At 35.9% G+C, this 127,060-nt stretch overlaps 1 protein-coding gene across 2 annotated transcripts; it reads right to left on the bottom strand.

Moving 5' to 3' along the window:
- Positions 1 to 34,871: 34,871 nt before the first annotated feature.
- TINAG (tubulointerstitial nephritis antigen) lies at positions 34,872 to 118,825 on the bottom strand. Of its 2 annotated transcripts, none has more exons than XM_028510438.2 (11): positions 118,351 to 118,825; positions 111,227 to 111,290; positions 108,250 to 108,339; positions 103,071 to 103,185; positions 91,840 to 91,963; positions 83,619 to 83,769; positions 81,395 to 81,575; positions 79,650 to 79,695; positions 73,337 to 73,460; positions 41,346 to 41,391; positions 34,872 to 35,734 (listed from the first exon to the last, which is right to left on the bottom strand). In XM_028510438.2, the coding sequence occupies exons 1-11, from the start codon at positions 118,703 to 118,705 to the stop codon at positions 35,603 to 35,605; spliced, it is 1,428 nt and encodes a 475-aa protein (XP_028366239.1). In that variant the 5' UTR covers positions 118,706 to 118,825; the 3' UTR covers positions 34,872 to 35,602. The 2 variants fall into 2 exon arrangements, with proteins under 2 accessions (XP_028366239.1, XP_035880149.1); XM_036024256.1 differs by having other exon boundaries at positions 118,576 to 118,820.
- Between the last annotated feature and the right edge of the window lie 8,235 nt (positions 118,826 to 127,060).

The raw sequence follows: 127,060 nt of genomic DNA, 5'->3' as shown, positions 1-127,060 counted from the left end.
CCTACATTTTCTAACAGAAGGTGTGATTTCTAGTGCCTGTGAGATTTCAAAACTAATGTCCTGTGAGAGTTCTACTTCTACAAATATCTGGTCCCCTCATAAACTTTGCTGGATAATTATTTGTTATAAGAGTATCTCCAGATACCCTGGATGGACAGAAAGGCAAGCAACTGAATTAAGCCTGAAATATCACTGGAGGTAAAAATGACAAAGCTGAAACTGTCCTTCTTAGGGCACATCATGAGAAGGCATGGTTCTTTGGAAAAGATAATAATGCTGAGAAGAATAGAGGGCAATGGGAAAAGAGGATGACAAAGTATAAGGTGGACTGATTCCACAAAAGAACCATAGGTATAAATCTATAGGAACTGAGCAGGCCTGTTGAGGACAAGACACTGTGGACATCACTCATTCATAGGATTGCCATGAGTAGAAGCTGGCACAACAGCACTTAACACACATATACAGGAGTGCCTAGGTTTCCCCCACAAAAAGTCTTACAATAAATATGTATATAATTGCATCTATAGATTTAACATCTCTTATTTTGTTTAGCAGATTTTAAAGGAATTGAAAGATCACAAAGTTTTGCATGAAAAACATGCAAGTATTTTAACAATATTTGACAAGAATAATGGAAACTAGAGTTGGGGAAAAATAAAGAGCAATTAATTATTTTATCCACTCTACTCAACAATACCTTCAGCAGTTCTGCTATAATATGTACAGTAGGTACTTTTGTGTCATCATTGTTGATTGTGAAATTTTAATAAGGAATCCTAGTTGTAGCCCTGGCTGGTATGGCTCAGTGGATTGAGTGCTGGCCTGCAAATCAAAGGGTTGCTGGTTTGATTCCCTGTCTAGTGCACTTGTCTAGGTTGCAAGGCTGGTCCCCACTAAGGAGCACGCAAGAGGCAACCACACATTGATGCTTTTCTCCCTCTCTTCCTCCCTTCCCCTCTCTCTAAAAATAAATAAATAAAAATCTTTAAAAAAGGAAAAGAAATCCCAATTGTAGTACAAAAGTGAAGTTTGTCTGAACTGCTAGAATTATCCCAAGTCAAAATGTCTCTTAAGACCTAATTTACACACATGAAAAATGAAAATGAGAAAATATTATATTTGTAAAACAAATACAATTTAGAACATTTCCCATACCTGTTTTTTCATTTGACACTCAGCTCTGTGAATTTTCCAGAATGGTCACATTTTCTCTATCTTACAGAAAGATAAAAGGAGACCCAGCAACATTAAATAGTTTGCTTATCCAGGATCACATAACTAAGAAGAAGTAAAAAATATGGCAGAATTCAGTCATTTTAATATTAAATTTTTGATTCTGCAGTACATGTTTACCGTCTCTGCAGGTGATGTAAACATTTCTCATTTTCCTTTTCAAATAATATTATTCAATCTGAGCATATTTGCAGAGGGTTTATCATTTACACTTTAAACTCTGAATATTAAGTAAAGCATCAATAGAAGACCATAATGTAACTGGCACTTTTTCTGCAGGATCCATGACAGAGTTATAGCTGTGGCAAATATTTAAGCATCTTGATCACTGCTCTTATATTTAGAAAAAGTCTGATGTAAGATAATGCCTGCCACAGTGCTGGACTTCTGAATTTTAAGTCTATGTGTTATGAGGCAAATTTTGAGTTTGAGTTGTGAACAGTAGTTTATGTTCTTTCTAACTGCCATGACACTAAAGGAACAGATGTATAATTCTGCTGTGTTTGTAGAGACATCAACATACACCAAGAGCACAGGCAGTAAAAAAGAAGTAAACATTTCACTATGGACAAAGGGCTATGAAATGGAAATACCTATGCTATATCTAAATACATTGGGAAAATATTATTAATATATTCTACTTAATTTTTTATAGTTCAATATATTTTAATAGCAAACTTACAGGAACAGCACAGAAGTCAGAAATTAAACACATTCTTGCATGTAGGACAACTAGTTAGAAAAGCATGAATGGATGGAATCTACTGTATGGTAAAAATGCTACAAACACCACTTAGTTGCCATAAGTAAGAATTCTACTTGTTTAAAAAAAATTCAAATGCTGTCATTGTCCAGAACAATTTTACAGGTTTATATTGTCATAAAGTTGAACTGCTGAAACTTGTTCACTGAAACATCTTGACTTGCATTAATGCTTTATGTCCCCACATTTATATTTAAAAAATTCATACACAAATGAAAATGGAAAAATGGCCAATGCCTGGTTTTTGTCCCCTGTTTTTCACTTACAATCATATACTTAGCTCCCTTCTGACCCCATTGGGGGAGGGGGGCATATCTAACGTTTAGAACTACTAAAAGCAAGAAGAGAATTTTTTTTAAAGAACGTTTCTCATCATAGTGGATTCTTAAGCACATTCTCCACACATGCAGCATGCTAGCTGAATGTATTTTGGTATAATTGTTACACGTTTGCCATGGATGGAACACATGTTGGTGTCTTCAAAAAGGTCAACCAGATAGGCTTCGCTTGCCTCCTGTGAAGCACCAAGAGCTGCACTCTGGAAGCACAGATCTATTTTGAAGTCCTGAGCAATTTCTCGCACCAAACACTGGAAGGAAATTTTGCAAATTAGAAGTTCAGTGGACTCCTGATAATGTCTAATTTCATGAAGTGCCACAATACCAGGCCTGTAACAATGTGGTACCTTCAACATCCCAGTAGAGGGCACATTCTTGCCAGGGGCTTTGGTAGCCAGTTGCTTACTCAGTGCTTTACTGCTAGTCAATTTGCAGGCAGCTAACAGGAGCCATGTACAGAGCTCTTTTACTTGCTCCCCTTCTCATTCACCGGGAGCCCGGCAAGTTGGAGGAGGCATTGGCATTAGAAAGTGACAGCCTAATATATTCTGCTTTAAATTAATAACTTCTACAAAACGTCCTGAAGAGATTATGGCACAATCTTTTAAAAATAATTTAACCAAAGCTGGCTAGCTGAATTCAGTTATGTTGATAGCCAGTCCAGTGATTTTTTTTTTTTATATTCTTGGAAGCAATCAGGGAGAACCTATCTGGTTGTCGCTGAATTTGTGAGCATACTGTCTCACAAATTCACGAAATAACAGGGCAAACAAGAGAGTCTTTCTTTGCGAATCCAACCTATTCAGAACACATGAAACATTGGCCATTGTTGTACATTTCAAACTAGTAGTTTAAAAACTATAAAAATTAACTTAATAACTTGTTTTACCTACTTATTATTTCACTATTAAAAGAATAATAATCCATTCATTTATATATTATTTTTAGGACAATTATTCAGAAGGCACTAATAAAAGAATCAAAGATGTATAGGACATTTATCCTGGCCTCAAAAGATTCTACAAAAGAAAAAGAAATTTGTTAATATACATTGGTTACCATAACACAAGCTGAAACCTTTAGAGGCTATGTGTGACAGAGGGAGGGATAAGTAGGAAGGACTTGCTGTGGAAGTGACATTCTTACTGGGTCTTACAGAATAAGCAGGTTCACTATGAAAATTAGAAGGGAATTCAAGGAAAGGCATTAAAAAAATGGTCTAAAGAAGATGGGACAGCATAAGGCATTTTTGAAGAATAGCATAACATTATCAGAATCATTCTTCATGAAGTAATAAATATACTGCATTATATAATAACACTATGCAATAATTTATTAAATATATTATTTACCTTAAAAGATAATGATTTTTGGTAGGTTTTACTAGCTTAAACTGATATCTTGACCCAACATTTTTATGAGCAGAGCAATTACATCTGTACCTGAAAAATGTAATTTTAATTAAAATTTATACTGAAATATTATGTGGGTAACTATTGATGTTGTGTGCGTAAGCAATCAATGCATCAAATCACTGTCTTTCTACTAATTCTGCATTCCTAACAAAGTATTTTCAAATTTTGAAAGCTTCCAATTTTCTTATAAATGTGCTCTAATTAGAGTATTTCAAGGAAAGCAGCAATTATATCAAGGATAAATGAATATGAATCAAGATGCCCTCTATCTTCAATATCAACAAAACAAATATTTAGCTTAATTACAAAGGATCAAACTGTGCAACCATTTTTATGCTGAAATAAATACTCATATTATTCTTTGATGTTATAGAAAAAGAAAAAAACCATCAAGGACCATTTTTAGGCATACAAGTGAGCATAGGCTAGTTTAGGTCTAAAACCTTGTGTAATTCCTTTGGTACCTCCTGACCCTGAAGGGTGTGGTAGGAGCCAGCACTGAATCCCATCCAGGCCTTCCCTGGCTCTAGGCCCCTGCTTTACCTCAGGTTCATAAAGTTGGACTCCCCACCTCAAGCCTCAACATTCTCCATTCTACCCCCTCTCCCTTGCTCTATGAGAAGAGATGGAAATGAGGACTATCATATAGCCTTCACTCTCCTGAATTACTCAGTCTAAATAAAAATTCCTTAGACCTCAAGTTCAACTTCTTGTGCAATATATCCTTCAGACATTCTGATGAAGTCCATGAACTCCTTCCTAGCAAAATATTTTTATGTGCACAAAATATAGTTCAGAGTATTACAAGGAAGCCGGTTATACTGAAATTCTTTTATTAAACTAAAAATGTGGTATAACAATGTTTCCTTATTAACCTATTAAGTAGCAAAATTTAGTAAGATATCTTAATAACACCATATTTGCAAAGTAATGGTGAGTATAAATGATATTCTTATGATACTGCAATAACTTTAATATGCTATTAAAATATCCACATGTCTTCTGGTGATAAAATCACAGGTATTGCTCATTTGACTGTAGTTTGTTGCCTATATTCAAAATTAAGGAAACTGCTACATTGAGTCACATGTTACTGAAAGTTAAGATGTAGTTTTTTTTCTTCACCTAAGTTTCTGAATTCTCAATCCTCTCTATGCACCCTAGGTTAACCCCTGCTTCAAAGATGGAAGATTAGGAATTAATGTACTATGACAGCTGAGAAGCAGCAGCATATCTTATGAAGGACATGAGTTTTATAATTAGTGAGACCCAAATTTCAACCCACATTATGCCACTTTCCTGGTCCCAAACTCTGAACAAGAGTTTAAATTATTTAAATTTCCAGCCCTGTTTCTTGCACAGTGCAAGCAACAATAACTACCTTGCAGTGCTATCGAGTAAAGGCTTGTCACCTCGTCGTTGTCCCCTAACCCTTTTTGGTAAAGCCAACTCTGCACATAGACAAGGTGTCTACCAGGATTTCTCGAGTCTCATTACATAGGCTGATGTAGACCACAATACAACAAATTTTAGACCTGTCCCAGAGAAGTCAGAAAAACTTTACTTTCTCTTTTGTTCCTTAATATAGTACCTTATTCACATTTCTTCTTTGACACTTGCCATCTTTGACTTATGTATGTATTTAGAGGTCAATCTGCTATTTAAAATGTAAATAAAGCTGGTATATTTATCATCCCACATTCAATGTGTGAGCTAATATCCACATAAAAACTGTATTTTCCTAGGACATGTTCTCTCACAGTCAATTTCTGCCCAGTCTCTGTTTCTCTGTTTTTGGTGAACTTAGTCACATGTGCATCTCATCCTCTTTCCCATTTTTCAGTGCCAACTTTAATGGAGAATGGGTCACTTTGTCATGCATGATCCCCCTTGTTTGCCTGCTCATATATATATATATATATATATATATATATATGCACCCAGGACATTTTGTAGGCAGGCTTGACTGATGCTTTAGGGCAGTAGAGGACTCTATACCTGCATGCTACTTAGCTCCCCCTCCTCCTCTCCTCACAGCTATTTCCTCAGACCTCAGCACCCTTGGGCTCTGCTACTGAGCTCATTCCCTTTCTGTTGTTGGGCCAAGTAACTTAGCTCTTCACCACTTAATGTGTGCAGAGCTTACTCTGGTAGATCCAGAGACACTAATGTCTCCTCTAATAAAGGGACCATCTCTTCCTTTAGCAGCAAAGACTTGGTAGAGCCATTTCTGGTCTCCTTCTTCCACCAGTCTCCGAATACGAAAGACAGCAACAGCAGAATTTATTTTCTCTCTGGTGCAAATTTTCCCACTCATCTGGGAAGTCTGAAAGATGTAGAGTAAGTTGTAGTTTTAAATAACAGATTCCTCCATTGCAATATTGGGTATGCCCTCTGCTCTTCTCACTGCAGTCCCTAGCTCCTTGAGGAGAAAGTGAGGGGCTTTGCAATACACAAGTTCCTCACTGCACAGCAAGGTGCTTGTCCCACAGTATCTCTTAAGGCAGAAATGAATGAATGCTTGAATGGAGAGAGGATTTTGCAGCATTGAATGTTCTCTGCATGCACTTAAGTGTTTGATTAACGGTCTGTGGGAGCAATAGGTTGCTGTGTAAGTGGGGTACGAGTGATTCCAATGCCAGCAATATGGTTTGTGTGAGCTCAATGACATTACCTCTTAAATTAATATATTTAAAAGGTAAATATTTATACAGAGCTGTTAAGAGAAATAATGAAGATGTGAAATCATACTGAACCCTCATAATACAAAGGATCTAAACAGAGTCGCCCACTTTCTGATGTAACATAACAAAGTGATTAAGTAAATGGGATCTAGAATAAAGCAAAGCCAGGTGCCAGTCCTGGGATGTCTCATCCCACCCATGCCATGTTGAGAAATTCCTTATCCTCATTTCTCTTACCAGTAAAATAGTTATTAAAGAATTGTGAGAATTAAAAGAAAGATATTGTATGCAAAGCTCCTGGCTCACTTAACATAATGTTTGCCTCGTAATCAGGAAATATGAAAAGCTACTTACAATAATGTCTTATTCGTTATTATTAAAAAGAAGCAACAATAACTAAACCACTTGATGTTGAAGAATGTGCTGGGCACCAATCTAAGATTTTTTTCTTCAGGTTCAACTTGCAGAATTTGTTAATTCTTCTGGTAATCTCTGATGTCAAATGAAATTTTATAATTGCCCCCATTCCAATTATTTTTAGCTGTGTTCAAGAGGTACAAGCTAAGCCACATGAAATATCTATGGTTCAATGGGATTTTTTTTAAAAAAGCATTCTAGTATGTTATTAGCAAAAAAAAGTTGTCAGAACAGTCCTAATGTAACCCAATCCATGACACAACTTTACATATTTTATTCTAAATTGTGAGGGGGAGGTGGTTGTACATGCAATTCATGATAGCTTTTATTGCCTACCATCAAGAATATGTAGTATAGATGAGTTATTTCAATGGTTCATTTAACTACCTTAAAATTGTATCCAAAAAATGTGAACACTCTTAAGACTATTTTATTAAAAGCATTGAATTCAGTGAGTGGGTGGTGCTTTGACAATGTGCTGTCCAAAAACTATCGCTGGCTTTCAGTGTTGCTGTGTCAGTGTAAGTGGGAACAGCCACCTTTTCTATTTCAGTGTTTGTGTTTGCCAAAGCCATGGTGATGAGTATTTGTGGGGCTGATTGTGGTTTCTCTGGCCTGTGGATTGCCAGCTGCCTCCACTTTTTCCCTTTGTACTGAAGTCCTCATCAACAGCTGTGTGGACTTTTTGGCTCCACATGAACACTGAGTCCTTTGAGAAACAGAACTTAATCAAAGGGCAAACAGGATCCCACGCTGGGCTCTCTCCTCACATTTATGGGTAATCAATGTCCATTTAGTTGTGTTCTCAAATGCATGGTGTTTGCCGTATTACATAAAATAAAGAATATTTTGTATGTATGTTAATAGCATTTTAAAAATATATTTTATTGATTATGTTATTACAGTTGTCCTATTCCACCCCCTTTATTCCCCTCTACCCTGCATCCCCCCTCTCAACCACATCCCCCACCCCTTGGTTCATGTCCATGGGTTGTACATATAAGTTCTTTGGTTTCTCCATTTCCTATACTATTCTTAACCTTCTCCTGTCTATTTTATACCTACCAATTATACTTCTTATTCCTTGTACGTTTTCCCCTATTCTCCCCACTCCCCCTCCCAGCTGATAACCCTCCATGTGATCTCCATTTCTGTGATTCTGATCCTGTTCTAGTTGTTTGCTTAGTTTTTGTTTTGATTCAGTTGTTGATAGTTGTTTCTTGTCATTTCACTGTTCATATTTTTGATCATCTTCTTTTCTTAGATAAGTCCCTTTAACATTTCATATAATAAGGACTTGGTGATGATGAACTCCTTTAGCTTGATCTTATCTGGGAAGTACTTTATCTGCCCTTCCATTCTAAATGATAGCTTTGCTGGATAGAATAATCTTGGATATAGACCCTTGCCTTTCATGACTTTGAATACTTCTTTCCAGCTTCTTCTTGCCTGCAAGGTTTCTTTTGAGAAATCATCTGTTAATAACATTTATTGAGCTGTTTCTGGTGTCTAAAAGCTAGAAAGACCTTTTTTTTTTTTTAAGGAACTCTTGTGATTGGCTTATTGCGGGAGGTGATGAGCCAAAATGGCCTAATGCATGTGGTGTTTCTCTTTAGCCACCCAAGACATGTCTGCTCTTGGGGTCCTTCCTCCCTCATGGGGGTACCTACATGTCTCTGCCCCTGTAGGGCATTGTGCTGCACAGCCCCATGTCAAGCCCCCTCTCCTTTCCCCTGGGTACCACCCCTGACTAGAAATAACAAGAGAAGACATATCTAATTGCTAGTATTATACATATAATCCCTTCATGTCAGGAACATATAAAAAGCCTATGAGTCTTTTCTAGCCCAATAGATGTTCCCTCACTTAATTCAAGAGCAGAGAGATCCAGAACAGGACTTGAGGAAGAGACTACAGAGAATGTGGAAAGAAATTGGATCAACAACTGACAGTGAAAGAAATTGATTTTCTGTTGTAGCAGGTAGAGATGAGAAAAAAAAGAAGGTAAAAAGTAATGTGAGTTCACATATCCCTGCACATGCTCCTCTATTAAGTATTCATGTTTTCATATAAGCAAACAAGAGATGGTAAGTGGAAAATAGGTAAAGCTTGTATGACCACACATTAACATAGGTTATAATTATCAAAGTTATATATATATATATGTATACACCTCTCTCTCAGCTCCCTTTTCTTCACTTTTATTCCTTCCTTCCTCTCCTTTCTTTTTCCTGGTATTTTCCTTTTTTTCCCTATCTCCAATCATTTACTTCTTTCTTTTTTTTCTGTTTTTCATTAGAGTTGTTCATTTGTTATGAGACCTAAGAAATCTGAGTTTTAAATTTACTATCAAAAATGTTTTTCATTAAAAACTTTTAAATTTTTATTTATGTAGGAGAATTTTCTTTTGTCTTAAAATATTAGGAAATATAGAGCTATAAGCACTTTACATTTTTTGTCTCTATTCCCACTTTCCCTGATCCAGTCCATACTCCCAAGACTTACTCATAATGAAGTCTAACTAAAGTTATTTTAATTTGTTTTTAAATGTGACCAATTTTCATCCACATGGAAAGAGCCATCAGGAAAAAAATAGGTTTATTCTTCTTGGTGTGCAAGAATGCTTATTGTTGGGATCTACGTATGCTCTCAATTAATCTGGGGGGTCTCATTCTTTATAGATTAATTATATCTCTAAACAGAAGAATTTACCAGGAGCCAAGTATAATCCTGAATATTTTTTTTTATCTTTATGGAAGAAGAATAAGTCATCTAATGGAAGATTATTGATAGCAGTTTTTTTATTTTAACTTCAGACTTCAAAACTGAAATCAAATGGGATTATGTAAAGAACTTTTTGTTTTTGTTTTTCCTCATAGGCTAATCAATTTTGCCTCTAATCAATTTTGACATTGAAATGCATTGTAAAATAATTATTTTTAATATTTGACAGAGATCATGTTCTCTTGCCTTCATAAAAATTATTCACATTTCAAAAAACAATATAGAGTATTTTCTTGCACTTTGCTATTCATTATAACAACTCATTTTCTTGTTTGCTTGTTTTTCTTTGAGAAAAAGATTTGTTTTATGGAGGATGTATTGTTCAAATAAAATGATAATTTATGTTACTTTCTATTACCACCTACTTTTTAAAAAATGTATTGGAGTGATATTAGTTAATAAAATTAGATAGGTTTCAGGTGTACAGTGTTATAGCACATCATCTGTGTATTGTGTTGTGTGTTCACCATTCCCATTCAAGCCTCCTTTCATCACCATTTATTTTCCCTTTACCCTCTTCTACCTTCCTCCCATATCCCCTTTCCCTCTGGTAATCACCATACATTTTTTCTGAGTCTATGAGGTTTTTTGTTTGTTTGTTGGTTGGTTGGTTGGTTTTGCTTAATCCCTTCACCTTTTTCATTTGGGCCTCCACAACCTCTCCCCTCTGAGAGCTGTCAGTCTGTTCTTTGTATGTGAGTCTATTTCTACTTTGTCTATTTATATTGTTCATTAGATTTCACATATAAGGGAAATCATACAGTATCTATATTTCTCTGACCAGCCTATTTTACTTAGCATAACATTCTCTAGGTCTATTCATGGTGTCCTGAAAGGTAAGATTTCTTTCTTTTTTATAACAGAGTAGTATTCCATAGTGTAGATGTACTACAGCTTTTTTTACCCACTCATCTACTGATGGGCACTTGGGCTGCTTACAATCTTGGTGATTGTAAATAACACTGCAATGGACATAGGAGTTCATATATTCTTTTGAATTAATGTTTTGGGTTTCTTCAGATATATTCCCAAAAGTGAAATCTCTGAGTCATAACGCAGCTCCATTTTTCCTTTTTTGAGGTAACTCCACACTGCTTTCCACAGTGGCTACACCAGTCTGCATTCCCACCGACAGTGCAAAAGTGTTCCCCTCTCTCCACATCCATGCCAATACTTATTTGTTGATTTATTGATGACAGACATATACTTTGAAACCCACTTCTCATAAAAATGTTTCAATGTGATAGGGAAAAAATGGGTTATTTTCCTTATTTTATAGAAGAGCCCACTAAATTTAAGGGAGTTTTTGTGACTATACCAAGGATGTAACAGGGAATAGGATATAGAAATTCATATTTCCTGAATAAGTGTTTTATAAAATATCACTTCCTCTTGATTCTTAAAGGCAATATTAAACTTATAGCATTATAATTCTGTTTATTCTGCTCCCAGCATAGTTCTTCTTAATCTATACTTATAATAAACATCAAACAATATCATTTTATACCAGTCCAACAGAAAAAGGCAAAAGATGTATACATTATACATCTCCTTACTAAACAGAAGGTAAGTTCCTTGTATTAGAATACACTGGGAAACATGTGAATCACCTTGACATTCCCGTTGATGTTCAGCTTGTAAAACCAGTACAATGAATTGAAACATGCATTTTTTAGAGTACTGGAAAAAGTAAAACTAATTAAGTTATTGTATTACAATATAGTTAAAAATATGACAATCTTTCAGAAAGCTTTACTTCTTTGTATTTTTCAGGGTTCTTAGTTTCTGTCAACAGAACACACCTTAGCTCATTTAAACAGAAAGGAATTTATGGAGACCAATTGGAAGTTCAAAGAATCATTAGGCTTTGAATTCAATTGTCAGGAACAACCCTTACAACAGAACTAGCCTGAAAAGTTTGCTTCAGACACTAATGACACCTGAACAATTTTGCCTCTGCCACAGTTGAGTTTCTTAATTTGAGATCTATCATATATCCACTGCCAGCCCCAGAAACACCATGTTAAACTGGCTTGATTAGGAGTTTGTCACTACTGTTAACCTCAGAATCAAGAGCCTCTGATCTCCCTAAACCAACAAAGTATATTTTCCACATTGGGTCTGTTTCTTCATCTAGCTCAATTATAAATGAAAGTTCTGGAAGGTTTTATCTCACTGAAGAAACCTAGATCATCTATTTGACCCTAATTGAAAGGGAAGTTGAGCAATACAATTTTATGCATTCTGTTTTAGGAAGGCAACATTCAATAAAAATGTTAAAATGTGGAAGAAATGTTCAAAAGATTTTGGACATCTCTGAATGACACAGGGTCATTTACAACTTTGCAAAAATAATGCTCTTACTTGTAGGTATATATAGAACAAGAAGAAAAAAGTACCTACTGTCCACTGTCATTTTTTTCATGCAGATTACCATTGCTCATTGGTTTTCAGGTATTTTTCCTTGGGTAGAAGTTCTGAAGCAAGCTTCATGTTAAAATTGTAGAGTTAAAGGTGTTCATTTATTTTAGTGTGGTTGCTTGGAAAAGTAATCAAAATAGACTTCTGAAATTATGTTCCTAAAGACGAAATAAAAGAGTGTCCCAGAGTTTTTAATAAAAGCCAAAGGAATACATCTCCACCAAGCAAGCATTGCAGAAGGTGCTAAAGCAACTGCTTTAAGAAGAAGAAATGAAGAGGAACATAGGTACAAAGGGAAAAATGGCAATGAACAGATACCTACCAATAATAGCCTTTAATGTAAATGGATTAAATGCTCCAATCAAAAGACATAAGGTAGCTGACTGAATAAGAAACATGACCCACATATATGCTGCCTACAAGAGACCTATCTCAGAACAAAAGATTTACACAAACTGAAAGTGAAGGGATGGAAAAATATTTCATACAAATGGACATTTTAAAAAAAGCTGGGGTAGCAATACTTCTATCAGACAAAATAAACTTCAAAATAAAAGCCATAACAAGAGACAAAGAAGGTCAATATATACTACTGATCCAACAGTAGGACATGAGCCTAGTAAACATATATAGACCCAGTAGAGGAGCACCTTAATATGTAAAAAAAATCTTGGAGGACTTTAAGAAGAAGATTGACAATACAGTCATTGTAGGGGATTTTACCACCACACTGTCAGTAATCAATAGATCTTCCAGCCAAAAAATCAACAAGTATATAGCACCATTAAATAATACTCCACATCAAATGGACTTAACTGATATTTTCAGAACATTTCACCCCAAAGAAACAAAATTTACATTCTTCTCAAATGCACATTGATCATTTTCAAAGATAGACCATAAGGTAGGACACAAAACAAGCCATAAAAATTTTTTTAAATTTGAAATTATATCAAGCATCTTCTCAGATCATAATGGCTTACAAATAGAAACCAACCTCAAGGGAAAAACTCAAAAATATTAAAATACTTGGAGACTAAATAATATATTATTAAGTAATGAGGAGGGTTAACAATGAGATCAATGAAGAAATCAAAAAGTATCTGGAAACAAATGAAAATGAACACACAACAACCCCAAACCAATGGGACACAGTGAAAGCAGTTCTGAGGGAAGTCCATACAATATAGGACTACCTAAAATAGAGAAAAATCTCAAACAACCTAACCTTACATCTAAAAGAACTAGAGGAACAACAACAAACAAAGTCCAGAGTGGGCAGAAGGAAAGAAATAATCAAGATGAGAGCAGAATTAAATGACATAGAAACAAACAAACAAAAAAAAATTCAAAGGATCAATGAATCCAGGAACTAGTTCTTTGGAAATATAAACAAGTTAACAAATCTTTAACCAGACTCAAAAAGAAAAGGGAAAGGGTCCAGAAATAAAGTTAGAAATGAAAGAGAAGTAACAACTGGTACCACAGAAATACAAAGGATTGTAAGAGATTACTATAAAAAGAAGATAAAAATATGTACAGTAAAATGACAGCAAACTCACAATTATTAACAACCACAACTAAAACAAAAACAAACTAAGCAAATGACTAGAACAGGAACAGAACCACAGAAATGGAGATCACATGGAGGGTTATCTACAGGGGAGTGGGAGGAGGAGAGAGTAGGGAAAGGTACAGAGAATAAGTAGCATAGATGGTAGGTAGAAAATAGACAGTGGGAGGGTAAGAATAGTGTGGGAAAAGTAGAAGCTGAAGAACTTATATGTATGACACATGAACATGAAATAAAGTGGGGGAATGTGGGTGGGCGAGGGTGTGCAGGGTGGAGGGGAGTGAAGGGGGAAAATTGGACAACTGTAATAGCATAATCAGTAAAATATATTTTTTAAAAAGAAATTACTATAAACAACTATATGCCAAGAGATTGGACAACCCTGAGTGAAATGGAAAAATTTCTGAAAACATACAATCTTTCAAAACTGAATTAAGAAGAAGCAGAAAACCTGAATAGACCAATAACAACTAGTGAAATTGAAGCAGTAATCAAAAAATTCCTGGCACACAAAAGCTCTGGACCAAATGTCTTCAGAGGCGAATTTTACCAAACATTCAAAGAACTAACTCCTACCCTTCTCAAACTATTCCAAAAATTCAAGAAGAGGGAAGACTCTCAAACTCCTTTTACAAGGTCATAATTATCCTAATCCCAAAACCAGGTAAAGACAAAACAAAGAAAGAAAACCAGGCCAATATCTCTGATAAATATAGATGCTGAAATCCTCAACAAATTCTAGCAAACCAGATCTAGAAATACATTGAAAAAGATCATATAACATGATCAAGTGGGATTTATTCCAGGGATGCAAGGATGGTACAATATTCACAAATCAATCAATGTAATACAGCATATAAATAAAATGATACAAAAATCACATGATCATATTAATAGATGCAGAAAAAGTATTTGATAAAATTCAGGGCTCATTTATGATAAAAATACTCAGCAAAACTGTAATAGAGGGAGCACACCTCAACATTGTAAAGACCGTATATGAAAAACCTACTGCCAACATCATACTCAATGAGCAAAACTAAAAGTGTTTCCTTTAAGATGAGGGACAAGACCAGGATGTTGAGTTATACCATTCTTATTCAACATAGTACTGGAAGTCCTAGCCACAGAGATTGAAGAAGAAGAAGAAATAAAAAAACATCCAAATTGGAAAGGAGGAAGTAAAACTGTCATTATTCACAGATGACATGATAGTATATGTAGAAAAACCTATGGGCTCCACCAAAAACCTACTCAACCTAATAAGTGAATTTGGCAAAGTAGCAGAATATAAAGTCAATATTCAGAAATCAATGGCATTTTTGTGCATCAACAATGATCTATCAGAAAGAGAAATTAAGAATACAATATCATTTATTGCAACAAAAAAAAGTACCTAGGAATAAGTTTAACCAAGGAAGTAAAAACCTTGTACTTGGAAAACTATAGTATAGTACTTGTAGAACACTGAAGAAAGAAACTGAGGCAGGTACAAGTAAGTGGAAACACATAGTGTGCTAATGGATAGGAAGAATTAACATCATTTTAAATTAATATTAAATATTAAATTTAAAATAGTTGACAGATGAAGGAGGGAACACTATTATCCACATATTGTCAACCATAGGGTCACTCCTGCAAAATCTTGTTTTGCTGGTAGGTCTGCCATGTCTGGCCATTTTCTGGTTTGCACATTTTCTACACTTATAGTGTGGTTTGAATCCGTTATTAGATGAATAATCTTGAACAAATCATTTAAACTGTGTATATTTTATTTTCCACACTGGTAAAAGGTAAGCCCAATAAAAATGATTCTTGCTTCCCAACAATGTTAATACGATGGAGTTAATAGCATCTGTACATGTTCTGTGTTTGTTCCAAGAAATCTATGAGAAATATTAAACTGTGGTCATCTTTGCACGAGAGAGCAAGTTTTATGCTTCTGTATTTCTATCTACCCTATATCCTTTCCCCCTTTATTAGGTAACCCTCTCATTCTTTTGGGGAATATCCTCCTCCCTTATCCTCCTCCCTTCACCTATATGATTCTGGAAGAGCTGCCAAAACACAGAATCTCATTCCCTGGGCCAGGGATATGAACATATATTTCACATCAAGCTCATCATATTTTTCTACTTCTCTGCCTCTAGAGATAGATATAGGCTCAACAGCAGTGAAGACATTAGACAGCGAGAGGATGGTGTGGACATAATTTAGGCTCTAGATCCAGTTGACCCTATACCTATCTTTATGTCTAATTTCCCAGTTATGTTGATCAATAAATGTCTGATCCAGCTTATTCTAGTTTGAGATGGTTTTCCATTTTCCAAAAAGAAAAAAAAAATTGTATCAGTTGAGTTTCCAAAAATAAGGAAACTTTAATCATGTCATTTAGATATCTAAGCTTTATTTAAGAAAGGTCCCTGAAAAAAATATTGTACTGTGGCTATGTTTGATTCACTAGGAAGAAAATATTCAGGCATCTTTATATATAACAGTATTTAGTGTCAAATCTTTTCAAAAAGGTTGACTTTTGTGTGAATGGAAGATGTTAGATAGTAGAAAGGATTGGTGCATTGGTAATTGGCTTCTTAATATATGGATTCACATAATTGTTTTCAATTACCATTAAAGATGGTATTTAATTTCAGCACAGCTTTTACTCTGCTCATCATTCTAGTTGGGTTTTGAAATAGTTTATCAACAGAATTTAAATTATATACTATAGGGGCAACATAATACTGTACTTACTTACAAACATATTTTCAATGGTCTAGCTTGAGAAAAACCTACAATGAGGGGACAGTTTGTCATTTTTTACACATTTGCACTGTTTTACTAATTCTTGAGTGACTCCAATCACAGAAATCTATTCATAGGTTTAAATTTACTTCCAAAAATAGAAGTAGAAGGACAAAAGAGAAGAATGTAGGAAAGGTACACAAGAAGGATTTTGATGATCCTGTTAGGTAATTAACACAGTAATGCTTTTTTTCACGAGCTGTCTTTTGCCCCATTGAGCCAAAATCAAAGTCCTGTCATCTTTTTATTTCTCTCTTTTCTAAGGATTTTTTATACTTACCTAAAAAGTCCTTCATTTTTCATTAATACTTTAAGTACAAAGCTAGTTCTGGTGATGATACAATTTTTCCAAGTCTAAAAATTGGGTTACATACAGAGCATTACAAAGTCAAAAGGCAGAACTCATGCTGTTGTGCTATTTTACTTAGTGTTTGCATGAATAAAGGAGCATGGAGTTTCAGAAGTTAGTTTATTATTTTCTTTTTTAAGTCAAATTTTATAGTTGATTTAGCATTCATTAGACCAAAAATAACAGAAGTGGTCAGTTTTGATTACTCCTATCATTAGAGTTTCTGTGCTTACCCAGTTTCAAAAGGGTGCATAGAGTTTCATTCAACAGAGTCTGTTTGTATACATAGCCAAGGAAAAAGCCATGTAAATTTGAGTAAAAGTTTTCTGTATATTTGCATATGTGGCTCTATCAAACTTCCTGGTGTGATTAAAACCAATTTGTATTGGTTCCTTGTTTTCTTGATATTTTGATTAATCTGAATTATCTCATTCTATAGACATTACTGGTACTAAACTCGGCCAAACACTGAAATGCTCACCAAAACTTTCAAGCAGTTCATTTATATCATCTGTGTTTTAAAATGTTGGCCATCCATTAGCAAGCATACATTAAATATTTGTTTGGAAGGATACAAACATTTCCTCTCAAAAAATTTTTAATCAACTATGAAGATAATATATCCAAAACACATGCACAAACATTCTGTGTGTGTATGTATATATACATATATACATATATATCTCTTTTTCTCTCATACAAAGACACACATGTATAAATACATATGGTAATTTTTTAGTATTTTACCATAATCTTTTATACCTATTTTAATTGCCCATCTAATATTATGGGTTAAATAATTTAATATTAGTCAATCTGGGTAAACACATTCATTTCCATTTCAAAAATAGTTAACTGGAGATTTATCTTTTCCCTGATTGCTTTCTGGGAGGTAGCTATTTCCTAGGTTACATTTAGCCTTAATTGGAGCATTGTGTGGTTGGGGAGAGCGGAGAAGTGCATTTGGACTTCATCAGCTGCACCGGTTCACATTGTTGTATGCTGACATGATGCTCATCCTCCTGTCTGGCCTTGGGCAAGATCATCCCTCTGCCCAGTGAGATGTCCATCTCAATGTCGATCTCCAGTTCTTTCCCATTTTATATAATTCATTCACACTTAGAAGACATTTTTGCTATTTTGCTGCCCCTATTACTGTAGGACTGTGGAAAACTTAGGGTCATAGCAAATTAACACGTGAACCCTTGGTTTCATCTCATTACCTGTTTGTCCTTCCACATTTCAGTGAATGGCCCCACAGTCAACCCAGTTGGTCAAAGTAAAGACCTAAAAGTCTTCCCTAATTACAGAGCTAAGTCCTCTTTTTTCCTACTTCTCCTTATCTCCCAGTCCTCAGTTACCACCCTAGTTTGAGCCTCCATTACCTCTCAGCTGAACTACTGCAATAGCTTGCTTAATGGCTCTCTTTCCTAAACTTTAGTTCTCTCCAAACCATTTTCCCCATAGCGTGTAAGGGATAATAGTTGCTCAATGGTTTTCCATTGCATCAAGAATAAAATCCAAGTGTCTTACTGTGGCCTCCACATGAATCTATCCTCTGCTGCTTCCCCCAAAATACCCTAGTCCATCACCAAATCCCATTCCACCACATCCCGCCATGCTCTGGACAGTTTATTCTTTCAGCTACTTTATCAAGAATATTCAGTCTCCCCTTTGCATATGATACTTTCTTTTCCTGAAACTGCCTTATGTCTTTTATTCATTTGGCTGATTTCTTAATAGCTTTAATGTAACTTTCCCCCAAAAATCCTATTTATGCCCACACTATCTGAGTGGATCTCCCTTCCTCCAATTCCATTACTTTTTAAAATTCTAGACTGTTTTCTTTATAGTCCTAAATTGTTGAATATATTTGTCTTCTCACGAGGATGACAATAGAAACTATGTCCATTTTTTTTCTTTATATGACTAAAAGTGTTCTAAATAGTCCACAGTACACTAGGTACTCAAGAGTATCTCTTGAATAAAATACCAAATAACCAATGCTGAAAAGTACACCGAGCAAGTTAATGTTCTCCTTCAAAGCAGTATTTCAAGTACAAATTCATAATATCCTGGAGCTTCACTCTGAAAATTTTGAGCTCTAACTTTTTTTACTTACCCAAAACTCTGAAGTCATTCTAGACTCCTCACTCTCCCTCACTCATGACCATTAGCCCTAAATCAAATCCTAATTATCTTGTAAAATAAACATTTTACAAACTTGAACATTTCTCTACTTCTCTAGTCCAGACCACTGCCATCTATCTCCTCAAGCTTCACAATAGACTGCTGACAAGTATTCTTATCTCTAGTCTCACCCTTCTCAAATTTACTCTCCAAGTGGCAGATGGAGTGGCCTTTCTGATCCTTTAATAGATCCCATTGCTTTGGCAAACAGTTTGCAGTCCTTTATACTCTGTTGCCTCTATTTCTAGCACCACCCCTCTTCTGTTACTCTCTCTCACCCACAAAAGGACATCTACTCAATCCCTTTAGGATAAGGTCTCCCTTCAGGCCTGCCACCTAGGCCTTATTTTCTCTGGCCTACTCCTACTTTTCCTTCACATGTCAATCTAAATAAACATTTCTCCTGAAAAGCCTTCACCAACACTCTGAATTATATCAATTCCTCCTGCTACAACTTCTAGTCATGTGGAATTTCCCATCAATATATTCTTCAAAATTGATTGTAATTATTTGTTTGTCTATGTATCATCCAGACTAAAAAGTAGATAAAAGTGGAGCCAGAATCTGACCTTTTGCCCCAAATATCTTCAGTAACTAGCAGAGTCTGACACAGAGCAAGTATGCCAAATAAATTTCTATTTAAATAACTTTCAAACTGAGATATGAGGCTCCCACCTCCAGTTTCAAAAAGACTGCATGTGCACCTGTGTATACATGTGTGCACAAGTATGTGTATGTGTTCTCACCATACTAGCCTTCAGATTTTTACAACCATTGCAGCAACTGAGTGCTGAGGTCCTGATCTCCACTGCAACAAGCTCTGAGAATCCTGAAAGGTAGAGATTTCCATTTCCACCTTCTAAAATGAGATATTAAGTAATTACTTTCATATTTCATCTGCCAATTGGGAATCCTCTTTTTTCTCCCTCTGCCCCTTACAATTCTTGGGAAAGAAATGGAAAACCCAAGAACTGATTTTATTTAGAGAACTTTATGCACACTGTATCCATAGAGGCTTAGATTTTCCAAAGAAGTCATGATATGAACTAGAATGTGTCACTCCCTCCTTAAGTGTACTTGCAGAATTCCAGCCAGGCATCCTGAACATTGGTTCAGAAAATAGGGATGCTGATCTGACACAGAACTGCTCTGAGAGCAAGCTGCTTATTCTGAGCCACTTGTAGACCTGGGTTATCAAGAGAGAGAACTGCTAAGGCTTGTTTCAAGGTCTGTGTTCTGTTCCTTGTGCCTTCACTACACCTGGCACAATGTCAGGGTGGGGAGAAATGTGGTCTGTCATTAAAGTAGCTGTATTGCTACCCCCTTAAATTATACTTGTATCTTCTTCAGCTGCATGTACCACTTCATGTATTGAGAAATTGTATAAATAGCACTCACTATATCACTCTTTACTTAGCAAGAGCTAAATAAATGTTAGTATGATTAATATGTTAATTTAGTTTAATATGAACAAATAAAACAATGGAGGTTTAGTAACTTCCCACAGGTACTAAAGTCACTTTACCTGATAACTTAATATTCATAAGGGAGATTGAGACCTAGTTTCACTGTATTTCACAGGTTTCTTTCAACACTCTACCTATATTAAAATAGGAAAAATTGAATTCTTATTACTTCAACTATGTCATAATCTTAATCATTCTCTGACCTGTTAAGTCCTGTTTATATGCATGTCAATATGTAAAATATCCTCATCTAATCAAAATGGGGCTTTTTCTACTATGGAGTAGTTTCAATTTTAGATTCATATTTACTTCTGAGAAAAGATGCCATATTAATTCATGAATCAAAAGCACAAATTAGACAGAGTTGATTAAATGCTAGAGATTGTAAATGGCAATTACTTATGGTAATTGCAATGGTAAGAATAAAGCTTACTGCCTTTGAACAAATGTCTCTTTTCTTTCCTGGGAATGTACATACCAAATGTACATTTCCTGTGGATTCAACATACCAAATACCTTAAAGAGAAATGTATAGCAAACTACAAAATCTGAAACAGATTTTTAAATGGCAAAATCATTTATATCTTGGCTGAAATTTTTTGCTATTTTATTTCTGTTGTCTCTATAGAAAACTAGAGGGCTAAAGAGACTGTTATTACCTGAAATTTAAGAACTAGCATTTGACTGCCTGGCCGCAGAGAGTGGGTCTCCCTGGAAACACAGCTTTCATGAGTGAATGCATCTGTGAAATAGCCTATTATGAATTTTCCAATCTCAGATATGAATTAGAGACCTAAGTGACCATTTCCTGCAACACCAAGTACATCAGTACAGCTAGTTGTCAAATTCCATAGCTGGCATATTATGCTACTACATTATTTCTACTTGGTACTTACAAACTTACTGAATAGAGATGATCTAAGGAAGTATAGTAGCCCACCCTCCTCAGTTTCAGTTACCCACAGTCAAGCACCATCTGAAATAAGAAGTGGAAAATTCCTGAAATAATAGAAATAGATTTTTGATTCTACACCATTCTGAGTAGGATGATAAATCCCATGCCACCCTGCTCCATCCTGCTTACGACATAAATCATTCCTTGGTCCAGAGCTCCACACTGCATTCGCTCCCCACCTGTTAGTCACTTAGTAGCCGTCTCAGTTATTAGATCAACTGTCTTGGTATCACAGTGCTTGTGATCAAGTAACCCTTATTTTACTTAGTGATGACCCAAAGAGCAAGAGTAGTAATGCTGGCATTTTGGATATACCAAAAAGAAGCCATAAAGGACTTCCTTTAGGTGAAAAATGTATATATGTATTTTCATACATGAAAAACCTATTCCTATATGTTCCCTATATCTATGGGTTTCTTTGCTTTTTTAGATTACATATGTGAGATCATACAGTATTTGTCTTTCTTTGTTTGAATTATTTCACTCAGCATAATGATCTCAAGATACATTCATGTCACAAACAGCAGAATTTTCTTCTTTCTCATGGCTAAAATATATATATACACATATATACATATATACACACATATGTACATATATACACATGTATATACATATACATCTCTCCACTAGAAACCTCATATCTTGCCAATTAGAGAGACTGACCTCTGTCTAAATCTAGAAACCTCCTCATGCTATTTTCAGTAGGCCAGAAAGGAATTCTTAAGTTCCACTGTGGCTTTGCTACTCAAAGGGAGACAGTGGCAGCTGCACCTGTGTTGGGAACCCAGGACCTTCCTCTCTTGCTTGGCCTGGCATTTCAAAGAGATCTGGGGAGTGTGAGGTGGGGAAAATAGCTGAAGATGGTCAAAAGGTACAGACTTCCAGGTATAAGAAAAGTTCTGAGGGTTTAATATATAGCAAGGTGACTATAGTCGTTAATATTATACTATATTTAAAATATGCTAGGGAAGTAGATCTTAAAAGATCTCATCACAAGGAGGAAAAGTATAACTGTGAGGTGATAAAGGTTAACTAAACTTATTATGGTAGTAATTTCATAATATATAGATATACCAAATCAATATGCTGTATACCTTAAACTAATACAGTATTATATGATAATTATATCTCAATAAAACTGAAAATTTAAAACAAAACAAAACAGAGTATATATGAGGTTTCGTACTACCTGTGGTTTCAGGAACCCATGGGGGTCTTGAAATGTGTCCCCTATTGTAACAGGATGCAGCTAAGAGGGGGACCCCAAATAGGGATTTGGAATAGGGTCCAGAACTCAAGATGTCCAGGAAATATTAGAAAGATATATAAGATGTCCTCACCCCTTCTCCCCACAGGTGTGAGTTGGGAGATAGGACACATGGAACAGGAACATGCAGAGCTGTTTTGCACAGCAACAGCTTTGCAGCTAATCCATGGCATAGTCATTTAACATATCTACAACCTTTAACTGGTTGCATAGATACATTAAATAGCTGTGGCTATGCTTTGAGCCAGGGGGATGGAAATGACTTCCACCCATGATGTAATGGGGGTCGGGGAGGCAGGTACCCCTGGTTACAGCGCCTGCGTGAGAGCTTGGACAAGCTTAGCTCCAAGACATGGGGCCACACCTGCTCAGACTCACTATGGCAGCCCAGTAAAACTGGACAGATACAGGAATGCCAGCACATGTAACTGATTGTAGGAGGAGTCAGAAATGGAGCTGCAGAGGAAGATTGGTGCAGAAATTTAAACCCAGATGTGGCAGCCATTGAGGAGAGCATCATGCGGCTGTGGCAGTAGAGAGAACCACATAGTTTTGGCAGAGTGGGGACCCCCGTGGCTTTGGTGAGAGCTGGGGACCCCACAGCTTTGGGGTGCTCTTTAGGCCACATGGCTTGAGAAATAAGAGAGATTTTGCCTAGAAGAAAAGGGGTGCAAGGACTTTTGTTGGTGGGCCATGAGAAGGTGCCACATGGCTTTGGATTAACTGGAGATCATGGTAGCAACACAGCTAATGGTGCCAGGAGCCTGAATCACAGACTTCAACATTTCCTGAGATACAGTACCCCAGATTAGGGCAGAGGGAGAAGGAAGGACTATGTGCATCTGTGGGTATCCTGAAGCACTTTGATATTTTAATGAAGACATTAAGTTACTACTTTAAGTCTATATAGCTTTAAATAAACATTTCCCTTCCTTTTCACAAGTCTTTGGCATTGAGCAACGTCTTTCCTCTGGCAGCAGACAATGCAAACCCAGTGGGGGGTCCTTTCGGTAATAGTATATCATACACCCCTCTTGGCCCTGTTCTGTAACACGGTGAATAAAAGTGAGCCACTATGCATGAAAAAATATATAACTAGAATTGATACAACTTTTTTCCTGTTTTAACGATTTAGAAAATATGTTCTCTTTTATAATATTTAAGTAATTACATTTATTAATAGCTAAAGGAAGCAATAATTATACTGAGAAACATCATTTAGAGAGTACCCTACATAAATGCTTAAATTAGAAGAAAACTCAAAACTAATGAGCTATAGGTACAATTTATGAGTTTAGAAAAAGATCAGAATAAATTCAAGAAAATTAGAAGTAAATAATTAAGATGAGAATAGTCATTAATTAAACAGAAAACAAAAGTATATTAGAGCATATCAATAAAACCAAAATTTGTTTCTTTGAAAAAAATGAAACAGTAGGCAAATTTCTGGTGACCTTTTTCAAGAAAGTAAAAAAGAGAGAGAGAGAATATATAAAGATAAATAATATTAGGAAGAAAAAGAAATAAATGCAGATCAAAGAAAATTAAACTAAAGCATTATTAGTGATAATATGAATAATATAAATGAATACAGTTCAATAAATTGAAAGCATATGAAAAGAGCAAATTTGTTGTATTGATAGATACACATTCTACAAATCTTTTCTCCTTGTTTTCCCTATCAATTCACTTTTCTTATTGTGTCTTTGATGAGCAATGTTCCAAATTTCATGTAGTAAAGTTGTACAAACATTTGTTTCATAGATAATGCTTTTTGTGTCTTACTTTCTATTTCTTCTTGGGACACATTACATTTTTATATGCATATAAAATTTGTATATATTACATATATTTATGCCTCATATAATTTACATGATTATACAATATATTATATTTCATAAATAATATTTATATATTATATATGATGAATATATTAATGTGAATATCAATGTGGAAAATATATACAATATGAAAAGATATAATAATTAAAGTGAACAGACAAGGCAAATAATTCAATAAACTGTGTACATAAGGAACTAAATTCCATTAGTTTCAAAGAGCTTCTCTATGTTTGATGAGTTTAGCAAACCAGTTGTGGCTCATTAAGAGAAAGCTATATACTTCCTAATGAGAAAAATTGTAATGTATTTTATAATCTTTAGAAAAGCTCCCTCAAAATTTGTCAGTGGAAATTATGTATTGCAGACACTGTGCTTGGACGAGTCATTCTATGACCACATTCCCTGCCCTGTGGGAGAGAACACTGTAGTGGGGACACAGGGCAGGAGGGTGGTAATGTCACCGCGGAATGATAAGTCAAAAGCAGTTTTGTTCTGAAATGATGTGTTCAATATTCATCTACTTGATAATTATTTACCAAATATTTATTGTGTATAAGCTGTGTTTGCTACTGAGGCTAGAAACACTAAGGAATAAGAAGACATAGGCTTTACCTTAGAATAGCTTACAGTTTACTACTTATCATCTTGCCAAGCCTTAATGATTATCAACAAGAAATGTGAACTTAAAATTGTAAGATTTAACATTTGTGGTTTTGTAGGTCAATGACTTGTACAATTTTAATATCTCTGATGCTGGGATTTAAATACTATAAACTATGAGCCTGCTGTGGGAGTAACTGTCACTTATTTACTTAAAGAAAGCCACCTACTGATGCTGACTTGTAAAATGGGATGAATCAGAGGGGGACCTAGCTCTGTGAGGTGTAATGTCATAAAGAAAAATTGAACAGTCTAGAAAGATGACAGCTCTTAGCCATTAATCAAAAGTTGTCTATAACTTACACAGCCAAGGACTAGAATTATTGGTAGCTTAGACACATGATGTATCTTTCCAACATAATGTTCATGAAGGCAATAATGATACTGGTGATGATAATAACTGTCATCCATTTATAGCTTACTCTTGCCAATAATCACATAAAATTTTTTCATAATCTCTCAATTACTATTCATGCTAGTAAGAGTTACAAGTACTTGTAACTTGTAACTCTAGCATACAGATTCAGAAACTGAGTCTCAATGATTATAATTTGTTGACATGGAACTTCTAGTAGCTATCTTCTTACCACATACAGAAAATGTACCTGGAAAGAGGCCACATGGAGTGAAAAAGAGCTGAGACCTTGAGAAAAAGACATAGAACTGATGGGATCATTTAAACCCCTAAACCAGCCATGCTTCAAGCTAAACCCTCTTCTTGATCATTCTGATTTTACAGGTCAATGTCATTCCTTTCCGGCTTAAGCTAATTTGTGTTGGGGTTCTGTACCATGCCTTCAAATGAGGCCTATTATGAATTGTTGGACACTCACAAAATTCTTGAGAAGTACCCCTCACAGATGATGACATTTGTCCTTCACAGAATAAGTTTAGAATGTTTTTGAAATAAGGATCACTGAAAACTTGGGCTCTCCTTAAAACACACTTCACTGGAGCATGGTTCCCTCACATGCTTTAAGGGAACTCACACACAACAATCTTTGACTTTGCAGCTCAGGGCACTATCATAAGACATTTCAGACTGGCTCCAGAGACATCTAGCCCATGGCTGCATTCTGAGAGTGGCACCAAAGTTGATTCGTAGATAAAGATAAGTGCTCCTTGCAATATCAAAAGTCAGAGGTTAGGGTATGCCAACTTCTCTCTAAGAGCTCATTATGGGCCTTATTTTTCAAAACTGTATCTAGGCCAGTATCTGCCAAAATGTGTTCTACAAAAGAATAATGTGCAAGATAAGACAAGGCAGGCTGTCTCTCCTACAGGTCCTGTTGCTATTTACCTAGTACCTAGCACAGCAGCTAAGTGCACATGGGAAGCATGTAACAAATATTGAATAGATAATATGTGAGGATTAATGGGAATTTTTAGGAGAAAATGGTCTTCAGTCAAATGTGGAACCATTGTACCTAACTGTACCTGTTGATCACTGCAGAATCGTACCTGCTAAAGATGCGTGAGGACCAAACTCCAGGAAGTCCTTTACCAAACATTATTGCAGGACTTCTCAATAGCCTGTGAATTCTGAATGTTTTAAATGGTGGATGTAATACCAGATGTATCTTGAATTCTATATAACTAGATACTTTTCCCTGATAATCTCAGAAGAAACAGAATTAAGCAGTTTGCCTTGCAGGGAGTAGAGATGGTAATTCTTTCCCAGTTCTTTTTCTCATTAATGAGGATCTTACTGATGTTGTCTCTGAGGAGAAATCCCACTTTATTGGCTACACCTGTCAATAACTTTTTAAGCACTTCTATCAGGTATGGAAGCAAAATGATGTACAATAATGTTAATGGCTAAAGAGAGAAAAGCCTATTCTCTTCATTCAATCACCTCATTCTTGATAGTGTTACACAGATTTTTTCTCTCTTCTATTGACCTCTCTGAAGAAATATCTGCGAGTTCTTTAGAAGAGTCATTGTAGATACAATAGTATCTCATGATTGATGTTTTTTCTATTAAAAGATTTTATAAAACAGTCATTTGTGACATACTACTTTCATCCTTTTTTCCTTTTAAAATAGAATCAGCTTTCCGAAAAGAAAAATAAAAGTCCTAAGATCAGATCATTACAATCTTTTTGATAGGCAATGGTGGTAAATACCAGTCTCTAGACTACTGGGAATAAAGTGGGAAAAAGTCTTTTCAATATAGATTATAATATATTCCCTATAGGTCAAAAGATTTTTGAAAAGATTTTTTTTATTTATTGTTAGAGAGAGGGGAAAGGAGAGAGAAAGGGAAAGAAACATCAGTGTGCGGTTGCCTGTAAACATCAATCTTGTGCACCCTCTACCGGGAAACTGGCCCATAAAACAGGCATGTGCCCTGACTGGGAATCTAACCAGTGACCTTTTGGTTCGCAGGTCAGCACTCAATCCACTGAGCCATACCAACCAGGGCTAGGTCAAAGTATTTTAACATTCCCCACAAAAAAAAGAAAAAGGGAAGAATAAGTAAGAGCAATCATTTCAGTCCTTAAGACATATGTATTGACTACTGGTCAAGATGGCAGCATAGGCAGACATGGCTTGCCCCTTCCTACAACCACATCAAAATTACAACTAAAATATAGAACAACCATCACACAGAACCATCAGAAATCAAGTTGAATGGAAGTCTGACAACTACAGAATTAAAGAAACCACATCCATCTAAACTGGTAGGAGGGACACAGATGTGGAATGGTCTGTTCACTCATCCAAGTGTGGTAAATAAAGATTCAGGAGGGATATATCAGAAGCAAGGAGTCCCAGCCCCATACCAGGCCATGAGCCCAGGGTTCCAGTATCAGGAAGATAATTCTCCACAACTGCTGGCTGCAAAAACCAGCAGGGATTAGCTGGTATAAGAAAGTGCTGGAGCCCTAAGCAGTTCCTCTTAAAGAACCTACACATGGACTCACCTACTCAAACTTACTTCCTCTGAGCTCCAGCTCCAGGGTACCAGCTTGAAAGGCACCAGTGGTATACAGGGAGAAACTGAATTGCCTGGCATAAAGGCAAGCAGAGGCCATTATTCCTTTTCTAAACACTCCCCCAACAGAGCTGGCAGTCTGGTGTCATATCCGAGTCCATCAACCTGGCTAACACTGTTTGACTTGCCTTGGAGATCCCAGGAGACTCTGCCCCACTCAACTAACAGCCACCCACGAGTCTTTTCCGTATAAATGGCTGGTCTTGGCTCATGCTTCACAATTTTGTAAATCCTATCAAACAAGCAACAGCTGGCCTCAGTAAGTGCCAGGGCTGACACTAGCATCAGCCAGTCTAGATTCAAAGCTTGGCTTTGACTGGCAATCTCCAAGCCCACCAGAAGTAGCAGCCAACACAGATTGCTTTAAAGCTGAACAAAACACAGGTAGGGGCTGACCTTGGCCTGCACTACCTGGGAAACCTGAAGGCCAGTACACCCAGTGGACAGCTACAGACCATGTGGGAGCACCACCACACTGCCCCTACACAGCTGATCCTCCACAGTGGGTAGAGGATGGTGGTAAGTGGTCACAGCCAATAGTAGCAATTGACTGGCCTGGGTAAACCCCTCCCATTGATCTGCCAACAGCAACCACAGCCAACTATGAGAGGAGGGTATACTCAACCCACAGGAGGGGTGCACCTCGAGCACTCAGCTTGGGTGATAGGGGACACTATGCTACTGGACCCTACAGGACACCTACTATATTAGTCCACACCACCAAGATACAGAGTCAAAGTAGCTCTACTTAACACATTGAAACAAACACAGGGAGGCTACCAAAATGAGAAGACAAAGAAACATGGCCCAAATGAAAGGAATGGGTGAAGAAGTGAGGGGATTTCAGAAGCACAAATAGGTAGTTACAGAATAGCCATGGGGATGTAAGGTATAGTATAGGAAATGGAGTAGCCACTTATATGCTTGTCCCATGGACATGAACAATTATGGAGGGACTGCCTGAAGGAGCAGGGGGTGCTGGGTGGAGGGTGAGGCAAAGGGAAAAATCAGAACAAGTGTAATAGCATAATCAATAAAATATTTTTTAAAAAGATGTATGTATTAACCAGGGACTGAGTTCATGTGCTAATCAATCATTAAGAAAGAATTCATTTACATAAGTTTACTTTTCACTGTCTATATGGGAGGTATTAAAAATTTATTTTCTATGTTTACCCTCTAATTTATTCCTTGTACTTATCCTATCCTCCTTTGTATCTGATAAATGTGGAGACTGACACCAACAGCTCTATTTCATAATTTCCTGAATCAGTCATCGCTCAGCAGATCAGCCAATGAGAGGCACTCAGGAGACTTTGTATGTCATGAGGAAAGGAAAAGCCTCAATGTCATTTCCCCTTCCTCTCTTACTCAGCTGGCAAATTTGGCAGCATCATGACTTTTTATGACTCCATCTTCTAACTGACAAGCCTGTCATTGCTTCCAGCTACTACTAGGAAAATGCCAGCTCTGACATTCCAGTAGCCCACCTTTTTACCTCATCCCTTCAGTCTAGAGAGGATGAAAGCTTCCTGCTACTCCCAGCCCTGGAAGAATTAAACACACTCCATGGCCTTCTCTGCTCCTCCATGACCTAAATAACCAATTCCTTTCATTATATTGCTTATGTTGGAAGCACTCAAGATGTTTTCTTTTTTTCTGGCTGAACACTAACTGACTTCATTTTTTTGTATGTACTTTTAAGAGAATTTGTGAATATGTGTGGTAAACACACAGGAAGGCACTTCTGGCTGGGATGGAGGCGTAGGTAGTTACACTTTACCTCCTCATACAGCCAAAATAAGAACAACCAATTTAAAAACCAAAAGTAACCAGAACTGTCAGAAAATTGAACTGTATGGGAGTCCAACAATCAAGGAGTTAAAGAAGAAACATTCATTCAGACTGGTAGGAGGGGTGGAGATGGGTAGCCAGGGTGGAGAGGACATGCAGCAATGTGATGGCTGAAGGACCAGGTGGGCAAGGTGATAGCTGGCACACCAGACCAGGTGGTCACACATTTGTATGCAGATAAACTGGGAGGAACAACTGGAGAGCAACACATACTGTGCAACCAGGGTTCCAGAGCAGGGAAATAAGACTCAAAACCTCTGACTCTACAAACCTGTGGGAGTTGCGGTGGTGGAAGAAATTCCCAGCCTTACAGAATAGTTTGTTGGAGAGATCCACAGGGTCCTAAAATGTACACAAACCCAACCACCCGGGAATTAGCACCAGAAGGGCCCAATTTGCTTGTGGGTACTGGAAGAAATGGCTGAAAGCCAGCCAAAAGCTGAGCAAGTGACACTGTTCCCTCTTGGATGCTCCCCCACCCCACACAGCCCCATTGAATACCTAAGACTCCACCCCTTACAATTTAACAGGCACACTAAGACAAAAAAAAATATGGCCCAAATGAAAGAACAGATCAAAGCTCCAAAAATAGAACTAAGCGACAAAGAGATAGCCAACCTATATAATGCACAGTTGAAAACACTGATAATCAGGATGCTTACAGAAATGGTGGAATATGTTTGCAAAATAGAGAAAATATGAATGCTATGCAAAGTAAAATAAAGAAAAATATACAGGGAACCAACAGTGAAGGGAAGGAAACCAGGACTCAAACCAACAATTTGGATCAGAAGGAAGAAATAAACATTCAACCAGAACAGAATGAAGACACAAGAATTTTAAAAAAATGAGAGGCAAGGAACTTCTGGGACAACTTTAAACATTTCAACATCTGAATCATAGGATGACAGAAGGAGAAGAGAGAAATCAAGAAATTGAAAACTTTTTTGAAAAAATAATGAAGAACAACTTCCCCAATCTAGCAAAGAAAGTCCAGGAAGCCCAGAGTCCCAAAGAAGTTGGATACAAGGAAGCACACACCAAGGCACATCATAATTATATTACCCAAGGTTAAAGATAAGGAGAGAATCTTAAAAAGCTAGAGAAAAGGAGACAGTTACCCAGAAGGGAGTCCCTATTAGACTATGAGCTGATTTCTCAAAAGAAACCTTGCAGGCAAGAAGGGGGTGGAAAGAAGTGTTCAAAGTCATGAAAGGTAAGGACCTACATTCAAGCTTATTCTATCCCACAAAACTATCATTTAGAATGGAAGGGCAGACAGGTCAAGTTAAAGGAGTTCATCATCACCAAGCTCTTATAATATGAAATATTAAAGGGACTTATCTAAGAAAAAGAAGGTCAAAACTATGAACAGTGAAATGACAACAAACTCACAACTATCAACAATTGAACGTAAAACAAAAACAAACTAAGCAAACAACTTGAACAGGAATAGAATCACGGAAATGGAGATCAAATGGAAGGTTATCAGTGGAGAAGGGGAGGAGGAGAGTGGGGGAAAAGGTACAGGGAATAGGAAGCATAGATGGTATGTACAAAATAGACAGTGGGGAGTTAAGAATATTATAGGAAGTTAGGAAGCCAAAGAGCTTATACTAATGACTCATCGACATGAACTAAAGTGGGGGATGTGGGTGGAAGGGGGAATGCAGGGCAGAGGGGGAGAAAGGGCAGAAAAAATGGAACAACTGTAATAGCATATTCAATAAAATAGACTTTTCAAAAAGTGTTTAAAAAACAGGGGAAGGCTTTTCATTCTTTAGAATAGAATGAGAAAAGGCAACTGTGAAGCATAAAAGGGCATGAGCCCTATCTTTTCTACTGCTTCCTTATGTATATTCCCTAATAACAGATGAAGAGAGAAGCAGTATTCAACTGAGTGGAGTGGTCAAGCTTTGATTCAAGGGGCTATATGAGACTATTTTCTCTTTTTCCAGGAAAAACTACATACTATAACCAGTTTTAACTGGAGCTCATCAAAAGCACATAAATGGCACATACTTCTGATTGAAAAGGAAAAAAAAAACAGGTCTTAGTACTTTCAGTATTGTCCAATACTATGCTTATAGTATTTGAGACATTGTCCTGGCTGAGTTAAAAGACTTTTGCAGACAATATTTTCTTGTATATTTTTAACATAAAATATAAAACCCTGCCCATGCAAACAGAGACAGAAACTCTAAAGACATATGCACAGATGTCTGGTCCTTCCCACTGCTCAGTCCAAGCTGAGGTGAGGAGGGAGCACCGCACACGAAGAAAAGCCAAAGCAGGAAGGGACCATCTAGTCATCAGTCAAATCAACTCTACAAATAGTTACTCCCTTGAGTGGGCAAAAAAATATGCCAATTAGTATTTTCTAAAGGTTGACAACTCAGGGCCTTTTGATAATAAATAGAACCAAACATGTTCTTAAAGTTGTAAAAATAAAAAGCAACATTATTCAAAGGAAGACATTGACTCAATAAGCCAACAAGCCTAAAATATTTCCCTTACTCCCTTATACTTCTGTGCCCACTAGTCTCTGTCTCTCCTTCAGCTCTGAGTCTGTATATGCTAAACTAACACATCTTGTGCCTTCCCATGGGCTTTATTATTTTTATACTTTCTTTTTTGTTCAAATTTTTGGGATGTTTCCCCACCAGTTGGTATAGTTAGAAGAGTAGGAAATTTTAAAACAGCAGATTTAGGCCTACAATCTAGAACCACACACCACAATGAGAAAGTTAATTCCAACAACTTTTGTCCATTTATCGAAGCACATAGCAAGGACAGGTTAGATCAAGCTAATCCCATTTTGTTTTTAAAGCAATGTTAGTCATCTAACATTTTAGTACAATATTATTTATTACTTCCTCAGTCTTCAGCATGTAAACAATGTTCTGAAAGTGTTTCACATCTTTAGTGGAGACACTGTCTGTGCCCTGCATGTATCACCTCACCCACACCACTTCAGTGGACAACCTAACATCTGACATCCACCAGGACCTGCATTTCTTTGCCTGTGTGTCTTCTCCTTGACACTGGAAGCAGCTTTTCCCACCGTTATGCCAGATCAGAGCAACTAAGGAATTCATGGATCCCAGGAGCAGCTCTCCACCAACAAACTGCTTTCTTGGGGGGCATATATCTGAGGAATTATCAACAGTCCCCAGGAATAGGAACTAGTCACCTATGGTGGTGCTTTGCTTTTAATGTGCCCTTTACGCTCTACCTTCTATGCCTTGTGTCACTGCCCCCTCTTCACAATGTTCCCTTCACCCATGATCTGCATTCAAACTCTTATGTCAGGGACTGCATCTAAAGAAACCCAAACTAAAACATAAGCAAATCATTTGTCAATTCTCTGGGGGAACATCAGCTAGTCTCAACAAGGTGAATCTATACCAGAATGCCTGGGTTCTCTCACTCTGGGTTCTATTGCTCTGGGTTCTACTGCTCTGGGTTCTACTACCCACCACTGATAAGAACTGTAAATCCCAATGCCAGGTTTTATGAAAAGGAAAGGAACTATTTATTCAAAAGTTACACAGATTTAGAATGACGGCAGAATTCTGCCATCAAATCCCTCTCACTTTAGAAACAAAGAAATACCCACAAACACATACTCATACCCTTCTGGCCAAACCAGACCAGTCAGAGGTACCGTCTCTCAGGAAAAGAAATTGAAGTCTGTAGCTTAGCTGGGCAGATTCCTGTCTGTATTCTGGCTTATCCAATCGTCCATGCTCGGCTAGCTAGGCTCCTGCCCTTAATCCAAAACCACATCCTCATGGTGGGCTAGGGAACCCTTCTGCATCCTTTCAAACCATGTGGCCAAGACCCCTCACTATTGCTACATGGTCAAGAGGCTTCTCCTTCCCAAGCCTCACTGTCAAGAGTGAATGGTTGTCCCGCACCTGGGTTTAAATTCCAGCATGGATCTTCCTCTGTAACCCCATTTTTAACTCTTCCCATGCTGAGTTACACCTACCTGTAGTCTGGTTTCCCCTGCCTTTCTCAGCACCTTTGTTAGTCTGGGCAGGCTTGGCGGTGACAAAGAGCTAACTGCCTTCCTGCTCTCCTGCAGGTGCAGGAAGCCCCTCAGGCTACATGTCATCCTGGGTTGGAGTCATGCCCATCTCTTTGGGTCTGAGGGGCACAGTCACTTAACATTTCTAAAACACTGGCCAGGTTCTTCAGATATGCAAAGTAACCCTCAATAGCCCTGCTCCACTTCTCTCATGCCCCAAGAAATAGTTGTGGGGGCTTTGGGACTTTGGGGAGAATCTCTAGCTCAGCAATGAGTTACAAATCCTCTTCATGTATATTTTCCAGGGAGGACCCATGTGAATAAAGCTGCAGTGACAAATGAAGAAAACAGGAGTGGTAGCAGTGCTTCACATTTCTGCATCTGCTTCCTTCCATGTTCGGCACATCTGACTTATCTAATCAGGGCACCTTTGGGCACGATGATATAGAAAAGCCCCAAGCTGGAAATTAAGATGAAAAAGTGCTGAGAAACAAAGGCCATGGCTATCCCACCACTGTAGTTATAACTGGCCATGCTCACTTACTGATCAGCTTTGCTTCTTCATTTGTTAGTTTGCCATTTAAGATGCCAGTGAATTATGAAAACATTATATTATTTCCAGGCCATTATGATGATGCTACTTTTTTCCCTGACTATAGAAAACTAAAAATTAGATTGAAATTAGAATGAATTTAGCTGACTTTCTAGAATCTCAAGCAGTGAGCTATACAACAATTGTGATAAAAGTGTATTTCTTTCATCTGACTCATGTATCATACTGTTGTTTGGGGGGGGTGGTAAATATGTTATCTTTCCAAATAGTTTGCATCTGAGTTTAATAGACTTTACACAAAGTGTATTGGCTTCCAAAAGTAAGGTGCCTATGTGTCACGACTACTTCTACTGTTAGCCTCTGAGCTGTTCCATACTTACCATCTTCTCCACATTAAGTGCCATTACACAGTACCATAAAGAGTAGTTATTTGCTGTGGAAAGTCACTTTCCTTTTGTATCCAGATTGCAAATTGGGTTTAGGCAAATGAAAAGAAGCAAAACATTAGCTTATTGAGAGAAACAATTAATCATCTATTTTCATTGCTTTGGGGAAAACAAACAAGCTCTGAATTAAGGAGGCATTATTTGGTTGAAAAAAGTGTAAAGATGGTAAATTAGTGTTTCCATTGTTTTTGTTGTCTGTAGTCTTCATTGGTCAAAGGGAAGAGCCATACATTTACAAATGAATGCTGTGAACTTTTAGGACAAGAGCATCATACCCTTTGTGAACTATCCGAGTGAAAAAAGACATTGTCATGAGAGAAGAGTAAAGGCAGAAAGGAACTTTAAAGGCTTGTAGCCCCTTTGCTGTTCTCTCTGTGTTTTGGTATACTCGGTAATGTAAAGAAAGCAGAAGCACAGAGCCTGGGATAAAACGAGAAAACAGGCAGATTATAACAAGGTGAAGGGGCAAAGAATCCACTGTCACGAGAACCTGGCAGTGCATAATTTCAGTGTAAGGGGTTAGTCAAATGCTTAGCCTATGGAAATTTAATATGTTATGGCTCATCTGAATTTAGATGGCCCCAAGCTGCGATAATCAACTTTTCAATGTCAGACTCATTTACTCCTCGAAGAATCCTGAAATAGCCATTCTCTCCCCATGACTTTCCCCAGGAATTGGCAGCAATCTGCAAAAAAAGCAAAAAAAATGTAAAAGCTGAGTATCATACTTTGATTATTTTTAAATTTTGCCTGTAAAAACAAAGGAGACTCAAGGTAGATTTAAAGACTATTAGACTTATTGTAGTTTAATTAAGAACTTGAGCATAAATTAACCAGATTTTTTAAAAGGAGCAAGAGGGAGTCAGGTAAAAGGAAAAAGAGCATAAAGACCAAAGCATGAAGCAGTATAAAGCAATGAAATGAAATGATGATATTGTTATACAATTAGATCATAAAACACAAGTAGGTGATAGGTTATGAGGCTGTAATGTCAGGTTAGGAACTCTATCCTGAAAAAAATAGTGAAAATAATGTCAAGTTTTAGTGTTGCTTTTAGCATGAGAGCAATCTGGACCAAAAAAAAAAAAACCCAAAACGTATTTTGATTGCATTACTTTGTAGAAAATGAGATGATGGATTTAAGAAGGTTGACTCACAAAGAAGGGAAACTATCTCCTAAACTTGTTATAATTAAGGGGCAGGGGAAATAGAGTGATAGAAAAATGTCGAGAAAGTAAAATCAATGAGAATTAGAAATTTCCTTATTTCCATTAAATGTCCATTTTTTAATTTTTACTTTTTAAATATGAGATACAGAATGTCTCCTGGGTTTAGAGCTTGAGGGAATAAGTGTGCAGAAAAGCAAAAGCATTAATTCAGTATATAAAAAACATGCAGGGTAAAAGGGCACACAAAAGGGAGTCAGCTTACCACAACTAAATGCAACAGAAAAGCCCAATAAGTTAACAACTGAAATTATTCATGGGATTTGGTAAATTAGGGACTTCACAACAACAGCGTCTACACTTACCTCACATTCATCCTACCCTGGGCTTAAGATGGAACATTTTCTCGGATGTGGTCTATGCTGATATTTTCAAGGCATATAATGTTGCAGTGAGCTTTTAATGTTTTCTACCATGTAAGAGAGGGCAGATTTACTCAGGATCAAATTGTTAGCTTTAGGAAAACACTGGCCCTTGCTGGTGTGGCTCAGTTAGTTGGAGCATCGTCCTGTACAACAAAAGGTTGTGGGTTTGATTCCCCATCAGGGCACAAACCTAGGTTGCAGGTTCCATCCCTGAGTCAGGGCATGTATGTGAGGCAACCAATCAATGTTTCTCTTTCAATCTCTCTCTCCCCAACCCCTCTCTCTGTAAAAGCAATGAAAAAAAAAAAAAAAACAAATGTCCCCTGGTAAGGATAAAAAGAAAAAACTGATTCTCATCATTTCTTTTAAGATACCACTTTTTGGGGCTTCTTTTTTTCTTAGCTTTGCTGAGATATAATTGAAATATAAAACATGTAAGTTTAAAGTATACAATATGATTAGATATACATATATATTGTAAAATGATTACCACAATAGTTAGTTAACAGCTCTGTTTTTTCATGTTTATGATTTTTGTGTGTATGTGGTGATAACATTTAAGATCTACTGTTTTAGTGACTTTCAAATATATCAGAGGGGACCCCCCCAAAAATGAATCATCTTCTGGAGGACAGGACCCATGTAATGTAGGCTTCCCCCACTAGGTGAGTGTTCTAGGAACCCATCTGTACCAGTGTACCAACTTGCATTGTTATGAGAGGCTATGTTCAGCTTCAGTAAATTTTTTTTAAGACAACGCATTTGCCGATCTCATGATGGGTAGTTTACGAGTGCACCTGCCCACACTGTGCTGAATGTTGAGCAATTTTAGACCAAAAAATGGCATGAGCCCCATGCCCCACCCTCCCAATTCACCCAACCTAGCCCCAGTGACTTTTTGTTTCCCCGATGAAAAAAGTCCTCACAGGGAAATGTTTTGCTGATGTGGAAGAGGTAAAACAAAACATGGCAGAAGTGGTAAAAGGTATCAAAATCAACGAGTTCAAAAACTGTTTTGAGTAGTGGAAAGAAAAGTCTTGATAGGTTTATTGCATCAGATGGAGAGTACTTTGAAGGTGACTGAAGTTTAAACATGTAAAAAGAAATATACAATTCTTTATGAATAAATATGTTTATTGGAGACCCCCGTGTATAATACAGTAGTGACGATTACAGTTGCCATGTTGTGCATTAGAGCTCCAGATCTTATTCACCTGATGGTTAGGAGTTTGTGCCCTTTCTCCAACATATCCCCATCACCCCTACTACCAAGTCTCTGGCAACATGTTCCTTGCTATTTTTATAAGTTCAGCTTTTAAAAATTCTGCATGTGAGACATACAATCTTTTTCTTTATCTGTCTGACATTTCACTTAGCATTATGTCCTCAAGGCTGTCCATGTTGTCACAAAAACAGGATTTTCTTCTTTAAGGCTGAATAATATTTTACTGTACAAAGTACAGAGTGTGGTAAAAGTAGGTTTATCATTGTTTATATGAAAATATAAAAATTAATAAATAATAATACAACAATAAACTTTGTTTCACATACTCACAACTATAAACCCAGTTTTGCCCCACCTTGTATGCACCCCATCTTTTTAATCCACTCATATACTGATGGACACTGAGGGTGTTTCCATGTCTTGGCCATCATGAATAATACTGCAATAAGCTGGGGAGTATAGATATTTCTTCAATATTTTTTGTCATTTCCTTTGAATATATAACAATAAGTGGGATTTTTGCATCACCATATGGTTTTTTTTTTTTTAATTTATTGAGGAGCCTCCTTACTGTTTTTTTATAGTGGCTACACTGATTTACATTCCCACCAACTATGCACAAGGGTCACCTTTCTCCACATCCTCACTAGCAGGTTTCTCGTCTTTTTTATAGCAGCCATCCTAACAGGTGTGAGATGATATCTCAGTGTGATTTTGAGTTCCATTTCCCTGACTGTTAGTGATGCTAAGCACCTTTTTACATATCTGTCAACCATTTTATGTCGTCTTTTGAAAAATGTCTTTAAATCCTTTGCTGATTTTTTAATCAGATTGTTTCAAGTTTTTGCTATTGAGCTGTTTGAGTTCCTTACAGATTTTAAATATTAACCTTTATCAGATATACAGTTTGCAAACATTTTTTTCCATTCAATAGATTGCCTTTTTATTTTGCTGATTGTTTCTTTTGGTTGTACAGAAGTTCGTACAACCAAAAGAAAAAATGTTGAACTTATGTTGAATTTTGTATTTGTTGCTTGTGCTTTTAGTACCTTACCCAAAATATCTTTGCCAAGACCAATGACAAGGAGATTTTTTTCCCATTTTCTTCTAGGGGTCTTACAGTTCCAGTCTTACAATTAAGTTTTTAACCCATTTCAAGTTAATTTTTGTGGGTATTATAATATAGGGCTCCAAATTCATTCTTTTGTATGTGGTCATCTAGTTTTCCCAAAACCACTTATTGAAGAGACCATATTTTCCCCATGTATCTTCTTGGCTTTCTTGTCAAGGATTAGTTGGTCAGTGGGTCTATTTCTGGGCTCCCATTCTCTGTCATTGGACTATGTGTATATTTTTATGCTACTATCACTCTGTTTTGAACAGCTTTATAATAATGCATGAAATAAAAAAGAGTGATGTGTCCAGCTCTGTTTCTCCTTCTCAGGATTATTTTGGATATTCAATGTATTTTGTGGTTTTATATGAATTTTAGGATTGTTTTATCTATTTCTGTGGAAACTGTCATTGAAATTCTGATAGGGATGCATTGAATCTATAGATGCCATGGGTTGTATGGACATTTTAACAGTATTAATTCTTCCAATCCATGAACATTGGATAGCCTTTTGTTTATTTGCTGCTTCTTTAATTTCTTATAATTTTTAGTACAACTCCTTGGTTAAATTTAGTCCTAAGTATCTATTTATACTATTGTAACTAGGATTTTTTTTATGATTTCTTTTTTAGATACCTTGTTGTTAATGTGTAGAAATATAACTGATTTTTGCACATTTATTTGGTATCTTGCAACTTTACTGAACTTATTTACTAGTTCTAATAGTTTTTTGATGAAGTCTTCAGGGTTTTCTATATATAAAATCATATCATTTGCAAACAGAGACAGCTTCACTTCTTCCTTTCCAATTTAGATGATTTTTATTTCTTTTCCTTGCCTAATTGCTCTGGTTAGAATTTCCAGTGCTACTTTGATTAGGGGAAGTAAGAGTAGGCATCCTTGTTTTGTTCTTGATTTTAGCAGAAAAGCTTTCAACCTTTTATTATTGAGTATAGTGTTTGCTGTGGGTTTGCCACATATGGCATTTATTATGTTAAGGTATGTGTTTTTCTATACCCAATTTTCTGAGTATTTTTATCATAAAATGATGTTAAATTTTCTCAAATACTTTTTTGTATCTTTTGAAATGACTATATGAATTTTATATTTTGTTTTATTAGTATGGTATATCATATTTATTGATTTGCATGTGTTGAACTATATTTGCATCCCAGAGATAAATCTAATGTGATCATGCTAGATGATCCTTTCAATGTACTGTTGAAGTCAGTTTGCTGGCTTTGTTGATAATTTTTCCATCTATTTTCATCACTGATATTTAGTCTATACTTCTTTTTTTTCAGTGTCCTTATCTGGCCTGATATCAGGTTGATTCTGGTCTCATAGAAAAAATTTGGTAGTATGTCTGCTCTTCAAATTTTTTTTTTTTTGGAAATGTTTGAGAAGAATTGGCATCAATTCTTTGTTTAATGATTAGTAGAATTCACCAGTGAAACCATCTCATCCTGGGCTTTTCTTTATTAGGAAGTTTTTGAATGCTGATTTAATCTTCTTACTCACTGTTCTGTTGAGATTTACTATTTCTTTATGATTAGGTCTTGGTACACTCTATTTTTTTAGGAACTTACCTATTTAATCTACATTATCCAATGTGTTGGGGAAATGCTGGTCAAAGGGCATAAGCTTCTAGTTATAAGATGAATAAGTTATGTGGATTTAATATAGAACATGTTGATTATAGTTAACAATAATGTATTATAATCTTGGAAGATGATAAGAGAATATATCTTAAATGTTCTCACCATATACACCAAAAGTGATAACTATATGAAGTGATGGATGTGCTAACAAACCTTATTTTGGTAGTAAGCATTTTGTAATACTTAATGTATATAAAATAATCTCTTTGTTCACATTAAACTTAAACTTACTTCAAACTTAGTCTCCTACCCACAAATTATGTATATTAAAAAAATAGGGAATATTTGCTTCTCCCAGAAATACTTTGTCTAGTTAATTGATCTGATCCCAAAGGATAATAAAATTTTTCTTATCTCCTCATACGTAAATAATTGACACAAATGTTACAAAGCCATCATCCATAGCATAAAGACTGTAAGAATACAAAGTTGATTGACACATATGAGAGAAGTCTAACCATTAAAGTTTAATATAGATGACAATAGAAAAATACTGTTCTTTTTTTACAATTGAAATGAGTAGTTGAGAAAAACTGTTGCTAAAATATTAATGATTACAATGAGTTTGTGTTGAAGAATATCCTGATATTACAAACAATACCACAGTGACTTAGGATGTGACTAAATAGAAATCAGGGAGTGGAGACACACACACACAATTCTAAAACATTTACTTCACAGCAGAACTTCAAGGAGGGTTACATACCCAAAATTTTTCTTTCTGCCCCTGGGCTCCTCTCAGTGTGCCCCATCTATAACAATAATAATAATAATAATAATAAATATTGGTATGATTAAAAATGTTTCACTTGTATCTTAATAAAACAGATAAAGATGTACATATATACAATGAAATATTATTCAACCATAAAAAAGAATAAAGGATGGCTATTTTTTGAGAACATGGATACATCTAGACAGTTTATGCTAGTGAAATAAGTCATAAAGAGAAAGATAAATGCTTTATGATTTTACAGCAGTCTTCAAGTACTTAAAGATTCCTCTTTTATTTATATCTAGCCCTCTGAAACTCTACATATTGTTATAAATTATAAATCACCAAGAATAGTAAGAAAAAACAATGTCAATACAGATCATTGTTGTAGATAAGAGAATTTATGTTAAAATATTCATATGTATAAGTTATTTTATAAAGTGGCTATGCATCTAATGTGGATTTTCTTTATACATGTATACATATGGAAATAAAATTCTATATCCCCAGTACTGGCTCATTTTTAGTGTAGCATATAACAGTTCATAAATAACCTAAACCTACAATATCTCATTTTTTTCCTCTTGATTAAACCCAGTGAGGCAGATGTTATTAACATGTTCTGTTAACCAATGAAATAACATAGACTGGGAAATGTTGAGCCAGGACTCCAAATCCCATGCTCTTTTTAATATGAACATTAAAATCCATTGCTTCTCTATTGTTCTATTGTTTCTCTTCAAATATAGAGTCCCCAATGACACTGTGTCCTGAACAGCATCACTTTTATGTTGAGAAAGCATATTGACTACCACTTTCATGAGATTTCATGGGTTGTGAAACATAGTTCTGCCCACGTGTTACCCCATCAATCCATCCCTAATATTCCAAATCCCAACATCAGAGCTCACATCAAGTCATGGTGTGCCACAACATGACAAACATTCCTGGAAGAGACACAAATTTGTTGTTCAAGTATTTTTAACATGACAATTTGCAGGAAGTTATTCTTTAGGGTACAGAATGGAATAATGCTGTGGAAGTGTTCCCTAAAGGTGGCAGGTTTATAGTAGAGACCTTGACACGTTCAGGAAAACATATTAATGCATTTGGATCCTTTGGCATGACAGTGAGGGGGAAAAGGTAATGTGGGTGTAGGATACACTAAAGAACAATTTTTCTTTCTCTTGCCCCTGATAGAGACTAGGAGTGGTAATTACACTGATTGCCATGTCTCTTCTAGTTCTCTGCTGCACACATGGGTAGATGGGAACACTTTAAGGTTTCAAATATCTGGGCAATATAGTGGGTAAATTTAAACTGATTCAATTTCCAAACCATTTTTGTAGTTTTGTAATTGCATTTACATCCTTCTAACTTTTTTAAAGAGTCATCACCATTGAAAAAACTTACCAGTCATATATGGACCTACAAATCTTTAAAAGACATTATATACTTCAAGTAGTAGATAATTTCTGAAACTTCAAGTCATTCATTTCTGCTCCCTCATTATGGCTATTGATACCATTTCAAAAGCCTTTACCACTCAATCAGACTTTCTTTAGGTGGTCTAGCTACTAGTTACTTAACATAAAGTATAAGACTAAATTAGAAGAATCTAAGGAAACATTTAACTCCAAAACTATATGGGCAACAGAGGAACACCATATCTGAGATCCTACCAGATTTTGGCAAGAAGTTGTGGGGTAGACTTGCTTGAGGCACCAGGAGCCTCCAGTGAAGAACCTCCAATGAAGAAATAGGTATTCAGACATGACAAGCTTGATCCAGTAATTAAGCCTTAATCAGAAGAGAGGAAGAGCAATTGAGAGTATCACTTGTTCCCTGTTACTCAAGTCTTTCCAAATTCAGCTCTCACACTGGACTCAGGAAAGTTTGGAGGTGGGAAAAGCAGAAACCAGACTTGTAATTAGAATCCAAAAGAGCTATTTTATGAAAAACTCTGTGTATTCTATAAAAAAAACTTTAATAATACTCAGATAGAAAGCAACACTAAAAGTAGATAGATGTTTCTTTGTAAGATCTTTCAAATGCTTGTTGGTCTCCAAAGCGTTCAGGATGGTGGATGGGAAAACAGAGAAAAGTTCAACAGAGAAATGTTTAAAAGACATACAAGGAAAATATACCATGGAATATATATTGCATTCATGAATAAGACCATTTTAGATATCCCTGGAGGCTCTCATAAATATTGAAACAGTGTTTGGGAACTTGAAAATCTAAAATTGTATATAGAGTTAACATTTAGCAAAATAATAACTGCACATCATTCTATTACCAGCAGATTAGAGGCCAACCAATTCTAAGAAAACAGAATATTTACTCACAAAGGAAAAGACACACTTCAGATTATACTTGTATAGTTTTTCTCTTTCTAATATCACCAAATAAATTATAAATAAAATAAACTACCTTACTTTGGAAACATCTAAGTAAAAAAAAAAAAACTATCATTTTTCTTAGGTTGTTCAATTGCCTGTATTTTTCATATATTCCTATATATTTTGTTATGATTATCTAAATAATTTTCAATGATATAATGGACAGCAATGATTCTAATTTTGCAAATCTATCAACTCTTTGGAGTGCTATAATTTTTTCTTTCAAGAAGCATTGCTCTTTTATACACCAATAATGAACTCTCCAAAAAAGACACCAAGAAAACTATCTCAGTTACCACTGTAACTTGCAAAAAAATAAGATAACTAAGAATAACTTAACTAAGGAGGTAAAAGTCCTGTACTCAGAAAACTATGGATATTGAAGAAAGAAACACAGGAATACACAAACAACTGGAAGCATATACTGTGTTATTAGATTAGAAGAATTAACATTAAAATGTCCATATTACCCAAAGCAACCTATAGATTCAACACAATTCCTATTGAAATACCAATGGCATATTTCACAGATTTAGAATACTTATTCTAAAAATTTATGTGGAACCAAAAAAGACCCCTTATAGCTCAGCAATCTTGAAAACGAAGAACAAAGTTGAAAGGATCACAATACTGAATATCAAACTACACTACAAGGCCATTGTAATCAAACATGCCTGTACATGCCTGGTACAGGCATAAGAACAGACATATAGATCAATGGAACAGAACAGAGAGCCAGAAGTCAACCCATGCCTTTATGGTCAATTAATATTTGACAAATGATGAAAGAGCATCCAATAGGGTAAAGACCATTTCTTCAATAAATGGTGTAGGGAGAACTGGACTGGTACAAGCAAAAAAAAAAAAAGTGAAAGTATACCACTTCTTACACCACGTACAAGAACAAACTAAAAATTTAATTAAAGACTTAAATGTAATTCACAAAACTATAAAAAATCCTAGAAGAAAATATAGGCAGTAAAATCTCAGACATCTTTGTAGCAATATTTTTGTCAATACATCTCCTAGGGCAAGGTGAACAAAAGAAAAAATAAACAAATGGGACTACCTTAATCTAAAAAGCTTCTGCACAGCAAAAGAAACCATCAATAGCTCTGGTAGGTGTGGCTCAGTGATTTGAGCACTGGCCTGTGAACCCAAAGGTCGCCAGTTTGATTCCCAGTCAGGGCATATGCCAGGATTGTGGGCCAGGTCTCCAGTTGGGGACACATGAGAGGCAACTACACATTGATGGTTCTTTCCCTCTCTTTCTCCCTCTCTTCTCTCTCTAAATATAAACAAAAATAAAGTCTTTAAAGAAAAAGAAACCATCAAGTAAAATGGGAACCTACTATATGGGGGAACATATTCACCAATAATACATCTGATAAGGGGTTATATATAAAGAATTTATACAATTCAACACCAATTTAAATCCAGTTTAAAAATAGGCAGAAGACCTGAGTAAACACTGCTCCAAAGAGAATATGCAAATGAACAATAAACATGAAAAAATGCTTAATGTCACTAATCACCAGAGAAATGCATATTAAAACTGCAATGAGGTATCACCCCAAATATGCAGAATGGCCACCATCAATAGAGCAAGAAACAACAGGTGCTGGTGAGAATGTGCAGAAAAGGGAAACTTAGTGCACTGTTGGTGGGAATGCAAACTAGTGTAGCCATTTTGAAAAACTGTATGGAGTTTTCTAAAAAATTTAAAATGGTATTACCATTTGATTAAGTGACCCCACTTCTGGGAATGTATCCTAAGAATCCTGAAACACCAATCAGAAAGAATATATGCAACCCTATGTTCATAGAAGTGTTATTTACGATAGCCAAGATCTGGAAACAGCCCAAGTGCCCATCAATAGATGAGTAGATAAAAAAGATGTGGCATATTTACACAATGGACTACTACACAGCTATATAAAAGAAGGAACACTAACCCTTTGCAACAACATGGATGGAACTGGAGATTAGTATGATAAGCAAAAGAAGCCCATCAGAGAAAGACAGATAGATACCAGACAATCTTACTCATATGTAGAATCTAATAAATAAAAGAAACTGACAAACAGAATAGGACCAGAGGCAGGAATACTTGGAACAGACTGACAGATCTTGGGGGGATGAGGGCATGTGGAGGAAACTGGAGAGATTATCCAAAAAACATGCACACATGCACAGCCCATGGACACAGACAACAATGTGGTGAAGGCTGGGGGAAGCTGGGTGAGGGGGGACAAAGGGCAGGAAAATGCAAACTTCTGTAATAGTGTCAACAACAAAAAAGAAGCATTGTTGTTTATTATAACTTTAAAATGCATTATTTAAAATACCAGTTTTTTTAACCCAGAAAGAATACCAGCATTCACATTATTATAAAACATCTCAAAATGAAGAGAAAAACAAATTAAGTCTTCAAATAAGGTAAGAGAGGAAGAGTAAAGAAAGTCTGCTACGTCTGATAGTTTCAGAGACTAGGACACTTGTGAAAGAAAATTGTAAGCAAAGGATGTTAATTTTATGCAAAATTCAGAAGGAAAGAAAATATCACACCTCACCATGGAGGCTATTGTGCACTTCCCCTATGTTACACCTTCTGTGTCAAATGACAAGCAAGGTGCCAGGATCTAACCTGGTAACTTCAGTTAACTCTTCTTGCCACTGTCTTCTCCAGAAAGTTCCTAAGACAGTAATCAAATATCCAATAGAGTCACAATGGGGTGTTGTAGAAAAACAAACCTATGAGTTGTTTTCTCATTATCCCACTCTCTGAAAGACTAAGAAAAATCACTTTACCCTAAGTGATTTCCCATTGACATCATAGCAAATTCATGTAAAACATTTTGTGAAATAAGTCACCCCACAATGTGCCTCTGTGGTATATAGATCATTGTGAGCTAAAGGCAACTTTAGCCACAAGCTCAAGAGAAATTTCTTCCTCCCATACTAACTACCTAGATGAGTTTTAATTAGAGGCCTTGCCCATAAGAGACTACCAGGGATAACTTCTTTTGACCTATCTAAAGGGCAGGGCAAACTTCTATTTACTAAAGCTGTGCCCTTCTATCATCCTGCAGTGATGATTTGAAGCCCCCAAGGCACCTTACTTCATCTCTAGCTCAGGATGTCTTATATTCCCATGTGCACGTTCTATCTCTGAATCTCTCCTGCATACAGAGTCTCTGACTCACTCACGTATGTGGGGTTCCCATACATATGTATGTATAAAATTTGGTTACTTTCTCTTACTAATCTATCTCATCTATGTTTTATTATTAGACCAGCCAGAAGGACCTTGAGGGTAGAGGAAAGTTTGTTCCTCTTCCACACCTTTATCCAAATGGAAATGAAGTTTAACTAGTATTGCAACATAATGCAAGAAAACTACTTATATTATTCATTTATAGGAAAGAGGGCCTCCCTTACTGACCTCTGAAGGGCATTATTTCCTAATCCAAGTATGTTCCAGAATTGTGGTACTAGACTTTTCTGGCCATTATAACAACAAGCTGAAAATTCTATTAATATGTATATGTTTTCACAAATGCCCTCTTTCAAGTCAATAGCTCTTTTTGAGAACATGGGAATCTTCATTACTTTCATATTTGCTCCAAGTATAATGATTTACTTTCTTCTTACTTTCACTTATATCTCCTCATTATAAGGACTATTCACAAGCATTTTGGACAGACCAGAACTTCACCTTACTCACTATTTCCTTAAACTTGCTACTCTAAAACAAGTTATACAATAGGTTCACAAGCTTGAGATCTTAATAGAGGCTTTTCTTGCCTCAAGTGACTGCACTTAACATGAACTTTATACTGTTATTTTCAATTTTTCTACCCCGTTAAATTAAATTATTTCAAATATTTGTTAAGATCCATTGATGTGTATTTTCTCTCAAAATTTAGTGACATCTGGGGAAATACTGATATTAAAAAACTCTCGGCAAATCCTAGTCCATGTACCCTAGTCCCCAAAGGGGTCTGAGAAATGGTGGCCTCCAATACTGTGTTTACTCTCACCTCAAGGCACATGATCATTTCATCTCTTCCTTACGGATTCCTCTTATATATTCACTTTTAGATCATTCTGGAAACACTATTTTTTTTTTCATAATGTTAAAAGTCTTAGTGGAGAGACAATAAATTCTGTAGAGTAAAGCATGAAAACCCATTAAAGAATAATGTCAGATTTCATGTTGCTAAGATTATGAATATCTTTTTTAAGTTTTCATTGAATTTATTGGTTAATGACATTGGTTAATAAAGTTAGATAGGTTTCGGGTACAATTCTATAATATAGCATCTGTGCATTGTCCACCACCCTAAATCAATTCTACTTCTATCACCATTTGTCCCTCCTTTACCCACTTCTACCTCCCTCCACTCTCCTTTCCCTCTGATAATCACCAAACAGGTTATGAAAATCTTCATGCATGTTGCCTTTAAAAAGAATCTTGTTCTTTTCAGATAACAATGCTAAACAATATTAGATTTCTTAAAACCCTATTTTAAGTTTTCTCTAGGTACTAAAATTATTGGAACCAAATAACTGCTTTGTATAAGATTTTAAATAACTTTTTTCTCCCTGGGTTTTGATTTTGGCATTGAGGTACATATATCCAGTGATTATTGTATTTGACATGGTAAAGAGAGAGACTTAAGGTAAAACTTTTTATGTAATATTTATATTCCCAAGAATATATCCTTTTTCAAAAGAAAGCACAGAATTTCTTGTGTACTACATTTATGTCTGCTTTTATTCAGAAAGCCACTGTGTAATATGAAGATTGTCTTGCCTTCAGTAGGCTGACAATCTAACAGGACTGGTGCCAGGAAATGAAAAACAAAATATAAAATAATTCGAATTCTTTAATTGCTACTTTTACAAAAGCATGTTTTAAAATTTTTCTGTAGGTTATAGCTCTGGCTGGTGTGGTTCAGTAGATTGAGTGCCAGTCTGTGAATCAAAAAGTTACTGGTTTGATTCCCAGTCAGGGCACATGCGTGGGTTGCAGGCCAGGTCCCCAGTTAGGGGAGTATAATAGGCAACCAATCAATGTATCTCTCACATGTTTCTCTCCTTCTCTTTCTCATTCCCTTCCCCTCTCTCTAAAAGTAAACAAATAAAATCTTTTTTAAATAAATAAATAATTTTTTGCTGTGGTTTACAGATGAATAAATTAACTGTTTGTTTGAGGCAAAGACAACTCCCTTCAGAGAATTGAGTTAAAATTCTTAAAGTGGAAATGGGAGTATAAAGTCTTAGGCACAATAAATGAGTGTAAAATCACAAGAGAGCCATGAAAAGCTTACGTCTGCCTAGTCTAAGACCAGCACCTGGTCCCACATGACTGCAGAACAACATTGGGAAACAGGAAATGAAGTAGGAAAAGCAGATTTGGCTCAGTCTGACTACCAAGCCTGGCATTTTCAAAGCTTGTGATAGTCATTTGAATACAGGATGTGACAGAATCCTGATAGTCTTTCAGAAGGACAACTATGGTGTTAGTGTAAAGGAAAGATCCAGGTGAGGGAGGAGGCTGAAATCATGAGATGAATGCTATAGTTAAAGCAAAAAAACAATGAAATCTTGAATAAGAATATAAAACCCATGAAGCAAATGTTGTTTATTCTTTAAATAGCTGTATCTCCAACACCTAGAATAGAGACTATTGTATAGCAACCCTAATTAGATATTTGCTGAGCAAGTGCACTGAAGAACAATGGCAGTGGACTGAACAGGAGAGCACAGACTTGAGATCTACTTTGGAGATAAAAGTGATGGAGTTTCTGGGCCAATTTAATTGACAGAAAGGGAGAAGAAAGGGTCAAGGTTCACTCCAGGATTCCCAGGTTGAATGAGCAGGCACATCACACGTGGCATGACTTGAGGTGCTCTCCCTATCACACAGAGATGTGTTCCTGATGATCAGGTTGATTTACCATGGCAAAGGCTGTAATTATAGAGGGGCTTCATCTTCTTTGAGTTCTCTCTACTGATAGTGATTCTGCACATTAAACTTTAAATTCATGGCTTTTGGGGGATTTTGACAGTTAAAACACTGTAAAAACCAAGGAAATATGATTATTAAAAGAAATTGTAGAAGTCATTCTACATAGTGAGGAATTATTCTGTTATGAGAATAATTATTTCCTAACTCACATGTCAAGACCACATTTGCTTAAGAATTAAATTCTTTAAAGCAGGCCTTGCATCCACTTAAGAATCTGGAGTTAGAAGAACAAAAAAAATTCAATTTATATTGATGGTAGGTGCATTACACTGGAGCAGAATCAGCTGGGCTAAGATATCACAATGGTCCTGTTGATTTGCTGCTTCTGGGGTCCCAGCATGTGCCCAGTAGACTTAACCATAGGAATTCAAACTCATGTTTTCTGGACAGACCAATTCTCTGTTAGTGCATATAGATCCAGACAGATAAAAACAAGTTTCTAAACAGTGGACAAATAAAAAAAATATGTGGTACAGACTACTAGAACAGGAAATTTTGGAGGAAAACAAGGAACAAATACATAAGAAAGCCTGATAGAGAACTCTAAACTTTTTTTTATTAAGGAAATGAAAGTCAGATAGGATACAAGTATAAAGAAGTCACCAGATAAGCCTCCAGTCAATAACAATGATATCACTACTCTAGACAGAGGATTTTGTTTTTAAAGGTGAGACTGCAGATGGACTCTCAGCTTTCTTCACACAAAGGTGTGAGAGATAACTGCAGCAACAGTGAGGCAAAGATATGCAGGCCTTTGTTGCCTTTTGAATGCTCTACCAGAGACACTAAGTAACTTCATTTAAAACCAAACAAAAAAGGTACTCAGGCATAGTGAGTGTGGCAGTGTTGAATATAATTGAGAGCTATCAGAAAATGTTAATTAATGCTGGATCAAAGGTGAATGAAAGTAGACTCCAGGGAAAGCACAATAAAATAAGGATATTCCCCCTCCCCTCATTTTCCTCTGAAGCAAAAATGTAAATCAAACCTGGGTTCACTAAGTCTAAGATCAGGTGCTTTTATTGATGTTTTATACAAGAGCTACAAATTTTATCAAAGAATGAAGAAGCAGAGTAATATTTCCAAAAGATATTCTTGTATGAAAATGTCAGGGATAATTGTGTACTCCTAATATTAATTAATCATATAAACAATGATATTTATTGAGTTGCTGACATATCACTAATCATACCCTACTGCTGGGAACTGCCCTGCCTGGTATCAGAAGCTGTAACCCCCCCGCCAAGGCTAAGGCTGAGGGAATGTCCTTGGACCTTAAGCCAGCAAGGAGACAAAAGCTTATCTCCCTGGTAGGAGAACTGCTTCTGTTCCTTTTACTTCACCCTGCCTGGCCCCCAATGCTTGGTCGGTTAGCCAATGATGGGTAAAATTCCCCAAGGGGGGAACAATCTAAGACAGGCATGATCACGTGGGAGGTCCTCAAGGAAAGACTTTGGGGGCTACAGTAAAAGGGGGTAATGGACCCTTGCCACTTGGCTTTGACATAGCCTGAGTCCTCATTGTCTGTGAGAAAATCTCCTAATCTCTTGGCTGCCTTACTTCCCTTGCTCCACCTAAGCCTGAAATAATGACAGGGTGGTGCTGCCCTGTGCTGGAAAGGGCAGGTTCCCCAGGTGATCAGGCCTAAGAAAGAATATGTAAAATCCTGTGAAACCTGCTTTGTTTAGAATGCTCTCAATTGAATAATAAGGGTCCAAGGGAGAAGTAAGTTTGTTTCTTAAAGTTTTTTATAGCTCTTTGACCCTGACTCAAAATAGGCCCACAGAGTTAGTTCCTTGTTGTTTGATCCTTACTTCCTGGCAATGAGTAATGAGCTTTATCTGAATTCTTATGCAAATGAACCCAATAAAAGCCTGCTCGGGTGGGGGGAATGAGGGTTCTCCCTTAGGGGTGCTCTCCCCTAGGGAGGGTGGCTATGGTGCTCCCCACTAAAGAGAGTGGCCATTTCGTTCCTACTCCCCCACAGGACCTGGTTGTCTCTGTGTATGTTTTTCTTGTGTGTCGACAAGCCATCCACAGTGTTCTGCAGTCACTGCCAGTTGGTGATCGTGTCACCCTACTCCCACACTCAGGAAGCAAATGTATCATAAATATAATATTACATGTAATTTGACCAATCAAATAAGTATGGAAGAAATAGACAACAAGATTTTGCCTAGTTTATGCTCCAGTCAAAATGATTTGCTATGAAACTGAATTTACTATATTGACAGAATATACATTAAGATATTCATAAGCGTGTGAAAGGTACTGGGGAGAGAGAATGCAATGCTAAAACCATCCATTATCATCCGTGACAATTAATGGGGTAATAAGATATTCTTTGAGGAAAAATTCAGCCCTTTGATGTTAGGAATAGAAATGGCTTTTCCCTGGCCACTGTGACTCAGTTGGCTGGAGTGTCATCCTGTGGACTGAAAGGTCATGGGTTCCACTCTTGGTCAGGGCACATGCCTACAATTCAGGTTGGGTCCCCAGTTGGGGGAACATATGATAGGCGGCTGATCTATGTTTCTCTCCCCATCTCTCTCCTTCCCTTCTCCTCTCTCTAAGTATGTCCACAGGTAAGAATAAAAAAAAATAGAAATGGCTTTTTTATAATCTCATACAATCTTAGCACTGGGAAGAGACTCAGAGATTAAGGACTCAGAGACTCCTGAATATACTTCAGGAGTTGGCCAACTATGACCCATAGGCTAAATCTGGCCCACTGCCTGTGTTTGTAAATTAAGTTTTATGGAACAGTCAAGTTCATTCATTTACATGATACCTATGTCTGCTAATGACAGACTTGAGTAGTGAAGAACATATGGCCCCCAAATTAATCTATTCTAATCCAATTTCTTTGCTTTATAAATAAAGAAACTGAGGCCCAAGGAGGTTAAGTAACATTTCAAAATTATATGGTACGTGGCTAAATTGTCACTAGTGTCTAAGAAATAGTTAATAATGAAAGCGGTAAGAAAGTAGGAGTAAGAGAAGGCAGAAGTGGGTGAAATCATTTCTAGCTATGATGAGAGAAGGCATGGTGGGCCTTGAATGATTTACAAAAAGTGCCAAGAGGAAACGAGTATGTACCTGAGGGAAGAGCATGAAAAATTCCAGGAGCTACCCTTTGTGTATTCACAGAGAAATCATGAAAGGTTGGGAAGGAGGACTATAGGCAGCTGTAGAAGGATAAATCTTGTGATGATTAACAAGATGAACCAAAATGGAAAAGTGTGGGACTGGAGATAGGAAAACAGTTTGATCATTGTAACAATATTCCAATCAGGGTTGCATTCATCACATCCAACCATCTCATTTGTATGTAATGAACATAATTATTACAATGATGAGATTAACAAGAATAACATTTTATGCATTTATTTTGGAGGATCAAAATAAATCAAAGTTGCCACTTAATATCACAAAGTACTCATTCATCATCTTCAAAACTCATTTTTCTACAATCTTTTCCTTTTTACTGCAACATAGGCTTGATCTGACCTTTTCTTTGCTCTTATTAAAGTCCTCAGTAATACTCTACATGTTTCTGCTCAGAGAAGATATTATAAATTGCCATAGTGATACACACCATTTAACAAAATCTCCCAGTAAGTTCATTTATCAGAATTGTCATATATGTCATATTTTTGGAGTATAGAAAAAGTCTTGATACTAATTTCTGAAGTGGTAAGCTTGCATTTTATGCTTTTTAAAAATGCACAGTGATTATCCTGAAAGTGTGCTCTCTTTTAAGGGGCAACTAATCCACACTTGGGTTGACAGACTAGTGTCAAAAGCCAGTATAATTCCTACTCCTGATGTCCCCTCCACCAACCACACATCTCTAGAAATTCACAAACATACACTGTATCCAATTTCCTTGTCAATTCTGTCATATTTGGAATTTTAAGGGCAACACCTACCATAGAAGGTATTAGATTATAAAACAAAACCTCCTGATTTATTAAACTAATTTAAAAGGTAGCACTGTAACAGGAACTAATACAATTTCATCACACAGACATCCCCCCAAATCTGAATTATCTACAGACATGGAAACTCATCTTAGCAAAAGGTAAAATAAACTTTCCCAATAACTGGAAACAATTTTAAGTCTTAGTGTAAACCATTACTTGCAGTTATCTATAAATCTAAGGCATTTGCCTATAGTCACCTTCCTCAGTTGGACCATTTGTTCATGGACTACATCTTTCCTTGATACTCACCAACTAAGAAATTATTTCCAACACCAGCGATTTCACATAATCCAGTAGAGTAAAAGTGCATGTAACCAAACTGCTACTACTTATGTAGCTATGTTTTCACAAATACAACCATATTATCTAAGGTCATGAAAGTTTTATCACATTTACCAAAGAAATTAACCATTTCCTACTGCAGTCACATTTCTCCTTTCCTTCTCATCCTTATCCATCTACTTGTGTTCTCAGAATAAGAAGGATGAAAAAAATGTTTCAATAATAATAAATTGAAATAATAAATATAAAAGTATATTATATCATCGGTAAGTACTCATTAAGGCCATCATTAAAATCAGCTTCAAATTATACTGTTTTAAAAATAATTCTGACAGCAGATTCAGAGCAATAAAGTTAAAAGTGTGAAATTTAAAAAAAAAATAAAGGAAGTGTAAAGTGAGTAGCCTGCTGGGTGGCAGATACAGTGTCTAATTTAATCATCATGACAGGACAGTTAGGAAACTATGTGTTATCCCAGTGTACCAGATGAGAGTGAGACAGAGAGAGATTCAAGGGCCTTTCTGAGATCCCCTGGAGAAGAGCAGAACTAGCATCTGAAACTAAGGTTGGCTCAAAAACCCATGTTCTTTGTGCTCCATAGCATTACATCCACAGTCAAGTTGGGTCCTGCACTGTCCGGGCAAAACCATCTCAGAGATCTTTGTGAGTGTACACCTGTGTTTATGCTTCATATATGTTATTTGTATGTTTATAAGCCACATTTTTATGAATGTCAAGAGAGCTTTCTAAGAATTCTTTCTGAAACAACACTCCTACCATGTCTTCACCTGAAGAAAAATAAAGCTTTTCTTTTTTGCTATGGCTGTTTTGTTTTGTAAAAGGCCAGTTTGTACTAATGGCAATTACAGAGTAGAACGGACTCAATCAGTGTCTGAGATGACAAATCAATGAGACACAATGTCAAACAAGAGAAAACAAATGGAGCACACACTGTTCTGTCAATGTGATTCAGTGCTGACAGAGAAGGCAACACAATTCCATCAGCGCTGAAAATGACAGAAAAACAGAACCCATTTATCAGTTTCACCATTCTTAAGTCCCTCGCCACCTCCACTCTTCGGTCCATGAGTTCAGCTCAGAGGTTCCCAAAAGTCTGTGGAACCTCCCAGTGGCAACTCTGGATGATTAACAGCTTTCCATTGCTGTATCAGACCAATGAGTCTTACTATATTTTATTTATAAAGGTTGTCCATGTTATTTATCTTAGTCTCTCCAGCACCTAGCTAGATGCCAACTACATGATCGTTTCTCAATAAAATTTGTTGAAAGTTTGAGTTGAAAATAAATTTGGGGAGCATGTATATCAACTAAATAAGATCATTTTTCATTTTCTCACTAAGGTTCAAATATTTTTAGAAGTCATTGAAAAGATACTTGGGACCCACCCTTGACAATTTCCTCTCCAATCACTATTCCTTCCAACAAATTAACCAGGCTCTGTCAATTCTACCAAAAACCTCACATTTACATATTCATATTCCAAACTACCAGCCTAGCCCCAGCTACTATTATTCCTTGATCAGGGCTTCCCATTTTACTTTCCTAATTGTTTTTCTCCTTCTACTTTCAGCCCCATAATTTCATTTTCTAAGAATCACATAAAATGACCTTTTAAAAAATGCAAAATGGGTAATTTTCCTGCTGAAATTCCTTGAAAATAACTTCCCTAAAGCTTTGGATGAGGTTCAAAATACTAATTGTAACTAATAAGTCTGGGAAAGCTTTGTCCTATGCCTACTACATTTCTTGGTTTTAAACTACATTATCCATATTTCTGTTGTACCTAATACCTTTCTAATACAGAAAACACCAAAACAGTACCTAACAGGAAGTAGTAAAGCATAACATTTTGGCAACACAGTCATTATAGGGAAGTGTAATAATTGACTGTGGAACAGGAATATTGGTCCAGTAGTGACAAATGCCAGTTGGCACTTAGCATCACGTCCCATCTCAGTGCAGCAGAGCTTGAGTAGAACAGTCAATACATTATGGCAATGGAGCTTGGAGCTGTATGCACCAACATAAACTTGAATTCAGAATGTAGGATGAGGAGTGTAACCGAGACCAAAGAGATGGTGAGTGAGGCTAAGAGCGATCTACAACACTGTCTGCTGGCAACCACAGAGTATGGATAGATTTCTTTTTGTTTATGTAGGAGATAAAAAAGGGAACTGCTTTTTAATTTGCTTTTTGTTTTCTCTAGTAAGCCACTAATAGTTGATTTTTTAATCTATTATAAAACACTTTACCATTTTTAAGAGAGCTTCTGAAAAATAAGAATATTTATGCATCAGAAAACCAATAGATCTGTTATTGAAATAATAATGAATATGCCAAGTATTTTAATATTATCTAATTTAATATTATCAAAGCCAAAAAAGATACAAAAATATTAGCATTTACTATATAAAATGAGCAATTTTACATATTGTGTTCTTATCCCTTCTGCACTCCTACATACAACTTTGTAAAAAATAGCACACATGCATATAGTAATCTCCATGTGTATATTATACAAATAAAAATGTACATAAATGTAGACAACTATAATCCTTGTTTTTGAGCTAAAACATCAGAATCCTATTATTAAAATGTTTTTGAAATCGAAACAGTTTTAAAGACTGTTTTTCATTGTATCAGGAGTATGAATATGGTGTTGAGTTCATGTATGTGAAGCACTTAAAGCAAGGCCAGATAATTTAAATACTATACAGAGGAGTTAACAACAACTGCTACCACTTCTGTTATCAAAACACTATCATTACAATGAAGTCATCAACCTTGATGAGTTAATTTTCTGGAAAAATATCAACTTAATCATGGTTGAAAGCCAAACTATATAAATAAACACAAGGTAAACTAGTAAAGATATAAAATAATTATTACTCCTAAATAGCTTTAGGTTTAGATAGTTTAATGGAAGTTTTTTCTTTTCTAAAGAAAAAAAGTATCTTATAAGAAGCTTCAGAAGTTAAAAATTACTGAAAATAACAGAATTTTTAATAGTATTATCAATATATTAGCAAAATATGAAAAGGTAATTATATAAAACTAACTTTATACTAATTTCTATAAGTTGTAAAACTTTAAATAAATGCTAGCAAATCATATACATTGGTGTATGGAGCCTTCAAAACATAATAGAGTTAATTATAGAAATATAAACATTTAATGTTAGCAAATACAATGACAGACTATAACTCTAGTAAACTTATTAAAAAATCATTCATTTCAACATATGTTAAAAATTTCAAGTAAAATTTTAAAATTCACTATCATCAAGACTTTTAGAAAATCAGGATTAAAAGAATGGTTCTTGACTAGTATCAAAACAATCTAACTTTTTCTTCATTTTGATGAAAATAAATTTTGTTTTTATATAATTTTTATCTTCAGCCAAGGGCACTTCTTTTTTATCGCTTTGAGAAAGAAAAGAAGAGAGAGGGAGGGGGAGAGAAAGAGAAAGACATTGATCTGAGAGAGAAATATTGATTGGTTGCCTCTTATACATTCCCTGAAGACCTGGGATCAAACCCTCAACCTAAATTTGCGTCCTGACCAGTAATCAAACCCACAATCTTCTAGTATACGGGAAAATGCTACAACCAACTGAGCCACACTAGCTGGGGCAAATTTGGTTTTCTTTACTCCTGCCCACTCTTTGCCAAACATCAGCTTATATCTGTGGATCTGTTTTGTTTGTTCATTTGTTTTGTTTTCTACATTCCGCATATAAGTGAAGTCATATGGTATTCGTCTTCCTGTCTGACTTACTTCACTTAGCATAATGAACCTCTAGGTCCATGCATGTTGTTACAAATGTCAAGATTTCATTTGTTTTTATTGCTGAGTAATATTCCATTATATATGCATAATATTTATATATATATATGAAACATTTTCTTTATCCATTCATCTATCCATGAATACCTAGGTGGCTTACATATCTTGGCTATTGTACATAATGGTGCAACAAACATAGGGATGAATACAACTTTTTAATTGAAAAAAATGTATCTTGATTCAAGAAACAACACACAATTAAAGATTGGACCATGGGTGAATTTAACTTAAAGGAAGAAAAGAACAATGAGTCCTCTATCCCAGAGATTGAGTTCTGGAGGTCCTGGAAAATTTAATATGTATAAAATAAGCTTTTGGTTTTCTCAAGTTATTTTCATTTGTACAATAGAATATTTTCTGTACCTATCAATATACTTCAATTTCCTTTTGAAATTTACTAATTTTCTTTATTACTTAATGTCATGTTTTTCCACAAAAATAAAGGTTTTTTTTTATTTTCACTTCACTCAAAAAGTTTAAAACGATATTCTGTCCAGGTTTCCCCCAAGAATATCAAAGAGTGATGTTTAATCAAATGTCATCACTAGCAACCCAAGAAACTCCTCCAATTACACTTCCAACAAGACATTTTATATTAACTATTTTTCTCTAAACTCCATACTAAATAGTGTCTTTATCCATTTTTAAATGCTTCAGGAAAGCATCAGCAATAAAGGACCCAAATGGTATAACTGAATCTAAATTTTTTTTAAGTTTTTAAAAATTTAAATAATTTTTTATTTTTTGAGTAGAGTTGACATACAATATTATATTAGTTGCAGGTGTACACCCCAGTGATTAGACAATATATAACTTACTATGTGATCATCCCGATAAATCTAATACCCACCTGACACCCTATGCTGTACTTTACATCTCTGAGGCTATTCTGTAACTACCAATTTGTACTTCCTGATCCCTTCACATTTTCCACCCATCACCCCAAACCCCTTCCCATCTGGCAATAGTCAAAATCTTCTCTGTACCTATCAATTTGTTTCTGTTCTGCTTGTTCATTATCATAAATGGGTGCTGGATTTTATCAAGTGCTCTTACTGCATCTACTGATATGATCATGTTATTTTTATCCTTCATTTTGTTTATGTGGTCACATTTATTGATTTTCAGATATTGTGCCAACCTTGCATCCCAGGAATAAATCCTGCTTAATTAGCTTCAACTTTAAAAGTTGCATTTTAGAAAAATATAAAGATCTTAAGGTATATCTATAGATGAGAAAAAAATTATTACAAAAACAAATTTTTAAAGATTTATTTATTTTTTAGAGAGAGGGGAAAGGAAGGAAAAAAGAGGAAGAGAAACATCAATGTGTGGTTGCCTCTCAGATGCCCCCAACTGGGGACCTGGCCTGCAACCTAGGTATGTCCCCTGACTGGGAATTGAACTGGCAACCCTTTGGTTTGCAGGCCTGCACTCAATCCACTGAGATATACCAGCTAGGGCACAGAAACAAAATTTTTGAAAAATAAATGCAGGTACTAAATTATAGTCTTCAAAAGATAAAAACAAGTTATTTTATCTTTTTTATAAATAAAACGTATGTGTTCCAATTTAAGATTTTCTGACCTTTTTTTCTATTATCTTTGGGAAAGTAAACAGGAAAAATAAATGGATAAATACTGAAAAAAATTAGACCAATGAAACAATGCAAACACCATATAGTATTAAAATAAAGTAGTCTAAATTGAATAATAGATAGAGACTATTTTGAAAAGGACACCTCAGAATCAAACCATATTAAATTTTTATAGACACTTAATAAGCAACAAAAAGTGCATTATAAAGAATAAGGAAGGGATATATTATTCATTGTGTGACCCTGTTGCTTTAAAGCTGAGAGTTTGGAGGAAAAATTAGATTGCCACCACACATTATTCACCTAAATCTCTTTCAGGTTAATTTTTGACTTAACTATTTTAAAAATAAGATGTTAAAATTCATGATTAAAAATTAAAGTGTTGTCCAGGTCAAAAATCATTAAAAACAAATTTAGAGAAATCAACAATAAACTAGGATTTAGTCATTATAAAAGTGTTAATGCTTCCAATGCTTTATGATCTCATACACATCAAAATTTTAAAATCTAAGACTATTAGAAAAATGAATAAAGGAACAGAATGAAGAGTTCACAGTAAAGAAAATGCAAAGGAATAATTAATATATTCACCTTTATCCTAGGGCCATTTTCTACTCTTCTCCTCCCTTGTACCATCTCTAATGCACCTGAACACTCTTAGATGGGGTTCCCCTCGTCTCTCCTTCCTTACGGTTTCACTCCTTCCATTTCAAAACCAGTGACTCACATTATATTTTTATGAGACTGTCTCTACTACTAGATTTGAACCATTTCAAGTTCAGGCAAGTATTTGTATGTATTTCCCAGAGCTTAGATCTGACATTGTGTCAGGAAAGAAAGATTGTTTTTCCATTTTGCAAGTTATTTAGTTCCTGCTACTTGCCTTGTAGCAGAAACCAAATTTCAGGTCATTGAAATCCCTTTTATTTTCTTTGGTGACAGTTTCTGATCTCAGATATGTCTCATCTCAGAGTAGGGTGATTCAGAACTAGGATGCTGAACTGAACCGCTTGCGAATGTGAAAGACTTGATTTGTTTTCTTCACTGGGAACATCACCTCAAAGGATAAGGTGTAGAGGGGTGTCAGAGGGACACTTACTGGAACTCTCACTATAAGGCAAATAAATAATGCTGTGGCAACGACATGTAAGTTAATATAGAGATAACAGAGGGGTGTGAATCTACCTCAGAGATGATGAAGCAGTCAGAGCCAGGCTAGGCTCCAGTACAAGCAAACCATCATTTAATAGATAGAATGCCCTTCTGCCTTGTCCACTGCTTAGTCTCATTTTTCACTAGTTTCCTCCTTGCTCTACACTCAGCCCATATTAAGTTCCTTCCAATTCCTTAAATTTGTCATATTGTCTCTCACTATGAGATTTTATATTTACTGCATATCTTTCCTGGAATATACCACATTTATCCTGGAATACACCTCTTGTCTTTCCATATACCTATAATAATTTCTACTTGCTCGACTAAACTCCACAGCAGGTGCCGCCTCTTCCCAGAGTCTTCTCTGGCCCCAGAATTGGGATTATGTGCCTCCCTATATGATGTACATCCTCATTGCTCAGTATAAATTCCTATCCCATTTCCACCTTTGCACTTGACATAGTGCATTAGCATTAACTAGCTCACTCGTTCCTCTCTCTCCCCTTGTTTAAGAACAGGAGCGGTACGTTATTGCCATCTGCATCCTTAGTTCCTAGTACAATATTTGACACATATTATGTCTTTAAAGTTTCTTTTTGAAAAATTAAACTAATGACTTTAAGTACAGATTAAAGATGTGTGGTCAAAGCAAGTGGGAATACAATTTTAGATAGGGTAAAAGAATATATTTACCTTTCCCCTAAAGAAATTTTTACTAAAAGAGAAAATGTGGCAACTACTTGGGAAATCTTGTGTAGTAAACAGACATTGAGTGGATCTTGAATCTGGACCTTCCTTCTTCACATATAAGTTAGTGTAGCATCAGGGGAATATTAATTTTGAAGTCAGAAGGACCTGAAAAGTTTTATGAAACACTCTCAGTTTCTTAATTCCGGTAAAGTGAAACAATAATTCCCATCTTCTAAGGATTTTAAATATAAGGATTGTGTGGTTAGTACCTCAGTGACTATAGATGTAGCTGTTACCAAATACATTTATTAATTTAATCTTGTAGAGCAATGATTTTCAGTATTTCTCTAAAAGCAGAACACATAATCACAGAGGGCCTGGGAGGTATCAATGAAGACAGCTCTCCACAACCTCAAAATTTGAGTCTCTGGCTTTTTTCCTTTAAAATATTTGCAAATTTTAAATTCTATTCCAATATTTAGCCCTGCTTGTTCTGATATTAAAATGTTCCTGTTAACCCCTGGCCAGGCAGCTCATTTGGTTGGAGCATTGTCCTGTACACCAAAAGGTTGCCAGTTCAATTCTCGATCAGGGCACATGCCTAGGTTGAGGGTTTGATCCCCTGTAGGGATGCATCCTGGAGGCAATTGATAGAGGTTTCTCTCTCACATCAATGTTTTTCTCTTTCCTTTTCTCTCTCTCTAAAACCCGTAAAACATACCCTCAGGTGAGGATTAAAAAAGATAATTAAATAAAATGTTCCTGCCAAATCTTTTACAATTCCCTGTCACTTTTGCAACTGGGCCAGAGCCATAGGAATGAGTTCTAGCCCCCCCAAAAAATGTGAATGGAGTGATAAAAGCTATTTTGGAGTCAAGAATTAAAAAGAAGTGAGTGAAGAAACCCTTCTCATATTCTCTTTCATTTTCAATAGGCTGAATGAGATCACAACATATAATCCTAACAGGTGGCAGAGCAACAAAGTAGAAAGAACGTGGGGTCCCTGGACCCATATGAAGGGGAACTACCCCAAAGCTAGAATCACTCACCTTGTTATACGAGCAAGAAATAAACTTCTATTAATGTACTTGAAGTATTAATTATTTTGAATCTATCTGTTACAGCAGCTACTGTTATTCAAACCAGGGCATACTCCACCCTCCAAAAAAAAAGAGCTAAGCATTTTGTAGTTGAAACACATCCTAACACACAAATTAAATGTTTTTATATTGTCTATACTAATTATCACAAGTTTATTTGCATTTTCTAAATAAATGTAGTTGAAATGTTTATTCAACTGTCTTAGACCTTGCCATGCATTCAAACCTCTAATTAAAACATCTGCTCAGAATTTACCAATTTGCCAGGGGTTAAACTTAACATAGCATGAAAATTCAGGCTTACCATTCAGTGGTTACTCAGAAAGGAAGAGGGGGAGAAAAGATGAATGGGGAAATACAAGTGGTGACCCCAATAAAGCTATGTCAAATCACTTGTAATAGCACTAAGTAATGATTTGTGTTCCTGGAATCTTTGCTATTTATGGTATGTATAGAAACTGTAGAAAAAATGTATTAGAAATTTAATTCTGAAGCATTATTTTTATATTCTAGAGGACAAGCACCTTTAACTAGATAATTATAGATAGATAAATGATAGATGATAGATAAATAGATAGATATCAAAGGCTTATGACTACAAAGTAGATAATTTTCAACATAAGTATGCATTAGTATAGAAACTTATGCCTTTTAGCCACTCTATAACACTGTATTCATAATCTTAAAATACCACTTCTTTATTATTACACGATTACTTTTTCTTATATTTTGATCATGATAATGATATTATCATTATAATGATAAAAGATATATTAGAGAATCATAAAATCACTGGGATTAGAATCATCACAATCTCTAGTCCAATGATTATTCTGTTTCCTCCAAATCCATCAACCCTTTCTTTTCATCAGTTTTATTAAGCCTTCTGCCATTTAGCTACACTTACATTACTATTAATATCCTAAACCTTTTGTTTTTCTGACTCTTCATTGCAACCATCTGGAAAACTCAATTGGATAAATTCAACTACTCTTTGCTCCTTGTGTACACCCAAGCAGATGACTACAACAGCAGAAAGCACACACAAGAGGGCAGAGTGGTACCATTAGCAATGTCTGGCAATCTCCAGGTTCCTCTGGGCAGCAGTCTCTCCTAAACATCCAGAGAACCACTGAAAACCATCTCTATTCTGCTCAGATTTCTGATAATGCATCTCTCCTACCATATTTTCCCTCTCCAGATAAGCTCACTTTCTACTTTCTACAGATACAATAAAAAAATGAAGGTATTTGCTAAGACTTTTCCTCAATTCACCACTACCTTAAATGTTAAAACAATTTCATCGAAACCTCATCCTCTTTGCTTTCTCTTTGTGATACAGCGGAGTTACCACACCCAGTCTCACTCTAAGAACAATCTCTTTACATACTCTGAATTCCAACCCTGCCAGCTTTCAGCTTTCTCAAAAATCTTACAAGGGCAACTTTTTAAATAAAACCTACCTGGCTTCTCCTTCTTTCTTTTTTTTTTGTAGCCTCATCATTTTCTAGCCAGAGGTTAAATATTGGGTATTTAATTTTAAAATTTTATTTATTTATTTTTAGAGAGAGGGGAAGGGAGAGAGAAAGAGAGAGAGAGAGATGCATCAATGTGTGGTTGCCTCTCACACATTCCCTGCTGGGGACCTAGCCCGCAACCCAGGCATGTGCCCTGACTGGGAATTGAATCAGCAACCCTTAGGTTCACAGGTTGGCACTCAATCCACTGAGCACACCAGCCAGGGCTAAATATTGGATTTTTTTCATGGCTTAGTCTCAACCAATTTTTCTTTTTTTCTTACTCTGTTTAGTCCTACCTTCAACACATATCTCATCTATGACCTGGAGATTAGTATATACATGTCTTCTCTGACAACCATCTGGATTTTTATGACTCAAAGACACCTTAGAATCATAATGTGCAATATTATACTCCTCCATCTCATTGCCCATGCTCTATTCCAAATCTACATTACGTCTGCCAGCTTTTCTCCTTAAATATTTTTGATCCATTCATGTCTTCCCACCTCTTCCACGATCCTTCCAAGTCGAGACACTGTTACCTTTTACTTAGATTATGGTAATTTGCCTTTTTGCATCACATTTTTGTAGTAAAACAATCTTTTAAAGTAATACAAAGAAAGTATAGTCTGTCATTCTATTTAAAAATTTTCATGACTTCTTTTTGTTCTCAACATCCTTAACCAAATGCTTGACATGCTTGACTAAATTCTGTAAAGTGGCCTATGAGTCCTTGCCATCTGAGATTCAGCAATCACAGCACTGTGTTCACACAACACTTCACATCCCTCTGACCTAAGATGCTTTACACAAGCTGTTCCCTTTGCCTGTTTCTAAACACCCCATAAATCTCAGCTCAGACTTTGTTCCTCGGGGACCTTGCTCAGATACTAAAGTCTAGATCAAGTATAGTATGCCCTCTTACTGCTTTCATAGGTATGACAACTTTACATTTTTAGGTGTTTTTGTTCAATATCTAGTTCCACTGTGAGGTCAAGGACTACCATTTTATTTTTCTCACTCTGCCTATTATCATAGTACCAAGAACACCATGGGTTCTCTTTTCGTATTTGTTGAATACATAGAAAAAAACTTAGAAATCATTCTATCTGTGCCCCATTTTAAGTCATATGATAGATTTGTATCAAAGTTTACATAAATCTCTGGCTTGAATTTTAGATGACTCACTCCAACCAGATGTCCTCTCAGTCACTCATTGGAAATACGCTTCGTCTCTGTCACTTTGCAGCATTTAAAAATGTATTTTGGGGTATTCAATTTAATTTAAAAACCTGGTAATTATCACCCACAATCTACTTGAAAAAAGATCTTTGTTATTCTTTAACCGGGTGTTTTTCATGTTTGCTTTCCTTCCAGCTTCCAGTTCACAATGGCGTGTCTCCTCTTTGAGTCACTGCACAATACTTACAGGTAGAAAGTGGGTATTTTTGACATCAGATATACACATAAAGTTTACTGCCCAAACTCTGGTCCTTATAAAACACAGTTTGAATTGTCTAACAGCTATGTATCAATTAGTAGAATATACATTTGATGAGGATCAGGATGTGCATCTATTTTGTTCACTGATGTATCTTGAGCACCTAAGAGAGCACCTGACATATATATGTACTCAATGAAAACGTGTTAAATAAATAAACTTTCACATGAAATATGATCAAACAATGGCAAAAATATTTTCTAAAATTATTTTACTATTCACTTTTTGTAATACATAGACTATGTCCTCAATAAAATTTTGTTTCACAAGCAGGGATAACAATATTAAGAAAATCCAATGTTTATCCCAGTTATTTCTTACAATTTTCTAAAATGTATAACTGATAGGTTATTAAAATTCAAGTTCTAATGATGATTCCTGAAAATTATATGCAAAAGTAAATGGCATTAATGCACTATATTATCAACTTCTGACTTAAGGATTAAAAAAAAGCTCAGAACCTTTTGTGGGTGGGGATGCTGGGTGACTGTGATAGATATGGAGATATCACTGGAATAGAACCATAGTATAGAGAACACTGGTTAGGACAAATACCTCAATACCATATTTTTTTTATTGCAAGACACATTTTTCCTGCATATTTTTAAAATTTTATTTTAATTGTTGTTCAAGTACAATTTTCTATCTTTTACTCCCATCCCAGCCCACCTGCCCAGCTCTCCTCACCTCCCTCCCATTTCTACCCACCCCTAGTTTTTGTCCATGTGTCCTTTATACTTGTTTCTGTAAACCCTTCCCCTTTTCCCCTGAAATTCCCTCCTTTTTTCCCTCTTTTCCTGCATATTTTAATATCTATAAAATTGAGAGCTATCTAAAAATCAATGGAGTTTCTTTAAGTGGTAATATTTTCTTATTATTGGTATATAAAATAATGCCAGCCTCAAAATATAACATTTATATTCAATTAAATGCTTGTATAACTATAGTATTCATAATTGAGATAAACAGAGGTTTTGGAAAGAGAAGAGTAAAATAAGATTATTAGGAGCAAAGAAAAGCATTACAAATTTTTTATCTGCCTACTACAACCCTGTCCTTTATATATGGAAATACGCAGTGTTTGTTACATTATACTGGAGTCAGTTATGAGCCTGTCTGCCTCATTACCTAAACTCCTTAAAAGCACAACTACATAGTAATCCTCCTTCTATCCCCAAGTTCTGGGCACTGGATAAAAGTTTAAATTCATTTATTCAAGTAAGTTAAATCTAATAGCTTTGTCTTCTAAAGAAAGGGCAGCAAATAGAATGTATGGCAATACATTTTTAAGGTATTTCATGAGAGTATATTAAGCTCCTTGAAAAGGAACATTAACTTACTTGGGCTATTTGGTTACTCTCTAATGCACTGATGCATTAATTTTAGGCATGCAATAATTACCAAATCAGGAATTACCAATGGAAAAATGAATTAAAATCTACTGCTCCAGAGCACCTAATAATGCCCAGGTGACCTAAAGTACTTATAAAAAATAAATATATGTTCCAAAATTAAATTTGTTGGGGATAGCCTAGTTAATTGTCACACATGGTATAAATTTGTAAAGATCTCAATTTTCTAGAAGTTTATAAAAGCAAAAACACTACTGCAACTGGCACATTGAACATGGAACACAAGCAGTGTCGAGAGCAATTCAGTGTAAATACATTCATATCTTGTACAACCCCAGCATAAACAAATTTAGGAATAGAATGAAGATAACAACCATTGTGGCTGAATAAGTGGTAAAGGTGGTAAATGATCAGTTCTAATAAATCAAGGGAGAGTCCACATCAATGTTGACATTTTCAGTGTTCTCTGAATGACAGCAAAAATTATTTCAATAACCAAGTATATGGTAGAAAAAATTTTCCAATCAAGGATGTCATCAAAGAAGACAAAAATTGGTAATGACACATATGTAAGAAGGAAAGGTTTAGAAAGAATGGAACTTTCAAACTGAAGGAAAATGAGATAGAGGTGAATTTTTAGTTACAGTGGTAGTATAAGGCATTTTTATTCCACTTGTCTTCCTGAAAAGTCACTAAACAATTAAGAATTAAAAAAATAAATAAATAAAATGAATTGTAAAACCTCAATACTTTTATTTTTAGGATACCAAGCAAACAGCTATAATTCCAAATAATGTTGAGGAATAACAGAAAATCACATTTTGTTCTCTACCAAAGCAAAAGGAGATGCTAAGAAACAATACCCACTACAGCCTTCCACCTCTACCTCCAACCTGAAGAGGAAAAGTTTGCCCTTAAAAGTATGCAAGACAGTCCAGAAATATTCTCTCAGGATCTTTAGAATGAGGGCCATGAGCAGGCCATGGCAGCTGGACTATGTCAGTTTGTTCTCAGACTACCCATTGGAGGTCTGCTGAAGAAGAAATCCCACTGGAAGCCCATTGGGTTGCTAAAGTCCTGGCCAACCCTCCAAGACCAATGGTTAAAAGATAAAGCAAGCTGAAGCAAAGAAAAAAATGCGAAGAATAGCACATAACAGCAAAGACAGGTACAAGAGATGAATGGTGAGTCCCACCAAATGCTCCAGGCTATGCCCTAAGGACAAAGTTGAATTAGCGAGAACGGGTCCTAGAATTGCATACTTCGGTCAAATCTGAGGAGAGCTTCCGCACTCTCCTCCAACTTCTCCACACTCTACTTCCAACAAAAATCTGACCCATTTAAAGATGAGTACCAAATGAGAACTAGCATAAAGCATATGCTGAAAAAAATCATTATTTGACTTAAAAACACATTAAGCGTTTTATAGATTAGCATTGCATTAGGTGGTTTGGCTACATTAATGAATAATACAGACACCTGTCCTCATGGAGCTTCATTCCAGTAGGGGAGACAGAAAATATACAATGAACATACAAAGCTAATGAAGTTAAATGTATGTTAGAAAATGATAGTTGTCATAAAAACTAATAGATCCTGTAACAGGCATCATAAGTACTGGAGAGGAGGGCAGGGAGCCACATTAAATAAGACAGTCAGCAAAGCTACACTGAGCAGATGAAGTCTAAGCATGTACACAGTGGAGACATGGAAACCAAGAAATCAGATGTCTGATAAAAAAGAGCATTTTAGGCAGAAAGAAAGACCCTGAGGTGTGGGTTCCTGAAACATCAAAGGACTACTAGAGCGGGGAAAACACGGCATAGGTGAGTATAAACAGAGCTCAGAAAGCTGATGAGGGTGCAGACAGGTAGACTTAGGGACGTTCTCAGATCATGTAGGCCTTTGTGGGCCATGGTAAGGACCTTGGGTTTTACTCCAAAGGAAATGGGAAAGTAGGGTAGGGTTCTGAGCAAAGGAGTAACAAAGTTTGGCTAGTATTGTAGGAGGAACACTCTTATTTCTCTGTAGAAGAGGCTTTTGAGGGCAAATATAAATGTAGGAAGACGTGTTAGAAGCTACTTAAGGAATCCAGGTACAAAATATTGGGTAATGGTAATTCAAGCAAGAGTGGTGGTAGTTTCTATAGTAAAAAGTGGTTAGATTTTGGATATAAGTTGAAACAACAGTTTCTGACATACTGAAAATGAGTTGCAAGGAAACAAATTTCAAGAAAAATTTCATGGCTTCTAGCCAGGGCACATGAAAGGATATGATCATCAAGTAAGCTGGAGAAAATTGATGTTGTTCAGCAGGTGTAAAGGCAGAAATCAGGAGTTCAGTTTGGAAGCACTAAATCTGAGCCATCTATTAGGTATCCAAGTGGCGATGTCAGTAGGCCATGGAATGTATGAGTCTGAGTTCAGGAGAGAGATCTGGGCTAGAGTTATAAACTCAGTTGGTGTCATGTTTTAGATGATTCTCAAAGCCAGATGAGCTCAGAGACTGGTGAGTTCATCAGAGAATGGGTGAGAATAGAAGGGAGAAAAGGACCAAGAACTGAGTCTGGGGCACTCCAACATTAAGAAATAAAGAAGTACAGGAAAAGAAAAATAAAATAAAAACTAGGAAAGGACACTGAAAATCACAGTCAGAAAAGAAAAACCATCAGAAAAAGATGAGTAGGTCCACATTCTGACTGATAAATATGGTAATGTGGTGGTCATTAATAACCTTGAAATTGATATTTTTACAAAGAGGAGCAAGGAAATAAAAATGACTGGAGGGGTTTAAGAAAAATGGGTGGAGGAGCACTGATGTAAGTACAGTGAAGTAAGTACTGACAAATCTTGTATGAGTTTACTGCAAGGAAACAGCATGAACAGAGTATGGAAGAAGTGGAGCAAGTGAAAGATTTTTTTTGTTTTTTTTTTAAAGATTTTTATTTATTTATTTATAGAGAGGGAAGGGAGGGAGATAGAGAGAGAAAAACATCAATGTGCGGTTGCTGGGGGTCATGGCCTGCAACCCATGCATGTACCCTGACTGGGAATCGAACCTGCGACACTTGGTTTGCAGCCCGTGCTCGATCCATTGAGCTACGCCAACCAGGACTGTGGCAAGTGAAAGTTTTTATTTTCACAATAATGGCATGCATGTATGTTGATAGAAATAAGGTTGATTACAAAGAAGAGAAAGGCAAAATCTCTCCTGCCTATTCTTAAATAATGGAAAGGGTTGGTGTCTAACTCAAGAAGCATTTAGGCAGGACCATGGATACTTTATGTAAGAAGTGGAAAAAGGTAAGAGAGGGTATATGCTGAGAGATGGCATGTCTGATACTGGAAGTTATTTCTGATTGCTTTAATCTGTGTGTGTGTGTGTGTGTGTGTGTGTGTGTGTGTGTGTGTGTGTGAAATAGAACTCAAAGTTATCAACTAAGAGAACAAGGGTAGAGGTATTAGAGACTCAAAACAAAATGAAAGGTTTTGAGATAATCACTGGGAGTGGAACAATAAACAGAATAAAAATCTAGAATATAATTGCCAATAGTATTAAATAATTTGTGGTTATAATAAAAAGTGAAACCAGCATAGTTATGTAGTTTTTCTGGTTTTGTTCAGATGCACAGCTACAGGTACAAAATAGGCTGATTTACATTTAACCAGGCTTGAGATTTTGCTAAGCCAATATGATGAATCAAGCAAGGACAGGGAAGTCCATGTATGTGTGAATAATTATAATGAATCACCATGGTATTTTAACAAAATAACAAAGGGAGTGTGGGAATCAAGGAGAAAAGGAATAGCTAAATGGGACGTCAGATAGAATGGAATAATTTACTGAATTATGGTGTGGGGATGAGGGAGAGCTGGGGTCAAAGTAGTAGAGGAAATGGACTGAGAAAGGGAAGGGACAGAGGGTGAAATGCATAGATTAGAGGGGTTTTCTTTAATCAGGCAAAAGACACATAAAGACTAGGAACTATTCAGGAAAACTGGAGAAATCAGACACATATGCAAGAAATTATAGACATGAAGTCTATGAATATAGGTCAAAGACCTTAAAAGGCAACTGAAATAAAGAGAAGGGAAAAAATTAAAAAAATAAACATTTCAGAGACAAAAGCTCTTTGGAGAATCAATACCAAATACTCCAATAAACATTCAAGGATAGATGGGACAGAGTGAAGAAAAATCATATACAATGAAATAATAAAGAATTATAATAAAATATTAAAATATGAAAGAACATATAGAGGATCTAGCTATGAATAATATATACTTTTTTAAAGTGAATATAGCTAATTCAAGGATAAAAGAAAGCTTAATATGAGTATTTGAGTAGAAAGGGTCACGTCACTTATAAAGAGACAAAAACATCTCTGGTTGAGCAGAGATTTTTCTGCAGGAAAACCCAGACTCAGAAACCCTTGAGCATTATCTACAAAGGTTTAAAGGTTCTGTAGTTCCAGGATTTTATACTTATTAAAGTTATTCCTGAATAGAAAGGAAACACTTTCTCAAATTTTCAAGACATTAGAGACCACAGGCATTAAAAGAGAACCCCTCTTGATTAAAAATGAAATTCACTCACTAAAATATTCAATAAAAATGAAACTCAAGGTCAGAAGGTATTTGCTTATCAGTAACTCTATTAATATGTAAGAAATTATAAACTATGTATATTATGATTTCAGAGAAGAATGCAAATTTTGTAATCCCTTAATATGTAAAAATAATATTACTAATAATATAAGGTATGAGAGGAGTTAAGGTGGGAAGAAGTATAAGAATGGTGAATTTCTTCATCTTGTCTGTAAACAAATCAATATAATCTAAAATTGAAATATGAAGCTAAAAATGAATTATTACTCCAATCACTAATTCTTTTAATATATTTTTTCTTAAGTATAAAGGGTTCCTTTAGAAACTAGTATCTCTTATGTTAAAGAATCAAAAATATCTTATTTCACATTATTTTACTATATTTCATTAAATTCAAGTAAAATTAATGGGATTGTTAGCATTTTTAAATGCAGTTAACTTATATTATCTTTCTATTTTTGTCCCTCTAAATTTTCACCAACAGAGAGAGGAACACAGAGAGACTTTCATGATATACTTTTCACCAAATGTTTATAATGACTTCAGAAATTTAATATGGCTAAATGGAAAAGTGAAATGCCCAGTGGGTACAGGAATACAGAAAAACTTTCATTCTTCTGTGCTCCTAATAAAAATGTTAGCAAAACTGTCCTTGCCATAAAACTTTAAGTACTGTAGTATTCTCATTTTCCTATAAAATATATCTAGTTATCTATCTGGCCATCTTTCTCTAAAGCTATATATTTAGGAGATCAATAAACTATTCCAAACTCTTAGGCAAGATTATCACTGAATAGTGAAATTATCTTTGTTTCTCTCACCTGTAGTTTTTTTAATATCCTGCATTAACTTCAAATATATTTCAATTCTAAGATGCACATATTTTTACATCCTTGAAATCAAGAAAAGCCAAAAATCAGTAGTATCCTAGATTCAATAAAATGTAGTGATTTTATAATGGAAATATGAGAGCATTTCACATAAAGGAGGCATGACGATGAAGGAGACATTGCACATGATAACATACCTTAGAACTGACTCAGAGAGTTTCAAAGATCAGTAAGGAGAAGCTAGCAATTAGGTTGCAGCAGAGGTGGTTTTTGTACAGGTTCAATCAAACTTAAACAGAAAGCACATATTCACTAGGATTGAAGATATTTACCATATTAAGCAAGGTGAGCAAAGTGAGAGTCTGGGATGAAAACAGAACAAAAAAAAAAATCCCAAACGTCTTTTCTGTAGCGTTTTATTGAATTGGAGTGAGGCATTGGAGTGAGAAAACACTTGCCCAGTGGGCAGCCGGAATGACATAGGAAGGCACAGAAAAGCAACCTCAAGGGCCACACTCTTTCTGAGTGGGGTCTATTTATGAAATTACTTAACTATCGAAATGTAACCAAATTTTGAGTTTGTTTCTTGCCAATTCAGGACTGCACATATTTTACTCGCAATTTTGATAAATATTAATTTCACAATTCTCACATAAATATAAAAAATAATTTTATATTACTTAAAGGTGACTCTACCCTCTCTTCCTGCTTAATCTTTACTATTTGTAACTTTATTTAAAACGTTTTCACCAAATTCTAACACATTTTGGACTTCTATCCTTCCCTCAAGTATGCATAGGTAAAATACGTCATTGAACTAATGTATTTCCCTTGTCCTTGGAACAGATTCTTAGGACACACTTACAAGTAAGTGAGAGGCAGGGAATGATCATTCCTCAGAATTTAAAGTGATCCTTTCACTGAACTGAACTTTAAAATAATGACTAAGGACTGTTAAGGATTAGATCATTTTAAATTTGTATCAGATTCTTGAGTATAAAGGGAAACTAATTTCATTTCCCAAAAGCATTAAATGAAGATTTTAAACTGCCTTACCCAGTGAGTTTGACTGCATGTGTCCGAAGCTTTCGATATTTTTCTGATTCTTCATTTGTGCTGGTGACGTGTCTGTAAATCCCTGACTTATAATGGAAGAAATCCTCATGGACTTGCATGATTGCTAAAACAAAATTCAAGAGGTAAAATGATATGGTTAAAATGTAGTATTTAAAAACCTCTAGAAATTAGCATGAAAGAGTAAGTGGGTAAATTGTCAGGAGAAGAATTTTTTAAAATAATATTTTATTGATTATGCTATTACAGTTGTCCTGATTTTCCCCCTTAGACCCTTCCACCTAACACCTCCACTTCCCCAGGCAATACCCCCACCATTGTTCTAGTCCACCAGTCCTGTGTATAGTTCCTTGGCTACTCCATTTCCTACACTGTACTTTACATCCCCACAGCTATTCTGTAACTACATATTTGTACTTCTTAATCCCCTCACCTCTTCACCCATTCCCCCATACCCCACACTTATCTGAGAACCATCAAAAAGTTCTCTGCATCCATGATTCTGTCTCTGTTCTTTTTGTTTGGTTAGTTTGTTTTCTTAGATTCAATTGTTGATCAATATGTATTTTTGTAATTTTATTTTCATAGTTTTGATCTTTCTCTTTTTCTTAAATAAGTTCCTTTAACATTTCATATAATAATGGTTTGGTAATGATGAACTCCTTTAGTTTTTCTTGTCTAGGAAGCTCTTTTCCTGCCCTTCGACTCTAAATAATAGTTTTACTGGCTAGAACAATCTTGGCTGTAGGTCCCTGCTTTTCATGACCTTGAATATTTCTTGCCAATCCCTCCTGGCCTGCAATGATTCTTTTGAGAAATCAGCTAACAGTCGTATGAGAAATCCCCTATAGGCAACTAACTTCTTTTCACTTGCTGCTTTTAGGATTCTCTCTTTATCTTTAACCTTTGGCATTTTAATTATGATGTGTCTTGGAGTGGGCCTCTTTGCATCCATCTTGTTTGGGACTCCGTGCTTCCTGAACTTGAATGTCTATTTCATTCACCAAATTAGGGAACTTTTCTTTCATTATTTTTGCAAATAGATTTCTAATTTCTTGCTCTTTCTCTACTTCTTCTGGTACCTCTATAATGTGAATGCTGGAACACGTGAACCTGTCTCAAAGGCTGCTTACACTATCCCGTTTTTGTGGACTCTTTTTTCTTGTTGTTCTGATTGGGTGTTTTTTGCTTCCCTATGTTCCATATCATTACTTTGGTTCTTGGCTTCATCCATTTTACTGTTGATTCCCTGTAAATTGTTCTTTATTTTCATTGGTATATCAATCATTTATGCCTGGGTTTTTTCATGCTGCTGAGATCCCCACTGACTTCCTTGAGCATTCTTATAACCAGTGTTTTGAATTGTGTATCTGACATTGTTCACCTCCATTTTGTTTAGTTCTTTCTGGAGTTTTAATCTGTCCTTTCATTTGGGCCATGTTTCTTTGTCTCCTTATTTGTCAGCCTCCCTGTGTTTGTTTCTATGTATTAGGTAGAGATGCTTTGACTCTGTATCTTGGTAGTGTGGCCTAATGTAGTAGAGGTACTGTAGGGTCCAGTGGCACAGACTCCCCTATCACCCAAGCTGGGTACTCCAGGTGCACCCTTGGGCTGAGTACACCCTCTTCTTATAGTTGACCTTGGTTGCTGTTAGCAGATCAGTGGGAGGGATTCACCCAGGCCAGTCAGGTTCAAGAACTGGCTGTGATCACTGACCACTAACCTCCACCCTCTGTGGAGGATCAGCTGTGCAGGGGCAGGGTGGTGGTGCTCTATCATGACCTGTAGCTGTCCACTGGGTTCACAGGCTCTGGGATTCCTGGGTGGTGTAGGACAAGGTCAGCCCTCACCTGTATTTTGCCTGGGGCCACCCTACCTGATTGATAAAGCAATCTGAGATGGCTGCTACTAGTGCTGGGATTGGAGATTCCAAAGCAAAGCTAACCTGTGAATCTAGGCTTGCTGCTGCTAGTGCCAGGCCTGGGGTTGTTGTTTATTTGATGGGTTTTAGGAAGTTTTGCAGTATGAACCAAGACTAGCAATTCATATGGAAATGCAGCTTGAGTGGGCCCAGAAGTTGGGTGGCACGGAGTCTCTGGGGATCTCCAAGGTGGATCAATAGTATTAGCCAGGTTGATGTAGTCTCAAATGGAACACCAGCTTGCTGGTCCCATGGTTCTGTGGGGAGGGGGGAGGACTCAGAAAAGGGACAATGGCCTCTGCTCATCCCAAGAGACACTTCAGCCTCTCCCAGTATGCCACTGATGCCCTTCAAGCTGCCACCACAACTCTGGAGACTGAGCTCCAGCAGTCTGAGTAGATGTATCCGTGTGGGGATTCTGTAAGAGGAACTGCTTGGGGCTCCAGAAGTTTCTTCCACCAACTCAATTCCCGAAGTTGTGGGGAGTTACCTTCCTGGCACTGGAACCCTGGGCTGTGGGACTTGGTGTGGGGCTGGGACTCCTGGTTTCTGAAATACCCTCCCAAATTTTTATCCACCACATGTGGGTGTGGGACTAGCCCATTCTGCATCTGTGCCCCTCCTACCAGTTTGGATGGATGTGGTTTCTTTAATTCTGTAGTGTAGGACTTCCATTCAACTTGATTTCTGATGGTTCTGAGTGATGGTTGTTCTATATTTTAGTTGCAATTTTGATGTCGTTGTGCAAAGAGAAGAATCATGTTTGCCTACACCACCCATCTTGACCAGAAGTTCCCCAGGAGTAGAATTTAAGGAGGGAATTTTTAATACAGCCTAATTCCAATTTCTGCTTAATGTAATTGGTTGCAATATTTCCTTTTTTAATAGAATTTATTGGGGTAACATTGCTTAACAAAATTATTTCAGGCAGACAATTCTATAATACATCATCTGTATATGATATTGTGGGTTCACTTACTCCAAGTCAAGTAATGACTTACCCTCTGTTACCTCACCCCCACTTTCCTTCTGGTAATCACCACACTGTTTGTTGTCTGTGTCTGAGTTTTAGAGGGCTTTTTGCTTAATCCTTTTGCCTTTTTCACCCAGCCTCCTCCCCTGACAGCTGTCAGTCTGTTCTCTGTATCTATTAATCTGTTTCTATTTTGTTTGTTCATTTATTTAGAGAGTATTTTGCTAAGTGAAATAAGCCAATCAGAGAAAACAAGTACCCTATGATATCACTTATATGTGACTGCAATACTTCCTTATTCTCTAATAAGAACTTTTGTTGTTTGAGTAGTACTTAGGTAGACATTATACCCTTGAAACACTATCTATTCTTAATTGATAGAGGCACTATTATCAGCAGGGGTGTCCAAGCTGCAGCCCATGGGCCCCATGTGGCCCAGGATGGCTATGAATGAGGCCTCACACAAAATCATAAATTTACTTAAAACATTGAGATTTTTTTGTTTTTCTTAGTGTTTGTATATTTAATGTGTGGCCCAAGACAACTGTTCTCCTTCCAGTATGGGCCAGGGATGCCAAAAGTTTGGACACCCCTAACAAGGAGTTGAGTTTCTTGCCGTGAAGAACCACCACACTTGGCTAATGATTTGCAATTTTTCTATTAACATTATACTTCACCAGAAGCCTCTTAAAACTCCAATTAAGCTAGCAGTGAAGGGTAAAACTGGCAAACTGGGCTTAAAGTAATTGTCCCTAATCCTTAGAAATAAATACAAATTTTTCTTTAGTGAGCTAATAATAAAAAGGAAACTCTTGGCAAAAGAATTTCATCCTCCCAGCTCTGGAGAGGTAAGGCAATGTTGTATCCTTTGGAAAGTAAAAACTTATACTTTTTGCCCTCGCCTACATTACTTCTCTTCTGCATTGTACATTTTGTTGAAGGGCTTGGGTAATTCAAGGTGAAGACTTTAAACATCTCTTCTAGAAGATTTGAGCAGCAAGATAAGTATACCTTCATAACTACGTACAATGTTTGTCTATCTCCCAACTGTGTAAAATGCTTGTTTATCTCAGTTTAACATGCATTTTCAATAAAACAGGAGCTAAAGTCACTGGCTAAAATGAAGCTTCTACTCCAAAGTTAAATAAAACTTTTTAATGTTCCATGCCTTTCCTGATGCTGTTCAAATATTCTCAAAAGAGATTACTTTTTTTTATCAACTTTAAAACACATTCCCATAGGTTTTTAAGAATTTATATAACTGTATTCTATGAAGATCTTTGCTTTTGTTCTCTTTCCATAACCTAAACTTATTTTTAGTTCTACATATTTTAGAAGAATACACACAGTGTTATTTATTCAGCACTCTGTTGCCTTTTATGTCCTTTTGCATTGAGACGGGAGAAATGCACAATGTTGGCCAGGCAACAATGGGCAAACAATCACGTTGCATCTACAGAAAGAAGAGTCAATCAGCATTTACAAAAATGGGAGAATTTGCTAGTGGTTTTCCTCTTCTATAGAACACAGGCTTCTTTAGCTTGTCCCAACTCTCTCGTAACCACCATGAATAAAATACACTTTTCATTTCTGAAAAACACTGCCAACTAAAGAAAAATGGGTGAGAAGTTATCACAATAAACTTGAGGGTGGCTTTTTCCTTCAGTTTCAGGCACCAAAACAGACTTGATGAACCCACAAACATCAAACTATTCAAAGTACTGCAGTGCAATTTTATTTTTGGAAAACTACAGCAAACATACAGAATTACCACATGCAGGATGAAGCCTGCCTTCACAGCAGCTCTGTCTTTTGCCCCTGGCTCAGGCTGGCAGGAGAGAGGTTCTCACAAACATTGTTCAGTGGATGTTGAATGCATTTCAATTTATTATTTTGAAATTGTATCTATTTTTTCCTTGTTAGGTGAAATTCACAATCATTTATGTATATGACCCCAAAAAACCTAAAGTGTTTTCAGTTTTAAATGATAATGATCCAAGTATCTCTTGACAGAGGGGAGAGACAGAGAGAGAGAGAGAACTTATAAAAGTAATAATTATGTGAAGATTCAGAGAGGTTAAATAGCTTGCCCAAAGTCATTTAAGTAGTAAATATCAAAGTTGGATTTTTGAATTCATCCTTGAGTTCAAATGCCTGTACTCTTTCAAATTTGTCACACAAACTCCACTCCCTGAAGTATATATTTAAATTACACATGAATTGCTCTTCTCTTATAACAGCCAACAAAAATGACACAAATGTAAGGAAGAAAAAGTATTTCTATTCATTTGTTCTAGATTTTGTGTAAGGTCCCAGGTTTTTTAAATTAAACATGGTTCAGGATGTGTTTAGTGTAAGCTTCAGTTTTTCAATAAATGTTCAGTGGTGATAACAATAAACACTAATTATTCCAACACAAAAATCCATGGTTACTGCTGGATGTTGAATCAGTACTAATTAGGTCGGCATTCAGCACTTCAAAAACAAAAACTGGCCAACAGTTCCTTAGATATACATCAAATGTTTTAAATTTAAGTTTTGGTTTACTTAAATTTCTTTGCTTAATTTAAATGTATTTGGTTTAACCTACTACACTGATATTATATTCTGGACCCTTCAATGTTCACAACCTGAATTTCCATTTTGTGCCTTCTGGATGTATGTTTCTGTGCTCTTCGGGGCAAGGTTTGGTACAGAGAATAGATGCTGTGACTGTATCTTTAGCTGTGCAATTGGTGCAAAGTAAAATTAAATAAGCAGAGGAACTACATATCAGAGGTGATATCTTAAAAATCAGTCAATGTACAGTAAATATTTTATTTTTAATTTACTATTTATTTACTATCCATTACATGTTTAGAAAATTGACTAAAAAGTAGCCTTTTATAAAACACAAAATCATACTGGCTTACTTGGTTTATTTTGAGTTTATAGAAAAAGAAAAGTAGATACTTTATTTCTACTGCAGAACCTTGATTTTTTGCAATTCATTATCAGATCCATTTAAACCGAAGGTAAGAAAATTTCTAACACTATGTATGATTTTTAAATATGACCAAACAATTAAATGAGCTCATTGCTTAGCATTTCATGTTTGACTGTCTGCTGCATTCATGATCACTTTGGAAAGATTTAGCAGACTTCCATCAAATGTGTCATGAATATTTAGGAATTCAATTTATGGGTGAATCTATTTTCTTAAAATAAAATGCACCTAATGAAGTTATTAGGTGAGCATATTTTTCCATGATTGCACTGACCTTAAAACTAACTGTTGAACCCTTAGGAATTCTCTGAAAGTAAAAATTTTCTTTCTTTTATTAAGTTCCTTTTACATGAGCTAAAATGTAATGTTAATTAAAGGAATGGGTATCATGCAACCATATTTCATCCAAGCTTACCTTGAACTGGTCCATTGTGAATGATTTCTTTCATTATTTCAGTTTCCTAGAAGGAATAATATAATTGAGCACAGTCACTGTTATCAGAGCACACTAGGTCCATTGTCTGGTGTCTGTTAGATGTTGTACAATCAGCTTAGGAGTGACTGCACAACCCAGTGTACCTTGACTGCCTACCTTTAATCATACTTTGAAATACTCACATGTAAAATGCCCTACTGATAAAGTTGTTAAAACAAGATGCACCCATTTGTTTCACTGACTTTAACACTGATAATAATTTTGGAATGGAGACAAAATATAATAGTTTCTTATGGTGACAAAAAATAATTAAGTTAAAACCATGTTTTGCCCTGGCTGGTGTGGCTCAGTGGATTGAGTTCCAGCCTGCGAGCCAAAGGGTTGCTGGTTTGATTACCAGTCAAGGAGCATGCCTGGGTTGCGGGCCAGGTCCCTGGTCAGGAGAGTATGAGAGGCAACCACATGTTGATGTTTCTGTCCCTCTCTTTCTCCTTCCCTATCTTCTGTCTAAAAATAAATAAATAATATCTTTAAAAAAATAAAACCATGGTTAATCATTGGTAATTAGTGCCATGTCCATTCTTTTGATCACAGGAGCAATACCAGATGCATGCTTAGTGAACTTCCTTAGTGTAGATTTAGCACACAAATGTTTTTACCCAATGTGTAATGCAGCCCTTAGTAAAGAGCCAGGTTATGCATTCATTCATACTTCTATGCACATGTATCACAAAGTATATACCACAGGAAACCAGGATAGTAACAAATATTGACCCTGAACCTATCCTCAATGTTTTTATATTTGGTGGAATAGACAGTAACACAACAAACTGATAAGTTCTGTTATAGAGACAAGCTCAAAGTACCATAGACACAAAAAAGAAAGAGAAATTAATGTTACCTAGAAGTCAAGAAAACCTCACAGAGAAGATCAAGTTTTGACCTAGACCTGAGACATGTGATATTTTACCGGATGGAAATAGGTGGGATAACCATTTGGGTAAGAAGAATCATCACTTGGCTAATTATAGAAGCATGAAAGAACATGGTATACCTAGGAAGCAGATAGTAGTCCTTAAATCAGGTGCATTATGGGTGGGTAGAGGGGTAGATGCTGGCCAGACAAGAGTCTGCAAAAGCAGTAGTCAGAACCAAATCGTGAAAGCCTGTGTGTCATCATAAAAATACTGGACCGTATTCTGCAGGTAACTGGAAGACAGTGAAGATCCAGATATTCTGAAAGTGACAAGGTTTGGGTAGCACTGATATGACAGAGTAAAATTTGCCAGTGATTTTGATATGACAAACTGGAATCCAAGGGTGTTTTCTTCCCATTGCAGCTACCTTAATTATTTTGTGGAGTAAGGCAAAAAATTATAAAATGAGCTACTACAACAACTGAAATGTCAGCAAAAAGGGGTTTGATTTGGCTTTTACTTGTCAAGTATATTAATTAATTAAAACATAATTTAAAAACTCTAGTTCCATGGACATTTTTAAATGTAAGCCAATCATTTATACTGCCAATATTACAAAGATCAGAAATCATACCCAAATTGGAAGTCTTGAATGAGCACTTTAAGAACATCAAAAAATTATACCTCAAATCATAGCATTATCTTAGAATGTTATCATTTTAAATAGTTCTTAAATAGGTTTAATAACAGCAGAGCTATAGATTTTGAACAAGTTAACCATTATTAATCCGTGCCATTTAGACTTACATTGGAAGAGACTCTGTATGGAGGAGAGCATTGGTAGATTCTATTAGATTTCTCAATGATGTTGGGACATGGCTTTGTGGCATGCCGTTTTCCCCGCCCATCAGACCTGCTTGCCATGGCACAGACATTACTGGTAGCATTCTGGTCCTTGAAAAGTGGGTAGCATGCATGGGATACCAGTCTATGAGGAATAAGCAAAAAGGTAAAAATAATATTTAGGAAAATGCTATAATATCCTATCCAAATGCAATTTTACTGAATTAAACATTCTGTTTACTCACATGTGTAACTTTGATTCTAAAAGAGCAGTTCACTGATATTACATTCTCCCCCACCCCCTCTTATTTCTTCATTATAATTTTTTAAATCTTGCTTTAATCCACTTAAATAAGTAATTCTATCTACATTATAGAATTTTCTGGAGATGAAAAGTGACTGTCAATAAAATCTATGGTAATATTAATAGAGGAAGTGCTTCTTCATTCTGCATCTATAATTACAATGTAGAAGAGCCAAATTTAATGTAAAAAAGACAATAAATTTTACTATATTTAGAGGGAGTATTCTGATAAATTATGTTTTATAATTGAGGATATTTTTACATTTTTATTGTTATAGATACCCTCTCCTATGACTTCAACTATTATATGTCTATAGTTCAAGATACTTAGAGAAATACTATATGTTAATTTGATATTTAAAGTTAATGAAGTCAAAAATTATCAGATATTACACAAAAGATAAACAATTTTAATCTCAAATTTTGAAACTGAACATAAAAACATACAAATTATTTTGCTCATTGAATAAAGAAGCAGATGGTAAAAAAATGAAATAATAGAATTGGCTATAAGATTATACAATAAGATTGGGTCAAGAAAATTCAAAAGTGTTCATGAGAGTAAAAAAATCTAGGCAACGAGCATAATGAAAGCAGAGTCATTGAAAACACTGACTGCTTCAAAAAAATCTTTCCTTAAATGGGATAATGAGTGTTTTCCATTGAATTGTGTCACCCCCAAATTCACATGTTACAGCCCTACTCCCCAGTGCCATATCTGAAGATGGGACCTTTCGGAGATAATGAGCTTTCAATAGGGTAACGAGGTTGGGGCTCTTTATGGAATCATAATGGAATCAGTGTCCATATATGGACAGGAGAACTCCCTCTCCGTCCTGTGAGAACACAGAGAGGTGGTAAGCCAGGGAGAGGGTTCTCTCCAAGAACTGAATTGGCTACACCTTGGTCTTGGGTTTCTCAACCCCTAGAACTGTGAGAAACTCCTACTGTTTAAGACATCCAGTCTATGCTATCTTATGTCAACCTAAGCAGACTAATACAATGAAACTTAGTTGGGTCTCAATGACCACTTTTATGAACCTCCTAAAGGGTTTTAATTTTTATCATAGTACAAAAAAGAAGCTAAACAAGCACTAGTATGCCAGGAAGGTATCAGTCCAAGTTGTCCATTCTAAGTACTGCCTTAGTAGGCAAAACATATGAAAGAATTTTTTTTTAATTTATTACCACTCATCAATATCTGACACCCACTTTTTTCACAGCACATGTCTGTGCTATAGCAGCTGCAGAGCACTGACTGGACAAGGAAATAAAAGGTGAGCAGTACATATGTATACTACTAGCTATCATCTACAGTTTACTTAGCCAAAGAACTCAGCTCTTAAGTGGATGAGCTCTCAAAGCAGACATGAGGGTGCTATGTGGATTATCAGAGCACTTGAGAGTAAAACAATGCAACCTGCCTTTTCTTGTCAAATGGGACAGGGACAGTTAATGATATTGATGAACTGAGGCAACTGTAAATTACTCCTTTATTTTATTCATCTGATTCTTAATCTAACTTACTTGACATTATCTACTCATATACTTGGGTAACTGAAAGGTTCAGTGTAAGTATCAATGATATCAATTACTATATTCACTCCATGGGGATTCAGTAGAGCCATTTGGCTCATAGAAACAAGAAGGCAGGGCTTACTTGAATCTTTCCATTAATTTAGCTAGGAAGTAGACATTCTTTAAATAATCATTTCCAATAACTTGTAAACTCAGTAGATACCTAATATAGCATATATTTATATAGATTTAGCATATACATTTGTGCATTTTTGTAAAACTTTGAAATATATATATTTTTTCTTTATTCTAACCCTAAGCAGCCCTCATAAGACTCCTAGAAATACATGTTGGGCAGCTATTTACCCACGTTTTCTCAGGTACCACCAAGCCCTATCAATGCTTCCACCGTTGCAGCCATGGCGGTTCTTGGCACAGCAAGAAATCAAATTCTGAGGAGACAGATTGGCTGTGTATCGCCCCTTAGACTGAATTGCTATTCGGTCAGCGGCCACACCTGTTTCAAATAAAATATTGGTTAATATTAAAATGGCATATGATATTTCTAATAATTTCCATATCCCTTTTTATCTTGAACCCTAAACCAGTCTTCTAAACTTTGTGTAATTTAAAATTAAGGCAAAAAATATCATTAATATATTTATATATTCTAATAAGTTAACTATATCATAATTCCAGTCATAGTTTTTATCAGACTTTGGTACTATCCATTGTCTTATCAACTTCAAAGACTTTTCTACTTCCTTGTTTCTTTCATATTCCATATACCTCTGAATTCTTCATTAAGAAATCAGTCAAGTGACTTCAGGGCCAGAGCTATATGTTACTTACATTTGTAGCTCCTGCCCTAGAACAGTACCTTACATATAGTCATGAATAAGTGTATATTTTTTAAATTAATGTAACTAAGGAAATCAGAAATACTTATCATAGAAATATTAATTGGAAATTCATCTATATTAATCTGATGTATTGGAAAACACTGAATTTTTGGTATTTAAACAGATACCCAGTTTAATTGCCCAAGAGACCATTCTTAAATTATCCAGGTAATATGAATCTATCTTATAAAACATTCAAAAGCTATGTAGCACACTTTTATCATGTGTATTATATTCTTGAAAATCATGATCTTAATCTTATTTCAGTAGACTCTAAATATATATACATATATATACATACATATATATGTATACACACACATATGTATGTGTACACACAGATATATATATATATATGCCTTTTATGATTGAACCTTACATTCTTCTGTTTAAATAATTTCACAGCATGGTTGCTGTTCATCAATTCATCTCTTTCCCAAACATATATTTATTGACTACCTACTAAGATGACAGCTTTGATAAGCACTAGACATTATAATGATGAACAAGAAACAAGACAGTCATACTAATCAATCAGTAGCAGAAAACTATGCATGTTTTCATTTTGATCATGCTCCCATGATAAACTAGTATGAATAATATGATCACAAAAAAACTGGGGTGGGTGCCATTTTGGTACAGATTGTCATCATCCGGTATAGTCTCAGTCTTGATGTTTAGTCTCTTTTATTTTTTTTTTCAGACTTTAAAAAATGTTTATTATTCCTTCTTTTTTAATTTTATTTTAATCATTGTTCAAGTACAGTTTTCTCCCTTTTACTCCCATTCCAGCCCACCCACCCAACCCTCCCCACTTCCCTCCCATTACCACCCTCCCTCTAGCTTTGGTCCATGTGTCTTTTACATGTTCCTGTAAACCCTACCTATTCTCCCCTGAAATTCCCTCTTCTCTCCCCTCTGGTCACTGTCAGTCTGTCCCCTACTTCAGTGTCCTTGGTTATATTTTGTTTGTTTCTTTGTTTTGTTGTTTAGGTTCCTGTTAAAGGTGATACCATGTGGTATTTCTCTTTCACTGCCTGGCTTGTTTCGCTTAGCATAATGCTTTCCAGCTCCATCCACGCTGTTGCAAAGGGTAGGAGCTCCTTCTTTCTTTCTGCTGCATAGAATTCCATTGTGTAAATGTACCATAGTTTTCTGATCCATTCATTTACTGATGGGCATCTAGATTGCTTCCAGCACCTAGCTATTGTAAATTGTGCTGCTATGAACATCAGGGTGCAAAGGTTCTTTTGTATTAGTGTTTTAGTATTCTTAGGATATAGTCCCAGCAGTGGAATTGCAGGGTCAAAAGGCAGATTCATTTCTAGTTTTCTGAGGAAGTTCCATACTGCTTTCCATAGTGGTTGTACTAGTCTGCAGTCCCACCAACAGTGCACTAGGGTCCCCTTTTCTCCACAAGCTCTCCAACACTTGCTGTTTGTTGCTTTTTTTATGATGGCCATTCTGACTGGTGTGAAGTGGTATCTCATTGTGGTTTTAATTTGCATCTCTCTGATAGCTAGAAATATTGAACATCGTTTTATGTGTCTTTGGATCTTCTGTATGTCCTCCTTGGAGAAGTGTCTGTTCAAGTCCTTTGCCCATTTTTTAATTGGGTTGCTTGTCTTCTTAGAGTGGAGTCCTGTAAGTTCTTTATATATTTTGGAGATTAAACCCTTGTCTGAGGTATCAATGGCAAATATGTTTTCCCATACAGTTGTTTCTCTTTTTATTTTGATACTGTTTTCTTCAGCTGTGCAGAAGCTTTTTTATTTTGATGAGGTCCCATTTGTTTATTCTTTCCTTTATGTCCCTTGTGCTCTACGAGACATGTCAGTAAAAAAGTTTCTGCATGAAATATCTGAGATTTTCCTACCTATGTTCTCTTCTAGGACTTTAGTGGTGTCACGGTTTATATTTAAGTCTTTTATCCACCTTGAATTTATTTTTGTATGAGGTGTAAGTTGGTGCTTGAGTTTCATTTTTTTGCACGTAGCTGTCCAGTTCTCCCAACACCATTTGTTGAAGAGGCTATTTTTATTCTATTTTATGTTGCTGCTTCCTTTGTCAAATATTAATTGACCGTAGAGACTTGGGTTGATTTCTGGGCTTTCTGTTCTGTTCCATTGGTCCATGTGCCTGTTTTTATGCCAGTACCAGGCTGTTTTGATTACAGTGGCCTTGTAGTATAGTTTAGTGTCAGGTATTGTGATCCCTCCTACTTTACTCTTCTTTCTCAAAATTGCAGCAGCTATTAGGGGTCATTTATGGTTCCATATAAATTGTTGAAGTGTTTGTTCTATGTCTGTGAAATAAGCCATTGGTACTTTAATAGGTATTGCATTGAATGTGTAAATTGTTTTGGGTAGTATGGACATTTTGATGATGTTAATTCTTCCAATCCATGAACACGGTATATGTTTCCATTTGTTTGTGTCTTCCTTGATTTCTTTCCTGAGTGTTATGTAGTTTTCTGAATACAGGTCTTTTACCTGTCTGGTTAGGTTTATTCCTAGGTATTTTATCTTTCTTTTTGCTATTTCAAATGGGATTTTTTTCTTGATTTCTGCTTCTGCTGTTTCATTGGTGGTGTACAGAAATGCCTTTGATTTCTGGATATTGACTTTGTATCCCACTGTTTTGCCAAATTCATTTATTAGGTCAAGCAGTTTTTTGATGGAGTCTATAGGATTTTCTATGTACACTATCATGTCCTCTGCAAACAGTGACAGTTTTGTTTCCTCCTTTCTGATTTGGATGCCTTTTATTTCTTTTTCTTGTCTGATCGCTGTGGCTAAAACTTCCAGTACTATATTGAATAGAAGTGGTGAAAGTGGACAGCCTTGACTTGTTCCTGATCTTAGTGGAAAAGATTTTAATTTTTGCCCATTGAGTATGATGTTGGCTATATTTCTCTCATATATGGCCTTTATTATGTAGAGGAATGCTCCCTCTATTTCCACCTTGCCGAATGTTTTTATCATAAATGGGTGCTATACCTTATCAAATGCTTTTTCTGCATCTATTGATATGATCATGTGTTTTTTGTCTTTGCTTTTGTTTATGTGATGTATTGCATTTACTGATTTGTGAATATTGCACCATCCTTGCATCCCTGGAATGAATCCCACTTGGTCATGGTGTAGGATCTTTTTAATGTATTGTTGGATGTGGTTTGCCAGTATTTTGTTGAGAATTTTAACGTCAATGTTCATCAGCAATATTGGCCTGAAGTTTTCTTTCTTTGTTGTCTTTATCTGGTTTTGGAATTAGGATAATGTTGGCCTCATAAAAAGAGTTTGGGAGTCTTCCATCTTTTTGGATTTTTTGGAATAGTCTGTGAAGGATAGGGGTTAGTTCTTCCTTAAATGCTTTGTAGAATTCTCCTGTGAAACCATCTGGTCCAGGGCTTTTGTGTGTTGGGAGTTTTTTGATTACTGCTTCAATTTCTTTTGCTGTTATTTGTCTGTTCAGGCTTTCTGCTTCTTTTCCACTGAGTTTTGGAAGATTATATTTTCCTAGAAATTTGTCCATTTCATCTAGGTTTTCAAATTTCTTGGCATACAGTTCTTCATAGTAATTTCTTACAGTCCTTTGTATTTCTGTGGTATCTGTTGTAATCTCTCCTCTTTCATTTCTGATTGTGTTTATTTGGGTCTTCTCTCTTTTTTTCTTGATGAGTCTGCTGAAAGGCTTGTTGATTTTGTTTATCTTTTCAAAGAACCAGCTCTTGGATTCATTGATCCTTAGAATTGTGCTTTTAGTCTCTATGTCATTTAATTCTGCTCTGATCTTGGTTATTTCCTTCCTTCTACTTGCTCTGGGCTGTCTGTGTTGTTGTTCCTTGAGGTCTTGTAGACGTAGGGTTAGGTTGTTTGTTTGGAATGTTTCTAACTTTTTTAGGTAGGCCTGTATCGCTATGGACTTCCCTCTCAGGACTGCCTTGGCTGTGTCCCATAAGTTTTGGGTTGTTGTGAGTTCATTTTCATTTGTTTCCAGAAACCTTTTGATTTCTTCCCTAATATCATTCTTGACCCATTCATTGTTTAATAGCATGCTATTTAATCTCCATGATTTTGAGTGTTTTGGATTTTTTTTCCTTGGGGTTGGTTTCTAGCTTCAGTCCCTTGTAATCTGAGAAAAAGCTTGGTATGATTTCAATTTTTTTGAAATCGTTGAGGCTTGTTTTGTGTCCTATCATGTGGTCTGTCTTTGAAAATGTTCCATGTACATTTAAGAAGAATGTGTATTCAGCTTCTATCAGATGGAAGGTTCTGTATATATCAGTAAAGCCCATTTCATCTAGGGTATTGTTCAATGCTACAATATCTTTGTTGATATTTTGCTTGGAAGATCTGTCTATTTTTGATAGTGGGGTGTTAAAATCCCCCACAATAATTGTGTTGCTGTCACTATCTTTCCTGAAGTCCTCTAAGATTTTCTTTATGTATTTGGGTGCTCCTATATTGGGTGCATATATATTTACAATATTTATGTCTTCTTGGTGGATTCTTCCCTTGAGTATTATGAAATGACCTTCTGGGTCTCTCTTTATGGTCCTTTTTTGGAAGTCTATTCTGTCAGATATGAGTATTGCTACCCTGGCTTTTTTTTCCTGTCCATTTCCTTGGAAAATTTGTTTCTAGTTCTTTACTTTCAGCCTGTGCAGGTCTTTTATCCTGAGGTAGGTCTCTTGTAGGCAGCATATGTGTGGGTCATGTTTTCTTATCCAATCAGCTATTCTATGTCTTTTGATTGGAGCATTTAATCCATTTATGTTTAAGGTTATTATTGATAGGTATTTATTCATTGCCTTTTATGTTTAATCTCTTTTAATTAAAAACATCAAAGTCATAACTTTTCTTCTATCCAACCAACCAATTTTCTCAGAAAAAGTTGTTGCTTTTGTTCATCAAAATTGTCTGGGTACTACAATCCCTCAAAGTGCTAATTTTATATCATTGTAAAATAATTTATTTTAAATAATTCATCTACATATGTGTTTCTGTATATGCATGGTTTTTGTGTAATTGCAGCATATGCACAATTCCCTGGTACAAATGCTGGAACATTTCAGATGCTCAACATGTGTTGAGTCTATATCCTCCTCCTCCCTTCTCAGTCCCAACTATTATCCAGCTAGGATATATTTCACAGAAGCAAATAACATTATACTGCCACCTCTGCTATTCTCAATAAAATAATTCCCTTCTCCATAAAAGAAAACTGAAATCCTTTGATGCTTTGACTTCCTATACAAAAGTTCAGAATCAGATATAAATTTTTGAAATGTTATTGTAACTGTTCTTCGGCTCAGAATATACTTTACAATGTAGAGAAAACAATATTCAAGAAGTCAGAAACCTGGCTTCCAGAATCATTTCTGTTACTGCTTGGCTTTTGGCTCTGGGTAAACCACTTTACCTGTATGTGCCTCTTTTATAAAACCAAAGACTTGAAAATGGTGACCTCAAAGATCCCTTCCAACCCCATGAATCTGAAATTTCAACTAAAGAATAAGTATTTCAAATTCTGATGGTATACAACACATTGCTCTTATATAGACATGTCTGAACCTCAGTGAAGGTTTAACCCAAATTCACTAGAATACTTAAAAAAGGTCAGAAGATGAAAGAATGACTCAGCTTAGCAAATTATTTTTCAGTCTCTTTATAAAAACTTTTATTGGGCTTTACCTCTGAAACACATTTTATTATTTTCTCTGCTTATTTCACTCTGTCTCCAACTTTGGCCCGTGGTTGTATAACTACCACCATTTCCAGCTCCTTCACCTCCTCAGCTGATCGCATCATGCTCGAATTTGATGTGACTGAGTAACTCTTTATTTACATGTGTATATATGTTAATGTCCTATTTATTCCATTTTATAGCTTTTAGCTTCTTTAAAAGACGATTATTGTTATTTTAACTACTGCTTCTTGATAGAATTTTCTAGATCTTTACAATAACCTAGTTTCTTCTTTGCTTTACTTAACCCTTTAAAAAAAATAGCATCAGCCTTGTTTTCTATGGTGAACACACAGGATACGGAACTGTGTCCTCCAAAACCATAAAAGTGCAGAAAACTCCTCTCTGTTGTTTTGGTGAGTTAGATATGGGACAAATGCAGACTTAGTCCTGCACTGAGGACTACTGAGGGTAGGTGGCCTAGGGTTCCCAAAACACACTGTCCAAATCAGCCTTGTGAGTTTACTGTCAGCATTTCACCACCAACATCTTCCCTAAAACATCTTCAGAAATACTGAAGTTAAAGCAAAATTCTTACATATCACCTAGGAGGTGTAATACATTAACCACATGAATATAAAATGACAAATGAATTATCTGATTAAACATCTTTCTACCCATCTGCATCAGGACTCAGTGAGGTCCCCCTGTGTATCTTTACCACAGTGAGGACAGACATCCGACAGTCCAGGAGTGTTTATCCTGGGGGCGTGGGCAGTAGCACAGCATTAACAGAGGGAGCCACTTAGGAGGCAACCTTGGCTAATGGCACTGTTTCTAGAACAAGCCAGTTGATACTATGAAGTAATAATATTTACACAAAGATATCAGCACTTTTCTGTCCCAAGGAATGCCACTCTTCAGAACCGGCTCTTCTAAGAGTCTAATTACTGATTTGACAATGCTTTTGGTGCTTAGACTGGTATTGAGTGCTCTTTTGGAATTACCTTTAAAGCTTAGGGCACAATTTTATGAAGGTCTTTGATAGCAGCCAATAAAAATTATGTTAGTGTCAATTTAATTGCTGGAATGCATACTCCTCTGAGGATTATTTGGAGACCAAATCTTGGTATTAACCTGAGTACTGATTTACTGGACTTCTGAACTAATACAAAAATAACTATAAAAGATACACTGTTACACTTTTGAACAATCAACAACATTAATTTAGAAATCACTTATATGAGAAAACCAGTTATATTTCTTTAGACTCAGAACCTATATATTTGTTTCTATCTAATGTGAGATTAAACCCATTTAATCCTTTGTCAGTTAACTCTGGTCTTACTTTATATCAAATTAGTTTACCAATTTAATATATTTTTAAAAGAAAAGAGTTAAAATCTTAAAAAAAAAAAAAAAAAGCCCTGGCTGGCGTAGCTCAGTGGATTGAGCGCAGCTGCCAACCAGGCATCGCAGGTTCCATTCCCAGTCAGGGCACATGCCTAGGTTGCAGGCCATGATCCCCAGCAATTACACATTGATGTTTCTCTCTCTCTCTCTCACTCTCTCTCTCTCTTTTTCTCTTCCTTCCCTCTCTAAAAATAAATAAATAAAATCCTTAACAAAAAGAAAAGAGTTTAAGAATTACATGAATATGTGTATACTAGTATTATAATATACATAAAAAAAAGAACCTTATACCCCACTAATTATCTGGCCTTAATTCTCAAAAGACAAACAAATTTGGTAACTTTTCTTTGTTGCTCTTTTGCTTTACTCTCTACTTAAGATTAGGCCCTACAGACCAATTGTCAGAGTAAAATTGATTTTTACATAATTTTCAGGTTGCTTTCTCTGGTAAAAGTAAAATTTTATTTTAATTAACCAAATGTTAGTGTTTAAATATTCTAAATTTTCAACCCTTTTAATTACTGCCACAGGATGTAGAGACAAAGGGAGAATGCATAAGAAAGCAATTAAAATGATGTTATTACTTGCAGTGGAAAATGCCCATGATGCAGCACAATTCTTTTGATCCAATGGGCCATGAGTCCATCCAGGCCATTTATATGAAGCAACAAAAAACTCTGGAAGATCACTTACTGCAGGTAAAGGAGCCTATAGAAGAAGCAGCATATGTGTCAGATTTTTTCAAGTGCAACCCAATAACCCTTCTAAGAAAATTCCATGCCCTTTTATAATGTTTACTATTATTTTTTATTTTGTACATTTAAATCATCTGAATGACATCCCCAAAATGCATTAGTTATGTCCAATTTCTATTTCATATATGTTTTAAAAGGATAATTCAATACAGGGAATCATTACATAGTACAAAATCACCACAATACACAGAATGCTTTTCTGGGTTACCACAGAGTATAATAATTTCGGCCAATGCTTGTCATCTTAGATCAGCACTTTGGTCATCCTTGTGAAAGACCACATGATGTTGTTTAAATTTGGCCTCATAAATAATGCTTACTTTTATGTCTCTCCTATGTTGGAGAGTGTATGTGATTTAAAATCAATTTTGAAACAAATGCATTTGTGGCAACTATGTATTAACACACTTGGTGCCACAAGGAACAGAAATTTTACACCAATTACTGGGAAACAAAACTGGGACAATTGGTTGATATTTACAAACCCTTTGAAGATTAAAAAGGACTACAAAACCTTTGAAGATTAAAAAGGACTTCAGAAAATGTGTAATGCCAAATATACAATACCATTGTGTCTTAAGAGCCCGTGTTAAAGTCCTGACAGAGTCAATTTTAGCTGTTCTCTTTCCAAGAAAGTGAATTAAATGTTATAGACCTTGCTCTGTTCAAATCACTCAAAGAAAATCTAAAACCCAATGCCCTGTTTTTTCTCAAACTTTTCCAAAAAGTGATAAGCTTCACTTTTATAAATAATCAGAATTCAAACCAAATAAGGATCTATTATATTTATCACTTATGTATACACACATATTCATACACATATGCATCTTTTTTGAGACTGCTTTAAAGTTTTTAAGTATTTTAATACTCAGTATTTTATTTTGTCTTCTCAGGAGCTCTAATATAATTATCAGAGCAAATATTATTCACTCTATTTTACGAATGAGGAAACAAACTTCTAAAAGGTAATGAATGACATGCTAAGGCTTCTCAGTTAAATAAGGATACTCTGGTTTCTCTTCAGATGGTATAAATCTTTTGCCTTTTTAAATAAGAAGTAACCTTGAAACTAGACCCAGGTTTTAAAATTCTTAACACTGCTCCAATTATCATTCCGCTGCTTTATCAGGAATACAGACATGCTTTGCAACAGAAGTGAAATTTCTATGAAAGCTAAAGTGTTACCTATTTAAAAGTTTTATAGTTATACATTGAACAGGTCAAACTAATAACCCAATACATTGCAAACAAAATTACTCCTGACAAGTAAAATTGAGAATTTATGTATCTGCTTAAAAAGGTATCCATCCAAAATATTTATGAATTTGAGGTCTAATGAGAAAGTTCCATTTTGATTTGAAGAAGGATTATCACCTGATAAGAAAGTTACTAAATCCTGAGTTTCATTACTAAAAATACTGCTATTTAGGTGATGGGAGAAAAAGTACAGAAAACAGCAGACAGGTCACAGGAGGGTGGCTGCATGAAAACATGAAGAGTGGTAGCATAGAAATCCAACTGACTTTGGATGGCAGGCCATTAGATTGACCACACTGCAAACACTCACAGTTGGGACTGAATAAATTTACTGCTCTGAGTAGATAGTTTCAGAGACACAGAATCAGTCTTCTAAGGGGTCTTTCTAACTGGTACAGAAATACAGTAGTCCTTCCTTGTCAGTGGTTTTGCTTTCTGCAGTTTTGGTTACCCAAGTTCAACCATGGTCTGAAAATATTATGTGGGAAATCCCAGAAATAAACAACTGATAAGTTTTAAATTGTATGTTGCTCTGAGTAGTGCCATAAAATCCTGCACTGCTCTACCCTGCTCCACTCTGTCCAGGCTGTGCATCATCCCCTCGTCCAGTGTACTCCTGCTGTATACACCCCACTCATTCATTGCTCACTTAGCAGTCATCTTGGTTACCGTATCAGTTATCAGAGGCAGAGAGACAGAGAAACAGAGAGACAGAGACCACATTCACATAACTTTGATCACAGTGTATTGTTATAAATTTTTCTATTTTATTGTTAGTTATTTTTGTTAACCTCTTACTGCACCTACTTTATAAGTTAAAGTTTATCATTGTTATCTATGTATAGAAAAAATATAGCATATATAAGGCTTGTACTATTCATGGTTTCAGGCATACCCTGGGCACCTTAGAACATAGTCCCCATTGGAAACTACTGTACACATTTTTCATGCAATCTTTGTACCTTCCAATTTTATTATTGGCTTATGAATGTGCTTTAAAGCAGTTATAATACTAAGCTGCCTCAAGTTTCAAAAAAGTAGGTGTTGGTTTTTATTTTATCACTTCATAATTCTTAATTCATACCATAGCTTGGATATTTCCCTTCTCTGTTGAAGCAATAAAGATATAACCATTACTTCAAACACACTTCAGCAGGGCTGAGTTATTTGAACTTCCACATTCCAGCGCCTGCTAGAAAGCTCTGTGCATGAGAGGTATTCAATACATACCTGGTGATAATAAGAAAATATCTATCTGGTAGATTTCATCTTTTTAAAAAATCAGCTTTTCACTTGTGGGCACATTAAGTAAAATTATAATACATGCATCCATTTTTGTTTTTGTCATTTATAGTGTTCAAAAACTTAAAAGTATAAATAACTAATCCTTCTCAATAAGGTAAAGCAATAGAGAAACAACATGTAAACTAACATTTTTATTTAAAACATTTTTATCAACTCACTAAAGCCAGATCAATTCATGAAGCTCACCTATTGGGTCTTTCAAGATTTTTTACCACTTATTTGGTTGTTTTTTCTTAAAAATAAGCCTGGTGGAGATATATTACTTTACAATTGTATTTGACTTATGATACTAGATAATCTAATATAATAAACACAGAGGGAATTTTTTATCCCATTATTATATAAGTACTATTTTTACATTAAATTATTGCATAATTTCCCTGTGAAGTGAGTGCTTTTTAGAGCCTGTAAATTAAGGTAAGCACCACAGAACAGCAGCTTTCAGGAACTGGTAGTAGAAATCCAGCTTCAAAAAATACTTTTTTGTTTGTTTTGGCCAAAAGATAGCTTAATAAAGCAAAAGAATCAAGAAGATCAGCTGAGGGTGACAGAAATTACAAAATGACAATAGCCAAAATAGGTAGATGTTTACATTTAAAAAAGATAATTTAGTCTAATTATATTTCCAAATGAGCAGTAGTCAAACTTGAGGTTAAATTTGAACAGCCTCTCCACTTCAATATTTCTATTTAGAAATTAGTGATTAAAGATATTGTGAACAAATATAAAAATTAAATGCAGTGGTTAACACTGGAGAATATTTTACAGTAATTTCCGCATTTAATTCAATCAAAACACCTGAAAGAATAATCAGAACAATCACAGAGCAGCTTGAGAACAAACTGGTCAAATTCCATACATTCTGGACATTCCTACTATGAGCCCATATCTACACAGTATCCATCATGTGAATCACTCCCTGTGTTTCTAGTTGCACTTTCCCCCACTGAAATCTGAGTAATCAGAGAGACCAGAGAATCAAAGGAAGGTAATAGAGAACATCATTCCATTCAGACCTTCTCAATCTAAGGCCATACATACCAAGAAATTTCTTCTAAACTATTTGATATTAGAGAGGAAAGGGCTAATTTTCTGGCTGCTAATGGTAAAATGAATTTTTCATCTTTGAAAATAGTTGCCTTCATGCCTTAACTCTGAAAGAGCTGTGCTTTGATATTTGTCTACTTTCTGTTTATAGATTGATTTTTTAAATGATCTACTTCTGGTGAATAGCAATATTCAGGGAAAACACCAGAGCAGGTAGTGCTAGTTCTCCTGCCTTTCTCCCTTTATAGGCTTTCTCTTTATTCATAGCAAGAACAATCTTAGTTCAGTACACAGAAGGTTAGAAAAACAACTATATTCCTGAGTCCCCCTTGGCTACTGGGTGTGGAATACAAAACAAGTATCATTGAGAGAGTCTGAGAACTTTCCTGAAAAAAACATCTGACACTTTGCTTTTACTACTTTTTATTGATTTATTTTTATTTTACTGCTATTAAGAATTTGGGTATAACAGATAAACATAGAGCAACCTTCCTGAACCATTTTATGGCCTTGGATATAAAGGTTCTGGAAAATGGAAAAAGAAGAAAGAAGCCTGGGAATCCAACACCAAGAAATGCAACTCTAGTGGAAGACCACCCACCCCAGAACTGCTGGGGAGAGACAATTTCTGTTATTCAAGCTACTGTCATTTTGGATGTCTGTCACTTTCAACTGAGCCTAATCATCACTAAAATGGCTCACATAACTGACATGAAAGCTGCTAGGGCAAAATCATATTTCACTGAACCCTGGACATCAAATAATAAGACACATCCCAATTTCAGAGGGTAAAAAAGTAGAAAAAATGTGCATTTGGAACTTGATGAACTATTATATTTCCTAAAATGACTTTCTAAGAGCACTAGTTTTGAAGTATTATAATCAATCATTACAAAAGAAAGAGTTAATTAATCAAACAGTTCTGAAAAACACTAGCTTTGAAAATTATATAGATTTTTGTCCTCATTGCAATATGTTTTATAAAGTACCTAAGAGTTGTGAGTCTGGAATGAATGAAAATAATGTTCATGACTGTAAATGTTTATGACCAATGGGAAGCATTTTGTTTTATCTCACATTATTTTTCTTGTGAAGCGGATCAAAGGACTATTGTTTCATAGAATAAACTTTGAGAAGAACCATAGTTTGAACTAGATAGACCAAGGTTTAGGGTGGCCAGAGAGTAGGGGCCTGTAATATCATCATAACAAATCACTTCAGAAATCTACTTTTTAACAGCTCCAAATATTTGCTGTTATAGAGGGACAAAAAGAATTTTCATATTTCTTTTTGAAAATTTGTCTTGCAATGACCCGTTCATCCCCATGGTGTTTTGTGACCGTCATGTCCATTTATACCACACCATTATGCATTCAACTGTAACTAGTGTTGAAAATAAAACTGAAAACTCAGAACCTGATTTGAGAGATAAGACATTCATTGTGCCATAAAATCAGCTGAATAAGGAGTGAGGCTGGGTGTATATTTTCTAAAATTTACTGAAGTGTTTGGGATTTCATTCAAAGAAGTAGGGAAAGAAAGAAAAGACAGGGACTTGAGAAGATATAAGTAATCCTTTGATGCTCTCTGAATTTTAAAACTCTTAGGGATAGCAAAGCAACAAGCATTCTATTCTGTCTCTCACTCTTTACCTACACAGAGGAGGTGATTCTGAGATGAACAGAGGGAAATAAGTACTTAAAGGGACTCTACTATGACCCCTGGCCTTGGCCTTGACCTGTAGCATCAGTGGGCACCTACTGCACTTCATAAAATTATTATAAAAGCCTGATGTCATTTGCCTTATGTTGAACTAAACATCAATTTTATGGGAAAAATAGTTTATTCAATGTTATATAATGAACATAACTATATAAATGTGTTTCTCACATTTCTCATCAGTGTTCCAGTTTCTACACAGCCTTCTGTTTATACAGGTGAAAAACATTATTAGAATTGAGTGGAAGATGGTTGTTCAGGCAGTGTTATTACTAATCAAATTGAAAACTTCAACTTATGAAGGATAAAAACTAAAGTTGGTAATGACTTCACTTTGACTTTTTCCAAAGGTACTTCCCATCCCTCAGTTTTTACTAATATTGAAATGTATTTCAGAGAGAAAAAAACAGATTCCTTCTCTTATAACTAGTGACTGGAGAAATAAATTCAGTCAGTCAAATACTATGTGTTATCTAGACAATGATATAAATTTGCATTTCTGATTGATAGTTTTAAAGGTTATTATATAACACATAAAATATTATTTTAGTTTAACTTCCAACAAACTGTAGGAAAACAAACATTATTTTTCTTTTGTCAGTAATGCCAACTAAAACACACTGAAGTCATTTATACCAGATAAAAGATGTACGAGTAAGCTGTGAGGTTGACAAACAAAATTTAGAACATTTTTACATACATCAGTGTCATATCATTTAATATAGTATAGCTACTGGTTTTAAATATTATATGAGGCTTCTTAATGTTTTAATAGTGCCCAAATAGCTTCATCTTAGATGTGATGCTTATCTGTAACAGTTTTTGTTAATTAACTTTTATTGTTCTCCCTGGAGAATCAGCAACAAAGAAAATACTTTAAAATTTATTTTTAACTGAGCTGAGTATAGAAATAAACTCTTAATTTCCCCTTTTCTGTTTGAAAATAGTATTTTTATTCAAAACACTATTTTGAATAAAATAGTATTTTGTAATATTTATAATAGGACATAACACAGTGAAGCTTTTTGAAGTTATTTCCAAAATTCAATAGCACTTGAATATTATATCTGGAAAAACAATCAGGTACAGAGTTGATTTGATTATTTATATTTGTTTTGATATGGTTTTATTTGATTTAGGAAGATAGTAGAAAAACTTTTAGATTCACCAAGAGTTATATAAGGGTCAATAAATAGAGAGCTACACCTTTCTTTGTGAATCAAATGCTCCAAATAATGAGACTTTGCATGATTTAGTCCTTACAGAATTGACCTATTTCAGAACCTAGATATTCTCCTAACATTAATCCAAGAGAGAAAGAACTTACATAATATTCTCTCAGTGCTTTACTATTGTCCAAGTACTGTACTGTGCTCGGCACTTCTCATTCAGTGTTTCATAGATTTGTTACTAACTTAAGAGCTAGGTACCACTGCTCTCACCATTTCAGAGAGGAGAAAACTGAGGCAATAAGTGGAGGAGCCAGAACAAGACCCAAGAACACTGGCTGTATAGTATATGGAATTGTGCCACATGGGTAAACACACTGGCCTACACATTCCTGTTAACAGACTTCAACTATGATCTGTCTATTGGCTCAAAAGGACCTCAGTCGATGCCAGTTTTGCATACAGTCACAATAATTAGTTGACTTCATTTTTTTCCTGAGATACTGAGAATGTTCTTCTTTATATGAATATCCTTCTACACCCTCCAGCACTCTAATTTAAATATTTTAGCTTAAATTAGCATTTCCTAAAGTGTGTCCCATGGAGCCTAAACTAAACCTTGGAAAATATTAATAATCATTATAAACAAACAAAAAACCCTTCTCTGATCTCATAAATTTAGGAAACATTGAGTAAAAAAATGTTTTTGGAATTAAGATTCCCAATGTGTTCAACATGCAAATGAATACTATGAACCTTCATAAGGAGATATGTTAAACCATGCCATAAACTGTTTGGTACAAGGAGACAAAAGGCTCAATGAGCAGAATTTAAAGTTCTTGTGGGGAGCTCAAGTTCTTCTGAAGCCCTGCTCCCAATCAGTCCTTTTGTGAATCTGTCCATACAGCAAAAGTTTCAATGTTCATTATCTCAGTTGTTCATTAACATTTACAGTGTAGGACAATTTAGAGCAGAGCTGTACAATCGAGACATGACTTTGAACCATGTCAAGGTAACACACCTGCAGGGAAAATTTAAGCATGGATTGATCAGCCAGCATTTGTTGACCTGACGCTAGACATAATCCTAGAGCAGGTGAAGCAGTCTTTGTACACAGCAAGAAGCTACGAGGTCTGGACAACATCCCTCTCGGGGTTTTTTCTTTCCCTTTTTCACTTTCTTTTATCTACTCTCCCTGTACCCAGAGAAAACATTAAGTTTATGCTTCCTTTTGTCTGCCCTCATTTCGGATTGTCATCCAGGAAAGACTTTCCAAAATCCTTAAATTACCTGTTTCTGAAATGATACAATCAACATGTTTCCAATTCTCATTATTATTCACATGCTACCAAAAAATTTTTTTTTCATTAAACTAATTCATATAGATCAAACAGACTTTTCAGACTTAGATGATTGTGGAACTCTGCATACAACCCTTACTGATATTCCTCTAACTTACTCATCCTCAGCAGACACATTCTGGAAACGGTGACATAAGGCAAGAAGTGAAGCCAGGAATCCAGGCAGAGAAGAGAAGAGCTTTCACAGGAACTGGGGATGACTCATGCCTTATCTTTCCCACCCAGGATACAGAGTTTCATGAAACCCTACCTGCATCTACATAGTGTGGTCAAGGAAAGGAAGGTGTTTTGCAGTTTCCCAGCAAAATCATTACCAGTGTTGTCAAGTGCCTAACGTAACTGTACATACAGATCATCCCATGTTGAAAATGGCATAAAAATTGGGGAAAAATTGTGTGGGAGTTATCTAGAAACATACAAAAAATAATTAATCTTCAGTTTACTCAGTGGCAACTTGATGTATTGGGGATATTTTCTATGTAGTCACCAGGCTAAGAATTAACCTATTTTTTAGCTCTTCCTGTAGTTGCCACTGTACCTCAGTTCATATTAACTTCATGTTCTTCCTTAGAAGTACGTGTTATATTTCTGATTTTCTTATCATCTAACCAGATATTAGCATAATGCCAACACTTAGAAACTTTTGAAAGGCCCTCAATCCTCAAGTTACTGTGCCCTAGGAATAATAAGCTAGTTCCTGGCCTTACATCGTAAGTGGAAAATGCAACTCTTACAGATCAGCCAAATTTTCCCTATTGCTTTCCTGGAATTACTGCATCACTGTATTACAGTAATTCATAGCATTAGATAATTTAAATTCTCCCAAACTACTAATCATTAAGATTTTTCACTTAAATATTGCCCCAGTGACTTTTATGCAAACAAATCCCAGCAGCCAATGATGATTTAGACTTAAATTTATTTTTCTATGCTATGGTGAATGGCAATTTGGGGAAGAAATGTATCTCATTTTCTCTATAATATAAAATATTCCAAGTTGCAAAATTAAAAATTAAAAAGGAAATGTTAGAAATAATATCGAAATCAATAAAATATATTTTTTAAAAAAGAAAGAAATAATATCGAGAAAGTGTATATATACACCCAGTATGTGGTTTACTAGGGGCTTCAAGAAAATCAAGAGCAGTTCTTATACAGGTATGAATTTTTCTTTTCTTAAAGGATTTTGTCTCTTTTTTTCCAGATGAGGACAAAAACAAAAAAACAGCCAGAAAAAAAAAATAACTTAAAATTGATGACACAGTTAGGTCACTAAAACTAATGAATCTGAGCCACACCTGTAAAAATTTTATATCTTACTGATTAAAGGAAAAATCCAAAAATACATCTAAGCTGATCATTTCATTCAGTTAGCTCTGGATCAAAAATTTAAAAAGGCTTTCTGCTATTTTGCGCTTCAATAGGCCAAAGCTAACTGATTCCACTGGAACTCCAGGGACTATATTGGGGGCAGATCTTTTAAGATGTCTTAGCTCTGTAAATTAAGTAATTCTGTGGTGGCTTTTCACTTCTCTCAATCTCAGTGTGACTTAACCACTCTCAATCTCAATTTTCTTTTCTTTAAAGTGTAGATAATTATAGCACCTCTACATCAAGTTGCTGTGGCAATTAGATGAGATGATGTATAAAAGTGCTTATAAGAGTACTTAACACACACCTACTCAATAAATGGCAGCTGTTACTAGCTTTTATAATACTAGTTATAATTTAGAAGGCCCAACTAGTGGAATTTGAATTGAAATAATAACTCAGGGAATTGAATCTCTCCAAATCGAAGCACATTAAAGGTTTAATGAGAAACCCATGGATTTACAATTTATCCAACAACAACCCTGCTTGCTCTGAGATGCTTAGAGCTTCCAGAGAGCCAGGACCTGGCATCTTTACTGCAGAGTCAGGAGGCTGCACTGCAACATCCTGGGAGCCCAGCTCTACTCTGGGCATTTGTTAAAGGGCCTTAAATACAATCGGCATCTCAACTGCAAACTATGTATGCCTGAGAGACATCACACATCTTGGAGGTGGTGAAACCCAGCTGTGGGAGTTAGAAGTCTATGATAATTATACAGACAGAAGCTTAGTTGTGCAAGATACCTATTATCAGATGATAACACCTCTTAATAATGAAAGGGAAAACCAGCACAATATACAAAGCATAAGAGTGTTAGCGAATGCAGAAATCCCCCAAAGGAGTTTGCCATGCCATCAGAAAAAAATTTGAAGATGTTCTTTCAATAAAAACATTGGGGATTTTAAAAATTATTTTAATTTAAGTGACCAGAGGGGAGAGAAGAGGGAATTTCAGGGGAGAACGGGAAGGGTTTACAGGAACAAATTTAAAGGACACATGGACAAAAGCTAGTGGGAGGGTGGTAATGGGAGGGAAGTGGAGAGGGTTGGGTGGGTGGGCTAGAATGGGAGTAAAAGGCAGAAAACTCTACTTGAACAATAATTAAAATAAAATTTAAAAAAATTATTTTAATTTATCTCTCAAGGATATGTTTATTAATTGTTAAAGAGAGGGGAAGGAAGAGAGAGACAAACTTCAATACGAGATAGAAACATTGATCAGTTTCCTCCTATAAGCACTCTGACTGGGGATTGAATGCGCAACCTAGGTAAGTACCCTAACCAGAAGCAAACCCTCAACCTTTTGGTGTACAGGATGACACTCCAAACAACCGAGCCACCTTCCCAGGCCAAAATGTTGAGGATTTTTTAGGATAAACCTTTATTAATCATCATAGCATATGTGTCTACAGTTACTGTCATTTATTTTATCCTTATGTGATAATGGATAGATCAAGAGACTAACTTACAAAAATAACAATGTTTATTAAAAAAATAAAGATAACTAATGCCTTTCTTAATCACTGGGTCACTAAACAACCAACAATCAGAAACACAAATTTCTATGAAATCATTACCAATGTAAATGAATACACAATTGTTCTTGAAGATAGGAGGGTATATCTCATTGACATTAGTAAACTTTAAACCTCTTAATGAAATTTTGAGTGCTATAGCAAACATTTCATGGAAGGTTTTTTATTTATATGATAAAATTATAACTCTGAAAGCTCAAAACTCATTATTTTTGTTATTTAAAATTGCTTTAAATGCATATATAAGCACACCAATACACACACATATACATAAGTCAGAGAGAGAAAATGCTTACTGTCATTTCATTCATACTCAGGAGCATGGAGCTGGGTGGCAAGGTACCGAGGCGATATTTGAAACCTTCTTCTAAAGTCATTCCCCAGAATTGACTGTAGTTCTGGGCTGTCCATCTGCCTTACAAATGAAAGCAAGAAATATGTACAGACTGTGTAATAACACTTTTATAAATACATGTTCGTTTATATTTTTGAAATTTCACAGAAGTAAATCTCACAAAATTGGAACTATTACTAAAAGCTAGATATTTTCTATATTAGTGGTGCACTATTGATTACTGTAGCAGGGAAGCACATGAGACACTCTTCCCTGACGAAGTCTGTTTCAATCACTTTCATAACTCACGTGAAGAAACTAAGACTATACCAATACACACTAAATTTAAAGATATAAAATCTTTACAAACAGTAAAGTGATTAAGTGTGCAGTTTCCTTTAAATGTCCTTAAATGCATTTTAGATAGAAGCTTGAATGTATAGAAATATACATATAGATTAAATAAGATAATCTGTTTCATTTATAACTTAGATTTCAAAAGAACTTGACCACATAAAAAGAAGTATCCATAAAAAACTGGGAAGATAGGTATTCTTTAAAAGATTATATTATTTAATTTTACTGAAATTTTATTGAAATATTTTACTTAAATATTGAAATAGTCTATCATGTTGATTTAATTTGTGTTAAGTGCTCAATCACATTAGTTATTAGTAATTAATATTCACAACATAAACTCAATTGGTATGAAAATAGAGAAAAATATGTGTATTTTTCTAGAGACATATTATGTTCCCTTACATAGAAAAATGAGGTTTGTTTTCAAATTCTAATACTGAAATTTGAAGGCAACAAAACTTCCTTAATGTTAAGAGGTGAAAAATGAGAAAGATGAAAGTAATTTAATCATCTCTTGGTTGAATTAGCTACAAATAGAGGACAGTATATATTCAGAATCTAAATCTAAACTTTATTTTGTTGCATTTATTACCAAATTGTAATGTGGTAGGTTAGTAGACTGATTGAATATGAAACTCAATTTTCAATAATATGCTCAGCAAGTTAATGCCTTTTTTAAAGATCTGTTAGTTCATAACATCTTAAGCAACTTCAAGCCACAATTTTAAAGTGCAATCTCTGTCACCCAAGCAATTTCAATATGAAATCCTGTGACTATATTAGGTATTACAGCATTATTTAAAAAACTAACAGGACCAGCCTTAGGCAAAAATCATAATATCAGTAAAGTGTGCTTTTGGTGCCCTATGCTAGTAGTTTCTAAACATTCAGATTTGTTGATAATTTAATTAATCACTAATTTTAGTAAGCAGGGGTCAGTATTTTAAAAAAATAAAATAGAATATAAGAAAAATAATAGTAAATATTCAAGTTTACTGCACACAGTGAAGGTAGGCACTGTTTATAAATAACCTGAAAAGGTTGCATGTGTGTCCAGGTGTGTTCACACGTGTGTATGTGTGTATGTACAAGGTCACAAAGTTAAATGTATGTTTTAATGTGACTTATGCTCAGAAAAAGTGTGAAAGACACTATTACCCTACAGCATCCTCTTTTGACCTAGACTTAACCATTCCTTCTAATCCAATTTAGCATTTATTGTGCATTATTAATTTATTTATCAGATTCTCTCAGAAACATTGGGAACACTGAAATAAATGCATTTATTTACCCTTAAGGAGCTCATACCTAAAAAGACAGCAAAGAGAAAAATGACTTCAGTACGTGTCATTTCCTAGCAGTAGGTGAAAGTCAGATCAGAGTAGAGTATTTATAACACAACTCTGCCTGAGGGAGTCCGTACAGTTTTTCACAGAAAGTGATGTTAGTGCTCAGTATGGAAGGATGAAAATGAGTTTGGTGGCCAGATGTGAAAAAAGAGAGCATTTATTCTAAATAAAGGCAACTCTGGAGCAAAGCATGAAGGTTTGAAATTGGTAGAACATTTAGGGAACAGCAGATAAATTAAATGCTTAACTATGAGAGGGACTAGGGAGACAGAGTCTGGAAAAAGTATAAAAGATGAGTCAGTAAAGAAGCATTTGAGACAGATGATTATTTGTACTAAGGAGTATAATTCTATTTGATAAGCAATGAAGTGCCAGTGAGAAATTTTACCATGAGTGGCAAACATTTGTTTAAGAGGGATAACCATGAAAGTGTAAAGGGTTGGTTAGAGTTTGGTCAGTCTAGAAACAGAGATATGTCAGGTTATTTCAAGCTAAGTTTCATAAAGAAATCCACTAGAATATAGCAAAGGAATAGAGAAGATATTTAAAAGAAATGTGAGAATTATAAGAACTTAGTGACTGAGAGTGAGGACGAAAGAAGAATCAAACTAACTTCCCATTTTCTGGGTTGGTTGACAAGGTGGAGGGAGATACAAGGAGAGATTAGAGGTTAATTCTTTCACTTTGGGGTATGCTGATTTTGAAAACCCAGTGAAAAAAAATCCAGGCCAATTTATTCAACAGGCTAGATTTTGAGTTCATGAGAAAAACCAAGTTTAGATATGTAAAATATTTAACATTGCGACAAAATTTCTGCAGTTCTTTGCATCAAGAGGTGGATGCAAAGGTGGATGCACCTTTGACTGGTGTAGTGGCTTTTTTGTCTAGTAAAAAGCAAAATTGATTCTTGGCACATTTCAAGCTTAGGCCTCAAGAGAGGCCCTTTGCAGCCTCCACTCATGTCTTACTAGAGGGCTGCCACGTGAAGAAGCTAAGGCCAGCCTACTGCAGACACATGGGCCCACCGACAACCAGCACCAACCACCAGACATGAGGGTGAGGCCATCTTAGACAACTCAGCCCCAGCCAAGGTTCCAGATGCCTGGAGATACATGAGTGACCCCAGGAGGGATCAGCAAAGAGCCTCAGCTGAGTCCACCCAAACTGCTCACGTGAACAAATGAAAAGCTTGTGGTTTTAAGCTGCTAAATTCTGGCATATTTTTTATTTGTTTGTTTGGTTGGTTGTTGCAGTGTCAGACAATTGGAACAGTTATCTATATCCTTTTTTTCCACTAACGTACTGATTATTACTTGAGCCACTAATTTGGCACTTATTCAATATATGCTGCCTTATCATTAGAAATCCTTCTATAAAGTACAACATGTTGTTAATTCTTTTAAGATGAAAAGTATTTATTTGTATCCTTAGCAGTGCCACAAAAGAAAGACATCTTGTTATTACTAATTGATTGCATTAAAAATAATATAGGGCAATAATATAGGGATTAACATAGGAAATAATATAGAGAATAAGCACTGAAGTAGGTTATGCAGAATGAATAATGACTGGGACCTAATATACTCCTGAGATACAATAAATAAATTTTTTTAAATCAAAGGTTGTACATATGTATATGTAGGCTGTTTTTTAAAGCATTCAATCAATAATGAATGATATATAATTCTGTTTTACACATGAAAACAATTTGAACATAAGGAACAGAAACTATCTGAGAATTAGAACTTTCTTTTAAATTGAAGCACTTCCTCCTCTTTTCCCCCTCATAATTAATTTGAGTTTCACTCCTTTTCTTCATGCCTTGTGTCTTTTACATAACTTTTCTTCCTTTGGTCCATGTATACTTCCTTTGGCTCCAATTACACTTCAGTTTTTATTCTTTTAAAGTTATCTAAGTTTGCTACTAAAAGGCAAAATCTAGGACACTTAAACAGTCCTAGAGTATTCTGTCAATAAACAAATGATGAAAAGACAATTCTTCCTTCCAAAGAAGGCAGCATTCCCAACAGCTTTTGTTACATGTAGTTTCTTTCCACACTGCTTTAGACTGTGGTTCTTCAAGAGTCTGTTGAAAGGTGGGATACTTATTACGGCTTCTTGGAAGTGTGTGCTTATAGGAACCTGATTCAGGTCGTGTCTCAGGATGACATATACTCTTATGTTCTTTTAATGATCTGAGTATCGCTGAGCCACAGAAAACTATAATGAGCCTTCCCCAGAAATACTTAAAATATATTGTCACCTAAAGTATTGATTAAACACATGTATACACACACATATACACAGAGGAATTAAGAATGGTTTAAGATTATCAATGTCAACAAATGTTACTTCTCATATTTTGTTTCTCCCAAGACAGTATTTTGGGTACATTGGAATAATGGCTCTGTTGTGCTGGGAAACATATATTTTCTGTGTAGAAGGGAATGATTCTAATTTTTAAAAATACATTTTGATCCTAGCTAAGTAGCTCAGTTAGAGCATTGTCCCAGTCAGGGCACATACAAGAAGCAACAAATGACTGCATAAATAAGTAAAACAACAAATTGATACTTCTCTCTCTCTCTAAAAAGCAATGAATAAAAAATTGAAAAAAGTATATTTCAGGGTCACTTCACTTTTATGGTTGCTTGACAATAATTTGTCTTATATGAAATCGTATCCCAAAATGTGTAAAATGTTATCAGGGGTATATAGAGTTTTGATCCATGGCAGTGGAGAAATTCTGAGACAGACACCAACCAGCCTATCCCTCTTTCTTTCAATGCACTAAAAAACACCAGTGTTAGCACTTGCATCTTAATTTTTTCTTTGTAAGCAGAGAAGTAACCTAATTTTTTAATCTTTCAAACAGCATCAAAAAGTTATTTCCTATGTTTTAAGTGTCAATCAGCCCTATCTTTATTACCAAAGGAAAATTGTCCAAGCAAACCTTTGACTTAATTGTAAGTGAAATTGACTAGATATCAACTTCTCGGTGAAATTCTCTAGATGGGTTGGTTATTTAGGGCAACATCAAGATATAATACTGTCCCCATAGGCTAGATGTACCCAGGAGGGCTGAGCATGTGGTTGGCAGGAATAAATCAATTACGTCTACCTTCTGATTTTGCCTGAATACTCACCCAAACTAAAGCTCTCCATATACTCCTTGCTCACATTGCAGCACTGCCCCTTTCTAGACAATTTAAGAGCATGCTCTATGCTTCTTCTTTGTGCATTTGAATTACTTAATATTCACCTCTGTGCATCCCAATTTTATATGCCTTTCTACCTACCTTCCTATTTCTTTCTCACTCTTTCTTTTCAAATAATGACTATTTTTAGAAGTAAATGATAGGAAATACATCATTTGGAACCTGAGGAGTAACTGGGAGTGTCAAAAAGCCTATAAAGCAAGATTTCACTCACCCGTAATCTCCTTTATTGACATGTTCAATTAATTCTGGTTCAACCAGACATACATGCTGAGAACACTTCCATTGCCGTCCTGAACATGTGCTAGAAAAAATATAAAAAATTACAAAAGTGACCTGGCCTTAATGAAGTACATTTACAAAATTAGTCACCACAGAACATTGCTAAGGCATAAAATGTACTTGGATTCATTCATGTTAGCCATGTGCCTGTTTGATTTTTGGCAAAAAAAAAAACTATAGCACATGCATTAGCTCCCACTCAATAGGCTCTTACCTTGCACTCCAGGAAGTTAGTATATAAAGTGACCACGCATTCACTGAAGTTTAAAAACACATATCAATTTAAACAGTAGATTCAATGTATTTACAATTGGAAACTTTCTACAGGATAATCCTATTAAGGTAGATTGTTTTCATATATAGTTACTCTGTTCATAGTATATCAGAATGTTTATAGTTAAGAGGTATATTTAATGCAGGCCTGCTGTCTGATGAACATCAAATTCAAGCAATAAAAAATATATCCATGCACTCTGGCTGGGTGGCTCAGTCAGCTGGAGCATCGTCCTGTACACTGAAAGGTTGCAGATCTGAGTCAGAACGTGTGCAGGAAACAGTGTTTCCCTCTTATCTCTCTCTCTCTCTCCCTTTCTCTCTCTCTAAAATTAATTACATATATATCTATATATGATTATCTTTTTAACGTGCATTAAAATTAAATATGCTTATGCGAACTATAGGTGTATGATATATTATGACTATGATTCTATCTCTATTTGAATATATGCTTTGTTGCATAGACATTTCTTTTATTTGAAGAAAACACATAAGAACAGTAGGATTCAGCTCAGTACCACTTAAATTCACTACTGTCAAAATGGCAGTGTAGGCAGACATGACTCAATTCTTTTCACAACCAAAACAAAATTACAACTAAGATACAGAACAACCATGGCTCAAAACTGACAGAAATAGGTTGAATGGAAGTCTGGCAAGTATGGAATTAAAGCAACCATGTCCATCCAGGCTGGTAGGAGGGATGAAGACACAGGATGGGCTGCTCTCACATTCACATGTGGTGGATAAAAATTCAGGAGGGATATCTTGAGAACCAGGAGTCCCAGCCCCATACCAGGCCCCCAACCCAGGAAGTGCCAGGAAGATAAGACCCCACAACTTCTGGCTGAAAAAACCAGTGGCGATTGAGTCAGTGGAAGAAACTTCTGGAACTCCAAGCATTTCCTTTTAAAGAACCCACACTCAGACTCACCTGCTCAGACTCATTTCCTCCACACTCTGGCACAGGGGTGGCAGCTTGAGGAGCACCAGTGGCATACTGGGAGAGGCTAAGGTGTCTGGCATCTGGGTGAGCAGAGGCCATTGTCCCTTTTCTGGGCCCTCCCCTCACAGAGCTGGCAGACTGGTGCTGTATATAAATTCCATCAACCTTGCTAACACTGTTTGACCTGCCTTAGAGATAGATCCCCAGATATTCTGCGCCTCCCAACTTATGGGCTCACTGAAGCTGCTTGTCCATATGAATGGTTTTGGCTAGTGCTTCACGACTTCCTAAATCCCCTCTAACAAGCAGCAGCTGGCCTCAGTGAGGCCCAGGCCGGGAATTAGCAGCCTAGTTTCATAGTTTGGCTTTGCCTGGAAATCCCCAAGCCCAGACCAAGTAGAAGCCATCTCAGATTGTTTTATAGTTCAGACAAGGTGGTCCAGGCAAAACATGGTGGGGGTTGACCTTGTCCTGCACCACCAGGGAAGTCCCAGAGCTATTGCAACAAGTGGACAGCTACAGACCATATCCAAGTACCACCACTCTGCCCCTGCATAGCTGATCCTCCATGGAAGGCGGAGGTTGGTGATAAGTGGTCACAGCCAATCCTTGCAGCTGACTGGCCTGGGTAAATCCCTCTCATTGATCTACAAACAGCAATCAAGGCTCAACTATAATAGGAGGGTGTACTCAGCCCATACAAAGGGCACACCCAGCTTGGAAGTACCCAGCTTGGGTGATAGGGGAGACTATGCCATTGGACTCTACAGGACCCTACTATATTAAGCAACACTACCAAGGCACAGAGTCAAATCAGCTCTACCCAAAACATAGAAACAAACACAGGAAGGTTGCCCAAATGAGGAGACAAAGAAACATGGTCCAAATGAAAGGACAGATCATAGGCCCGGAAAAAGAGGTAAACAAAATGGAGATAAGCAACCTATCAGATGCAGAGTTCAAAACTGGTTATAAGGGTGCTCAAGGAATTCAGTGAGGACTTTAACAGCATCAATAGATTCAGAAGCAAAGGATAAACTAACTGAAATAAAAAACAATCTACAGGGAAACAACAGTAGAGCAGATGAAGCTGAGAATCAAATCAATGATTTGGAACATAAGGATGCAAAAACAACCAATCAGAACAAGAAGAAGAAAAAAGAATCCAAAATGAGGATAGTATAAGCAGCCTGTGGGACAACCTTAAGCAATCCAACATTTGCTTCATAGGGGTGGCAGAAGAAGAGAAAGAACAAAATATTGGAAATCCATTTGAAAAAATGAGAGGAAATTTCCATAATTTGGTGAAAGAAACAGACATGCAACTCTAAGAAGCACAGAGAGGCACAAATCAGATGGATACAAAGAGGCACACCCCTAGACACATCATAATTAAAATGACAAAATTTAAAAATAAAGAGATAGGAGGGTAGGTGAGGGAATTAAGAATTATAAATCAGTAGTTACAGAATAGCCATGGGAATATAAAGTACAGTATAGGAGAGGGAGTAGCCAAAGAACTTATATGCATGACCCATGAACATGAGCAAAGGTGGGGGGATTGCCTGAGGGAGTAGGGGTTGCTTGGTGGAGGGGGACTAAGGGGGAAAAGTCAAGACAACTGTAATAACATAATCAATAAAATATAATTAAAAATAAATTAATCAAAAATTTAAAAATGTATTACCAGAAGTTACAGTTTTCTTTAATTGCCGATCCTTCTTCATAATGTTGACCCTCTCTGAGGCAACCTGCCAATATAACATGTAAACAAATGAAAATTCTAAATTGAGCAATAAAGTCCATTAACACAAGTAATCTAAAATTGTGTTTAGTTTGTCAATTATGCAAAAATATGTGATGTCAATTTGATGGAAGTTCACATCTGGTTTGTGTCAAAGTTTATATATCAAATTCTTCTGGGTTTATTTCATGAGCTTTTATCTAAAGAAGTCTGTATTAGATTCCAACAGAGGATTTGTGAAACAAGAAAACTAGATTACTAAGAAATTACCACTAGCCACACACAAAAAATAACTGTGTTTTAATAGTTAAGCAAAGTTTAAAGAAACTTACATTATTTCTTATTTTTAAAAAACTAATCAAGTGTCATAAGTGAATGTGATTAATTACATATGACTACACAAAATATGAAACCATTTCATTGAATTCTATTTTTCTTCAGAATTTGGAACAGGAGAAAATTCGTGTGATCAATAATATTGCTTGTATTTGTGTTCCAAATCCAGTTTTTTCAACTATTAACCCTAACCCTAACCTTAACTCTAGCCTTAACCCTATCTCTAACTCTAACTCTAACCCTCACCCTAACTCTAACTCCAACCCTAACACTAACTTTTACCCTAACCCTAACCCTAACCCTAACTATGGTGAATAATTACCATATAAAAACCATCAGTAAGATACTGTGAAAATAGTACCTTGATCATATATTAAATCCTTTCTAAGAAAATAATTTATACAAATTTAAAAATCATGCTCAATTAGCAAAGTAGCAAAACTTACTACTTTGTCATGTAAAAACTTTTTTGACAGAAAGATATAATTGATAGATCACATCAATGAACCCTAATTAAACAAAATGAATTCTAACTTTCCAGTCATTCAATCTTAGGGAAAAATCTACATGTTTAGAAAATGTTCTAAGGGATGTGGTGTAACTACCAGTCACAATATCACAAAAGCCACTTATACAATTACCTATCCTTCGATTTTTCAAAAAATTGTTTTGTAGGAAACTTTACAACTAGTCTTCTTCAGCATGTATTATGTTTTTCAGCTCAATATTTTTCTTAATGAATGAATCTAAAATCTCTATGTAGTTGCATCTATTCACCTCTTTCCTATGGACTTTTGACATTTTATAATCATGAAAAAAGGGGAGGGAACTAATCTCCACCAATTTCATGACACGGCAAAAACAAGAGGAAAGATTCAGCTTTCAATCAAGTTCAAAGTTACAATTACTACCCAGGATTACAAACTTTTAATTACTGAATGTACACTATGTTTGTAACTTAAAGAGACCTTAAAACATTTTGTTATCTAGAAGCAACAGAAAATTCATGTAATGATTCATGTTAGTTCAAAGTCAAGGGAAGTACTTCTCTGATTAGTTTAAGGTGAGGGTGAGTGGTAAAATCAAAGCTGATTTTTAATTATCCCCCATGGATCTTGCTTGTACATCACATCACAGTCATGTAGATAAAGGGAACAGAAATCATAAGGTCCTAAGGGGAAAAGACCATCCCTTCCCCGACCCAGACTCCATAAAATCTAGAATAAAACCAAACATTTTACAGCGACTTCTAAGGCCTTACCCAAATGCCTCTGCTCACATTGCTCCTGTTGCGCTGGCTGGGGTGGGGTTCCCAGAACCTGAAGGATTTGCACAATAGTAGGATGGAGAGAAGTGGGCATAATGGGAGGTAAAGCAATGGGACATGGATTGAGTTTGGGAAGTGAAGAAATAGAGGAATCAAGGGTGTCTCACTAGGAGTTTTACTTTAGCAATACAAGGATGCTGAATCTGTTACTGAAATAAGGAACAGGTTTGTGACAAGAAATCAGGAGTTCTGCTTTGCCTATTTTAGGTTAGAAATGCTACTGGAGGATAAAAATCCAGAGTTAAGTCAAGACTGAAGCATGACTTTAAGAGACAGCAACATACATATTTTTAAAGCCTTAAGATGAAATAAGAGTCCATTTGAAAGGTTGTATATAGGTAAGAGAAAGAGACCCAGAACGAAGTTTAAAACAGTCCATCCAACAGACATTCAGAAGAGGAAACTGGGAAGGAATGGCCTGAGAGGAAGCAGCAAATTCAGGAGAGGGCAGAATCTTGGAAAGCAAGAGAACAAAGGATTTCATACAAGCAGAAGTCATCAACCCCGGAGAGTAGTGCAGGGAGGCGAGAGAGAGAGAGAGGGAGAGGGAGAGGGAGAGGGAGAGGGAGAGGGAGGGAGAGAGATTGAGACCAGATATCTGAATATTGCATTTAGTAATGTCAAAATGGTTAATACCCCCATCAGGAGAGATTTCACTGAGTAGCAGGAAATGACATCTTGTAGGATACATTGATAAGAAACTTAGTAGTCAGGAAACAAAATGTTTCAGCTATTTTGCCATTAAAGGAAAGAAGGAAATGGGATAGTAGCTGGTTCAGGACACAGAATCAAGGGAGCTTTTTCAAAGTTGGGAGCTGCTACAAATACACATTTTGTAAATTAATAGTTGATCAGGAAGGATGGAAGAAAATGATGATTTAGGAGAAAGAGAAGGACAGGTAGGAGAGATACAGAGGAGTGGATGGGAGCGGGGAGAAAGGAAAGAGATCATTATAAGGGTAAAGATCTTGAAAACACTAGAGTCTGGGATTTAAAAGTCAAGAGGAAGAATTGACTCAAGGTAAGCAGTAACCCAGATGGAATTAGGTGAAAAATTATGACAGAGAGATAAGACAATTCCTGGTGGCTTTATATTCACAGTGGAATATGTATGAAGCACCTCAGAGTGAATTAATTGATGGTTACATGTATAGTATCTCAACAATAACAACAAAAAAGGTAACGACTATTGAAATTAATGGAGTTTTGCAACTTTAACAGCCACCAATACAAAACATTTGGAGAGTGAAACAGTTGGTCTATTGATGTGAGAAAAGATAAGATGCTTATAATTTATTTTAAAATACTTTATAGCATAATGTGTTATAATATCTGTGCTGGTCTAAACTTGACTTTAGGGAAGGCAGTTACTTGCTCTAATCAGGATTCCTACGTATCAGCAGTGATCACCCAGAAAGGCCAATTCCAGGGCAGCTGTTATAAGTGCCTCCATTATCCATCTTTTTTTTTATTTTAATCATTGTTTAAATACAGTTTCCTCCTTTTTACTCCCAATCCAGTCCCCCCTCCCACCCTCCCCACTTCCCTCCCATTACCACCCTCCCCTTAGTTTATGACCATGCGTCCTTTAAGTTTGTTCCTGTGAACCCTTCCCACTGTCCCCTTAAATTGGCGTTGGTGGTATAGTGGTGAGCATAGCTGCCTTCCATCTTTTGATGGATGCTAGAGTGTGGGTATAATGAATGTCAGAAATAGGCTTCCATTGTTAAAACTAGTGGCTTGTTAATCAGCATAATAGATGTAAATAATCAGCTCTTATTGGTTAAATTAATAGTACTCAATTTATATAGATTTCATAAAATAGTTTAAATTACACTCTACTCATACCTCATAGTTTATATGTATCTCTAAGGTACAAAGCTGTTATTCTTATACCTGGTGCCCTAGAATTGATCTCGGAAAGGTCCTGTGCCCAGCCACTGGCAGGAGGATTTCTCATTCCCTGACACCCGCTGTAGTGATAAAAAGTCCTACCTCTGTAATATTATCACATGTGCCTCCAATACATTTTCACACAAAGTAGATGTATGAAGCTTATAGAGGTTGTATGAATTGATTCCTTACCAATGTCTCCTTACCAATATATGTTTTTGTAACTATCAGTATTTACAGCAGAGTTTGAGTGTGACTTATTATCATTATAATGTGGTTTAAAAGGTTGTGAAGGAGTAAATAATCTTCCTCCAATTCAAATGTGTCAGTGGCTTCCATACTTTTTTTTACCAATGTGAACGTGAGTTGTGCATGATCAAATTAGCTTCAGTCTAATCACAACAGATGGTATACTCTACTCTTAAGATCTGCTACAGCAAAAGATTCTGCCTGGAAAATCCACTCTGGTTCCATTTCAAACTCAATCACTTGTTTTCTGTATCTGACATTTGAAATCCTCCACTTATTGGAAGTTACCATCAGAGATGAGGAGAAAAACATAGAAGGAAGATATTTGGCAATGTGCTCTACATCCAGTTTATACAAAAGGGATGTGATGTTTTTAATTCTCAAAACAATGTACATAGTTTTAATTCACTGGTTTAAAGGAGCTCCTAAGATAGAGTACAAAGAACTAGACAATACCATGTATGAGATAACTAAAAATATTATTTAATAGATCAGCGAATTAACAACACATCTCAGAAGAAATAGACTGTACACATGCAAAAAATGTGTAAGTAATACACCATTGTTTTTGCATTAGCTAATTTTGCAAAAATTTTCAATGTTGTGTAGAAGTATTTTCTTTTAATCAGCTATTCTGTAAGCAAGATAAAAAAAAGAAAAAATTACCTTCATGAGAGCAATTATAGTCTAATGTGAACTTTTCCCTACTGAATAAAAAATGATTAATTGCTTCCCTTCATAATGAATTGAATAAAAACTACAACATAAATTCTTCCTAAAAATGATCCTAAATTAAAGTCTTAGCAAAATTCTAGCCCTCAAGCAAAAATGAACATTGAAGAAGTAGTAATTACTTTCTAAACAGACTATATGTCTCAAAAAAAGAAAAGCTCAAATACATTTCAGCACATGCAAAGCACTGCAGTTTATACATAATATTTAGACTTACCCATGAAACCAAACCTTTTCCTACTTAACATCTTTCTATGGTTTCTCATAACAGAATTGTTAAATCCTTAATATGACCTATAAATCCTATCATAATCTGACCTCTATTCACCTTTCAAACCTCATCTCATGGCACCACGAGCCCTCCAATAATCATTACTATGCAGAAAGGGTGGCCTCCTTTTAGTTCCTAGACCGAGCTCCTTGGGCTCAGATCTGAACAGCCCTTGGATCTTCAGGTTAGATCCTGTCTCCTCACTCCTTGAGTCTCAGTTTAAATGTCCTCGTTTGCTGCCCTCCCCTACAGGCTAAATGTGTATTTTATTTTATACTCTATTTTATATTTGAAATTACTCATTCATTCAAGATTTTTAAAAAGTGTTAGATGTAATATTTATTAATAAAGGAAGAATATTTGCAAATGTACTCAAAACAGACCTGTTTGCATTAATGTATATGTTATTTTATACATTAATGGTATATTCTGATATACTTTCTCACAGCCCCTTAAGTGCTTCCTTCAGAGAAGTTATGCCTGTTTGAAGTTGTACAGTGAATTTGTTAAATATCTGACATACACGTTCCCCAACTTCACTGTCACTTGAATGAGAATAAGATCTTAGCCTTGTTTCTTACCCATGGTTGCCTCAGAACTAAGCATTATACCTGGCACAGTGGAGACATTCAATGAATAATTTTTTAAAGATTTTACTTATTTTTAGACAGAGGGGAAGGTAGGGAGAAAGAGAGGGAAAGAAACATCAATGTGTGGTTGCCTCTCACACACCCCCTACTGGGGGCTTGGCCCGCAACCCAGGCCTGTGCCGACTGGGAATTGAACCAATTACCCCTTGGTTCTCAGGCCAGTGCTCAACCCACTGAGCCACATCAGCCAGGGCTCAATGAACAATTTTTGATGTACATCTAAATCTCTCATTCCTAGTAGAGTATCTGCCAGTTTTTAGGGTTAAATAAATGTTTGCTGCACTGTTTATCGATAAAGGCAAAGGCTTGAGATAAATGACAATTCTGCAGAAATTTTAACATTATATGTGTTTTTTAAATTTTATTTTAATCATTGTTGGAGTACAGTTTTCTCCCTTTTACTCCCATTCTAGCCCACCCACCCATTCCTCCCCACTTCCCTCCCATTACCACCCTCCCCCTAGTTTCCCTGAAATTCCCTCTTCTCTCCCCTCGGGTCACTGTCAGCCTGTCCTCTATTTCAGTGTCTATGACTATATTTTGCTTGTTTCTTTGTGTTTTAAGGGGTGTTTCCTCAATTTTTAGAAATTAGATGACATTGAGAATGAAGACAACAGCATCTGGATTTTGAAACAAGATCTTAATTTGGAAGGATATCAAATTCTAGTTTACATTAAATTTTGTCCTAACTGTAATTTCTAGTCAGTATACCCATTTACAGTAGTATGACAAAGCTCTGATTAAACCACATTCCTGCTGAGGAAATTTGATCTAATGGGTGACAGAGAAATAAGGCTTCATATAACTGTAACAACAGAGTTTAGTGTTTGTTGCAAACCTTGAATATGTTGATAATTCAAAATCTATAGTCATTCTCTTCTAATTATACCAATATAGTAAATACCATCATTCTCTTTATGACTTATTTGTATTTACCCACTCAATCTTAGATTTTTACAATTACTTTATATGAAGGCCTCCTTTCTTTTTAATAGTTTAAAAATCCCAGATGGGCAAGACAAAACAAAACAAAACAAAGATACAAATGAAGATTCTATTTGGTACTAGGTAGGGTGGGTGGCTGACTTTATTTGGCATCTGTACTGGTTTTAGTGGCATTGCAAAACCATAGATTCTAATGCTAGGAGGTCTGTTAATCCCATAAGATAGTAAGTAAAATATTGCATGAATCTGCAGATGGTCATGTGACTTTCATGAGATTCTCTAAGAGGTTACACTCAAGAAAGCTTGAGAGTCCTGTCATCGATACATTTTTACAAAGAAAGGAAAAATGTTTCCAGTAACTTTTATACAGGTTGATTGTGTTTCAAAAGAGGATTCAGAGCAGCATTCATGACCATCACACCAGAACTTTCCTGATGGTGCTAGTATGATTCATGTACCTTCATCTAAGCCAAAATACTCTAACAACCCTAAGGCAATTACTCTGGTAATCCCAATATTCATTTTTTTCTTAAAGAAGGATGGAAGGGAGGAAGGAAGGGGGGAGGAAGGAAGGGAGGAAGAAGGAAGGAGGAAAAGAGAAAGTTTGTCAGACCTTCTTATGAGCTGGTACAACATAATGCTGAAACGCATTCCCAAAGCCTACCTTCTGGATACCAAGGCTCTGTGTAAGGAGGCCATTCTTTCTCTTCACGGCAAAATGACTGGTAATCAGGACAGCAATCAGAATTCTCCCTTTCACAGAATTTATCACAGTAACACAGGGCATTCACCTCATAGAAGTGAGTGACACAGCCATCATCTCTGTCTTCGCAGCACCCAAAACTTCTACAGTATTGCCCTTTGAAAATGGCTCTTTTGAATCGAGTACCTTCCAAAATGGTGTGATTGCTAGTGAAATCAGCTCCAGGGTCCACTTCTCTCTGAGATGCATACTGTTTCTCCATCCAAATTTCTGTAATAAGATAAGAGAAGATGAAGATTTTATATCCAGTCCACATTCTCTACAGGTCACATACAGCTCCCACTCTCTGTTATATCCAATATACGACTCCTTGGGGCTTCTCTTTGGAGACTGAATTCTAATCACCAAGACAACTCCGCTGGAATCCTGATACTGATCCTTTACTTGAACTGAGTACACTTCATGTAGTTAAACATTAATCAAGAATTTAAATGTTTGCCCAAGATAATGTGTTAGAAGCAGACTGTTGTAATTCCTCTGAAGTTAACAATTTATAATATTTCATATTATGTAAAAAATGTTCATCACTATAAAATAAATACATAGATGATATATCAAATATTGCTTGTCTCCCCCAAAACCTAGATTTTTAGTCAAAAACCTCTCTAGAATATACATGGCCAAAATTATAGCTGCAATAACCACTGTCAAGGGACAGGAAATTCAAAAGTCAAAACCACAATTATTCATTTCACCTACTTGCATTGCAACTGGAATCCAGGCTCTCATGAGGCTTCCTGTGAGGATCTGTCATATCAATAATAGTTGCTGTAAATCATGCCCAGTCACACGCTGGTTTGATTTCCCATCTGTACTCTGTTTATCTACCAGGAAGCATTTTGATTTCAAGGCTTAGTGGAACCTAATTCAGCCAGAAATTCCCTAAGGATGACAGTTCTCTCCACCTAAGTTCCTGCCTGGCATCAACATAGCAACCTGCAGTAACTGGAAGGCAGTGTATAGTTAAGGAAAGTGCATACTCTGTACTGAAGAACTTCAGGGGGAGGGAATTGTGAAGGAAACTCAAAGGTCAAGATGTGCTTAGTGCTTCTGTAGAGCTGTGCATTTACACTGGGTTTTGCTGCATGGTATTTATTCATTAACTACAATAACTCCCTTTGGATTGGGGATTAGTAACCAACAGATGATGATTCAGCACGAGTGGGTGGATGGCATAGTGGAAAGAGCTTGTCTCGACAATCAGAAAACTTGGACTCTTGTCCCCAAGCTACTATTTAATTGGCTTTAAAACCTGGGGTTGACAACTTGCTTCTCTGGTCCTCATTTATTTTTCTATAAAACCAGGGTCTTCTCCTTCAAGGCTAATTCATAATTCCAACCCTTCAAATTTATTCATTGACTTTGCTCCATAAATTATTGGATTCACAATTTAATCTTCATCGTTGCACTTGCTTTTGTCACCTTCCTTTTTCTCTTTTTATTTCATTTTACATCATCTTCGTATCACTCTCCATAATCCCCCTGTCTCTCCAATCCCAAAACTGCTGCCTCCACCTCCTTGTCATGCACTGAGTCACTCAGCTGCTGTAAAGTGCAGTCTACATTCTCACGTACATTCCCCAGCAACCTCCTAACATCCAATCCCCAAAGACCAGTGTCCACCTTTATCATACAGGGTGGGTCTCATGCAGCACTTAGCCTGGGTGCAAATCCTAGTTTTACCACTGACCAGTCCCATGTCTTTGGGACAGTGGCCCAGCCACTCTCGGCCTCAGTTTTCTCATAATATTTATACCATGTCAAGTGAATGGAAAATTGAATTAAAATAATACAAATAGAAAGTATAGCACATCCCACATGCAAAATAAATTAGTTATTTATTAAGTATACTCTTTAGTAAGTATACTCTCCCTCTAGGAACTCTTTCCTCTTTTGCCTACTATGTTTCCATTCATTCTTGATTTTCTTCCCCTTCTTGATAAGGCTTCTAACTGGCTTATATTTGGACTCATTTCCTTTTCTTCTAAGTGGTCATGTTAGAATATTTTTTTCACAAACATTCCCATTTTGTTTCCTCCCTACTCCTCACACCTTATCTTTCCTCAAAAATCCTAGCCTGCATCATTCTAGAAGCCATGAGTCGCAAGACCTTATACAAGGTGGACCTCCAACACTGTTATTTCTCTGACCTCACTTTAAAGCACTTTATACCTTGCTCATATTGCCACTAGCTTCTTTGCCATTCCTCAACATACCAGGCTCCCACCTGTCTTAGTACCTATACCCTTGCTGTGTCCTCTGCCTGAAGCACACATCCCAGATATTTCCCTGACTCACTATCTCATTCTTTCGAGTGTTCTTTTAGACCAGGGGTCCCCAACCCCCGGGCCACCAACTGATACATATCCTGCAGCCTGTAAGGAACTGGACCACAAGCGAAGCTCCCCTCCACCTCCTGTATCCCCTACACCTCCACGTCATACCCGATCCATAGCAGGGGGGTGAGGTTCACCTGAGCTCTGCCTCCTGCCCTCCTCCCATATTCCATGAGATTGATCTGTGGTGCCAAAAAAGTTGGGGACCACTGTTTTAATCTACACCTTCTCAGAGAGGCCATGCCTACATTCTCTATCTAAAATGACACCCCTTCCCAGCCCCATCACTCCCTGTCCCCATTCTCTATGCTTATGACTAATAGATAATAATTTTATTCATTGATTTTATTTTCTTATTTTTCTCCACAATGTAAAACCTCCAAAATCATAGAATTTTGTCTATTTGTAATTTGCATGTTTTCCTACAGCACTCAGTGCCTAACACATATTTGTCTTTCAATAAATATGTATTCAATCAATGAATGAATTTACAATTTGCATTTTCAGCCCCTGTACCACATCTGCTGAGCACTTTGGAGGTGATCCATCAGCCCATAGTGCTGATGCCACCACACATTTATGGATTTTTATCTCAGCTAAGCTCTTAAATGCTGCTTATATATTTTTTAACTTGTTTCCGATTTTCCTTACTGACTATTACAAACTTTGCTTTCCTAACCTACTAAAGATCATCACTTTCTAGGGATACATTTTCTCAGAGGTCACCAAGAACACAAAGAAGCAAATGTTAATCCCCACACCTTCCTGTCATCAAATCCACAAACCTATCTACATTTGCAGCCATCCTTCCATCTTCCTTCCAGACGCAGGAGATGAGGTGTTGTCCTGTTCTCAAGCGATTCTCCCACCTATGATTTTTGGTCTGTGACCATTTACCCTATTCCTTCACTTGTCTCTTGGTTTTTATTCATCTTCAAACTCTCTCTTACCCAATTCCTTCAGTCCTTACCATTTTAGAACAAAGCTAGCTGAAATTCCAACTTTATGAGTTACTGACCAGGGCCCACTCCTCCCCCCACCCCACTACATAACAAACCTGAAGTGCTGAAGAACTAATGCCCTCCCTGTAACCCAAAAGCAGCCATTACAGGATGCCTAGAGGAAATGGTTCCCATGGATGCATTTTCTCTGACATCTACACAGTAGCCCTCACCCTGAAGTGAGAGTGGGAGTTCCGTGTGTGGAGGCATTGCCGGGGGTGTGCTGACTTATTTGTTTATGGCACACAGGCAAATACTACAGTTTATCATTGTCTGGTGTTATTTACTGATCATAACATCTCATTTTAACTAATGCACCTTCTCTAAATTGACAAAAGCTTTTAAATATCCCTCCTTGTCAAGGAACTTCACATTGAAAGTAACATATTGACACAAGTGTTACTAATGGTGTGTTTCTTTGGACCAGTGCTTTTCAGCAGGGGTAACTTTGCCTCCCAGGAAAAGTTTAGCAATGTCTGGAGACAATTTTTACTGTCCTGACTGTACAGGCTCCACAGCATCTAGTAGATGGAGGCTAAAGATGCTGCTTAACATCCCAGAATGCACTGGTCAGAACCCACAACAAAAAATACTCTGGTCCAAAGTGTTAATGACACTGATGATAAACCCTGTTTTACACACATTGTAACAAATTTTGAACAAACAAGAAATCAGAAACAAATGAAAATAGCATGCCTACTTGCAATTGGATTTAACTAAAGGTTGATCAGATGAACTTCCACTAACTCATAGATTTGAGATATGATAACGACAATAGTACATACAAACTGAGGGTGCTTCTTCAAAAAATTTGGGTGTGTTGCCCTAGCTGGTGTGGCTGAGTGGACTGAGCACCTGTCTGCAAACCAAAAGGTCACCAGTTTAATTCCCAGTCAGGGCACATGCCTGGATTGCAGGTCAGGTCCCCAGTTGGGGGTTTGTGAAAGCAACTGATTGATATAGCTCTCCCACATCGATGTTTCTCTCCTCTCTTTCTCCTTCCCTTCCCCTCTCTTTAAAAAATAAATGAAATTTTTTAAAAACCAAAATTGGGTGTGGTATATGTATGACTCAAAGGTTTAAGTCCACCATGCCACACCCTCTTCCAACTTGGTGATTCTCCTTGGATGAGGTACATTCCAGATGAGAAGTTCCACATTCCCTCCTCTTGTGATTTCTATGACCTCCATCACACAGAATACAGTGGAGGCAATCTGCAGCCTTCTGGGTTTTTTGGAGGAAAAGTGAAGTCAATCAAATAACTTCCTTAATACAGTATCTTAGCTAGATGTTATGAAAATTACTGGACACTGGAAAATTTAATTGTGCTTAAAATTTAAAGTTTAAATAGGCAAAATATAAACTTGAAAAGGGGAGAGAGAGAAAGACATAACAGAAAGGTGAGCTTACTAAACATAATTTATTTTGTTGTCTTAAATTCTATCATTAGAGATATATTCCTCTGAATTATGGAGTTTGCAAAAGTGTCTTATGGTAGTAAGTACTCTTTGATGAAGTGACTTAAGAAATACTAACTCACCTTTCAGGGGTCAGGGCTCAATCTCTTCACCTTGACAGGAGATCTGGGATGCTCCATGAGTGGTGAGAAGGACTGGAGAGGACCAGAAGAACTGCATACAGGAAGACTTGCTGAAAATGAAATGTTCTTTCTTCACACATTGGCCATCAAGTACTTATATGAAGCTACCTTCTTATTTCTACTCCACTGAGTTAATTCAATTTTCAGAAAAAAGGATTTCAATAAGATGTGAAGAAAACTTCCAATTGCAAGGTGCAATTGTCTTTGGATTAGGCTGCTGAGGAACACAGCAGGATTTTGAACATTAAAATTACAATGTGAATCCATATGTGTGTGTGTGTGTATATATATATATATATATCCTATATATGTGTGTGTACATATCTATATGATATACAATACATATTGTGTTACTGTGTGTGCATAATCTCTGCTGATCCTTGCAATAGTCTGTGATGGCAAAATTATTATTATCCCTGTTTTGGTTTTAATAGATGACGGACTGAGAATTGAGTGACTACACAAGGTCACACAGCCAGTGATGGAGTGTGTGACTCCAAGCTTGGTGCACCTTTCCCTGCCTCATCCTGCGTTTCTGTATAAATGCTCACCTGGTCCTCTTGACTACAGTCTGGATTTAACCCATGACATCAATAATCTTTCCGGGTCCTTTTCCAACTCAGTGATTCTTGAGGTGGAGAGAATATGGAAGGAGGATAGTGATCCGGGGAAGAAACACAGGGTTTCATACAGATTGGCTGTGCATTGTTACAGAAGAGGTGAAACTGTTTTTTCCGTGGAAGTTTACCACTTAATGCACATTTGGCCTCTAATTATACATTGCTGAGAAGATTTATTAAAAAATTAAAACTTAGCAGGTCTATAAAATGGAAAAGAGCATCTCACAATAGCTTCCCAACTGACAATAATTCAGGATGTGGGGTCCAGGTCCAGGCTTTTAACAGTTTTGCACAAAGCCTTCTAACTTCTCACTATAATTAAACAGGTACTTTGGATCTACTTTCCCCTTATTTTTTAAAATTGTTTTATTTTTTGCAATGACAATTCTAACATCCTTTTTCACTTTTTATTTTTCCGATATAGAATTGTGTGGTACAGTGACTTATGTACTGTGCCTTTGTGGATTAAAACAGCCCAGAGGGAATATTCAGTTTAAAACACCAAGCACTAAAGGAAGACTGTAATGCAGAGGTTCGCAATCCCCTGGCAGAGAGCATAGCTCACCTGAGCTCCCCCTCCTGTCCCCTCCTACAGCCCTACTCTAAGTCTTCTCTGCTCTGGTTCGAAGACCTCCTTCAGAAATTACATTCCATTACCACCCTCCCCCTAGTTTTTGTCCATGTGTCCTTTAAATTTGTTCCTGTAAACCCTACCCATTCTCTTCTGAAATTCCCTCTTCTCTCCCCTCTGGTCACTGTCAGCCTGTCCTCTATTTCAGTGTCTTTGGTTATATTTTGCTTGTTTCTTTGTTTTGTTGTTTAGGTTCCTGTTAAAGGTGAGATCATATGGTAATGGGAGGGAAGTGGGGAGGGTTGGGTGGGTGGGCTGGAATGGGAGTAAAAGGGAGAAAACTGTACTCGAACAATGATTAAAATAAAAAAAATAGGGAAAAAAAGGAAAAGGAGAGGGGAGGAGGAAGGGAGAACAGAAAAATTAACTTGTTGTTCCACTTTAAAAAAAAAGAAAAGAAATTACGTTCCCAATTTTTTGCCTTGTTGTAGACAGGGGAAGAGCCACTCAAATATCATAATGACAAGACCCAAAAAGAAACTCCCTTCATCAAAAGAAAAGAAAAAAAATGAAGAAATGTGTATAAAGGCAAAGGGTATAGTAAAGATTACACTAGAGAAAAAGCTAACAGAAAAAGTTATTACAAGAAAAAGTTATGACTCTAAGTAAGAACCAGGTTTTCTTTCACATCAAACTTCTAATTTCAACATATTTAAACAGGAGACAATGGGAGATGCAAAATACTATGTCTAAAGCTAATATTATAAAAAATTTTAATTCATACTTTATTTCACAAGAGGACTTGAAAATAAGAAATCAGCCTGCCATCTCATTCTCTTTGTGTGCCTCTAACAGTTTAATGCTTTGAAGACAGGCAATTCTATTCACACTTTTTTTAATAAAATAAATATATGTTGAACTTCAAATGTATTCTAGGCACTGCTACATTCTGGGGACGCACTGATTAAGAAAATCTATCTTAGTGCTTAGAGAACAAGCCAGTATAGCCAGGGAAGCCAACTTCTAAAGAAATCAGTGCCATCAGCCTTGATAAGTCTTATTACAGGGACATGCAGGGGATTTGAAGAGGGCACAAAGGCAGCAGTGGGCAATCCTTCCCGGTGGAATTAAGGAAGAAAATATTAAGACACATTTCCATTGGGTCTTAAAGAATATGTAAGATATTTGCCATGTAAAGAATACAGAATTTCTAGACTGAGAACTGGTAGGGGCTAGATTTTTTTTGGAGCTTGAGTAACAAGGACATTATAAATATAAATTTTACATTCGAAAAGAGATATGAGTCAGTTGTTGGTTTTGCTCAACCAGCAATTCTTTGTAAGTAACAGCATAAACTTTCCTTTGGTAATCTGCTCTTCTCCTATTCATGTTGGGAATAGGGGCTACCTACTCTTGATGACTTGCATGCGTGACTAGATAGTAGAATTAGTTATATAGGAGAAGTGGTTTAGGACAAAGATTTGCTCGATTTGGAATCTCTTGTTTGATTTGCTGGTGGATATCCAGATGAAGAAGTCTAACGAGGAATTGGCTTCCATCTTTGCTAGAATGTGGGTTTAGCTATCATCAACATATAGTTAGTAGTAAAGACCAAGGAGGTGAATGGCATTACCCATCATAATCCAGGGCTGAAGCATGACTCTATAATAAAGATATTTGAGTAGACTAAATGTGTTTACAAAGAATTTTATTTTAGAACCTGATGAGCCCTAATGAAAATTTATTATTTTTTATATACTACGTGAAAATTCCAAGGGTCCCTCATATATTTGTTTTATGAAGGATGTCATATATAGGATCATTATTGTTACCTTTGGATTCAGATAAAAATCAGATTGAAATTCCTTATTAGCCATGTAGCATTGGTCAAGTTACCTTCTTACAGGCTTAGTTAATTCAAATATCAGAATAGGAACTATAACACCAATTTTATAGAGTTGCTTTGAGGGTTGAATAAAATAATCTATGAGAAAATACTGGACCCATGCAGAAAATTCTTTATTTGCAGAGGATTAGTTTGCAAAAGCCTCATCAAAGTCAACGTGTTTAAATTAAAATCCCAAGAGACTCCAAGGTTTTAGCTTGTGGTCCTAGGTGCATTTTCCCTAAAATAACTTAAAACTAAACATAATCTTATTCTCTTTGCTGATTTATATTCAAGCAGGAATGCTTTTCAAAGCATGACTGTTTCATCTATATGAAAATGTGTGAATGAGAGCCCCACTTTGTCAATCATCTCTACAAAAGGGGAAAGGGTACTCAGCACAGGGCAAGAGCATTTACTGCCTCCTCGCTGGTTTTAATGTGCAAAGTTCCTATGGGCTTTGAGGCTGTGGAGTCTCCACCAGAATGAGGCAATCATCCTAAATTCACAGCATGGAACATTCAATATTCAAAACGTCTTTCAGTGAAAAACCCACAGCCTAACTTCCGAACATCTGCCCCAGTGTTTCACACACCGG

This window comes from Phyllostomus discolor, chromosome 4, assembly GCF_004126475.2.
Source record: "Phyllostomus discolor isolate MPI-MPIP mPhyDis1 chromosome 4, mPhyDis1.pri.v3, whole genome shotgun sequence".
In the NCBI taxonomy this organism is placed as follows: Eukaryota; Metazoa; Chordata; class Mammalia; order Chiroptera; family Phyllostomidae; genus Phyllostomus; species Phyllostomus discolor.
This window is presented reverse-complemented; position numbering and strand designations above follow the sequence as displayed.

What these genes read in the sequence shown, in the direction of transcription:
- TINAG (XM_028510438.2), bottom strand. Translation starts at nt 118,705, where the DNA reads ATGTGGACTGGATATAAAATCTTCATCTTCTCTTATCTTATTACAGAA. An exon ending in GTCAATAAAGGAGATTACGG is followed by an intron (nt 103,186 to 108,249) that starts GTGAGTGAAATC and finishes TTTGTAAGGCAG; the next exon opens with ATGGACAGCCCAGAACTACA. An exon ending in ATGGGCATTTTCCACTGCAA is followed by an intron (nt 83,770 to 91,839) that starts GTAATAACATCA and finishes TATTTGAAACAG; the next exon opens with GTGTGGCCGCTGACCGAATA.